This window comes from Eleutherodactylus coqui, chromosome 9, assembly GCF_035609145.1.
Source record: "Eleutherodactylus coqui strain aEleCoq1 chromosome 9, aEleCoq1.hap1, whole genome shotgun sequence".
Lineage (NCBI taxonomy): Eukaryota > Metazoa > Chordata > Amphibia > Anura > Eleutherodactylidae > Eleutherodactylus > Eleutherodactylus coqui.
This window is the reverse complement of record NC_089845.1, coordinates 42,386,148-42,530,326: the sequence shown is the minus strand read 5'-3', so window position 1 is coordinate 42,530,326 and position 144,179 is coordinate 42,386,148. Positions and strand designations below refer to the sequence as shown.

The 144,179-nt window shown below is 44.2% G+C and overlaps 3 protein-coding genes and 1 long non-coding RNA gene across 7 annotated transcripts in view; 3 read left to right on the top strand and 1 right to left on the bottom strand.

The window, feature by feature from the left end:
• Nucleotides 1-44,531, top strand: part of DSP (desmoplakin) — a 60,100-nt gene extending 15,569 nt beyond the window's left edge. For 2 of the 4 annotated variants that reach the window (XM_066579287.1, XM_066579286.1), the window contains exons 2-24: nucleotides 12,396-12,492; nucleotides 13,814-13,962; nucleotides 14,093-14,261; nucleotides 17,621-17,749; nucleotides 18,539-18,589; nucleotides 18,933-19,094; nucleotides 20,656-20,760; nucleotides 21,266-21,361; nucleotides 21,599-21,724; nucleotides 22,265-22,417; nucleotides 23,025-23,179; nucleotides 24,930-25,056; nucleotides 25,134-25,374; nucleotides 26,324-26,553; nucleotides 27,260-27,426; nucleotides 28,709-28,847; nucleotides 30,213-30,406; nucleotides 30,704-30,866; nucleotides 31,506-31,589; nucleotides 32,548-32,655; nucleotides 33,451-33,549; nucleotides 35,948-38,242; nucleotides 40,774-44,531. In XM_066579287.1, coding sequence (XP_066435384.1) covers nucleotides 12,396-12,492; nucleotides 13,814-13,962; nucleotides 14,093-14,261; nucleotides 17,621-17,749; nucleotides 18,539-18,589; nucleotides 18,933-19,094; nucleotides 20,656-20,760; nucleotides 21,266-21,361; nucleotides 21,599-21,724; nucleotides 22,265-22,417; nucleotides 23,025-23,179; nucleotides 24,930-25,056; nucleotides 25,134-25,374; nucleotides 26,324-26,553; nucleotides 27,260-27,426; nucleotides 28,709-28,847; nucleotides 30,213-30,406; nucleotides 30,704-30,866; nucleotides 31,506-31,589; nucleotides 32,548-32,655; nucleotides 33,451-33,549; nucleotides 35,948-38,242; nucleotides 40,774-43,974 — 8,440 coding nt within the window. In that variant the 3' untranslated portion in view covers nucleotides 43,975-44,531. The remainder of the gene's footprint in view (nucleotides 1-12,395; nucleotides 12,493-13,813; nucleotides 13,963-14,092; nucleotides 14,262-17,620; nucleotides 17,750-18,538; nucleotides 18,590-18,932; nucleotides 19,095-20,655; nucleotides 20,761-21,265; nucleotides 21,362-21,598; nucleotides 21,725-22,264; nucleotides 22,418-23,024; nucleotides 23,180-24,929; nucleotides 25,057-25,133; nucleotides 25,375-26,323; nucleotides 26,554-27,259; nucleotides 27,427-28,708; nucleotides 28,848-30,212; nucleotides 30,407-30,703; nucleotides 30,867-31,505; nucleotides 31,590-32,547; nucleotides 32,656-33,450; nucleotides 33,550-35,947; nucleotides 38,243-40,773) is intronic. The other 2 variants (XM_066579288.1, XM_066579289.1) reach the window with 2 other exon arrangements.
• A 15,545-nt stretch (nucleotides 44,532-60,076) lies between these two features.
• On the bottom strand, nucleotides 60,077-74,300 carry LOC136578768 (uncharacterized). The gene is made up of 3 exons (XR_010786657.1): nucleotides 74,126-74,300; nucleotides 66,419-66,439; nucleotides 60,077-60,219 (listed from the first exon to the last, which is right to left on the bottom strand). It is a non-coding gene; the product is annotated as an uncharacterized lncRNA (long non-coding RNA).
• A 2,317-nt stretch (nucleotides 74,301-76,617) lies between these two features.
• On the top strand, nucleotides 76,618-114,706 carry LOC136579033 (zinc finger protein 260-like). Its single transcript, XM_066579285.1, has 7 exons — nucleotides 76,618-76,763; nucleotides 82,683-83,844; nucleotides 88,517-88,613; nucleotides 90,676-90,927; nucleotides 106,574-106,707; nucleotides 109,219-109,342; nucleotides 114,045-114,706. The coding sequence occupies exons 2-7, from the start codon at nucleotides 82,710-82,712 to the stop codon at nucleotides 114,202-114,204; spliced, it is 1,902 nt and encodes a 633-aa protein (XP_066435382.1). The 5' UTR covers nucleotides 76,618-76,763; nucleotides 82,683-82,709; the 3' UTR covers nucleotides 114,205-114,706.
• A 17,228-nt stretch (nucleotides 114,707-131,934) lies between these two features.
• Nucleotides 131,935-137,527, top strand: LOC136578641 (speedy protein 1-B-like). Its single transcript, XM_066578835.1, has 6 exons — nucleotides 131,935-131,950; nucleotides 135,747-135,910; nucleotides 136,125-136,183; nucleotides 136,745-136,827; nucleotides 137,054-137,222; nucleotides 137,306-137,527. Exons 2-6 carry the CDS (start codon nucleotides 135,751-135,753, stop codon nucleotides 137,525-137,527), a joined length of 693 nt encoding a protein of 230 aa, XP_066434932.1. The 5' UTR covers nucleotides 131,935-131,950; nucleotides 135,747-135,750.
• The last annotated feature ends 6,652 nt before the right edge of the window (nucleotides 137,528-144,179 follow it).

Genomic DNA, 144,179 nt, shown 5'->3' with positions numbered 1-144,179 from the left:
TTAGTCTGAATCCGCCGTGTGAACATGCCTTCATACTCACCTTTCCTGCTGTTTCCCCACTACATGCTGTGAGAGCCACCCCTGAATGCACCCGGCAGACTACTTGTGTGCGTGTATAGAATGAGATCACTTCTCCTCCCATTCTAAGTGTGCGTGCAAATAGTCCGCCGGATGACAGTGCGCAGGGACAGTGAGTACGAGACTCACATAATTGGATCCAGCATGTCCGCTCCTATGAGACCATAACTTTAGATCAGCATGAAATTAATCCCTTGTGTTTTCTGCAGGATTTCTATAAGACTATGTAGTTTCAGGAACATTCAGAAAATTCTGCAGACTAACTAACTAGTGGATCTCTCATCTACTCGTAGAACTCCCTTCTACATTTACAACCTCCCTTCCAAAAAAGTTTGGGTGCTGTGTAAAATGTAAATAAGTGTAAAGGAAAAAACGAATGCAATGATTTGGAAATATCATCTAACCATGTTTCATTCACAATAGAACATAGAAGAAGGGAAAGGGAAACCGTTTTCCATTTTGTTTAAAAAAAACAAAACATTTAGACATTGATGGCAGCAACACATCTGAAAAAAATTGGGACATGGTTAACAAAAGGCTGGAAAAGTAATATATACAAATGGAAAACAGCTGGAGAGTCAATTTTCTACTAAGTCACATGACTGTGTATGGAAAGAGCATGTTAGAGAGGCAGAGTCTCTCAGAAGCAAAGATGGTCAGAAGTTCACCAAACTGCATCTAAAAATTGTGAAAGACTCTTGAAGAAATGTTCCTCAATGTAAAATTATGAAGACTATGAATATCCTGTCTACAGTACGTAATATCATCAAAAGATTCAGAGAACCTGGAGATATGCATGTGCACAAAGGACAAGGCCGATGGTTAATATTGGATGCTAGAGATCTACGGGCCCTCAGGCGTCACTGCATTAAAAACAGGCGTGATTCTGTAATGCAAATCACTGCATGGGCTCAGGAATACTTCCAGAAATCACTGCCTGTGAAAGAAGATATAAAGCAACAAAATCCAGAAACGCCGACATCATCTTTGGGCCAAAGTTTATTTAAAATGGCCTAAAGCAAAATGGAAAACTGCTCTGAGGTCAGATGAATCAAAATTTGAAATTCATTTTGGAATTTCTGCAGACTCAAGAGGAGAGGGAGAGTCCAGCTTGTTATCAGCGCACAATTCAAAGGCCTGCATCTCTGATTTTATGGGGTTGCATTGGTGCCTATGGCAGGTGCAGATTACACATTTTGAAAGGCACTATCAATGCTAAGCCGTATATAGAGGTTTTAGAACAACATATGCTCCCATCCAGACAACGTCTCTTTCAGGGAAGGCCTTGCATATGTCAGCAAGACAATGCTAAACCACATACTGCGTCCATCACAACAGCATGGCTTCACAGATGAAGAGTCCGGGGGCTGAACTGGCCACCGGCAGTCCGAAACCGTCCAACAAGTGAAAACATTTGGCGCATTATGAAACAAAAAATTCAGCAAAGCCGGCCCAGGACTGTTGAATCCTACATCACGCAAGAATGGGGCAACATTCCCCTCTCAGAACTACAGCAATTGGTATCTTGACTTACAAACTGTTGTTAACACAAGCGAGGATGCTACACAATGGCAGTCATGGCCCTGTCCAACTTTTGTGAGATGTGTTGCTGCCATCAATTTCTAGATGAGCTTTTTTTTTTTTTAGATAAAATGGAAAAATGTCTCCCTCCCCCCCTTCTGATATGTTCTGTGTTCTACAGTGGATAAAATATGGTTAGAGGAGATTTCCAAATAATTGCATTCTTTTTTTTTTCTTTACATTTACTCTGCATGCCAATTTTTTGGAATTGGTGTTGTAGTGTTCTCTATATCTTTTGAACTAATATCATCTTTGAATTATTTCCAGGAAAGCCATTTTCAGTAACAGTAATTAGTGAGATATGACGTTTTTCATCAAATATTTGTTAAATCCTCCTCTCCAAACTAATACACTCCCTGCCTTCTGCACTACTGTGTTTCTATTGTTTATCAGCCAAGTCTGCTTTGGCAAGCCAACTTTAATGAACCTTTCCCGTTTTAATACCAGAAAACTCTTGCTTGTAAAATGAGAAGTTCTGATAGGATAGGGGACACACTTGGAACTGCAATTAATACAGTTTCCTAATAGGGCCCTAATTCGTAATGCAGTTTCCTAGTAGGGTCACCGTTAGTTTTTTTTAAAGCCCCATTTACAAGCAAGATTATCGCTCAAAATTCACTCAAATGCCCCCCCCCCTCTCCCCCGTCCCGCGTACCCCCCCCCCCCCCCCTCCTTTTAACCACCCCATACACTTTATTGCATATTAACGTAGTTGATGTTGAAGGTGATATCTGGCACGGAGTCAGTCAAGCATCCTCCCTTTCAATCAGCTCAAAATACAAGGAGCGGAGGAGAGTTTGCGGCGGGAGGCCGAGCCAGATGTTACAAATTGTTAATAAAATATTGTCTGAACTAACAATGAGACAACATAGGTTCGGGATGACTAAGAAACCATAACTCAATGTCTCACACCGTTTAAACAAAAAAAAAAAGAGGTTATAAATGTTTTTGTTAATTTTGTATAAAAACTCAAAATCTGTAACTAAATGTCTGTAATAGCAAAAATCTTTCAATAAAAAGTGATTTAATAAAAAAAAAAAAAAGTCACATATACTGCAGGTTAACCAATACACTATGTACTATTAAAATATTTTCTCTGACTAGTCCTTGCCAGAATAGAATGCTGCACTAAAAGGTACCGCAGTGCCAGATGAGATTCCTGCTTGGTGAAATAAATGTTGGATTATCATATTAAACTCATTAAAAACACACTGTAAAAAAAAAACAAAAAACATTCACTCAAATGATGTCTTTTGAGTGATAATCATTGCGTTTAAATGCTACCATTGATTGCTTTTTGTTCAAACGATGATTTTTAGTTGAGTTTAAAATCCATCATTCGGCCAGAGAGCTGAGTGCAGGGACCGCACACTATGATTCTCCACGGGATCGCTGATAACATTGTATTCCGCTGCAGTCCCGCGAAAGAATAAAGGGGCTGTATGTAGAGAACAGACCACCTGCTGTTCTCTGTATACAGCTCAGGAATACTCCTTTACATGCAAATTAAGGTAATTAGCTGCTAATGGGCATTAGTGTCCATTAGCAGCTTATGCAAAATGATCGCTCATACTGTCAATCATCCTATCTGTTGAATGAATTTTGAGCGATCATCTTTGCGTGTAAATGGGGCTTTACACAAAGCAATTTTCTCCGGTAGACAAGAACCAATCCTCAAGATTGGTGCTCGTCTACTACATCTTTACACAGGTCAATTCAGACACTACGAAGGTGTTTTCACACGTGTGGAATATTGACGTATGATGCACCTAAAGACGCAGAAAATTCTGCATATGCATGCGGGTTATGGAGTGGAAATCTGCAGTAACAGATCAAACTGAGCCTTTAGATTCGGCTTTAGGTGTGTCTTGCAGAAATATTCCTCCTTAGAGCCCTTTCACACGGGTGGAATCTTATCATATTCCGCCCACATGTCACAGTAAATTCCTACGGCTTTGTGCGGATTTTGATGTGGAATGAAAACTGCTTAGTTCAGCAAGTAATTCTGCATCAAAAATCTGCAATGACGCCGGCCAACGAGCATTTGTATCCCTGCATAAGTGAGCCGATGAACGAGCATTTGCTTGCCCGCTGGCTGATTGTTTGCACTTGCACGATTATTAGGCTGCGTAAAGCCCCTTATTCTATAGACAGTGTGTTGGCTATATGAGTGACCGTGCCAGGCAGTACATAGGCTGGGCTTTCATACACAACTATCAAACCTTCGCCTTAATTGCTGTCTATGACCACACCTGTATTTGCTTACTCAGAAATGTGCGAAGCTCATAAAATGTTTATGACTTATATAAGGGGTTTGTTAAGGAGTGACCCATGATGAAATGGCTTGCTGTTATTATTGAGGACGGCATTTATTGGGCTGAGGGAACACAAAGCACTTCTGTCATTTTGCCATTCATATAAAATACAAAGAATTTACATATGTCTGGAGGCAGATTTTTAAACTTCTGAGCCATAAGAGGGCCACCAACTATAATGCTTTATTCCTAATATTGGGCTCCCTATATGGAGAAGAGAGACTTTATGGGTGCCCTAAGGCTTGTGGGCCCGGGTGTGACTGCATCCGCTGCATCCCCTATACTTAGGCCCCTGTCTGGAGGTTCGGCTCTGTTCCTTCAAGCTTAGGGTCCCTTTACAGGGGACGATCTGTTTGGCGCAGATGCCTTTGTGAAAGTCAGTTAAACAAGCACCGATCTTTTTGATCGGTGCTCATCAAATGCCTGTTATTGAGGAGTGTAGAAGGATCCTAATGGACAAGGCTGTTTTAGAGTAGCGTCATACCTTCCATTCTCCGAGGCTCGTCAGCCTTGATAGACCCATTTTCAAATAGACTTTAACGAAACCTGACAGAATTAATTTATTTCTTTTTTCACTGGTGAGAATATTACTGCAGACTATGGAGCACAGTGCCAATGTGAGCAGAGCCTAAAAATGACAGATGCTATTCCTCCAGGAAAACCGGAAGGCCAATGTCTGGCGCTTTTCGGCTTTCTAACTTTTACAAGCAGGTGTACATTCAGACTTTGCATGTTAGTTTCAAGAGAATGGTTTTAAAAGTTAAAGGGGTTGTCCCGCGCCGAAATGGGTTGTTTTTTTTTTTAACCCCCCCCCCCCCCCCCCCCGTTCGGCACGAGACAACCCCGATGCAGGGGTTAAAAAAACAAACCGGAGAGTGCTTACCTGAATCCCGGCGGTCCGGCGTCTTCATACTCACCTGCTGAAGATGGCCGCCGGGGTCTGCTCCCTCCGTGGACCGCAGCTCTTCTGTGCGGTCCATTGCCGATTCCAGCCTCCTGATTGGCTGGAATCAGCACGTGACGGGGCGGAGCTACACGGAGCCGGCATTCTGCACGAGCCGCCCCATTGAAGACCGCAGAAGACCCGGACTGCGCAAGCGCGGCTAATTTGGCCATCGGAGGCCGAAAATTAGTCGGCACCATGGAGACGAGGACAACAGCAACGGAGCAGGTAAGTATAAAACTTTTTATAACTTCTGTATGGCTCATAATTAATGCACAATGTACATTACAAAGTGCATTAATATGGCCATACAGAAGTGTATAGACCCACTTGCTGCCGCGGGACAACCCCTTTAACTATTTCAGTGCTTATAAATCAGATTTTTTCTCTTTTCCAGTAGGGCTCATGTTACAGTTGTGGAAGGTTTTTAGTATTTCTTTACCAATCCTTTTCCTGAAATACATTAATTGCAGCTGGATTATAGCCGACCCAAAGCTTGTGGATGCATATTATGTAAAAACACATTACAGAGATTTAAGCAGGACTTGTTCAGGGTTATGTCTTAAGGAACATAACTGACCTAAGGAGTGAAGTTTCATTTTTATGCAGTTATTTTGTCCCAGGCTCCGAATTATACTGAGCAAAGAAGAAGCAGCTAGCTACATCCTCCTCCTCAATATCAACATTGAATGAAGGTTGCCAACGTGCTACTCTATAGGCTTTATATTAGAGTCAAGGTGGTCATCTATATAACACCCCTGATGAACATACAAGCAGTAAGTGAAATAAAAGGGGAACGTTCTTTCTCAGCGATGGACTGGCAGAGAGAGTGACAGATGACCAAAAAAATATCCCCATAGGAACTAATATGTTCTTGTTTGGTCCTTCGTACAATGAAGGCAAAAAAAAAAGCGTATCAACTTTGTTTGGCCACAAGTATGTAAAATTATATGACCGTCTTGTTCCCAGCATTATATTACAAAACATAATTTATTTTTTTTACTGGCAATGATAATGGTATTACTTCACCAGCGATGTCTTTTTTTTGTTTGAGGTTTAAAGGTTTTTGTTGTGCCCAGACCTTTGGAACATGGCAACTTAGTTTTCCATTGGCTTATATTGTATCTTCAAAAAGATATTTGCAGACCAATGAAAGATATCTTGGTTCAAAGAAAGTTTTTGTCCCTGATCAGAAGCATCAGTGACTGATATGGAAGTGTTTTTTGTTTTTTTTGTGCTGGAATCCGGTACACCTCATTGAAGAGACAGCTGGAGATAATACACTATGGCATGGCAATCTATATAGGGTTCCTACAGGCTGTACTGCCCGGCTTGAGTACTGAACTCTGTCTGGAAGCATTCTGTAGTAGAATTAATTTTTTTACAAGCTGGTATTGTATTTTTTACTCCCTTTTCTATACATGCATTTTTTTATGTTTTTGCTGAAATGTGGAGAAGCATTTGCAAAGTTCAAGATGAGGAGAGACAGTTTTTTTCTTTAAAGATACAGCAAGAAAACAATATGGGTCTGATCTTAGGAGAACCCTATTACAGTTGTAATCTCCATAAATGAAAATATTAGCAGCCTGACTAGTTGCTTGGGGCGCACTTAGAAATCAGCCCTTGTAAAAGACAGTGGGTGAAAATATATAGTCCTAATGATATTTTTTTGCTTTGGTCATTTTTTGAGTCTTCAGTAACCCTTGTTCTAAGTCATAGGCTGGGCTATAATGTAATGAAGTGACTGTATGGTGTTCTGAATATCTTTTTCCATATGAAAGTTAGGTTACTTCAAATTGTTTTAGATACCACTTAATGAATGCATCTTAAAAAGAATGGATAAACCAGCTAAGTACATACCTAACACAAGCCCCAATACAAATCATATACTCACAAAATGCAAGCAAAATGTTCTTAAAAAAAAAAGCAAAAAAAAAACCTTTACCCTACTTTTCAATCCTTGTAGAGTGTATTTGGGCTGCTTTATTTTTGATGTGAAACCACTGATGGTCATTATTGCCTATAGTTTGTATGTTTACAGTACATATGCTGATCAGCCATGGCAATAAATCCAGCTGTCTAATATTGGGTAGGTCCCTCTCATGCTGCTAAGAAAAACTTCTGGCTTATCAGAGAATTTGGAGGCCAAATTGACCCCAGTAAGCCGTAAGGTGGGCCCTCCATGGATTGGATTTGTTTTTCTATTACACCCCATTGATTCTCAATCTGATTGAAAGCTAGCAAATTCGAAAGTCAAGTCAACATTTGACCACTTTGTCATATTCCTCAAACCGCTCATGAACAATTCTTGCAGACGAGCCAGGGCACATTGTCTTGTTAGATCACTGCCATGAGGTAATACCTTAGCCGTGAAAGGGGTGTACTTGCCTGTGCAATCTTTATGTAGGTGTTTTGTGTCAAAGTAACATCTATATGAATACCAGGCCCAAGATTTCCCAGCAGAACATTACCCAGAGCATCACATTGCCTCCATAGACTTGTCTTCTTGACCTAGTTTGTGCACCCTGGTGCCATCTGTTCCCCAGGGACGTGGTGCACATTCATCAGGCATTCCACATGAAGTAAAGAAAACATAACCTATTGGACCAAACCACCTTTTCACACTGCTCCATGCTCAAGTTTTGATACTCACATGAACATTATAGTCACTATCGGCATTGAATAGAGGTCAACATGAGCACTTTGCTGGGTATGTGGTTACATAATCACAGACTGGTCAAAGTGTGAGGCACTGTGTGCTCTGAGAACTTCCAGTCATAGAAAATATTAACTTTTTCAGCAGTTTGTGATACAGTAGGTCTATTACAGAATCAGGCTAGATGCTTCACTCACCACACGCATCAACGAGCCTTGGGTGCTACAATACTGGTGCAGGCTCACCAGTTGTCTTTACTTGGACCACTTTTGGTAGGTACTAACTACTCCATGCTAGAAACAGCTCACAAGACCTGGCAGTCATCCAGGCATCACAATTTGACCCCTGTCAAAGTCTCTCAGATTATTACGCGTGCCCATTTTTCCTGCTTCCAACACCTCAACTGGAATGTACTACTCACTGTTATAACCAATCAGTGTACAGTAGACGATGCTAATAAGGATAACCAAGTTTCCATTAGTAATCATAATTAAAGGTTCAATGAAAATATTACAATTCACTTAGTAATAGAGAACTTATCTATTTGGTGAAAGTCTATACATTTACTACATCTGGTACCCAACCTACATTCATATTTTTTGGCTTCCAGTGATCGTGTAGCCCGGTAGATGGGCCTACGATAGGCATTACCCATGCTCAAGAATATAGCTGCTTATGTTAAGGTCTGACACCATATATATAATTATCAGCTTTCTCACTGCACTCCGTCATCCTTCAATGCTCTGTTGTCTTTATTACAAACGAAGGACTCTGTATTCCCCATCACTAAGAAGCTCGGTTGGACATTTTTTCCACTACTAGTGGAACTGGCCATAATGGGAGGCCTAGTGGTTGAGTATAAAGCATGGAAGTGTTTGCTTCTGTGAACTCATTTTGATACACCTTTCGTCTAGACCCATGCCCGATGACTTCAGACAGGTAGAATCCACCAAGAAAGCGATGATTTGACCCTTTACACAGACTACAATGAACTTGGATGATGATAAATGTCTGCCGTGTGTCTAGCTCCGGAGTTAGTCATGCACCACTCCTTTCTCTTTGCTCCAACATTCAGACTTTTTGTTTTACAGTCTTCTCTACCTTCTTCTATTTTTCTTCATATACTGGTCTACTGGTTTGTAATACTAATCAGTGGACTCCTCTTCTAATGCACGTATATGTATTTCGCACACCTTTTTCAATGAGTCAGCATAATTACTCTTTTGTTGAAGGAAAAATTATTACTTGCAAGCTGAGACACTGCACATATGAAATCACCTATACCCACCCATACCAGACGAGCACCGGCTTGCTCTGGCAAACAGATTAAAAGTTCTCACCGAGAAACGTAACAGACGCCTGGGAGAGGTAGCACTAAGGAGGGCATATTAATGTTGGATATCATTAGCAGCATTTATATAACTGATGATGTCGGAATTTGAGAAAACATGTTAATTTGGGGGCAATGTAAATGCTGTAGATTATACTGGTCTGTGAAAATGGTGCTCAACCCAATATACCTAATATACTACTGGTAAATAACTGGACTAGTTTCATCCTTCTATGGTGTTTAATGGTTCAGAACAGTGTAGTAGGGAATGTATTTTCATTTTTGAATTCCCATCCTGAGCAGTTCACACCTTCCAATTAGGTCTGCGCTGGTTTTACCGATTGCTCAGGTTCATAGACTCTTGCTTTCTGGTATGCAAGCCAACCGCAAGGAGCTCCAATTTCTAGTCCCATTAGTTTTCCAAGTTGTTAACAAGACACTCCTCCCAAGTAAAAATATTCTTTAATAGACCCCCATCCCAAGGATTTGCTATTTATTATATATATTTTATTCCCGGGATGCCGCAAAAGCCTTTGATTTGGTGGAACAGCTCTACCTTTGGGCAGCTCTAGTTTGGTTTTCCATCTTTTTTATTAAGTGGGTTAAGCTTCTCTGCTATAAACTAACCACTCGCATCTTGGTTAATGGACAACCATCTCCCTGATATTCACTTCAACATGGTTCCCAACAAGGATGCCCCACTCCCCACTGTTGTACCGGATAGTCATACAGCCATTGGCCACTCCGAATAGGAAGGAAGGATTTTATTTAAAAAAAACAAAAAACAAAAAATTTAATGGATTGAAGAAAATTAGCCTAAACACGGATAATACCCTTCTATTAGTTGCCTATCCTGTTGTGTCTCTGCAAAAGTTTCTACACTTAATTATGAAATTTGATTCGTTTTCCGGCTTGAAAATTAACTGGAGCAAATCTAGTATTTAACTCTTATATATATGTAGTGTACCTTCTAGACTGGCCATGTCTCAATCTATGTAATAATAAGATCCTGTTACACATCTGGACATATGGGTGTCTTACGTCAGTGCATGATTTTCATATATGATATACTCTAAACCAGGTAGAACATCACAATTCATTCCACTCTTGGAAAGATCCTTGCAATAGAACACTTAATGTTTAGAAGGTTATAACGCATTTGCTTTACTACATGCATCTCGGTGTTTAAAAAGGCTTTGTCACTTTCTCCTCACGTTAAGATCTGCCACTACCTTAGATGGAACTTGTCACGCAGAGTGTTAAGGCAGCAGAAATGCGGTCCTAAGCTCTCGCTCACGACCTGAAGGTTGTGAGCTCAATCCTTTCATAGTTCAGGTAGCCGACTCAAGCTTGACTCAACCTTCCATCCTTCCGAGGTCGGTAAAATAAGTACCCAGCTTGGTGGTGGGGGAATAAATAAATGACCTGAAAGCACTGCGGAATAAGTTGGCGCTATACAAATAACAACGATTTATTTTTATGTTATTTTACTTTTATGCTGTCCTTAATGAGGGCAGCATAAAACAGGGACAGACCTGCTGATTTCAACAGTCTGTCTCTTATGAGTTAATGTGCAATGGTTTTAAGAACTTGCAGCTTGATCCTGCAGTTCTCGGAAAGAGCTGAGTCCAGTTTATTCAGGAGTCCTGGTAGTCTCGCCCCGATTGACAGCCGTCTAGATATTATACTGAGAAGACTGCCAATCACAATGGGTGGGTGAGTCTAGCAGCAACGCAAGTAAAAACTGGACTCGTCTCTTGTTGGGAACTGCTGAAACAAGCTGTAAGTTCTTAGGAACCCCATAAGTGAAAGACTACTGAAATGTGTGAGTCTGTCACTACTTTCTCCCGCCCTCAGTGAGGACATGACGGGTTCCCTTTACCTGAAAATATCTCCCTGTACCTGAAACATTTCTTATTTATTTAAGGTGTTACTGCTGTTCTGATTCTGGTGCATTATATTTGGCATTCAGTATGCAAATTAGCTTCGAAAGGGCCAACTGGACAGCAACAATCTCCGTAAAGGCTCATGTCCACGGCACACGTGGATTCCATACAGGGAAATCCCTCACATAATCCACCCATGCCGGAAGCCAGTGAGCCCTGCTTACCTGTTTTTCCTGGCTGTGGCGTCCGCTCAGATCCTTCCACTTCTGGGTCTGCTGTACTGCACATGGTGCTTAATGCTTGCCGTCAGACATGCACAGTACAGAATTTTTTCTTTCTTTTTTTTTTTTCTTAAATCCCCTGCGGATCCACAGCATGCTTCTCTATGGGTGGCTTGATTTGCGGATCTCCTGCACGGGTGCCCTGTGTGGATTCCACAGATCAAACACACCCGCGGACATTGGGCCTTAGTAAAAATATAAGTTAAAGGCACATTAAAATTCTGTAAGCACAATAACCGAGCCTGACAGATGCCGGATTACCCAATATTTTAAATAGTTTAGACAATCCTATAGAATATCTAAAAGCTACTTAGTTGCTTTAATGCGAGGCGTCCCATTTGGTCTCTAGGTGCAGAATCTTCTGCTTCTTGTCTTTTTGAAGGGTCTACATTATGTTCCAGTTCTGTGCAAGCAATAAACAAAGGACTACAGAATTTCTAGACTAGTAGAAGCCATGTACACGAATAAGCTTTACCCAATGTGCTTTTTGTTAATGTAACCATTGTTTTTAGACAGTTTGGGGCTGGAAAGACATTTTTTGTTTGCACATCTCCACAAAATGATAACTTTTTTAATAAGGGCTCCCCTGTATACATGAAATATATCCAATCAGATCAATCTATGTATCCTGAATTTTAAGCTAATGTATGTTAATAAATTAGACTTATTAAGTCTTTACAGTTGCAGTAATTTCATCAGTAGGCCAATGTTGCAGTGTGTTTGGGCTGAAAACAAATTCAATGGGGAAAAAGCCAAAAAAAGCGGGGTTAATATTCATTATTTCCAGGCATGTTGACAAAGATGACCATCGCTGAAAGTGATAGGTTCCAGTCAGGGGCGTAACTATAGAGGATGCAGGGGTTGCGGTTGCACCCGGCCCCTGGAGCCTTAGGGGCCCATAAGGCCTCTCTTCTCCATATAGGGAGCACAGTACTATGAATAAAGCATTATAGTTGGGGGCCCTGTTACAGGTTTTACATTGGGGCCCGGAAGCTCCAAGTTACGCCTCTGGTTCCAGTCATACTAGAGTAAATCCTGATAGATTGAGTAGCTGTATGATTACTCACATTTCTGTGAATTACCTTGTCCATTTTGAATATTATTCAGACATAACTTGAATAATAACATAACTAGGCCCCAGTGCAAAATCTGTAACCGGAAACCCACCTACCATGTGCCATGTATATTGCTGGTGCCCTTACATGTGGTTTCAGGGCCCGGGTGCAGTGTCTACCTCTATGGTCCTTACAGTTACACCCGTGATGTTACTTTCTCAATGTCCTTACAATAAGTTACTAATGTACTTCTATGTTTTATTCTTTCAGACAAATTGGGACAATGTCCCGCCGTCCAAACACCGTCCAAGACATGCTTCAACACATTTCCGATAGTTTAATCCGCGCTGAACTGATTGCAGCCCCGGTATGTATTACAAAAGTATATTATATATGACTTGGAATAAATCCCTACCAGCCGATGAGTTATTTAATTTGTCATTCAGTTGTATAATAATAATTTGCGCCATATTGGACTTTGGGCTAAGCTAAACAAAGAACATTGATTTCAAAACTTCTAAGTATTCCCTCACATGCTGTACTTACTAGTTAAATTATATGTATACTGTACTTTGCCTTATTAAATGTCCTGGATGACATAATTAATTAATACATTCACAGATAGATATACTTATTATACCAATGTTTTTGTCCTTTTCGGTGTGGCCATTGGCATTCGGCAAATTTTACAGGCAGAGAGCAGTAGACAGTAATTGTGGGTATTTGGGTAGTACTTAGTAGCATCAGTGTAGACTATATGGCACATTTGTCGTTCCCACTTTAGAGTTATTTTTTGCCATGGCCAATTAATATATGGTGGCATTATAGTCTTACTTTCCTGCAGGGCCTAACGGAAGACATTCCCAAATTAGTCACATAGGTTTGCTGAGCCTCCCTTACTTTAGCTATGGATCTTTCCGTACAGGGGTTGTCTCAGTGTGAACCATCTGATTGCAATGGGAAAGCAGCCGACTCATAACTATTAGTCCATTGTATTCTTAGGATGGCCATATGCATTAGATATAGATTTCCGACTTTCTCCCAATGGCAGATGAGGATCAGGCAGTTGGATCTAGATTAGTAGGAGTAGCTGATCATCTAATATCTACAATGTCTTCCCAACTCTCTCCCGATGGCAGTTGCCCCATCCTTTTGTTCTTGAGTGATAAGGTACCGGTTTTCCCCTCTAGCTATACACAAGACATAACGATGTTCAGCCAAGTGTACATATGTATGGGGGAGTTGGAAGAGAGAGGCGTTAGCCAAACGAGTGTTCAGCCAACAGTATTTTATGCACTTGTAGACTATAATTGGGCGTATTACACATCTAATACGCACCAAAATAAGACATGCTGCAGTTTTTTCACGTGCGTTATACGCACATGTGAAAACACTGGTCCTAGCAGCCCAATATAAATCAATGGGGTAATGTGCATTTAGAATACGCTTGTGTGAGTGAGCCCTATCTGAGGGATGCGTGGACACACACTTGTATGGGGAATTTGAGATCATTTTGATTAATTTTAAATTCTTGAGATACAATAATAATTGCCTGATAATAGATTATCCAATCTTTTTATTATTTTGACCTTTTTATGATTTTTACAGTGTGAAACTGATTTTCACTGCATCCGCTTATATCACGTCAGCTGTAATACAACCTGTAATATAGGCATTTTCTTTTCCAGGAACTGAAATATGGAGATGGTAGTCAGCTTGTTCGTAACAGAGAACTGGAAGAATGTCTTGGAGGAGCCCAGGAGGAGATGGAGATGGTTGAAGTCCTCATCAAGGAGTTGAGACTCGCGGGACAGCCATGTGACTCCTACCACAGAAAGTATGGCCATACAAAACCTAGCAGTCTTGATATTTTGTTTGCCAAATGGGGAAAAATAAAGAGGAAATTGGTGAACGAAATGTAATGGGATTTGTATGGATTGTCAAGGAAAAAACTTTGTATTTTGTAGATTGCTCCAGCTTTATGACCAAATGCGCGCCCTTGACAAAGCCATCCATGGTCCACGCATGCGCAAGGGATCTAAAGGGGGTGGATTTTCTTCTCAGAGTGGCTCTGGATGGGATGATTACACTAAGAGGATCACTACAGAAACATTAAATCAAATTCGTCAGCAAAGGGTGAGTGGAGATTTGCTTGGTCCAAAACAAGAAAATTGTACTCAAACCTCTTCTAACCTTTATTCTACAGGAATAAAAAGTCTTGCTAGACGCTATCTTGCGTACGTTGTGGTAAAAATCTGGTCGTGGCATTAGCCCCCAGAGTACCATAAACTAAGTTCTGGTGCTGTTAGGCGAGGTGACGGGAAGCCGGATGATGTACTTTTTCTATTCGCCCGCTCTTTGGTTCCCACCATTTGAAATCTATGCAGCACACCAAAAATCTGGCTCTAATTTTTAGAGTTCCGTGTTCGCGCTCTTTCATAGACTCGTATAGGACAGCGTGCGCAGAGGACTCTGGAAAGAGTCAGATTTTCGTGCACCATGCGGACTTCGGCGTCGGGAACCAGGAAGCGAGTGTCACCTCCTCTAACAGCACCATAAGTCTGTTTATGATACTTTACACAGGTGACGGGTTTCCTTTATGAAGTTCCAGCTATTTTGTCTCCACATGATTGCAAAAGCTTAAAGTCCTATGTGGTTGTGGATGTGAAATGGCTGCTCTTCTTGGAAATCAGCCACAATGCCCGTGGATGGAGGTGTGCCGTATTACAGCAAGTTACTTCATCGCAGAATCTACCGCTCTAAATTATGTATTAGTTTGTTCTCTCTGTCTCCGGACTGTTGTACATTCACAAAGAGAAAAACGGGCAAACGCCTTAATGAAAGAATAGGTGATTTAAGCATTTTTGAAATGGGTTTTATCAGCCTATTCTGTGCATTTTACTTCTCTTTAGCTATATAGAGGGAAGGACTGTATAGACGGTGACCTGGGACTAAGTAACGAAAATGGTGTGCAGTGGTGGAAGGGGTTAGTACAGTTAGAACTCGGAGAATTAATAGGGATACACTTAATATAAAAAATAACCAAAATCTTCTAAACTGTTCGGTCAACTGCATTAAAAACTGCTTCTGCCTTCTTCTCTGGGTCCTCGGCTGTCCGACAACCGAGGACCTGACAGCTAAGGGCCCGACCTGCTCCTGCTTGAGTGCAGCAGCAGAAGCTTTAATCCTGTGTCGTAGTTCTGCTATCTGCCACGATTAAAGCCGAGCACCAAGTTCCGTAAACTTACCGTGCTTGGTCCTTGAAGGGTTAAACTGCTATAACAAGAAGGCAGCAATGAAGCATTAAAAAGCTATAAAGAAAAAAATAAATTATGTAAAAAGAAGATAAAAGCAGCAAACGTGAAGGCAGAGGGATTAATTGCCAGAGAGAGTAAAACTAACCCTAAATTGTTCTTCAGTTCTATAAATAGTAAAAAGATTAATACTGAATGTGTCGGCTCTTTAATAAATAATGTAGGAAAAATTGTAGAGGGCGATGAGGAGAAAACAAATCAATTAAATAGCTTTTTCTATTGTGAATACACAAAGGAAAAAAAAAAGTAAGTTGATGTGCAGAGTGATAAAGTAAACTCTCTCCACTAAATGTTACTAGTCTGACCCAGGAAGAAGTGCAGAGCCGTCTGTAAAAAATCAAAATGGACAAATCGCCGGGTCCCGATGTCATACACCCCATAGTTCTAAGGGAATTAAGTAATGTGATAGATAGAAGCTTGTTTCTTATATTTAAGGACTCTATAGTGACCCGGTCTGTTCCATTGGATTGGCACATAACAAGTGTGGTGCTAATATTCAAAAAGGGGTTGAAATATTAACCTGGAAACTACAGGCCTGTAAGTCTTACTTCTGTTGTGGGTAAAATGTTTGAAGCGATGCTATCCTGGATTAACTCAAGGGAAGTAGCTGTATAACTCCGTATCAGCATGGGTTTATGAGAGATCGCTCCCGTTAAGCCAACCTGATCAGTGTCTACGAGGAGGTAAGTTCTAGACTGGACCGGGAAGAGCCACTGGATCTTGAGTATCTAGACTTTTCTAAAGTGTTTGATACTGTGCCGCATAAAAGGTTGGTATATAAAATGGGAATGCTTGGTCCAGGCAAGAATGTTTGTAAGTGGGTAAGTAACTGGTCAGTGATAGAAAGCAGAGGGTGATTATAAATGGTACATACTCAGATTGGGTCACTGTTACTAGTGGGGTACCACAGGGGGCAGTATTGGGCCCTATTTTTAATATATTTATTAATAACCTGGTAGAAGGATCGTGCAGTAAAATAGCAATATTTGCTGATGATGCAAAACGGTGGATATTAATTAACACAAGAGAGACCGAATGCGGTTGCAAGAGGATCTGGGGGCAGAACAGTGGCAAATGAGGTTTAACACTGATAAATGTAAGGTTCTGCACATGGGCAAGGAAATACATGTCACCATTACACACTAAATGGGAAACCACTGGGGAACACTGACATGGAAAAGAACTTGGGGGTTTTAGTTAACTGTAAGCTTAACTGAAGCAACCAGTGTCAGGCAGCTGCTGCCAAGGCAAATAGGACCATGGGGTGCATCAAAAGAGGTCTAGGGGCACATGATGAGAACATTGTTCTTCCTCTTTACAAGTCTCTGGTCAGACCACACAGGGAATACTGCAGACAGTTTTGGGCACTGGTACTCAAGAAGGACATATCAGAGCTTGAGCGGGTACAAAGGGGGGCAACTAAAGAAATAAATGGAATGGGCGGACTACAATACCCAGAGAGGTGATCAAAATTGGGGTCATTTAGTTTAGAAAAAAAGGCGGCTGAGGGGCGACCTAATAACTATATATAAATATATCCGGGGACAATACAGAGATCTCTCCTGTCCTCTATTATACCCAGGACTGTGACTGTAACAAGGGGGCGCCCTCTACATCTAGAGGAAAGAAGGATTCTACACCGACATAGAAGGGGGTTCTTTACTGTATTTCCTTTTGGATGTTTAAAAAAAAAATCGCACTCGCATGCCATGATATTTACGTGTGAGTGCAAAGTGATATTTACCATTGAAACAATTGTGAGTACTTGCGATTTTTTTTTTTTAATTTTTTTTTTTAATTAATTTATTTTTTTCATGCGTGAAAAATCGCAAGTATATAGATGCAATGTGCTTTTATAAGCAGTAACGCATCGTGCTTGCATCCAGAATTGTAAGTTTGAGAGTACAGCATTGGTCCGAGTTTCTCAGCCCAAAATCGTATGCGCCGGTGTGAATGCACCCTTGCAGGGACTGTAGTGCTTCCACAACTCGCATAACACAACTTGGATTATATGGTGCTTTCCAAACTGTTATAAATCTCTGTTAATGAAATCCAACGCTAGCTGGAGCCATTCTGAAGCTGCTACATGAAGTCCTTCTCATTGGGACTGATCCCAGAAAATCTTGCAGGAACTAAAAGTCTTTGTTCATTTTTAACTTTGTTTTTTCCTTCTCAATTTAGCGCCAAATGGAAACCACTGATTGGGGGTTTGATGCCGCTTCCGTAGAACAACAGATTGGTAACCACCGAAAATTCCACAATGCCATTGCTGACTACCGGTGGGAGCTGGACAAAATCAAAGTAGATCTGGTAATTAATCAATATCATTTATAAGTCTGCCACAAGTCAACGCGACACCCTTGTACGTGGGCCAATGATCCGTTTAGGGGAGGTTCATCCCCAACTATTGGCTTATGTAAGCATGCCCACGATCAGCTGAGAAACCAGCAAACACTTGTTTATTGGCTGAGCAGATCTTTAAGGCTGCCTTCACATACATGGAGTTGCTGCGAAAATTGTGCAGCGTTTACAGTTTTAGAGAAGCGAATGAGATTTTAAAAATCTCCTTCACACGTCACTGATTTTTTTTTTCTGCTGCTGAAACCCCAGAAATTTGAAAAACGCAGTGGATTACAAATCCACAAAATGTCTATTTATGTTGTGGAAATGCTGCGGAGTTTTGCCATAGAGATCAATGGAGAATGCAAAAAATGCGCCAAAATCTACAAGTACACTTTTGTTGCAGATTTTGAATCTTTTCAGTTGTGGAAATGCACTGATGCGGCGCTAGCTTTCCTGGTATGTTGCGCCAAATCTACAATGGAAGTTTCAACACAGATGTGAAGGCAACTTTAAAAAAGTTAGAAAAAGTAACTATCCCACTGCATTACTGAAGCTCAGCTAAGATGACCCAAGCGTTTCTGACAGCGAGCTTGCTGATTGTTTCCAATAACACCCTGCAGTTGTAGGTTGTAATAGAGTTACTTAGCCGGAAGTAGATCCGCTACATATGGACTTAAAATGATGTTCAAAATGTGAAAGCCAAAAAGTTGAACATTTTGGTTCACCGTCATGACTATATCTTTTTTATCTGTCTAGCGTGAGAAAGGAGCGATTTATCAGCTAGAGGAAGAGTATGATGCGTTGCTGGTAAGTACCGATTATGACCACTTCTGCCGCCATTAGTATGTGTTTCGGGTATGTTCACATGTGCAGGTTTTTTTTTAATGCAGTTTTTGAAGCCAATATCAGGTGTGGCTTAAAAAGGAGAGAAAGTATAACGCCAGGATACTATTTACTCTCTTCCTTTTAATTCTTTCCTGGTTTTGGCTTCAAGAATTGCATCCAAAGACCTGAACATGTGAACAGACTCTAAAGGGGCGAGTAAGTTGAACTGGCTCAGAGGAAAGCCCAGTTTATAATGTACCATGTGCATGAAGACTAGACCTTTATTTGTCATGCATCCTTATATTCATCTGTTTCACAAATGTAGAAACTCTCTTTTGAAAGAATGGATCAGCTGCGTCAGCTGCAGAACATCATTCAGGCCACATCCAGAGAAATCATGTGGATCAATGATCGAGAGGAAGAAGAACTGGTCTATGATTGGAGTGACAAGAACACCGACATTCCAAGGAAGCAGGAAGCATTTTCTGTAAGACCCCAATGCTTTAGAATTTAAGCTCTCTTTGCCTAGGAATTGTTCTACCTTCCGTTGGGTTTCAGGGTTTTGGCGGCAAGAACAGCAAAGTCTGCCGGAATATTCTGTTGGGTAAAAACTCAAATTTCCAAAAGAAAGCTGATGTATCCCACTATAGATTGATTTTAATCACTCAGATTTCATTCAGATTTGTAAGAAAACAGACCTGTTGTACTAGAAGCAGAATTTTAGCTCTATCGCGCAATGCATAATTAATTAATGTCAGGTTGCATAGGCTTAGAATGGGGTGGGCCTGCTTTATACACAGCAGGTGCTAATATAGCTGACCCCTGGGTGCATCGGACGAGATTGGAAAGAATGCTGATCCCCGCTGTTACCCCTTCTGATACTACGATCGGGAAGAATACTGATCCCCACTGTTAGCGCTTTAGATACTACGATCAAAGAGAATATTGATCCATGCTGTTGCCTCTTTAGATACTACAATTGAAGAAAATACAGCTCCCCACTGTTAACCCATTATATACTGCAGTCAAACAGATTGCAGTATTTAAAAGGCAGGACAGAGAGATGGGGCTCCCTCTGCTCCCCAAACAGCTCCCCTGTGATGAGATCGTGGGGTACTGCCATTCAGTTGCAAAGGCAGCCTGGGCCTAGAAAAAGATCCTAGGGCTTAGTTTTAGTTTATTAAGCTCTGCCTGAGGTTTATATCGATTTTTGTTAAAGGGGTTGTCTCGCGAAAGCAAGTGGGATTAAGCACTTCTGTATGGCCATATTAATGCACTTTGTAATATATATCGTGCATTAAATATGAGCCATACAGACGTTATTCACTTACCTTCCCTGCGCTGGCGTCCCCGTCTCCATGGCTCCGTCTAACTTCAGCGTCTAATCGCCCGATTAGACGCGCTTGCGCAGAAGGGTCTTCTGCCTTCGGGTCTGTCCGGCAGCAGCGGCGTTCTGGCTCCGCCCCCTTCTACGTGTCATCGCGTAGCTCCGCCCCGTCACGTGTGCCGATTCCAATCCTCCTGATTGGCTGGAATCGGCACTCGTGATGGGGCGGAGCTACGCGATGACGCGTAGAAGGGGCGGAGCCAGAACGCAGCTCGTGCCAGACCGAGCCGAAGCCAGAAGACCCTTCTGCGCAAGTGCGTCTAATCGGGCGATTAGACGCTGAAGTTAGACGGAGCCATGGAGACGGGGACGCCAGCGCAGGGAAGGTAAGTGAATAACTTCTGTATGGCTCATATTTAATGCATGATGTATATTACAAAGTGCATTAATATGGCCATACGGAAGTGTATAACCCCACTTTCTTTCGCGAGACAACCCCTTTAATACCCATTAGAATTTTAAATGCAGCATTGAGTGTGACTATTAAAAATACCCTGAAAGCAAAGCCCATTACCTCCTACTTGCTCCTCATAGATATATGGCATACAAGTTTTGAAAAAAATGTTTTTTGTTTTTTTTTAACTTTGCAATAATGGTTCCTGTCTAGACTATATTTACGAGATGTGAAATATTGCAACGAATCACCTTTTTTATGTTCTAGAAACTTATGAGTCTTTTGGAGGTTAAGGAAAAGGAACTGAACAAGCTGAAGCTAGAAAGTGACCAGCTGATCATGAGCCAACATCCAGCATCAGACAAGATTGAGGTAAGGCTATGATAGAGATGAAAGACAAAAATCACAGCGCCGAAATGACAATCATTGACTTTCCACTCGTCATTCGTTTTCTCCAGGCATAAAAACCATCGTTGGCTGGTTCACTTATCGAGCGGTTTATACAGCAGTTGTTCGGTCGTTCTCAGCAACTTATACAGCGGATGGGAAAGACTGAACAACTCTCATTTGAACGAGCCAACGATGTATCTGCCTGGCGGTAAACATGCAGCTCCTTCATTATGTTGCACTTTGGGGGACCTGTTTTTAATAAAATATTTTTACCTTGGTCAACCCCTTTAAGGCTTTTTCTGTATATCATTTTCAATATGGAAAAGCCTCATCCACATGCAAGGTACTGTAATCTGCTACAGATATATTACCTGCTCGAATATACAGGTAGCATCTGCAGTGATCCCATCCCATACTTACCATTCTTGTACTGTATATTGTGTTTATACCATATGTACTGCTACTGACGGGACCTATTTCTTCTCAGGCTTATATGGACACCCTGCAGACTCAGTGGAGCTGGATTCTTCAAATTACCAAATGCATTGATGTTCACTTGAAGGAAAATGCTTCCTACTTTCAAGTAAGCTATTATTTTGTCTTGCACTTGTGCAGTAATTGATGTTCTATTCAGGAAACTCAAGGAGGACGGTCTACTTACAGATTGCAATTTCTGGCGAATTCTGAGATTATTCCATCTGTTTAATATAGCAAATTGCCATTTCAGTGATGAAACCCATGAAACAGACTTTTTCTAATGTGTGTTTTGCCAATTTGAATATTTTCTTTCATTCTCACTATTAATGTTGTTTAATTTCAGTTTTTTGATGAGGCACAGAGCACCCAAACTTACTTAACAAATCTTCAAGACACCATCAGAAAGAAGTACCTATGTGACAAGAGCATGCCGTTGTCACGGGTCCTGGAAATGATTAAGGATTTAGAGGTATGATTCCGATCTACTCTTCCATCTCACCGCAGTGCAGGCTCTGATACCTGTACAAATCTATATACGAATGTCCTCATTGCCATCAAGCCAATGTGCTCACTCATAAGATGCAAAGACCTGACGATTGTAAGAAATCTCACAGGTTTGGATTTTTTTTTTCTCCAGTCATTGGGTCTTGGCAACTTACAAGCGACAGCGTATTGGCTTCTGTTCCTTTGCAACGTCATAGGGCTATGCTGTGATTGTTGGCTGCACGACCTGTTCAGTGGCCAAAATTTCAGTATAGCTCTAACCTAAATGGAGTTTACTTTACATTCATATACAGTGAAACTTCTTTAAGATGACTACCGAGAAGGTCTAGGGAAGTAGTCTTCTTAAAGAACATGGCCAACATGCGAAATATATGGTGGAATTGAATATGGTCTTTCAAGAAGGTGGTCTGGAGAAGAATCCCTGTACTTGGAAGCCAACTGTTACTGGTTATTAGAGTTCTTATGGCTAAAGTTTTTTGATTACTTTTGCTTTCTTCTTTTACAGAAAGAAAGAGACAAAATAAATGAATACAAACGACAGGTTCAAAACCTGGTCAATAAGTCCAAGAAAATAGTGCAGCTCAAACCAAGAAACCCGGACTACAAGAGAGACAAGCCAATCGTTCTGAAGGCTCTCTGTGACTACAAGCAGGACCAGGTACTATTTACTTCAATTTTGTAAAATGGGTCTAAAGTTCTTTTAGCATTTGCTTTAGTCTTTATTGAGTAATGTGTACATTATGTGTTTGGATTTACACCGGGCTCATTTGAAGAACCATTTATACATTCAGATTTGAGCCAAATTGCATATATACATATTTCCAAAATGTAGCTTTAGGGAAAGCATATTTCTTACTGCTTTCCTTTAGGCTCTTCAATAAAATATAAGACTAGTGCCAGGTACAGCAACCTATATTCCTTCATTGCTATGAACCTGTCAAACATGAAAGCCTCACTGTTCCCTACATTAAGAGGACAGGGGCTGACATAAGTGGCTCTCGTATTCTGCACAAAGGTACAAAAAATGGGACACTTCACTAATGATCTACTTTACCAATCAGAATGGATGCCACTTGCTGATAATGCAGTTCCCTAAAATGTTTTTTAATCTCTACATCTATGTAACCTGCCTATAAATAATGTATAAAGTATTAGGCTGAATTGGCTTGACATATGTCTTTTCTCAGCCTTACATACTATGTTATGTTATTCAAAAAGTTCGGAAATGGTTTACTAGAGTGCCATTTGTTGAAATGTCTACACAGAAAGTTATACACAAAGGAGATGAATGCATCTTGAAGAACAATTCTCAACGCAGCAAATGGAATGTGACCGGCCCTGGTGGGCTAGACATGGTGGTTCCTTCTGTCAGTTTGATTATCCCACCACCAAACCCAGGAGCCGTAGACTTGTCTTCCAAGTAAGCTCTTCCAATATATTTTTTTAATGTTTATACTGATACAAAAAGTACCCAGGCTATAACATTACGTATTAGAATTAGTTGTCGATCACCAAGACAGACCATAGTCTGATTGTATGCAAGGAACTGATACATGATTAAGGGGGCTTTTAGACAGAACGTTATTGTTCAAACAAGTGAAAGTGAACGATAATCGTTCGGTCTAAATGTGAGCCAACGACTGAATGATGAATGAGAATCGGGGTATCCTCCACCAGCCCAAATAGACAAATTTTAGGATGCAGGATGCATGGGTTCCCAGATACTGTAGTGTTTTTATGGGGGTGTTTCCAGTTGGGCAACACTTTTTTTTTTTAGCATAAAAAAAAATAAATTTATGTAGAGTTTGCGTTGCTACATCAACCGGGATGTCCTCCCCCTGCCCAAATAGACAAATTTTAGGATGCAGGATGCGTGGGTCCCCAGATACGTCTCCATAAACTCGAGAACTTCTTTCCAATACGCCTGTAGAGCATGTCATTCCCAAAACATATGCATGATTGTGCTCATATTTATCAGGCATCTTGGACATTCTGCAATAGGAATTAGGCCCATGGTACACACGCAGGTTGAAGTATAATAAATTCTGTGAAGGTACTTTAATTTGGATCAGCTTTTCTCTAGTGCTGATCGAGAGTGGTCCTGAGCTGGCCAACATGCTGCTTCGGTCATAGGCTTCCAAGTCCGGTATGTCTGAGTCCCACTCTTCAAGAGCCCCATCTCTTAATGAAGTAAGGCTACCTGCCAGCTTCCTATAAAAACTAGAAAGCAGCTTCAGAATATTGGCCACCTGTTCCGGCTCCTCCAACTGGGTCAGGGCCAGGGATATGCTCAGGCCTCTAAATTGAGCTCCCAGGGCGTTACAGAGTTCAAAATATCTAAAGAGGGAGTTATTAGGAAGGTTCAGTCGTATTTGTAGTTGTGAAAAGATAATAAGAACACAATGTTCTACCACATCCGAGAGGGCAGTTATTGCATAGGGTCTCCAGAAGATAGTGTCTGGTGTGTTTTGCAATTGTGGAAGATTAGGGTTGCTCCACAGAGGAGTGTGAGGGGACCATTTTGCTGCCTCAACAGGGATCAGATGGAAGGCTATATTCCAAATTTTAAGGGTCACCCACATGGGCACAGGTAGGGTAGTTATGCGTGAAGTCAGGCCCCTTAGCAGTAATCCTCTCAAACTGTGATCTGGCCCCACTATTCTACGTTCAAGCCCTATCACTAGGCTATAGTCAGTAGAGGACAGCCACCACCCCACGCATACCAGCTGACTAGCCAGATAGTAGTAGTGGAAATGGGGAAGGGCCAGGCCCTCGCCCTCCACGAGCAGAGAGTTTCTAGTTTATTTCTTGTGTTGGATCCTCACCACAATATATGGAGGAGTACCTTTTGGAGAGTCATAAAAAACCTTTTAGGGATCACAATAGGTGTATTCTGAAATATATATAGAAATTTGGGTAGTAACTTCATTTAGATTAAGTTTATACGGCCTACTAGCATCAGTGGAAGGGAAGCCCATCGGGTCACCATGACCTCTACCCATTCCAGCAGTGGGACAAGGTTGTCCGTATAGAAATGGTCAGCAGACTGTTGCACCAGACTAAAATACTTCTGCTAACATATTCTTTCGCATCTTCAGCATATAGCTTATATTGTAAGTAATCTAACTCGTATAAAAAGTACAATATAACTTGTGTTGTAAATATTTCAGAATCGAGCAGTTTTATGAAGCAATTCTGACTCTCTGGAACCAACTTTACATCAACATGAAGAGTTTGGTGTCATGGCACTACTGCATGATTGACATAGAGAAAATTAAGACTATGACACTTGCTAAGGTATGAGTTTATACCACATGTGAGCTACGTATATCATGCTTTCAATACGTTAGTAACTGTATGGCTTCTTATTACAGCTTAAGACGATGCGCCAAGAAGACTACCAAAAAGTTGTTACAGATTTGGAAATGCATTATCAAGAGTTTATGAGAAACAGCCAGGGCTCAAACATGTTCGGTGATGATGATAAAAGGAAAATATACACTCAGTTTTCTGATGCACAGAAACATTATCAGACCCTGGTGGTACAGCTCCCTACCTACCAAACTAAGGAGACCACGTACATCAAAACTCGACCACCACCGCAGATAACCAATGGTATGTCTATCTGTATGAGTAAACACACCAAAGTACAGGAGCACTGCAGTCCATTAGAGTTAAAACTCTCTTTATTCAAGACATTATATATAAAAACCAGTGGAGCGTATCATTGCTGCGGTGAAAGGCTACGCATTTCGGCTTACTCCGTCGTGGCAGCAGTGACATGCTATATTGGTTTCGGCTCCAGGCCACTTAAATTTAAGTTGTCATGGCTTCCAAAAACAGCATATGTTCCACTCGTATTTCTAAATATCCATTGGGCAGATGATATTAATCTAACCGGCCATTGGACATGGCTGTCCTGCAGTTAGGCAAATGTGTGATTTGTCAGGTCCCAAATCTGTCTTATTGAAGTTGATAGGTGTATCTACCTCACATTTTTGGACTTTATCTCCATTTCATGGCCACGTAACTGTTGCAGCCGTGCTGAGGCCTGCACCTTGCCTGCAGGCCAGACCAGGTTTTGGGTGTGCCCTTGCTTCTCTGGGAGCTGAGGGGTGTGGTAGCTGCAGGAGGAAGGTCAGTCAGCACCTGGTGCTGAGTAGCCTGGCTCCTATTTAAACAGGGCCAGCATCTCCTGTGCTGGTCAATCACTTCAGTTGCATTTTGGACAGCGATGGAGCAACACTGCTTGGCGGAAGCTCTCCATGCAAGCTAAGTTCTTTTCTGTTTTGTTTGGTTCTGTTTCGCTTCTATTTTGTGCTAGGGCTCCCTGATGGGGACTTGTTAGTGGCCCAGGCACGCGTGCGGGCTCGCACTTGTCAGAGTGATCGGTCCGCCGAGTAAGCAGGGCCCCCTCCCGGGTTAGGGGACTATAGGGAGAGTAGTCCCCATAGTGTTATGTTTCCTTTGCACAGTTGTGCCTTTGATTTATGTTATTGAGGTTGCACGCCCGGAGGACGCAACAGTAACATCTTTTGTATCTTCTTTTATTTCCTTTCAACAGAAAGAATTGAAGTTGTTACCGAAAGTACTGCCTCGAATTTGAAAGGAAGCAAGACTTCGACTACTGCAATAGACAGTGAGAGGCTGAAGCAAGAGAACTGGCTGCTGTTAGAGCTACAAAGGATCCGCCAGCAACTGGAGCTCTATGAATCTAAACTTCTGCAAAGAAATGTCTACAATGTTGATCAAGAAACATTCAGAGATTTCTCATACAGAATAAATGATATCGAGGTAGATCCATTAGCTTTTTCAGTCAAGCATTTCATATTCCCTTAACAAACTATCTGGGGGAATATAAACAGGAGCGTCCCAAATCTAAGCAGATACAATTGACTGTTTTTGACGTTGCTGTAAAATAGAGAGATTTTGGAATAATGTCAAAGAATTGTTTAGGAAAATAGGGGGAAGAGATATCAAATCTATGGTTCTATTAGTCTTTGCATGTGGAGGGATATATCAACATTTGCTCATGCAACCTATTTGGTGGCGGAAACTAACACAGAGATTTCAGAGCTCCTTTGGTCGATCTACAGATAGAAGAGGTTAAGGAAGATCTGAAAAATATGGTTAAAATATATGTTCAAAAAGCCCATTCCAAAAAAATAGGGAAGATTTGTAGCTGCCATATTCACAAAGGGAGAATGGGAAAATTTGCATGACCCATTTAAATACTACTTAATAAGGAGAGTATGGAATAGAAGGGTTGACAAAATGTAGCAGTGTGCATGCTCATGCCCATAAGGGGGTGGGAAAGGGAAATAGAGTATATGTAATATCTGGAGTTCTATTCCACGTGACAAGAAATGGACATTGCTTGCGAGTTACGGAGATGTTCTCCGGATTATGTATTTGATGATGAGCAGGACATGTTGATAGTTTTGGATGCTTTGGATGCTATCTGTAATTCTAGTGTCTGTCTTCTGCTTCTCTATGACAGTCTTTGAGAGGAGATGGACAAAACTTATCAGCACAACTTACCAAGATTAAAGAGATGATCATGAACTTAAAGGATTCGGACAAGTTCCCGTATCTGCAGTCTGAGCTGAATGCACTACTAAAGAAGATGGAGAATACTAATGGATTTTCTGTAGACCACCTAGAAAGGTAGAAGAACATATCATTACATTTCAATTAGGAACTCAAGACATGTGACTATGGAGGTTTAATAAAGGCACTACATTTTTGTGATATAGAGTATCCCGTATCGCAGCAAACTAGGTTTTCAGCTATTTGCATTTCTATATAGATCTATGAATTACTATATTAAAAGCGGTCAACCTACCTTGTACATTGGCTTTAAAGCCATAAAGAATCCATAACTAAACTGCACAGCTATGTAATATACTAACTCACAAGTAATAATACAGCAAAGTTCCATTAATTTGGCACATGATGTTCTGTAAATCCTGCTAATCCAGAAAGTGAGAAAAAATAGTCTTAACATTTGATTTCTATTGCCGCGCCATATAATTTGCGTGCCCCGGCTGATGCTTAAAAGGGTTTCACCATGACTTAAATTTGTTTCACAGCTACTCTGTCCTTCTTGGTTGCTGCTGACATGGTCATGTGACTGCTGCAGCCAATCGCTGACCATATCAGTGAACTTCTATAGCCAGGGATTGGCTGCAAAAGTCACATGTTCAGCAGCAACCAGGAAATACAGAGTGCTCGTGAAGCAATTTTAAGTAATGGGAAAACCCCTTTAAGGACCCACCACCTCTCCTGATATCGGTTACAGTAAATTGTATTATTCCACATAACACTTGTGGAGTAGCTACACTGTTGTTCCTCCTAGAAATGTATGAGTAAATTGACATCTGGGCGTTACCAGTTTGGGGGGTATCCTTACACAATCTAACATAAGTACGGATTGGACAATATGACTTTGTAGAGACCCACTCCCAACTGTCCATATATTCATACATTTTCCCCCTCTCCCTCATTCTACCCACCGTTGTCCTTTCTTAGTCTATATTCCACCAAACTGATGAAGGGGTCTTGTCCCGAATAGCATATTAATGTGGATTGTTACATTGTAATACTGGTTGTCTAATAAAGGAGAGGTTGATCTTCAATCACTGTAGCTTATTGTCCGACTCTGGAGAGTTTCGCCACTTTACCTGTTCTTGCTCAATAACTCCAAGTCAGGATAGGTAACAGTCCTCTTTAAATGTCTGGGTGGTTTTGAATTCCTGATAATTCGGCACCTAGGTGGTCCTGAGGATGCCAGAGTATTGGAATTGTAGTCTAATACTAATAATTTACACTCACATTATACACCTTATGGGGATAATATCTGTAGAGCACAGCTTCATATTAAATTCTTTAGACCGTTTGCTCTATTCTCTTTCTGCTAATTAGTCACATTATATATTTGCCCTTTAAGACTCCAGTCACTGAGGATTCTACTTCAGAGCATTCTTCAGATCGAGGACCTTATAAAGGTTTATGAAGCTCGATTGACAGAAGAAGAAACCATTTCCCTTGATCCAGCAAAAGTTGAAGCATATAGAAATACATTGAAGGTAAGGAAAATGCCCAAACTGCACACTATATTGAGTAAACCTCTAAATGTGAGTCTCAATTTCTCGTTTTATACGTGGTTTTGATTTGCTTGACTTAAAGGGAACCTTTCACATTGTGCATGCAGCCCTATCTGTGGTCAGCATGTTGTAGAGTAGATGGAGCTGAGTAAACTGATATATAGTTTTATAGGAAAAGCTTCAGTACAACTTGTATTTTACTCATTTAAGTTCCTGCCCTTCCTAAGCTAAGGAGTCCAGTGGGCGGTCTTAGTGATTTACGGTTATGTCTGTACGCAGTCAGACAAAAAATATGTCCGCCCACTGGACTCCTAAGGACAGAAATGTACATGAGTAAAATACAAGTGGTTATACCAAATCTTTTCCTACAAGACTATATATCAATCTGCTCAGCTTCTTCTGCTCTATAACATGCTGCTTGTGGTTCTGACACCAACAGATTCCTTTTAAATTAAGTATCTATCCTAGAACACCTTTTTCTTCAAAATCTAAACAAGTGTAATAATATGTGTTGATTTGGAAAAAATATATATTTGAGGTTTCCTGATCTGGATTTATAATCTCCACATTTGTGTCTACATGAAGGGGTTAGCTGAGTTTTAGAAATGATGGCCTAACCTCAGGATAGGCCATTAATAACCAATTGGTGGTTTGACTCTTGGCACCTCTGATTAACAAATGTTTTAAGTTCCCACAACGCTTGTATGAGCACTGCCGCCTCTTTGATATTCACATCTGTCGTTACTCAGAATGCCGTACTTTTAGTAGCGTCCATTCCCAGTATTGCAGTAACGTCCATTCCGAGTATTGCAGTATCGTCCAATTCACTTCAATGGGACAACGCTGTAATACTCAGAATGGCTGCTACTAAAAGTACACATTCTAAGTAACAACAACTAGTTGGAGAGAAACCTTGAAGAGACTGCAGTGCTTGTACAACTGCCACAGCCTCTTCAAATAAGTGGTTGGCATGGTTCTTGAGAGTCAGGCCACCGATCAGCTATTGATGGCCTATCCAAAGAATAGGTCATCAATTTTTTTAAAAACTTGGCTAATCCCTTTTAAACTCTTCATGGTGTCCAATAATACAGCCATCTTACACTAATGATAAGCAAGCTTAGTTTTTGTTTGTTTTTACCTTATTGGATGTCCAAAGATCAGGAGATCTTACTTCCAGATCAGGCTGGTATTTACAGTGTTGACCGTCATCTTCTCTAAGACTGTCTTTATGAATTTTCCTTCAGATATGGTTACAGGATTGTGTAGAAGACCAACCATAACACTTTACCTGTTTCTAATATTATACACTGTTTTCTACATATTAACTTGTCTAATCTGAAATTTTAGAATATGAAAGCTGAGCTAGAACAGAAGAAATCACAGCTGATCTCTCTGGATACGGAGTTGAAGAAAACACTGCAGATAAATGACCGTGTTGTCCAGGCTTATCCATATTGTGAAGTAGACCTCTCCAAGTTCTCTAACAAATGCAATCAACTAACCGAGCGCTGGCACAGGATAGAAAAAGAAATTGATGACAGGTAAATATGTTGTAAAGTGTCCCAGATAAACTGCCTGTATACATATGAAAGATGAGCAGTCTAATCTGGGAACAAAACTTTATATGTACCTGTTACAATGTGGTTGGGATGAGGCGATACACCGGGGTATTTACAAGTGGGACACTGGACTGGGCATGTGCACTACTTAGTCATATGACTACAGTGGCCATACAAATAAAACTGAGAATAACCATAAGACTGCAGTGGGCATATAGCTCATATGCTGGGCAGAAGGGTATATTTATTTAAGTGTTCTAAAATGATCCCTTCTTTTAGATCTTGGGAGCTCGAGAAACAAGGAAAACAGCTGAAGAATTATAGAGATATGTATCAGAGCCTAAGCAAGTGGATTGGAGACACCAAACAGAAGCTAGATGTCTTAGAGTCTTCAAAGCTTTCAGATCCCAACACCGTTGCAAGATACCTAAGTGACCAAAAGGTGGGTACAATTTCTGGAAAGGCATTATCTCTTAAGATGCCTAAATTCAGATCGGAACTAACTAAATGTTTTTGACACCCTTGCCAATAGTATCAATGACAGGTTCTGTTCTATATCGGCATCCTGTTCATTCTGCTTCCTACTATTCTTCAAAACTATCCCGTAAAAATCTACCTCATGTCTATTATCTATCGACAGTAATTAATCTACCTCATGTCTATTATCTATCTACAGTAATTATTCTATATTTACATATATTAACTATCCTTATGCTAAGCTTCTTCTTTAAAGAAGACTTATCATGTTGTAAAGTCCCCAGGGCTGGTTGTATAGCTCTGCAGCTGCGGCCTCGCTCTTATCGCCACTTTTTCTTCTCTGCCTACTCTCAGTCAATGGGTTACATTCGACTGTTAATAAAGTCCAATGTCCCCCATTGTCAGCGAGTGCTGGCGACCGCTCACTTGACAGATTCCCACTGCAGGGATCCAAATCTAAGAAGAGCCTATATAGGAGAATGGAGGCTAGTATGAAAAAAAGAAAAGCAGCAATAGTCATTTCGGCCGCGGCTGCCCCCTGAGTTGTGGACACTTCGCATATTAATAGTACCTGAATTCATAAGTTTTTGTTTTTGCTTCATAGAACATGAATGTTGAAATACAAGGCAAAAGAGAGAAGGTAGAAGAGGTGATGAAGACTGCTGACCAATGTGCATCATCTATCAAGGTAAGGGAAATATTGGTCCCACGTGGCATTTAGGACTTTAAGTGTTCTTAAATAAATGGACAGATTCTAATTATTATATGGCTCCAACTGTTAAACTGTCCTACGTATTACATAAGTGACAGATGGTTCACATGCTGATAGGTCTATTGCTTTCTATATAAAATACGTCCTTGTGTTGCATAGGGCAAAGTGAATGACTATCGTTATCGTATATGTCCATTCAGCATATTACTGATGGAGGCGCACTGTTTTTACATAATTGTTACCTCCACTTAAAAAGAGATTAACAGTAAATAAGTCTTATTTCTCCACTTAATATTTCCACCTGCATTATTTTTACTGTGTTTTTTGGGAGCCGTTTGCTACACCAAAAAAACCCAGATTAGTATTACAAGGGGATTTTGCCACAAATTTTGCTCTAAAGTTCTGTGCAAAATCCAAAAAAACCATTGATGGTCTTCCACTGATTGCATCATTTTGTCTAAACAGGCAGTCCTTCATCTATGAATGACTGCCTGTTCACTGTGAACGGAGGTGGGCACGCCGGAACGATCTCCAGTCCACTCCGCCTCCATTCACAGAGCGATTGTCATTACTGTGTAAAGGCACAGCAGCAGTCCTCACTGGGATGGTTGTTGGGTAATCAACAGTCCCACAGCCGTCCCATGTAAAAGGGCCTTAATACAGTAAATAGCATTAAATGTTAATAACTGTAAGAAGGTGGCAAATCAATACAGGTCAGTACAAACAGCCATGCCCTTAGAAATTCACACAGAGATGAACCATGTAAGCAATCCCGGTCTCCCTCTTTAGACACAATACCAATGAGATACACACTATTTCAATTATATTTAAATATAGATACCCTTATAATGAACAGAAGACATCTAATGCCATAGAATACGTTACAAAACCATTATACTACTAATCGCCTTTTTTTCATGTTCTTATTATTTAGGACTATGAGCTTCAACTGGCATCATACAGTTCTGGACTGGAAACCTTACTTAACATCCCAATAAAAAGGACCGTAGTACAATCTCCAGCAGTCGTTGTCTTGCAAGAGGTTGGTACACCATGCTTTTTCATCCATGTCTAATTGCATGAGCTTAAAGGAATATTCTGGGCTTTTACTATTGATGACCTATCCTCAGGATAGTTGATCGTCAGGGGTCTGCTGCTCAGGATCCCGATGATCAGCTGATCCTCCAGCTCACTGCCAGTGCAGCCGGGCCAGGTATCTGCATCGGTGGTCAGAAACAGAAGTGTAATAGAAAGGCCTCACTGCCATTGGAATAAACTGTAGCAATACCTTCTATTACACTTCCAGCTCTGTTCGCAATGAGGAGCGGATGTGTAAAGGAAGACATTGCTCCCATTGAATTGCATGGGAATAAAACTTTTCTATTACACTTTTGTCTCTGATCACCGATGCGGATGTCCGGTCCCACTGTAGTGACAGCAGGATGAAGGATCAGCTGTTCGGCACTGATATCGAGCGGCGGACCCACATCGATCAACTATTGATGACTGATCCTGAGGATATCTCATTAATCGTACCTGCCAAGAAAACCTCTTTAACTTGGAAAAAATACCAGCCTGGCACAAGTTATCAAACGATAGAACAGATATGTTGGTGCTAGATAAACAATGGTGAAAATATATTTTTAGGAAAGTTAAGATCGGCAATTAATTCTGCACTGAATGTCACATGACAGACGATCGATGCTATTAGACAGCTAGCTAACTGCAAATGATAGAACTACAGGTTGTATAAAATGTATATATTAGAGGTCACGATTATTGCAATAATTATCAAAGAAAACCTCAAGCATAATCAGAATTTCATTTTCCCCTACAGGCTTCTGACATCCAAGCACGCTATATCGAGTTGCTAACTAGAGGAAATGATTTCTACAAACTTTTACATGAAATGTCAAAGAGTATGGAAGACATAAAGGTATTTACACCTCCTAACATCCTTTATACAAACCAAGATGACTATGTATATAGAGAACACTGAACTGCAGTGATATAAGGTATCTGCTGCTGTATGGTATTTGGGCTGTCCAAGTCACCAAAGTTATAGCAGTGACTTTCACTAGAGGGGGGTTTTAGATGGAATGAAAAAATAATTCAAACGAGCGAAAGTCAATGATAATCGTCCACTTTTTGCTTATTGTTCAATTTATGCAGACATACAAATCATTGGCTCGTTCACTTATTGTTGGGTTTAAACAGCAATTGTTCACTCCTTCTCAGTCACTTATACAGCCGATGTGAAGGATGGAACAATTCTGAACGATTTCTCTTTTGAACGAGCCAACGATGTATCTGCCTGTCTGACCAGGCCGCACGAGAGCCAACGAGCCAACGATGTATCTGCCTGTCTGACCAGGCCGCACGAGAGCCAACGAGCTAGTGGTGACATCAGTCGCTCCCTTAAGGCCTCATGTCCACGGGGAAAATCAGGCCCGCTACGGATTCTACATGGAGAATCTGCAGCGGGTCCCTCCTGCCCCGCGGACATGGGCGCTGAAAATAAGAATTTAAAAGAATTTACCTATCCGTAGCGGGCGGGGAAGGTCTGCTCTTCCTCACAGCCAGATCTTCTTTTTCGGCCAGCGGATGAATTCGTCACGCCGGCGGCACGTCGCCGACGTGCCGCGCGCATGCACCGGGCACATCCGCCGAGCCGAAGCAAGAAAGATGCGGCCGTGAGGAAGAGAATACCTTCCCGGTCCGCTCCGGATGGGTAAATTCTTTTAAATTCCTATTTTAGGTCTCCCGCGGATCCGGACGGCTTCCATAGGCTTCAATAGAAGCCCGCGGGAGCCGTCCCCGCGGGAGACCCGCACGAAAATGGAGCATGGTCCAGATTTTTTCATGCTCCATTTTTTTTAAAATCCCTTTTATTGACCATCCGCGGGTATTTATCTACCCGCGGGTGGTCAATGCTTCCCTATGGGATGCGGATCCGCATGCGGGAGATCCGCTGCGGATCTTAAATCATATTTTGCCCGTGGACATGAGGCCTAAACGATAAATTAGCTAAAAAGGCCCTTACTGCCTTATAACTACATACACATTTTTTCAGAAACAGTTGGAGCTTAATCCAGCCGTCTTAAAGGGATGGTTTCATGAACACTGAGCTATATTTCCTGCTGACATTTGCAAGTAATGGCAGTAGATGTAGCGACAAAGCAGTCAATTTGCCCAAACAATTGTACGATGCCTGTAGAAAACTCTGCTGTCACTTGTAATTTGGTAGGAGATGAGGCTTTGTGTTCATGAGTATAACGGAAGACACTTAGAAGACATACATAATAATGATTTCATGTATTGTATGAATCTCTTGCTTATGAAATATGTCGGCTGAGAAAAAATATTTTAGTTTACTCATCAAGTCCAACAACTTAAAGGGAACTTGTCTTCAATTTCCAGCCAATTAAACTCCCCACAGAGGCAGAATATATCTGTTACCAAAACCTACTTTGTTTTGTGTATTGGAAATCACATGTCTGCAGAAATACTACTTTAAAATTTCCGGCACCATATGCAAATGATTGAGGACCCGACCAGGGGGCGGGCCAGACAGTCTATGCTGGCTGGAGTTGCTTACCTAAACTCGCCTCTCTCTGCTAGTAATCAATATCCATAGAGCCATCAAAATTCCGTGCATGCACATTGTGTATGTAGACTGGCGTATGTGCAGTTCATCTGTCCCTCTTGTGAGCAGATTCTGAGAGCTGATCTGTGCATGCTTCGATCTACTGGAGGAGCATGCGTGAGATTTGGATGGCTCCGGGAGATGGCCTCTATTAAGTCTCCTCCTCAGCAGAGAGGGGTGGGTTTAATTGAGAGACTCCGGCCAGCAGAGACGGTCCAGCTAGTCCACCAGATTGGTCTGCAACCACTTGTACACATCGTAGGAAATTCAAAAACTGTGTTTTTGCAGATATGCGATTTCTAATAAGCAAAACAGAGTAAATTTTGGTAACAGATGTATGTCAGCATTCTAACGCTGCGGGAAGTTTCATCACCTAGAAACTGATGACTGATTCCCTTTAATAAGTCACAACTGGGTTGGAAAGGGTATCCTCTCTCCTTAAGGAGAGCACCTGGAAGGCCATGCATGCTCCTCTGGGAAATATATGCAAATAAGGAAGATGGAAAGTTGAGAAGGGCCAGCATAATAAAGAAAGTTTCTGAGACTTAATATACAATAGTTGATCTCACGAAGAGAATGAAGCCGACAATTATAAAGTTATATGGTTAGAATTACTAAAATAGCAGAATAACTTGGTGTGAAAGATTCTATTATAAAATTGTGATAACATTTTGTAATTTTTTAACAGATGAAAAACACTAGGATTGAGCTTCTTGAGGAAGAACTGCGCCTTGCCAGAGATGCAAATTCAGATAATTCCCAGAAAAACAAATTTCTGGATAATAATCTGCAAAAATATCAGCAGGAGTGCTCAGAGTACAAATCAAGGCTCCTCCTTCTGGAAGACATGAAGAGGAAAGCAGAAATGGAAGGGTCTACTACCAAACAGAACCTTGACAAATGCTATAGTCAGATAACTGAACTGAATGAAAAAATTACCAGGCTTACATATGAGATTGATGATGAAAAAAGGAGGAGAAAGGCAATGGAGGACAGATGTGAGGTCCAGAAGACTGAATTTGAACAAATTCATCAAAAGAGGCACGTTGAGTTAGAAGGTGTCAATCGACATAAACTGGAAACTGACAAGGCAATCAAGGAGAAGGAATATGAGATAGAGAAGCTAAGAGTTCTTCTGCAGGAAGAGGCCCAGAAGAAGAGGGAGTATGAAAATGAGCTATCAAAGGTAAGGAAGCAGTATAGTGAGGAAATCAGTAGTATGAGGAACAAGTATGAATCTGAGATAAACATTACGAAGACCACAATACAGCAAATATCTGTTCAGAAGGAAGAAGACACATATGAATTAAGAGCCCAACTTGAGAGACTAGCAAGAGAAAATCGAGAGTTTACCCAAGAAATCACCCGCCTCAATGAAACCATTGTCCAAACAAATGAACACCGGAGAAGGGTCGAAGATGAAGCTCTTCAGCAGAAAGCCTCAGGGTCTGAGCTCAGTCAGAGGAAGCAGCAATTAGAAAAAGAATTACAAAACCTAATTACGAATCATTCAGAAGAAGTTATCAGATATAAGAGATCACTGGAAGAAGCCAGCAGGACAATTCAAGATAGAAACAGTGAGCTTGACAAGTTGAAGTACCAACTTCAAGAGGAGGCTGCACGCCAGAGACAATATGAAAACGAGCTCGTTAAGGTAAGAAACAATTATGACGATCAGCTTATAAGTTTAAGAAACAAGTATGAGACAGAAATTAATATTACAAAAACCACCATCCATGAGATAAGCATTGAAAAAGAGGACAACATCACTGGCTTAAACCAACAAATTGATAATCTGCAAAGGGAGAAACGAGACTTGTCGGCAGAGGTAAACAGGCTAAAGACCTCTCTGACACAAATGACAACTAATTTGAGAAAAACGGAGGAAGATGTTCACCAGCAGAAGTCATTCACATCGGAGGTGACTCAAAGGAAGCAACAATTAGAGAATGACCTAAGGCAGTTTAATATCATTAGAACTGAGGAGGAGAACCGAAATAAAAAATCTTTGGATGACGCCGCCAAAACAATTCAGGAACGCAATAAGGAAATTGAAAGACTGAAAAAAGTTATTGAGGCTGAAATAGACCAAAGGAAAAAACTTGATGCTGAGCATGTCAAGTTACAGAGGTCCCAGTTCAACCTAGAGAAATCGAACAACGTCGCTACAGAGACCATTAGCAAATATAAGATTCAGGAGCAAGAATTTATAAGACTTAAATCAGACTATGAAAAACTATCAATAGAAAAACAAGGGAAAGAAAATGAAATAAACAGACTTCAAGTCAACCTGAAAGAACTGCAGACTCAGAAGAATAAACTTGAGGAAGAGATAAACCGGCAAAAAAGAATTGCTGCCGATGAGCATGCAAAAAATAAAAGGTTAGAAGAAGAGTTAGAGGCTCTTCGAAGAAGTAGTAGTGAGCAGCTGAAAAAGATCACAACTCTAACACAACAAGTCGAGCAAGTGACAATCATTAAACGGCAAACTGAAGACGATTTAAGGCAACAGAGAGAGTCTTTAGATGGTCAGCTCAGAGATCAGCAAAGAAGCATCGATGAGCTGAGTAAGCTTGTAGCAGAGGTGGAAAGCCTACGACGCCAGTTACACGTTGAGCAAGAAAACTTACGGCAGGCTCATATAAGAAATGAGCACCTGCAAAAAACCATCGAAGAGCGAAATCGAAGCCTAAATGAGAATAAAATAGAGATAGAAAGGCTGCAGTCAATAACCGAAAATCTGACTAAAGAGCACCTGAGGCTGGAAGAAGAGCTGCGTTATGTTAGACTGGAAAATGAGGAAGTCAAGAAATGTAAAGATGAAGTGGATGTTGAAAAAAATTCCACTATTACAGAGCTAAAGAACCAGCTGCAGATCAGCAACAAGCGCTCTTTGGAACTACAGGGTCTAATAAATGAATTGCAGAAAGAGAGGCAAAATTTGAGACAGGAAATTGAAAAATTCCAAAAGCAAGCACTAGAGGTATTCAAATAAATTTCCTTTAATGTGTTTTCTGTCCAGTAATTTAATAATTCAGTGACCTAACGTGTAATTAATGTCTAGTAACCGATTGTAATTGGATTTATAATCGACAAAATAGGAGGATTTCTTACCATGAGAACAGGGGTTCCCTTCGAGTTACCTACTGACCAGAAAACGGGTAATTAACCAGTTCTGGAAATGCAAAGTCCAATTTAAATTGACTTACCATTTGGATTAATTTGATATTGATTGTTAATAACAAAATAACATCCAATATGTAAATAACTATTAACATTAACTGGGCATTTGATATGCAGTTAAAGAGAATCTGTTACCTCTGAAAAGAACCATAAACTAAGTTATGGTGCGGTTTGGAAAGGTGACTGGGAGCTGGAAGATGTTTTTTTTTAAACTAGCCTGCTCCTCCAATCCTGTGGTGTTGGCTGGTGAAGTCCATGCACAGTTCGAAAATCTGTCTCTTTTCAGACTGCTGTGCATTTGCTCTCCCATAGACTTCATAGACATTCCCTGACTCCCCAACACCCTAGACTTCATAGGCATCCCCACTGGCTCCCCTACACCCTAGACTTCATAGACATCCCCTGGCTCCCCTACACCATAGAATTTATAGGCATCCCCTGGCTCCCCTAGACTTTATAGGCATTCCCTGTCTCCCCTATACCCTAGACTTCATCGGCATCCCCTGGCTTCTGTACATCATAGACTTCATAGGCATCCCCTGTCTCTCTTACACCGTAGACTTTATAGGCATCCCCTGACTCCCCTACACCGTAGACTTTATAGGCATCCCCTGACTCCCCTACACCATAGACTTTATAGGCATCCCCTGGCTCCCCTACACCATAGACTTCATAGGCATCCCCTGACTCCCCTACACCCTAGACTTCATAGGCATCCCCTGGCTTCCTTACATCATAGACTTTACAGGCATCCCTTGGCTTCACTATACCCTAGACTTTATAGGCATTCCCTGGCTTCCCTACATCCTAGACTTTATAGGCATCCCCTGACTTCCCTACACCCTAGACTTTATAGGCATCCCCTGACTTCCCTACACCCTAGACTTTATAGGCATCCCCTGACTTCCCTACACCCTAGACTTTATAGGCATCCCCTGGCTTCCCTACACCCTAGACTTCATAGGCATCCCCTGGCTCCTCTACACCCTAGACTTCATAGGCATCCCCTGGTTCCTCTACACCCTAGACTTCATAGGCATCCCCTGGTTCCTCTACACCCTAGACTTCATACGCATCCCATGGCTCCTCTACGCCCTAGACTTCATAGGCATCCCCTGGCTCCCTTACACCCTAGACTTCATAGGCATCCCCTGGCTCCCTTACACCCTAGACTTCATAGGCATCCACTGGCTCCCTTACACCCTAGACTTCAAAGGCATCCCCTGGCTCCTCTACACCCTAGACTTCAAAGGCAACCCATGGCTACTCTACACCCTAGACTTCATAGGCATCCTATGGCTACTCTACACCCTAGACTTCATAGGAATCCCCTGGCTCCTCTACACCCTAGACTTCATAGGCATCCCCTGGCTCCTCTACACTCTAGACTTCATAGGCATTCCCTGGGTCCCCCACACCATGGACTTCATAGACATCCCCTGGCTCCCTTACACCATAGACGTCATAGGCATCCCTTGTCTCCCAACACCTCCCTGAACAGCACCATAAATTAGTTACAGGTTCCCTTTTAAAGCCAAATCATAAACTATGAATAATACTTTAAAAAAAGGAGTATAATATTTGATGCAAGGCCGGTTACATTACGTTCCATTGATCACTTTGTCGTTTTTTGAGTTAGGCATGGCAGCTATAAACTATTATATATATGCATGTATTTATTATATTAATTATATTATAAAGGATGAAATGTATTTCAGTACATCAGTATGTACACTTATTTAATCTATGATATTTTAGCAACTAATAAAACCGTTTCTGTAACGCTTCATATAACAAAAACGACATATTGTCAATCCTATTAAACATTGTTCTTCGTATATCTTGTGATTTGCTCTATAAAGTCTTCACTAACTTTTGTTTTCATGTTCCAATCATATGTATCACCTGTCTCTGATGTCAATGAATCGGAGTCTGATCTCATTAAATTTTGTCTTTTCAGTTTGTAATCTGTTTTTTTTCTGTTTTTGTGGGGTTTTTTTCCGCTTTTAGACCAATTCTAAGATAACTCACAAAATCTTCTAGCCTGCAATGACCAAACATAGCCTTATTCTTCTTCTATAGTGAACGACATGTAGTATTTTCTAAGTTTCAAACCTTTCATATCATGTAGTAAGGGAACGTAGCTAAGTATATAGCTTCTCTATTATGATATAATTCTATATTTCATTATCATACTTCAATGAAGCTACCAGTCTGTGAGAGTTTAGACCCTATACTGGTAGAAGCTTAGATATGAGTAAATTTTGAGAATAAAATTCACTATTTGTTGCAATAAACAATCATTTCTTTGTATTTCTCTCTTTGTTATAGGCCAGTAGTAAGATACAGGAAAGCAGTATGAAATGTACTGAAGTAATTCATGAAAAAGAGAGCCTTTTGATGAAAATCAAACTTTTGGAACAAGACAGAACAAGGTTGCAGCGTCTTGAGGAGGAGCTAAGCCGGTCAAAGGCTGCATTAGATTCAGAGACGCGAAATAAGCAACGCCTGGAAGAGGAGAAACAGCAAATTCGAAATGACCTAAATCAGTGGAGGACACAATGCACTCGGAAGGAGGAAGATGTCAAGAGAATAGAAAGTGATTGGGAGAAAAGTGAGAGAGAAAAAGGTTCCTACAAAACTGAAATAGAAAGATTACAAATAGAGATTAGGTCTATTGAAGAGCGATATAAGCGAAAGATTGAAGAGACTCAACGATTGACGAAGGCAGATTTTGATAACCAACGCCTTTCTCTTGAAAGGGAGATGGACAATCTGAGGAGGCGACCTATATCATCAAGCAAGCAGATTCAAACTGATGAAGACATGTCAATCGACCCATCCAAGTTTGTTTTTGATGGCCTGAGGAAAAAGGTTACAGCGCATCAACTTATGGAATGCCAAATAATAACCAAAACTACTTATGAAAAGTTAATAAAGGGCCAGAGGACACTGGAAGAAGTTGCCGCTGAAATTGAACCCTTTTTAAAAGGTGCTGGTGCAATTGCCGGTGTGTCCGTAACACCAAAAGAGAAGTATTCATTTGTGGAAGCAAAGAGAAAGAAACTTATTTCACCCGAGAGCACAGTCATGCTTCTAGAGGCTCAAGCCGCAACGGGAGGAATAATAGACATACAAAGGAACGAAAAACTGTCCGTAGACAATGCCGTAGCTAGGGACCTTATCGATTTCCAAGACAGAGATGCTATTTATACTGCAGAAAAAGCAGTCACTGGATTTAAAGATCCCTTTTCAGGAAAAATTGTATCCGTTGCAGAAGCCATCAAGAAAAATCTCATTAGTCGGGAAGTTGGTTTACGGCTTTTAGAAGCTCAAGTAGCTGTTGGAGGAATAGTTGACCCAGTAAACAGTGTCTTTGTACCTGTTGAGGTTGCGTTATCACGTGGCTTGATTGATCGTGATTTACAGAGATCTCTTAATGACCCCACTGACGATGGAAAATATTACTTGGAACCAGTCACTAAGAAGAATGTCAGTTACGCACAACTTAAACAGAAATGCAGAGTGGAATCTCACACAGGACTACTATTACTTCCAGTAATGAAGAAAAGTCTTTCCTTCCAAGGTATCAGGCAACAAGTACCTTTGACAGAGTTAAAAGAGTCAGGCATTATTAGCTCTATTACAGTAGATCAACTAGAATCTGGGCAAATTTCCGTGGAAGAAGTCAGTGAAAGAATTAAAGACTTTCTGCAGGGATCCAGCTGTATTGCTGGTATCTACAATGAGGCTACAAAAGAAAAACTAGGAATCTATGATGCAATGAAAAAAGGATTGCTTAGACCTGGAACCACCTTGGAACTACTGGAGGCTCAAGCAGCAACAGGATTCATAGTGGACCCTGTAAATAATCTAAGGCTTACAGTCGAAGAATCTTACAGAAGAGGCCTTGTTGGAATCGAATTCAAAGAAAAACTACTGTCTGCAGAAAGAGCTGTAACAGGTTACAAAGACCCAGAAACTGGAAACATCATTTCTTTATTTCAGGCTATGAACAAGGAGCTTATTGAAAAAGGCCATGGTATTCGCTTGCTGGAAGCTCAGATTGCTACTGGTGGAATCATTGATCCAAAAGCAAGTCATCGTTTACCAGTTGATGCTGCCTATAAGCGGGGTTATTTTAATAAAGAACTGAATGACATTCTTGAGGATCCTAGTGATGATACAAAAGGCTTTTTTGATCCCAACACAGAAGAAAATCTGACCTACTTGCAACTAAAAGAAAGGTGCATCGTTGATGAGAAAACCAATCTTTGTCTATTGCCGTTAAAAGAAAAGAAAAAGTTGGTCCAGGCGTCCCAGAAGACAACATCTAGGAAACGTAGAGTGGTAATAGTTGACCCAGACACCAACAGGGAAATGACTGTACAAGAAGCTTATAACAAACAGCTGATTGATTATGAAACTTATTGTGAGCTCTCAGAACAAGAGTGTGAGTGGGAAGAAATAACTACTGTGGGTTCAGATGGCTCCACCAGGGTTGTGCTTGTTGACCGCAAGACGGGCAACCAGTATGATGTTCAAGAAGCGATAGATGCAGGCATAATCGGCAAACGCAGCTTTGAACAATACCGTGCTGGTACCCTAAGCCTTACTCAATTTGCAGACATGATATCCAACAAGAATCTAAGTGATGATGTACTAACTACTTCACGACAAGATTCCGCTTCACGACAAGATTCCGTTTCCTCTCCCAAGTTTCGAACAGTCTCTTGGTCTAAGAGTGGCTCATTTTCAGACTCCTTAGAAGAAATTAGTCCTATCGCAGCCATATTTGATACTGAAAATTTAGAGAAAATCTCAATCTCAGAGGGCATCAAGCGTGGCATTGTTGATACAATTACTGGACAGCGTTTACTTGAAGCACAGTGTTGCACGGGGGGCCTTATTAATCCAACCACTGGTCAAAGAGTTCCTCTGCAAGATGCTGTCACTCAAGGCATAATAGATCATGATATGTCAGCCAGGCTGAAGCAAGCTCAGAAAGCATATTCTGGTTTTGATGGCGTTAGAGGGCAAAAAAAATTATCCGCTGCGGAAGCCATAAAGGTAAACTGGCTGCCGTATGAAGCTGGACAACGTTTCCTTGAGTTTCAGTACCTAACAGGTGGCCTTATCGATCCAGAAACACAGTCCAGAATTACAACGGAAGAAGCTATACGCAAAGGTATCATTGACGGGCGTGCTGCTCAGAAACTTCGAGATGTCAACAACTTTCCCAAAATTCTGACCTGTCCAAAAACTAAACTGAAAATCTCCTACAAAGAGGCAGTTGATCGTTCAATGGTTGAAGACGTTACAGGCTTGAGGATGCTGGAAGCAGCTTCAGTGTCGTCTAAAGGAATAAGCAGCCCATACAATGTGTCTTCAGCACCTGGATCTCGTTCAGGATCTCGTTCAGGTTCACGCAGTGGATCACGGCGAGGAAGCTTTGATGCTTCAGCTGGTTCATCTTCTACATACAGCTATTCTTTCCAGTCAAGTGTTAGCAATAGTTCTTTTGGAAATTAATCGGTAATGGGTTTGTCTGTCTAATGGGGTAAACTATACTTTTTTTTGTTTGCCTTATAAAAATAACCGTTAAACTACGTGCTTCATATTTTCTTATTTGAAAGGTTATTGAATGTGCACTGAAAGACCAAATCAATCTTTTTGTGATGAAGTGCATGATGGTTTTGTCGCAAGCTCTTCATGACTAAAATGGTTAAAAAAATCCTTTTATGTACTTAGCAATGTGTATGAGTAACACATTATTTGTAATGTAGTTTTCATTTGCTATGCCTTTTCTACAAATTCTTATACAGTTAATACACAATTGGTGAATGCTACCTAGCTACTTCGTTTTTTTCATTTTGACTTCAATTTCTTTACTAAAATACTAAAAGTACCAAATGGTTAAGGTTCCGGTCTTAGATTTATATGTAGATTCACTTCCCAGCTGAGCCATAGTCTAGCTCGTTTTATGCTATACATACATACAACTGTGTGGTTTACTAGCGTTGGCCTTTTATATTCAACTTTTTGCTTGTTTGTTATATTGGCTGGCAATAAAGTATGAAACATTTCAAGTGTTTCGGTTTTTTATGTTGTTTGAGTGAAAGTTTGATAAAAACAGCATTGCTGTTTCTATACACATATCTCATACTCTACAATTTCGGGCCCAATTCCATAAATACTTGCTTAAATCATAAGACACCAGAAAAAATAATCCATTTGCAAATTTACTTTTTAATATTCCTCATCGGGGCTATATGTATAGTAAATCCCACCGGTCTTCTGAGTTTGTAGAAATTTTTTTAAAATGTACCCGTACTTGCATTCCATTATTAACTCAACTGTTCCCACTGGTAGGGAGGCATAATGGATCCATTTAATGGAACTTGTGTAAATGCAATTCCCCCTATATGTAAGTGGAGGTTCATGTTAAAATCTACTACACGGTGTCAGAAATGTTTCCAATAACCGTATAGAAGTAACCAATATTTCACTCATCTAAAACGGAAAGAAATAAAATTTGTTTGCTCCTATGAAGTCTCGAAATGGTATATATTGTTTGCGAATACTGTCAGGGAGGGATGAAATGAGGCCAATCAGTCCGAATGACACATTCTCATTAATACATGAATTGGAGACATGAAAATAATCCTGTTTATCTAAATGAAATCTGAGGAGGTTTTATTTTTATCTCGAAATTGTCATTCTAGTGTCATGCTTGGCTTCAAAGGAAAGAACATTCTTGCCAACACAAAATATGAAGAAGTGAGTGCATCAAAAGCAAAGATTCTATCTAAATGCAATGTTTCCATAAAAAAATACACAACAGCAACACCTTTTGAAAATCTACGGTGGAGGGCCTCTTCATATCATCTCAAGAGCTTTGTTCCCAGGTTCTGGCACAGGTTTTTGTGTGGGCTGTCGAAAATCGTATCAAGATGGAAACTTGGATGGAACCATAGGCTTCTATTGCTGAAACGGAAACCAAAGCTGCAAATTTCTGCTCCTCTCTGGCACAAATGATGGAGAGGAGCAAAAAAACACCTGAAACAGGGACCAAAGCTTGAAGAAATAATGTAGTATCAGCAATAATAATAGCTTCAGCAACAGAAGCCCATGGGTCTGTCCAGATGCTGTTCTTGTCAATCCAGGCAGAAGACCATGATGAGATAGGAAAGTTTCTTAAGCTCTTAAAAGTAAAGATCTGGTTGAGAACAAAGCAGTAAAAATGCCACCACACTGTTATAATCAAATGGTCAATCTCCACCATAAACTCCCCAATCTATTACAGAGTCATAAAACAGTTAAGATAGGAGTCAACATTTCTCAAAATCCAATTCTTTGTGGGGCTAATACCACAATTGGCTTCTTTATTTTAAATGTATAAGGAATTCTGTGTGCATGAAATTCATTGCCTATCTTAGATGGTTTATGACACTGTGCGAAGGGTAGATTTCTAGTCTCCATCAAGTTCTTTGAGTGAGATATTGCCTTTCATGTTACACAATCCTCACAGTTTTCTATGGGCTGTTAGGCTATAATAATCTTAGATCATCAAATACATGAAAAGTTTGAATGACATCTGGACACCATCTTTCTGAATGCACACCGCTTCAAAAGTCTAAAGAAGCTTGAAGAGTCTTAAGAAACGGCTGAAGGTAAGTTAGATCCAGCTTCATTAACTTGAAGATCATAAAGGAACTGGAAAATTATAATGTAAAACATACAATGGAGGGTACACCTCTCATAATGTGTATTAATAACTGCCTAATCTACGCCGTAAACCGTGTTCACATCAGTGAATCGTATCGCTGTGACTTCATTTACAACTAAAAGTTTGGCTATATGAATATACAAAATCCATGGAAGTGATTGCCTTTAAGAAATAACTGGCCAGAATACACAACCATAGTACAATTAACACTGCATAAGCGTATGTTCACACGGGACGTAATGTCAGCAGCAGAAGATCCACTTCAGATTTTTGTGCCGATCACACCCTGATTTTGGTGTGGATTTCAATCCATATGTAAATTCTGCACAGCAAATCCGCAGCATTGGCACGACATGAGAACATAACCTTCAAATAAAGGGCTTTTGTGTAAAATAATAGATACCAATTATTAAGTGGTTTTTCCTATTAAATAAACGCAAAATATTGTGAGTTTAGGACATATTTCTGTATACGGCTCGACATTTTGCCTTAAAAACTACAAGGCCTCATGCCTGCGATAACTAAATGTCCTTCATGTAAATGTAACCTTTTCCAGGCTAAACTTTTTTTACAAAAAGTGTCAGAATTTTTTTTTTTACAAAAATGGTAAAATTTAGGCCACTAAAAAAAATTGGATCCAATTTTGTTAAATTGGCATGTAAAAGTTTTGGATGTAAATAATTGTTTAACCAGAGGAGAAATATTCCTTCCCCCATGTACATAATACAAGGTTTTGTGTGACCTGCAGATGTCATGGTCTATCTCAACCATAAAATCCAATGTGACGTAGGATGTGATAATATAATCAACTCATAAATGATGGGTCAGAAATGGGCCGATCAATATGTAAAGTGGGTCTTGGTCACAGGCAGCTAGATCTACTCTTTTTAAGCCCCCAACCACGATATAAGAGACAGATTCTGTTTCTACTGCTTGAATTTCTGTGGCCACGAATTCTCAGCCTTCTATTTTTTTTAATATAAATTCGTTATTTATAGATTTAGGGGTGCAGAAGAAATAAAGGGAGGTGGGGGTACGGGGGAAATGGCACACAAAAGGTCTCACAATAATCATAGTTGTAAAATTGCATTGCAACATCACTGTGTAGAATTACAAAAAGTGAGATTGAGTTAACAGAAATAAAGGGGAGGGCAGGAACAAGGGGGGGGGGTAGAAGCTCTGCTTGTTGATCTAGCCTTCTGTTTTTTATTTTTTAAATACTTTCTACTTACTCCATATAAACTTTCTTAAATCTTTCACGGTGAGACTGAATGTATTGGGTGCTGGCCCATGACCAATCACCAGTCACAATGTATTGTTGCTGTTGTTATGGAAGACCAATGCTTTGACACCCAGTAATCCGGCCTCATGATGAAAAATTAATAGCATGGGAATTATGTCCTACTGTTAAATCAGTTTTCACAAGTCCATCATGACAGCTGTCACTGCAGACGGGACGCTGAATCCGCATCAATGCCGTGCTATCGCTAGGCGTTATCTGTACTGGGCATGTGCGCTGGCCCATCCGCATACAGATAAGAAGAAATCCAGACAGGTACGCTGGGCTCACCGGCCAGGCACTGCGTCTGATTCTGCTGCGGGATCCCACATGTGGAATCCCATCTAGCCATCTACATTCGGCCTTAACCATATTTATACATTGTTTGTATACGTGTATAACAAATAATATTATGAGGGGTGGGAAAGCAGATGCTTGTCATGATGGACCTGTAGAAATCGAATTAACGGTAGGAAGTAATCCCCATATTTTACATCGTCCACTCATGTAAAGACTACTGGAGCAATACCAGATTGTAACCTCAGGGAGGGGCCACAGCCTTGGGGGCCAGGGACCTTGCCTCCAAAGGCCATCTCTTTACTGGCTAAAATGAGCAGTCTGTAAAGTTTTGTAAAGGTCTATATATATTTGTCCATTGTTAATTGTAGCATCTGCACGCTCAGCCCATAAGGAAGTAGAGTGGACTTCTAGAGGGTCTTCACCCTGGGCTTACCCAATGTAAGTTCCATACTCTTAAAAATCTGCACCTCGTCTACTCCTCATCTTGTTCTGATGCAGTTCTTATGCAGTCATCAAAACAGTCTTAGCTCAGATTTCCAAAGTTGTTATTTACCATCGATATCTTACTGAAGGCGCATGGTGAGGAAAAAGAGGCTTCATCTACTGGTCTTTCCATTGAAGACTGATGGTCAGGCTCTGAGATCAAACGCCAGCAGCTAAACAGAGAGGCCATAAGAGATAGGCAAAAACTTACACCTTAAGTAAGGCTCAGAAGCCATAAGTAATAGGCAGAGCATAGAGCCACAGGAAAAAGCTCAGCAACCACAAGCCTGTAGGCAAACATACAGTGATAAGGGCCAGAGGCCACAAGCCCTAGGCAAACAACAGAAGGCACATAATCATAGAGATTAAAAGCCCCAGACAAAGCCTAGAGGCTATTAGTAGGAAGGCTCAGAGGCTATAGGCAAAGCACCAAGGCTTATGGGCAAAAGTGCAAGGCCAAAAGTCCACAGGCCATTTTGTCAAAAAAACAAAGGTAATAGGCAAAAGCACAACACCTCTAGGCAAAATACAGAAGGCTAAAAGATATACATAAAGCACAGAAGCTTATAAACCATAGCAAAGTATAAAGAGTTAAAACCCAGAAGGGTGTCGGCCCGGTATTATTGTACCTTGATGCCACCGGAACTGGTGGGTGTCCACAAGGGGATGGCTGTTGGACAGCCAGGATACGCCACCTCTATTGGATTGGCTGGATGGCGCGCTCCCCGGCGTCTGGCTCACAGGTCCTGGCAGTGGATAATTACATGTCACTGCCGTCCTGGGCCTCTCACCTGTGGCTACAGAGCACTGGGGTCTCCGCTGACACCCAGCGTGTATATGTCGCTACCGTCCTGGGCCTCTCAGCTGCGGCCACAAAGCACTGGGGTCTCTGCTGACACCCAGCTTGAATGCAGCAGAAGGTCCAAGGTCAATGTGCCGGGGACTGTGACAGCTGTCCCGGTAGGGGAACATGGCATGCAAACTAACTGGGCCTCTGGGAGCATGGGGACATGGGAGGCCACTGTTGGCCACATTGGCAGCGCAGCTAGCAGTGCGGCAGCTGCACTGACAGCGTACGCAGTAGCATGGGCACCTAACCAACCTTGCTATAGGTTACAACCTGGCTACACTGACAGCAGGGGCAGCAGCACGGCCAGCTCAGCAGAACCTTGGTGCAGGGCGCCAGCGGCTATAGTGAGAGCAAGGGCAGGAGCTGGGGCGCCGCAGCACATGGAAGCTGTACCTGGGACAATGCCTGCGGCCTTGGGAGGGGAGATGTCAACGGAGTGCTGAGGAAGTGCAGCGAGCCCTGCAGCCAATCAGAAACAGGGGGCATCACCTGGCTCTCAAAAAGCCTTACACTTGTCGACACCCACCAGTGCCGGTGGAATCAAGTTACAATAATACTATCGGCCCTAGCTGAAGGTCATACAGGTCCTCGGGAGAGAAGGTCATACAGGTCCTCGGGAGAGAAGTTCATACAGGTCCTTGGGAGAGGAGATGTCAGTGGAGTACTGAGGACCTGTCAAGCAGAGCAAGTGCAGCCAGCCCTGCAGTCAATCAGAAACGGGGGGCATTACCTGGCTGTCAAACAGCCTTACCCTTGTCCACACCCACCAGTTCCGGAGGCATCAAGGTACAATAATACTATCGGCCCTAGGTGAAGGTCATACAGGTCCTGGATTTGGGTATTAAACACAAACAAAGCCATTCCCTATCATTTTTCATTCTTGCAGGGCTAAGGCAAATGCAGAATCCAATCCCTTAAGCAAGGTAATTCTACTCTGGACTGGCTGGAGATCCTCTCTGAAAGCACTAATTTCTTCCCTGGCTTCTCTACTGTAATCAGTGATGATACTAGGTGTTGCCCAGATTAGTACACACCTGAATTGTATCGCTTGATAAAACCAGGTAAAACAAAAGGTCTCGTACCACAAACCTCCATTGCAGCAACACAGGAAGTATTCCACCACTGAACGGTTCTCCCACAAGTTGAGGTAGAGAAAGAAACTCTCCTTCATAACCTCTAGAGAGAAGGGAGCCCAGCATCTGCTGTGGGAGACAAGAGGATGAATCTGGGCTTACCCAGTACCTCCCAATGGAGACGCACACCTGACAGGTAACCTCTCATGCCATGGAGTTGGGGATCAATGTCCTGCTGTCTTCCACCTTTAGAGATCTAAAGAAATCTCTGAAAGAGCTGAGTTGTGTTTTGTAACCAGCAATCAATTCTTAAACCATAGAGCACATTTTTAGGGTCGGGTTTGGGCTTCTGAACTTCATCAGCCTAGATGGGACAAAGAAAGCCCACGGAGAATACAATATAAAGTATAATTGTTTAATCTCACAATCTGAAGTCATTCACAGACTGCTAGTTGTCCATGGTCTGTCTACTGACTGCTACACATCACTCAGGAGGAGAAAGCAGCAGACTATTCAGTGCCAATCTGAATATTGCCACCGCTGTCCCGCTCCTTTCCAATGTCAGGTGTGTCTTAGGCTGCCCATTCAATCTTTCTCACTCTCACCGCTTTTCTCTCTTGCGTGCCATTTCTCTCTCATTTGCCACTTCTCTCTCTCTTTCTCTCGACGCTTCCCTTTCTGTCTAGCTGCTTCTCTGTACGTCTCGCAGCTACTCTCTTTCTGTTGCTGCTATTCTTTCTCTTGCCGCTTCTCTCTCTTACTGCTTCTCTCTATCTCTATCGTAGGGTCAGGACCGATGGTCTACTGTGGGTAAAGGTAACATCCAGATTTATTGTAGTGACCTGCGCAGACAGTCCTTACAAACTGCATTGCATTTCATTGGACCAACATGGCCTCTTTCCTCTGGCAGGTAGAAATTACAAATTTTTTGCTCTGGTTTCCTTTTATATTTCTCTAGATGGAACGGATCCTTCTAGAAATGTCAGCAGTGGACCTGCGATGTGCGGACATAGTAACATAGTATGTTAGGCTGAATGAAGACAATGTCCATCCAGTTCACCCTATTTCAACCCCTTCCTTGTTGGTCCAGAGGAAGGCAAAAAAACCTGACAAGCCATTTTTCTCATTTGGAGGAAAAAATTCCTTCCTGACTCCATAATGGCAGCCAGAGTGATCCCTGGTTCAACATTTGAGATCGACAACCCACTGGTCACCTAATGCCTATATCCTGTAATATCATAGCACTCTAGAAATACATCAAGTCCCCTCTTAAACGCCTCTATCAATTTTGCTATTACCACGTCCTCAGGCAGAGAGTTCTACAGTCTCACTGCTCTTACAGTAAAGAACCCCCTCATATGTTGGTGATGAAACCTGCTTTCTTCTAGATGTAGCGGATGCCCTCTTATTACCGTCACAGTCCTGGGTATAAACAGACCGTGGGAGAGATCCTTGTATTGTCCCCTCATGTATTTATACATAGGTATTTGATCACCCCTTAGTCTTTTTTTTCCAGGGTAAATAATCCCAATTTGGATAGCCTCTCTGGGTATTCCAGTCCCTTCATTCTGTTTATTAGTTTAGTTGCCCTTCTTTGAACCCCCTCAAGTGCTGCAACATCTTTCCTGAGCACCGGTGACCAGAACTGTACGCAGTATTCCATGTGGGGCCTGAAAAGTGCCTTATATAGCGGAAGAATAATGTTCTCGCTCCTCACCCTATGCCTCTTTTAATGCACCCCAAGACATTATTAGCTTTTGCAGCAGCTGACTGGCATTGATTGCTCCAGTTAAGTCTACAATCCACTAGTACCCCCAGGTCTTTTCCCATCTCACTTTTCCCTAGCAGTACCCCATGTAGTGTATATTGGTGACATCCGTTTCTCCTGCCCATGTGCATAACCTTACATTTATCACCATTGAACTTCATTTGCCATTTTCTGCCCAAGCCCCCAGCTTATCCAGGTCCGTTTGTAGCCGCACATTGTCCTGATTATATTGTATAATTTTGTATCATCTGCAAATATTGATATATTACTGTGCATTTCCTCTATCAGGTCGTTGATAAATATATTGAACAGAATGGGGCCTAATACCTGAACCCTGTGGCACCCCGCTAGCGACGGTGGCCCAATCAGAGTACGGACCATTTATTACCACCCTCTGCTTTCTACCTCTGAGCCAATTCTTTACCCAGATACACACGTTTTCACCCAATCCGAGCTGCCTCATTTTATATATCAGCCTGTTATGCGGCACGGTGTCAAATGCTTTAGAGACGTGGATAACAGCGATCATGTAAAAATAAAAAAAGTGAAAGTTTCACCTCCCATCACAGATCCAATCCATGAGGGGAGGTGAAATTACTTACCTAAGTCCTCTGGCGATGTGCTCCGATGGGATATTTACCAGCGGACTTCTCCGCAGCTTTGGCGCATGCACCCGTCGCCAAAATGGCAAAAAGCGCAGAAGCTGGGGACGGCCCGGAAAATTTGAAATCTCCTTGCTCCTGGATAATAAAGGTAGCCGAGAGCCTGGAGCCGTGACCGTGGGCCGCAGTGAGTGGTCCCCAATCATGTGATCACCGTTATTTAATGGATAATGGCAACCAGGTAAAAGTTAAAAAACAGTTGAAGTTTAATGCTCTTTTCGGTTTGGGCCCCGTTGTGCAGCCAGACATAAGATAAGGGCCACAATAGGTATGTCTCTGAACACGGAACAAACAGGGGGATCCATTTTGGGGTGAAAGTCTTCATTTATGGGTGCTGTACAAAAAAAAACTGTTTTTAAAATGACACAATTGCCCAAAAAATTTAAATAGCAATTTTTCCCTTCCGCTTTGCTTAAATTCATTCAAAAACTGTGGGGTCAAAATATGCAGTACACCCCTAGATGAATTTGTTAAGGGGTCTAGTTTTTAAAATGGGGTCACTTAAGGGGGTTCTGCATCGTTTTGGCTGCTCAAGGGCTCTACAAGTGTGCAATGGGGCCTAAAACACCTACAAGCAAAATGTCTGTTCTGAAAGCCACCAGCTGCTGCTTTCGGTTTGGGCCCCATTGTGCACACGGACAGAAGATCAGGGCCACAATGGGTATGTTGCTTCTCTGCTATCTCTGCAGGGCTATTGACAGTGAATGGAGCGCTAGTGCACTTGTACAAGCAGCACTCCAATCAGTCTCCTCCTTACGGTGGGTGTGCAGTAAGCCCACAGTGAGGATGATTGGGGATAAGCGACCCTCGATCTTAAGATTGGCTGGGGTGTCAGTTGTAAGACCCCCACGATCAACAAGTTATCCTATATTCTGTGGATAGAGGATAACTTGTAATTGTAGAACAATCCCTTTAAGAATACCGCTGAACTGAAAGGCAGCGTTTACTACACATTTCCATAGAGTTGAGGAACTTGTATATAGATCTATACTGGCCAAGTGTATGACAAAAGGTCGCTGTTTTGGCATATGTTCAGTGATTAAAGCTTATTGAGTCAGTATTCATATTATATATATATATATATATATATATATATATATATATATATATATATAAAACAATGACAACCATGAACCCAGACTTGGTGGGAATTGAGCGTTAAACTGTTTACAGCTACATTCTTGATAGATAGATAGATAGATAGATAGATAGATAGATAGATATGAGATAGATAGATAGATAGATAGATATGAGATAGATAGATAGATAATAGATACCCTGTTTCCCTGAAAATGAGACATAGCATGATTTTCCAGAATTTTGTAGGATGCAAAATGATTTTTTCAGGCTTTTTAAGGATGCTTGAAATATAAGCCCTACTCCAAAATTAAGCCCTGTTAACAGTTAATTTAAAAAGTCAGATAGATAGATCTTTCTACATATAGGCCGCCTGCAGACGAGCGGGTCGGATCCGGCAGCGAGAATTCTCGCCGCGCGATCCGACCCGAGAGCCTGCAGGGACGAGCGCATACTCACCCGCGCCTGGCGGCCCCGGCTCTTTCATGTGCCGGCTGCCGCGCAGCCGGCGCATGCGCAGACCGGAGCCGGCGGCTGGGTGAGTGCGTGCCCCGCAGAAAATTAGGACATGCCGCGGTTTGTTTGCCGCGCGAGATTTCGCGCGGCCAAACCGCGGCCGTCTGCATAGGAGTGCGTATTTTAATGCACTCCTATGCAAACTTTCAGCGGCGGAAATCCCGCCGGAAATCCCGCGGCGGGATTTCCGCTCGTGTGCCGGCGGCCATATATATATAAGTTTTCCATCATCTTTATTATTTTCAGTAACTTAACAATGACTAGGCTGCACATCATATCAAGAGAATGCCTTCCCTATAATTAACCCTGCCATTACAGTGTTCTTAATGACTATATATGTGACCTTGTCCCCCCTTTTATATGACACATGCCACCTTGCGCTCACTTCTTTATATGTGAGCTTGTGTCCTTTTACCTATAGATGCCCCCTTATACCTCTTTTTACAAATACTGACCAGTTATAACTGTGGGATAAAATAAAATAAAAACAGGCCATACTCATCCCCTCTGTCGCTCCCTGGCTACTATCGGTGCCGCTGTCCTTGAAACACATGATCGCTGCAGTCATCCCCGACCTTAGCAATCATGTCTTTATTATACATTTATCGAGGGCGTATATGGGGTGGAGGGGGGGTCACCTGTCCGCTCCTCACATCCCATTTCTTCCGACACTCATGGTATTAAACATTTCCACATCATGTGATCTGTATTGTCTGATTGGGTAGTATTACTTTTAAAAGTGAAGTTTTTCATTTCCTTGTATGCCATGATAAGAGCGGTAACGCTGGGAACATGTAGGAGGTGTTATGATCTCACTGACCAGATCAGTCTTATGATGCAATGAATAAAAGTTATAAATTAACATCAGTGCTGGAATTTATATAAAGAAATATCTGACCATAACCCAATACTCCTACAGCTACAATGCCCAACGTGGAAACTTCATTCCTTTTGGCTTAAATTGATAGGCCCTAATGATTGTGTGCCTGACCAGATATCAAGAATGCGGGGGAACAGGGAGAATACCCCATACACCCCGGAATGGGATTTCCTCAAAGCCATCAGATCCACCATGCTTCAGATCCACCCTCTCTTATATCAAGAAATTCACCTCTCAAACAGACCTCCTATTAGAATCTCAAGTCATCGAAGCTGAAAAGTTATATCTACCCCTATAGACACTAATACAATAAATTGGCTGGGTCTTTCCCGCCTCTATAAACATCAACTTCATATAAGAACCAAATGCAAACTATGTTTTACTAAACAATATTACAGCGGTGCCTTGGGTTAAGAGTTTAAATCGTTCTGTAATGGAGCTCTTAACCCAAAACACTCATAAGTCAAATTAATTCCCCCATTGGATGAATTGAAACGCCATTAATGCGTTCCGGACCTCCCCAAAGCCCTAATTACACTACATGTAAAAAAACAAACATCAATACTCACCTACCGCCGGCGTTCCGGCCCTCGCGTGGGTCTCCATCGCTGCTGCAGACATCATTGAAGGGCTATGATTGGTTATCCAGCGCCAGCTTTCATTGGCTGATGTGGCGAGGGATTAACCAATCAGAGCATTAGCTTGCTGGAGGCGGAGTATTGAAGCCCTGCTTTCAGGAAGAAATGCTCTATCGGCAAGGAGGAGGACGCAGCAACCTGCAGCGGGATCCGGAACACCGGCGGTAGGTGAGTATTAGACCCCCCTTCCTGAGCCAGACCCCTGTGTATAAGCTTGCGAGCTTCTTGACTTGTGAGCAGGCTTGTAACCCGAGTTTTTACTCATAAATCAGAGCAAAAATTTGGGAGACAGCCTGCTTGCAAGTCAAGAAGCTCGCAAGATGAGGCACTCGCAAGCCAAGGCACCACTCTACTTTGAAATGGGCAACCAATCTAGTCATTATTGGCTAATTTAATCAAGAACGATTAATAGTCTAATTCTGTCCTGAAAGTAAAAGGCCCCCGTGGTTTAGAACTTAGAGGCAAAGTCCGTTACAACCCATAGGAATACAACCCTAATGTATCCAGCTCAAATAATAAATCTGTATCAGACATTCACCTATTTAGCAGACCTTCTGGAGGACTACCTCCTGTCTTCCTTATATGATGCTACTATTACAGTACTCTTGAAACCCTGTAAAGATCCCTCTGATTGTGGCTTCTATCATCCGATTTCATTAGTCAATGTTGACTACGAGATCCTAACTAAAGTCTTATGGCCCTTTTACACCAGCCAACAGTCTTTCAAATGACTGCATGAGTGCTGGCGTCAGCACTAAGGTTGGCAGTGCTTTACACAGGAAGACTCGCTGCCGGATCGCGTGCTTCTCGTCCGCTTCTCGCTCAGCGCTTCCCCTCCTATGGGAGGTGCTGAGCGTGGAGCATTTACACAGGATGAGAAGCCAGCGAGCCAACAAGGTTTCATAGGGTGACTGAAAAGTCAGCTTACCAAACGCGAACGATAAGTGAGCGATTTTTTTTCCTTTTACACTGTACAACTGTCGCTCAAATCCGTTTGGACAAATGTTGAGCGATAATCATTACGTGTAAATGGGCCTTTAGCCACTGGACTAATCCAAGATGTTCTATTATTCATCCAGACTAAACAGGCTTTACGCCCCGGTAAACCCACAACTACAAATATTCATCGGGTTCAGACAACCACTCAACTTGGCAGATTGTACAATACACCCGGGCTTAATTATATACAATGAAAGCCTTTGACTCACTGGACTGGAGTTCCCTGGAGGCTTGTCTTCAACTTGTGCTGAATTTTTAAAATGGACGAAAATGATATACTAGTCCCCGAGGGCCAAGTGATAGTGAACAGTATCCCATGGGATAGTTTTTCTCTCCCCGTGGCACTCGTCGGGGCTGCCCTTTATCCCGCCCTCTATTTTCCATATTTATAGTGGTCCTAGCTATTCAATTACACTGTACTCCTGCCATCACAGGTGTTTGCTGGGGAGGAAGGGAAAGCATAGTGAGGATCTATGCCAACGATATGATCCTCTATTCATATCCACAGCTGGTTTCATACTATGCGGTGCGCCCCTCACCTCCTCCAAGGCTTCCCGCGGTCAGCGCTCCCTGGCATCTGATTCCCAGTTCAAGGAACAAAGAATCACCGCCGGCAAGATATCAGGGGTTTTGATGTATCTTTACATTTGTTGGACTCATTATTGGTCTTGCACGCCAGTTAGTTTTAGGGTTTCGGGCACTGTTGCCCACACTGCCATTACATGATTCCGGCAACCACGAGGCACAGGATGGAGCCATGTTATAGTCTCAGACTCTGGCCTTGAGGCTCACTTCAGTCTTTGTATGAAATATTCAGTGTAATACCCTTTTGGATGAAAACAAGTAGCAGAATTGTCGACAGTCATATCTTCTTCTTCTCTCATATCCTCTTCTATCTCACACGCAGATCTTGCTTTGGTGACAATGAAAGGACCGCTGTGACCCCCCCAAACACAGCAGCCCCTTCACACCCATGATCAGTGAGACCCCCAGTGGTCTAACGGCACCAATCACACACTGACTGCACATTCAGGCTATGGCCCGCTGCACATGGGCAGAAATTCCACGTCGTGATTTCCCACAGAATTTCTGCTCATGCCCGCTTGCATAGGATTGCATTAGATACTGCAATCCTATGCACACAGCCACGATTTGGCCACGTGAAAACACACACGGAAAACAAATCACGGCATTTTCTGTTTCTGTGCGGGTCTCGCAGAGGCCTACACAAAAATGTCACTAGTGACGGGCTGGCCCCGCTCTGCGCATGCGCTGGCTGGACGGCGGCCGGCACATAGCGCAGAGGGAAGACACTGGGAGCGGGTGAGCCACAGGGCTGTGCAGGGGCACGGGTCCGCATCCTGCTGCGAGAATTCTCGCAGCGAAATCTGAACCGGCCATCTGCAGCCGGCCTTAGGGCTTTTACCCACAAGTGGGGGGTTTTTTGCTGCGATTTCACTGCCTTTTTTTTCCCAAATGCGTTGCTGCGATTTTTGTATGATGCGATTTTAACATTAGAAAGTCCGTTTGACATTTGGAAAAAAAACAAAGCAAAATCGCAGTGAAAAAAAAACGCTAGTGGGTAAAAGCCCTAAATATGAGTATTATTACACCAGACCCCTATAAACTAGATTTTACTATCACACAGAAATAGAAAAAATGACTCAGACCACATATAGTAAGGTAAATGAAATAACATTTATTTTTATTATGCGTGTTTGGCCTTTACCTCCCATCACTCACGAAGAGGGTACAGCAACACGCAGGACAGGAAAAACCCCCTGTGGGGGAAACCTGCAGGGAAACCATGGCTGCTGTACTGCCCTTCCTCCGGGCATACTAAGGGAGGTAACACTATAACATGTGTGCAAGGTGAAGGTGTGTGACTATCTACGGTGTCTGCATGTGACTATCTACGGTGACTGCGTGTGACTATCTATGGTGACTACATGTGACTATCTATGGTGTGCGGTGTGTAATGAGTTTTATTAAATGTGTTGCTGGCTGTACGGTGTGTGTGTGTCTGTGCGCACATGTATGAGCCATCAATATGTGAGACGGTGTCTGTGTGCATGTGTGGGACTATAAGAATACCGGTCTTCATGGGATGAGGCTGTCGTTGGGATCCTCCTCTGCTTGGCAGAATTTCTTCAACACTGGATACCGGCGGAGGGTCTTACAGAGGATGCAGTATGGATGCTGGAACCGTCTGTGGCTGATGATGAAGTCTTCCTCGTCCATCCTGAATATCGGAATAGCCAAGCTGTGATCTGGCTGCCGCTCTCTTGTCCATGCCCAATGGGAAACGGCTTCTGCCATGACCTAGAATTAAACAGTGTATGAATATCATTAGCACCACAGACTCTTCATCAAAGACCGGAGTATTTATATGGTTTCTACTAACCAGATCACAGGTGGTTCGGTCCACCCAAGCTCTAAATCCCATCCGGCGGAGCAGCTGGTCCCGATGCTGGAAGAGTACTTCTGTGTTCTCCATCCAGGTGTCTCCTAAGGCCCAGGGGTACATCTGCCACCGAAAGGGGAGTTCCTCTTCCATCTGATTGGCTAAGAACCTGGCAGAAAAGATTAAATGAGATGATAGAACGAGTCAGAACCGTGTAGAATGGATTACCTATATAAGAAGGAGAGACCAGGAGAAAAGGGGAGAGCTAATGAACACTAGTATTAGTAATGTTACCGGAGCCTGGAATCTTCTCCGTATCTCACTCGGACTCTCCTGTTACTTGTTTTAGTATACATTTTTATATTTACAGATCTGGTATAATAAAAGCAACTCACAGAGCTGGGAAGAAGTTCTTGCGATATTCCTTGGTACGCAGTCCGGCTCTCCTGAAGTACATGAGGACCATCGCCAGGAGGTACTGGTGGGAGGAGAAGGACAGTTAGAGGCTGCGACTATTAACAAGTAAAGGATATAATAACTCCTCTGGATGGGTAAATCTCAGTGTTACATCTAATAATGACTATTATGTCACCAGGTTATACAGTGCGGTGTATCTCCAGGCCTATTACACTAGCCTAAGTCCCTACATGTATATATGGTGTATATTCTGTAATATTACCTTGTCGGATATCTTTATACACTCATCACAGGCGAGGAACATCCAGAAATATTTTTCCTCTAGAAAAAAATCAATATTTCATCAATAAATGTATCACTTTGTTTAGTGACTGCAGTAAAGTTACAGAGCTACTGTGTGTAAACTCAACCTAAAAAACACCAATTGTTGTAATATATCAAAACTTAATGACATAGTGCAGTCTGACAGCTTCATCTTGGATAATGTGCACCAGGTTCAACACTACAACCATTGGAAAGGCCCAATGTGTCTTACCGAGGACACGGAGGAACGCTGCCATCTCCTCCTGCAGTTGGGCCCGGTCATCCCTCCTCCTCTTCGGAGGGTCTTCCTCACACGGGCTGACATCCCTCTTTCTCTTCTGTCCTCTCTCGCCTCTTCTGAACAACCTTCGTAATATACCAACTACGGCGTCCATGATCCTTAACAGGGGAAATAGGAAGGGATTATTATTAGGACAAACATGTAGATTCCAGTGCAGTCCATATACATTATGTGTATATGTCCCTATAGACCTGTCAGTACATTATGTGTATATGTCCCTATAGACCTGTCAGTACATTATGTGTATATGTCCCTATAGACCTGTCAGTACATTATGTGTATATGTCCCTATAGACCTGTCAGTACATTATGTGTATATGTCCCTATGGACCTGTCATTACATTATGTGTATATGTCCCTATGGACCTGTCATTACATTATGTGTATATGTCCCTATAGACCTGTTAGTGCATTATGTGTATATGTCCCAGTAGACCGGTCATTTCATTATGTGTATATGTCCCTACAGACCTGTCATTACACTATGTGTATATGTCTCTATAGACCTGTCATTACATTATGTGTATATGTCCCTGTAGACCGATCATTTCATTATGTGTATATGTCCCTATAGACCTGTCAGTACATTATGTGTATATGTCCCTATAGACCTGTCAGTATATTATGTGTATATGTCCCTATAGACCTGTCATTACATTATGTGTATATGTCCCTGTAGACCGATCATTTCATTATGTGTATATGTCCCTATAGACCTGTCAGTACATTATGTGTATATGTCCCTATAGACCCATCATTACATTATGTGTATATGTTCCTATAGACCTGTCAGTACATTATGTGTATATGTCCCTATAGACCTGTCAGTACATTATGTGTATATGTCTCTATAGACCTGTCAGTACATTATGTGTATATGTCCCTATAGACCTGTCATTATATTATGTGTATATGTCTATATAGACCTGTCAGTATATTATGTATATGTGTCCCTATAGACCTGTCAGTACATTATGTGTATATGTCCCTATAGACCTGTCAGTACATTATGTGTATATGTCCCTATAGACCTGTCAGTACATTATGTGTATATGTCCCTATAGACCTGTCATTACATTATGTATATATGTCCCTATAGACCTGTCAGTACCTTATGTGTATATGTCCCTATAGACCTGTCATTACATTATGTATATATGTCCCTATAGACCTGTCAGTACGTTATGTGTATATGTCCCTATAGACCTGTCATTACATTATGTGTATATGTCCCTACAGACCTGTCATTACATCATGTGTATATGTCCCTATAGACCGGTCAGTACATTATGTGTATATGTCCCTATAGACCTGTCATAACATTATGTGTATATGTCCCTATAGACCTGTTAGTACATTACGTGTATATGTCCCTATAGATCTGTCTGTACATTATGTGTATATGTCCCTATAGACCTGTCATTACATTATGTGTATATGTCCCTACAGACCTGTAATTACATTATGTGTATATGTCCCTGTAGACCTGTCATTACATTATATGTATATGTCCCTACAGACCTGTCAGTACATTGTGTGTATATGTCCCTATAGACCTGTCATTACATTATGTTTATATGTCCCTACAGACCTGTAATTACATTATGTGTATATGTCCCTGTAGACCTGTCATTACATTATATGTATATGTCCCTTCAGACCTGTTAGTACATTGTGTGTATATGTCCCTATAGACTGGTCATTACATTATGTGTATATGTTCCTATAGACCTGTCATTACATTATGTGTATATATCCCTATAGACCGGTCAGTACATTATATGTATATGTCCCTATAGACTGGTCATTACATTATGTATATATGTCCCTATAGATCTGTCATTACATTATGTGTATATGTCCCTACAGACCTGTCAGTACATTATGTGTAGATGTGCCTATAGACCTGTCAGTATATTATGTATATATGTCCCTATAGACCTGTCAGTACATTATGCGTATATGTCCCTATAGACCTGTCAGTACACTGTGTGTATATGTCCCTATAGACCTGTCAGTACATTATGTGTATATGTCCCTATAGACCTGTAAGTACATTATGTGTATATGTCCCTATAGACCCGTCATATGTCCCTATAGACCTGTCAATACATTGTGTTATATGTCCCTACAGACCTGTCAGTATATTTTGTGTATATGTCCCTATAGACCCGTCATTACATTATGTGTATATGTCCCTATAGACCTGTCAGTACATTGTGTGTATATGTCCCTACAGACCTGTCATTACAGTATGTGTTTATGTCCCTATAGACCTGTCAGTACATTACGTGTATATGTCCCTATAGACCTGTCATTACATTATGTGTATATGTCCCTATAGACCTGTCATTACATTATGTGTATATGTCCCTATAGACATGTCAATACAGTATGTGTATATGTCCCTATAGATCTGTCACTACATTATGAGTATATGTCCCTATAGACCTATCAGTACATTCTGTGTATATTTCCCTATAGACCTGTCAGTACATTATGTGTATATGTCCCTATAGACTGGTCATTACATTATGTGTATATCTCCCTACAGACCCGTTATTACATAATGTGTATATGTCCCTATAGACCTGTCAGTACATTATGTGTATATGTCCCTATAGATCTGTCAGTACATTATGTGTATATGTCCCTACAGACCTGTCATTACATTATGTTTATAAGTCCCTGTAGACCTGTCATTACATTATGTGTATATGTCCCTATAGACTGGTCATTACATTATGTGTATATGTCCCTACAGACCCGTTATTACATTATGTGTATATGTCCCTATAGACCTGTCAGTTCATTATGTGTATATGTCCCTATAGACCTGTCAGTACATTATGTGTATATGTCCCTATAGACCTGTCATTACATTATGTATATATGTCCCTATAGACCTGTCAGTACGTTATGTGCATATGTCCCAATAGACCTGTCAGTACATTATCTATATATGTCCCTATACACCTGTCATTACATTATGTGTATATGTCCCTATAGACCTGTTAGTACATTATGTGTATATGTCCCTATAGAGCTGTCAGTACATTATGTGTATATGTCCCTATAGACCTGTCATTACATTATGTGTATATGTCCCTACAGACCTGTCATTACATTATGTGTATATATCCCTATAGACCGGTCAGTACATTATGTGTATATGTCCCTATAGACCTGTCATTACATTATGTGTATATGTCCCTATAGACTGGTCATTACATTATGTGTATATCTCCCTACAGACCCGTTATTACATAATGTGTATATGTCCCTATAGACCTGTCAGTACATTATGTGTATATGTCCCTATAGATCTGTCAGTACATTATGTGTATATGTCCCTACAGACCTGTCATTACATTATGTTTATAAGTCCCTGTAGACCTGTCATTACATTATGTGTATATGTCCCTATAGACTGGTCATTACATTATGTGTATATGTCCCTACAGACCCGTTATTACATTATGTGTATATGTCCCTATAGACCTGTCAGTTCATTATGTGTATATGTCCCTATAGACCTGTCAGTACATTATGTGTATATGTCCCCATAGACCTGTCATTACATTATGTATATATGTCCCTATAGACCTGTCAGTACGTTATGTGTATATGTCCCAATAGACCTGTCAGTACATTATCTATATATGTCCCTATACACCTGTCATTACATTATGTGTATATGTCCCTATAGACCTGTTAGTACATTATGTGTATATGTCCCTATAGAGCTGTCAGTACATTATGTGTATATGTCCCTATAGACCTGTCATTACATTATGTGTATATGTCCCTACAGACCTGTCATTACATTATGTGTATATATCCCTATAGACCGGTCAGTACATTATGTGTATATGTCCCTATAGACCTGTCATTACATTATGTGTATATGTCCCTAGAGACCTGTCAGTACATTATGTGTAGATGTGCCTATAGACCTGTCTGTATATTATGTATATATGTCCCTATAGACCTGTCAGTACATTATGTGTATATGTCCCTATAGACCGGTCAGTACACTATGTGTATATGTCCCTATAGACCTGTCATTACATTATGTGTATATGTCCCTATAGACCTGTTAGTACATTATGTGTATATGTCCCTATAGACCTGTCATTACATTATGTGTATATGTCCCTACAGACCTGTAATTACATTATGTGTATATGTCCCTGTAGACCTGTCATTACATTATATGTATATGTCCCTACAGACCTGTCAGTACATTGTGTGTATATGTCCCTATAGACCTGTCATTACATTATGTGTATATGTCCCTACAGACCTGTAATTACATTACGTGTATATGTCCCTGTAGACCTGTCATTACATTATATGTATATGTCCCTTCAGACCTGTCAGTACATTGTGTGTATATGTCCCTATAGACTGGTCATTACATTATGTGTATATGTTCCTATAGACCTGTCATTACATTATGTGTATATATCCCTATAGACCGGTCAGTACATTATGTGTATATGTCCCTATAGACTGGTCATTACATTATGTGTATATGTCCCTACAGACCCGTTATTACATTATGTGTATATGTCCCTATAGACCTGTCAGTACATTATGTGTATATGTCCCTGTAAACCGATCATTTCATTATGTGTATATGTCCCTATAGACCTGTTAGTGCATTATGTGTATATGTCCCAGTAGACCGGTCATTTCATTATGTGTATATGTCCCTACAGACCTGTCATTACACTATGTGTATATGTCTCTATAGACCTGTCATTACATTATGTGTATATGTCCCTATAGGCCTGTCATTACATTATGTGTATATGTGCATATAGACCTGTCAGTACATTATGTGTATATGCCCCTGTAGACCGATCATTTCATTATGTGTATATGTCCCTATAGACCTGTCAGTACATTATGTGTATATGTCCCTATAGACCCATCATTACATTATGTGTATATGTCCCTATAGACCCGTCATTACATTATGTGTAATGTCCCTATAGACCTGTCAGTACATTATGTGTATATGTCCCTATGGACCTGTCATTACATTATGTATATATGTCCCTATAGACCTGTCATTACATTATGTGTATATGTCCCTATAGACCGGTCATTTCATTATGTGTATGTGTCCCTATAGACCTGTCATTACATTATGTGTATATGTCCCTATAGACCTGTCAGTACATTATGTGTATATGTCCCAATAGACCCATCATTACATTATGTGTATATGTCCCTATAGACCCGTCATTACATTATGTGTAATGTCCCTATAGACCTGTCAGTACATTATGTGTATATGTCCCTACAGACCCGTTATTACATTATGTGTATATGTCCCTATAGACCTGTCATTACATTATGTGTATATGTCCCTATAGACCTGTCAGTACATTATGTGTATATGTCCCTATAGACCTGTCAGTACATTATCTATATATGTCCCTATAGACCTGTCATTACATTATGTGTATATGTCCCTATAGACCTGTTAGTACATTATGTGTATATGTCCCTATAGATCTGTCAGTACATTATGTGTATATGTCCCTATAGACCTGTCATTACATTATGTGTATATGTCCCTACAGACCTGTCATTACATTATGTGTATATGTCCCTGTAGACCTGTCATTGCATTATGTGTATATGTCCCTATAGACTGGTCATTACATTACGTGTATATGTCCCTATAGACCTGTCATTGCATTATGTGTATATGTCCCTATAGACTGGTCATTACATTATGTGTATATGTCCCTATAGAACTATCATTACATTATGTGTATATGTCCCTACAGACCCGTTATTACATTATGTGTATATGTCCCTATAGACCTGTCAGTACATTATGTGTATATGTCCCTATAGACCTGTCAGTACATTATGTGTATATGTCCCTATAGACCTGTCATTACATTATGTGTATATGTCCCTATAGAACTATCATTACATTATGTGTATATGTCCCTATAGACCTGTCATTACATTATGTATATATGTCCCTATAGACCTGTCAGTACATTATGTGTATATGTCCCTATAGACCTGTCAGTACATTATGTGTATATCTCTCTACAGACCTGTTATTACATTATGTGTATATGTCCCTATAGACCTGTCATTACATTATGTGTATATGTCCCTATAGACCTGTCAGTACATTATGTGTATATGTCCCTATAGACCTATCAGTACATTCTGTGTATATTTCCCTATAGACCTGTCAGTACATTATGTGTATATGTTCCTCCCTGTATAGTAACTGAACACTATAATTTCCTAGCTTACCTGGAGGTCACATCGGCTCTTCTACACAGAAAAAAAGAAATAAAGAAAATGTCAATAAAGATTGATGTAAATACAATTCAATAATTATCCCAGCGCCATATTTATTCCTCGTCACCCAAATATCCCTGTATTTAGTCATAGATACAATATATATATATAACCCTGAAAAATACGCAGCTCTCCCAAATAGATCAGGTGCAATGGTGTTTATTCACCCCAAAATTTCCTTCCCCTTAAGTCAGTTTTTGATGAACCTATCATTATGAATCGCCCGTGGACAAGAGGCCTAAGGCCGATCAACCGAATAATAAGGAATCAACAACTAAATATCTATTTAATCCAATTTATTAATTCAAAATATAGAAAAAAACATAAAGGAGAGAAACAAAACAGCATCTAAATGGGGGAATAACTGCCAAATACTGTACACCCCAATATATATATACACTCACACAGTATATATGTTTATGGTGGCGGCTAAGCATGTGTGTTGGGGCTTGTACCTCTGACCTTTTTACATCCTAACAACCCCCCTGACTGTTAGTGCTAAATCCCCGGGTCACTTAAAAGGGTTATCTCACCAAAATCATTTATCACCTATCCATGGGACACATGATAAATGGATGACTGCTGGGGGTCCAACCACTGGGACCCCCGGGGATTATAAGAACGGCACACCCGAAGACCCCCTAAGTGAATGCGTGATGACTATTTGCTTAGTGGGTCTCAGGGTTCGCTATTCTCATGATCCCTGGGGGTAGTAATAGCTAAAGTGAATGGCAACTTAGCAAGAACACGCACATATATGGTAAATAAAATACACATATAGTGAGAATACTGCTATAAATTCATCACAGATACATATACTAAAACACAGAAAGTGCAAATATATACAATAATACAAATAAACTGCACAATACAGAATACATTACATAGAAAAGCCTGATAAACACAAACTGCAGGCCATATTTATTCACAATCCTCCAAGTTACTTCATAACCCCCATTATATCTCCACATATATCCACTAACCCAAATATCTGCATATTAATTACCCCCCAAACTACCCAGACTTATTAATAATCCTGATTAACCCCACTGACATAATTAGCTATTAGTCTGCACTGACCAATCATCACCATATGGGATAACATAAAGCAGCAGCTCCATGTATGAGGTTTGGCTCTTACCCCTCCTCACGGACGGCGGGCGCTGAATTCTCCATCACGGTGATGTCGGTGATGGAGATCCGGGTTTTGGGTGAAGAACAAAGTTCCTGAAGTTGCTTTAATAACAGCAATAAGGAGCCAATCTGAACTCTAGAAGAGCGATCGCTGACTGGCACCAACTGCCGTTTTCCTGCTCGGCTTAGAACCAATGCTGCGATTCTATTGGCTGCTGCTGGTGGCCCCTGTCACAGTGGTTCCCATAGCAGTAGATGTAAAGGGAAGCCGCCGCTCATCATCTCCCCCTCCAGGCTGGATATTATGGGATGTAGTTGGGTGGTGTAATAACACTTTGTCTTCTCTCATCCTCTTCCTATGTAGGGGCCTTTCTGGAAGCCGCCATGTTGTTCTCTCGGGGAGATACAATGTGTAATACTGGATATCCTTCACCTTGGATATAAACCATCTTCTTCCTATATTGTATCTTTAGTCCGTTTTTCCTGCGGCTCCCAGATGTTACAGCGGATGAAGAAAACAACTCTGTAACCTCTGGATTTTCTATTAATCCGGTTATTTGGGCTTTTTTGTTAGTTTTGTTGCAGATTTCACCTTCTGACTTATATGTAGCGGGTCTCAAGGACGGACAATATTACCCAGGGAGCTTTAACCCCTTCAGGGCACCCAATATTTTGGCCAAAAGGACCCAATAATTTTTGGGGGGATTATCATCTCCACTCTCCAAAAGCCATACCCTTCTTATTTCTCCGTCGGCCCCATGAGGCTTGTGTGTTTATGTGGTAAGCTGTAGTTGTTATTGGTCCCATTTCTGGGTATATATAATCTATCGTAAGAGTTTATACATTTTTTGGAGGGCAGGGAGGGAAAACACATCGATTCTGACATTGTCTTTTTTACAGCGTTAATCCTGCAGCATGAATGACAATATAATTTTTTTCTGCGGGCCGGTATAATTATGGTGATACCAAAATTGCTACTTTTTTGCTCATTTTTTTCTCCTTTTGCTCAATAAAAACCCTTTCTGGGGGATTTGACATTGTTGCATTGAAACTAGAGATGAGCGAACGTACTCGGATAAGCACTACTCATCCGAATAATTTGCTTTATCCGAGTACCGCTGTACTGGTGCTGAAAGATTCGGGTGCCGGCACGGAGCGGGGAGCTGCAGGGGAGAGCGGGGAGGAACGGAGGGGAGATCTTTCTCTCCTTCTCTCTCACCTGTCAGCAGCGGAGCGCCCCGAATCTTTCAGCACGAGTACAGCAGTACTCGGATAAGGCACATTACTCGGACGAGTAGTGCTTATCCGAGTACGTTCGCTCATCTCTAATTGAAACCCCAAACCTTATTTTTTCATGGACGTCGCTCTGTGAGGGCTGTTTTTTTGTGTGAAGAGCTGTAGTTGTTAGCATTTTGGGGTACATATTACTTTTTTGATCACTTTTACAGCGATTTTTGGGGTGGTTAAATTACCAAAATAGGCATTTTGCCTCAATTTTAAATCTTTTTTTTAACGGTTTTTGACATCCAGAATAAATAGTGTTCAATTCATTGTATAGGTCGTTACTAGAGGTGAGCAAGCACGCTCGTTTAAGGCTGCTACTCGATCGAGTAGCAGTCTTATCGAGTAACTGTGTACTCGTCTGAGCAGCATGCGCGCGCGCGGGGGGGGGGGGGGGGCGGGCGGCAGTGGAGAGAGGGAGGGAGGGAGTGGGGGGAGAGTGAGAGAGATCTCTCCCCCCCCCCCCCGCTGCACCCCTCCCCCCTCCGCGCTGGCCCCCTGCCACATGGTGCTCGCTCTACTCTAGTCGTTACAGATATAATATCAAATATGTGGCTTTTAATTTTTTTAAATTTAAATAGGGGAAAGTGTGCAAAAAAGGGGCTTCTGTTTTTTTTTTACATTCTTTATGTCCTTGTAGGGCACTTGACCCATAAAAGCTCTGATCTCTATGAGATGCATTGCAGCAGCTCTGCTTGTATAAAGTTACCTGTACCTGCTATGGATCTCTGCCATAAACATTCCCAGCTGCCCCCTGCACAAGTCCATGTGCCGCCTGGCATTGATGACAATCACCGGGAGGCCTCATGCTTTTGTGCGGTGTGTATGGGCAACCTCAAATATTTTCCCTGGACTAATTAGAGCTTTGTGTTTGCTGCCTCTTGCCTATATTTGCATCATTGTATTAGGGCTCTCACACACTTGCGATTGCGTTTTTTGTTATCGCAATTGTCAATGGGACTTTCTAATGTTAAAAATGCAATGCACCAAAAACGTAGTTGCGTGCGTTGCGTTTTTTTACAATAGAAAGTCCCATTGACAATCGGGTTAACAAAAAACGCAATCGCAAGTGTGTGGGAACCCTTAATTAGAGGAATTGTGCCGGCATACTCCTTCACCCAACCTGATATCCGGAACAGAGGGACGCCGCTGCATACTGTGTGGCATAGTTGTGGAGGCGACCTTCTGACGGCCAACGGGTATCATGCACAGGTTTTATAAATATATATATCACCCCCCAGTGTTGTAATATCCAGCAATTCCCACCGTTCTTTTAGGGGCCCCAACAGCTACCCTTTTCCTTATAGAGCCACACACTTAACTGAGAGTGCAGGGATCTTGTCTGGACTCTGAACTTACTTGAGTTATGTAGAGTCTGGGTTTGGCCCTAGAAGCGAGGGGCCAAATATGTGTAGTACAAAATAACAGTAGACATGGGCTCCAAAATCTTTTCCCCTTTTCAGTAGTAGACACGGGCTGAAACCTTCTCTCCCCCAGCAGTAGACATGGGCTGCAGGCACACCCATGATGGAGCATATGCCATGTATGTTCCATGTGTGAATATACTGTTATAGGGCCCACATACAGGATAGCACAGCGGTACATTGCGGCAAGGAGTAGAGAACATGTCATCACATGGGGCAAACATAGTCATCATCACCTGTAAATAATGCACTCAGCCGGCCGCAGTACATTGGCAAACCAAATAATCACACATCAAAACCCCCATGGCTAAAGCATGAAGCCTGTATGGCTCCTACACAACCCCCACGTGTTTCCCTAGGTCCTATGTGGCCCATAGATCATAATGGAACGAACACCACCAAATGAACCCCATTGGCTATGATGGGGTCCATTCGGTTTCCGCTGTCTGATTTTTGGACGGAAGTGCTGCATGCGGTGCTTTTTCTTCCAGTATTTTGATCACACAATGCAGCCAACTTATAAATCCTGCGTCCACAACGCGATGGCTGTTGATTGGTTCATCAAGTGCTGCTGCTCAGCTAATCAATGCAGAGCTCTAAGAACCAATCACAGCCATTGCTTCCTGTAGGCGGGATTTATTATACCTGTAAACCAGGAATTGATGTTGTATGAGCGGCCGAGGACTGCGGGAACAGCGCCAGAGCTCTGGTGAGCAGCGGGAGGGACATGGACCGAGCCTGCTAGGTAATGTATTTCTTTTTTTATGTAGTGTAACTAGGCTTTATATTTCAAGCCTCCCTTAAAATCTTGAAAAATTAGAGATTAGAGAGAGATATGGAAAGAGAGAGAGAGATGGAGATATGGAGAGAGATACGGAGATATGGACATAGTGAGAGAGAGATGGAGATATGGAGAGAGATACGGAGATATGGACATAGTGAGAGAGAGAGATGGAGATATGGAGAGAGATACGGAGATATGGACATAGCGAAAGAGAGAGAGACAGAGATGTTAATAATTTGGAATGGAAATTAGTTTATGGTAAGTGCCCATATAACAGTAATGTCACCTGATTGTCTTTACGGTTTCTGATTAGTTGAGACTGCTTTTAATGCCTTAGACTTTCTTTGTTAGGATGCCATGACTAAGGTTGAATGTATTGTAGAGAATAGAAGTTCCTTATTGTATTCTCAGGAAAAAATGCAAAAATCCTTGCAAAGAGATGTAACCGGTGGAGAGGGCTGCCGCTGGGTAAGCCATGGTGTGATTGCCTTTGTTGTAAGTGTTCCATTTACAGCTTGGACTGCAAAGTCTGTGGACTCATTGATCAGTAATGGAGAGACGGTGTAAAAAAGTCCATTCATGCGGTGAGTTATATAACAATGTTGACTTATCATTTATGATTTACCCTTACAACGGACCAACAATATATGATCAGAGGCGTCAAACTCCCCCGATCTCCATGATCAACAGTACACATCTCCATGGCCTCTTCATTGTAGTATGTAGCACAGCCAACTACATACATGTAAAGGCCCCTTTACACGCAACAATTATCGCTCAAAATTTGCTCAGAGGAACGAAAATGAGCGATAATCATTACATGTAAACGTGGCGGTCGTGCACTATTTGTACAATTATCGTTAGCCAATGTTTTCAGGCTGGCATAAAATCCATCGTTTGACTACTGGAAATCCTTTTCAGTTTGCATGCAGCTCCTTCAATGTTTCCAGCAGCCAGCAATGGCTTTGTTTTGCTTTGCATATTCAATTAGTGCAGTTTTTACTCAGTCACAAAAAAACAATGGAATGTGTCAGCCAGATGTTTGCTCAGCAATAACAATACCCTAAACACACGCCCAGCTGAGCAAACAACTCTTGGAGCAAATCACAGATGATTAATTAGCTAATGAAGTGATTATTTGTGTGTGTAATTTTATGCAAGACCATCACTAGATCTTTCAGTCTTTTGGCAGTTTGAGCGATTATCTTTGCGTGTAGAAGGGCCTTAAGGCTGTGAAACATACTTAGCCTATCGAAAGCAACAGGCAAAATAAACCTCAGGTACAGTACCAGGCTGCACGTGTATGTATATTGCTGTGCCGCATACAACAGTGGATCAGCCATGGCACGTCCGTGGGCCCTGTTGCCCCTTTGTTCAGATTATCAGTGGAATTGCCAATAGTCAGATTCTCACTAGTCAGACATAATGACTTATTCTAAGGGTAGGTCAGCAACTGAAAATCCTAGAAAAACCCTTAAAATTGTCCTTTAAAGGGGTTGTCTGTCCTCTTTTACACTGATGACCTATCCTCCGGATAGGTAATCAGTAGTTGATGGACAGGGGTCCGCCGCTTGGGACAGCATCCATCAGCTGATCACCCAGCCTGCTGTCAGTCAGGACGTCGCATCCAGTCCTGATCAGAAAAGGAGAGGGAAGTGCCATAGCAGCGCGGTTCTCCTATTGATTTCAATGGTGATGAAGCCGGGGCACACACTTTCTCCCCTATCTGCTGATGACAACATCTGGCCCACTGCACTGGACAGCGGGCCAGATGATCAGCTAATAAACGAGGGTTCCAAGTGGCGGATCCCGTCCATCAACTACTTTAAACTCCAGTATGGATAAGAAATATGAAACAGAAACCCAAATTAAGCAGCAATATAACTATTAAAGGGCTTGTCCACCTCAGGACATCAACAGTTGATCAGCTGGAGTCTGCCTCTCTCCCACCAGTTGTTGGGTGTACACACAGGCTTCGTTCTCATTCCCGCCTCCAATTAGTATTCCACAGCCACAGTGCATATGCTTTGTAAAGTTGGCAGTTCGGGCACTGCCAGCACCTATGCTTAGTCAGATTAGCCCATTTTAGACTACTCCCAATGAAATAAAACAGAGTTCTGCACAATGATACTAGATGCAACTTGAGGTCTCCCTCCGCCATCTTCAGGCTTCTTATTCCCTGCACATGGCTCTTCTTCTTGACTTGGCCATCAGCAAACCCAGTTTCTCAGCCACCAGGGACACCACACAGAAGGAACCATAACTGTTATTACTCACACAGTGCTAGTTGTCACAGTAATAAATATATACAGAGTTCAATCTGGTGATCCCAAATGCTCTCAGAGTTCTTGTAAAAATGATGTCCTAATCACCATGTTGGCAGAATAGAATTCCATATAACAGGGATACGTAGGACCTGCTGTGACCCACTGACCCCTGACCATATTGATACTAAGATGACGTATGAACATAGTATGAGTAGAACAGACAGATAATCCAAGATTGGGTCATCCTGGTCCATCCTATTACTAACATATGAGTGAACCCATATGGCTGGAGGTCACTCCATTATCACCTAAAGCATCAAGATATTCCATGAGGCTACATAACATAACAAGTCCTGCAGCCAAAATATAGATGTTTTTATTTATTATTCAAACATCCCCAGGTCCGGATCCTTCCGTAGGGGGCGCAGCGGGCATAGTTTTTCCTGCTCTTGTGTGGTGCTGCTGTGACACGCTTGGAGGTTGTGGCATACCATGGATTGGGGGTTTTTGAATCTTCATAGGGAAAACCACCTGACATGTATTTGCTACAGATTAACGGTGTGAACAACGACCAACGAGAATGTCGGCAATGTACGCTACATAACCGGAAGAGGATCCGGCCGGCTGGAGGAGAGGTGACCTGGAGGAGCCAGGAGAAGAGGCGGTAAGAAGACTGACGGGGGAGGAATAGGCAAGTTTTTTTTTCTAATGACAAAACCCCTTTAAGGGGTTAAAAGTAGAACAGCAAAAAAACACTAACTTTATATACCATAAATCTGGTGTCTGGTTGTGGACTTCCATCTGCGCTTGCTTCCTCCCGGCGCCGGTCACTCTCCTCTCCGCTCACACCTCTACTCTGCTACCGATCCTCCTGCGGTCGGGCAGACGGGCCCCGCTGTCACCCTCCATGCCGCCACTGCCAAACCGCGGTGTGTCCGTCCATGTCCCCCTGACGCCACTCTCCTCCCCACCGGATGTGTCAGCTGCCAGGGCCATGTCACAGGGGGATGTGGGAGCTGAGGGGGAGCCCACTCCCCCATGTGTCTCCGGCTATTACCAGGGGCTGCATACTCCGTTCTCCCCTGTCGGTGTCTCCGCCACACAGCAGCAGGGACCCCAGCGATCACAGTTACAGCGGCGCCGCCTGCTGAGTCGGCGAGGGGACATGGACACAGAGAGCGGGGAGTCCGGCTGGGAGATGTGTGACCTGGGCAAGGGGAATGGGCAGTGCACGTGGGGAGGTGTGTAGGCCAGCCAATCCCCAGCCGCGCGGCTGATTAGCGCTATTAACCCTTTAAATGCCACTGTTAATTCTTGCAGAGGCATTTAAATGAGATCGCAGGGAGCCGAGCAGATGTCATGACAGGATGGCGGAATGTTGTTTTGTTTTCATTTCACTCCACTTAGAATGTTTTTTAAGGTTTTTCAGTACATTATATAGAACATTAAATAGCACCACTGAAAACTACAACTCGTCCCGCAAAAAACAAGCCCTCAGCGATAGGTAAATAAAGGAGTTACGATTCTTTAAAAGGGGGGAGGAAAAAAACGAAAATCAAAAAAAAGGGCCGTGTCATGAAGGGGTTAAATAGTATCATTGAAAAATACAACTCGTCCTGCAAAAAACAACAAGCCCTCCGACAGCGACGGGAAACCAAGCTTAGGCCAGTCTCACAGGAGTGACGCATGCGGGAGCCCGCAGCGGAGTCCGGCCCTGACCTGAATGATCTTTACCGCGGACACTCACCGTCGGTCATGCGCAGTAGAGATTTTTTTTTTTTTAATCTTTGTTTGTCCGACACCGTCACTAGGCGATGAGGCGGGTACCTGCCATCTATTCGCAACGTCAACTGCGTACGGGCCGCAGGTCGGACGGCTTCTATTGGCTTCAATGGAAGCCGTCCGTGCGGAATTCGCACAAAAATAGAAGATGCTGCTGTTTAATTTCCGCATGTGGAAATCGCTATCCGCTCGTGCGAACGTTCTATCTCTGCAAAGTGTGCGGAACACCGCGGCTCGTCCGTGCGGAACACTGCGGCTCGTCCGTGCAGAACACCGCGGCTCGTCCGTGCAGAACACCGCGGCTCGTCCGTGCGGAACACCGCAGCTCGTCCGTGCGGAACACCGCGGCTCGTCCGTGCGGAACACCGCAGCTCGTCCGTGCAGAACACCGCGGCTCGTCCGTGCGGAACACCGCAGCTCGTCCGTGCGGAACACCGCAGCTCGTCCATACGGAACACCGCGGCTCGTCCATACAGAACACCGCAGCTCGTCCATACGGAACACCGCGGCTCGTCCGTGCAGAACACCGCGGCTCGTCCATGCAGAACACCGCGGCTCGTCCGTGCGGAACACTGCGGCTCGTCCATACAGAACACTGCGGCTCATCCATACGGAACACCGCGGCTCGTCCATACGGAACACTGCGGCTCATCCATACGGAACACCGCGGCTCGTCCGTGCGGAACACCGCGGCTCGTCCGTGCGGAACACCGCGGCTCGTCCATACAGAACACCGCGGCTCGTCCATACAGAACACCGCGGCTCGTCCATACAGAACACCGCGGCTCGTCCATACGGAACACCGCGGCTCGTCTGTGCGGAACACCGCGGCTCGTCCCTACGGAACACCGCGGCTCGTCCATACAGAACACCGCGGCTCGTCCGTACAGAACACCGCGGCTCGTCCATACAGAACACCGCGGCCCGTCCATACAGAACACCGCGGCTCGTCCATACAGAACACCGCAACTCGTCCATACGGAACACCGCGGCTCGTCCATACGGAACACCGCGGCTCGTCTGTGCAGAACACAGCGGCTCGTCCATACGGAACACCGCGGCTCGTCTGTGCGGAACACCGCGGCTCGTCCATACAGAACACCGCGGCTCGTCCCTACAGAACACCGCAGCTCGTCCGTGCGGATGGCGTGTGAGACCGGACGTAGGATTTTTTGACAGGGAAAGAAGAACAAACAAAAAAAGGAAGTGTTACTAAGGGGTTAAACACTAATTCACAGACATTCTGGAAAGAAGGAAAGCAGCCGGATACTAGATAGTGTGAGGACAGGCAGAGTCCCTGTAAGGTCAGCTGCCGGGAGGATGGAGGACAGGTTGGGCTGCCGGGAAGACAGAGGACAGAGGACAGAGGACAGGCTGGGCTGCCTGCTGCCGCTTCACTCAGCGCGGCTTCTCTCCTGAAAGCTGATGAAAAGACATGTGCTGCTGTCAATAAAGTTTATTGAAGGAGAAAAAAAAAAGCCCAAACAGCTGTAGATTGTAGCACCGCCGCTGACGGGAAGCAACACGAAGAGCAACAGGCGGCTGCGGGGCCGGAAGCGTCTACTGGCCGGCTGGTGTCAGAGGGGGACAGCGCCGCCGGCGGGGAGCCCACGTGTGCCGGCTGGGTATGTTCGGGGGGCGCGGACACCGCGGTGTTGTCAGGCTCAGGCATGAGGGCAGGCAGCGGGACTACATGAGCTGCGGCAGCCCACTGGTAGAACTAGTGTAGTCAGTGAGGGGTCCGGCAGGGGGACTACACCGCACAGAGCTGCAGCTGCCCACTGGTAGAACTAGTGTAGTCAGTGAGGGGTCCGGCAGGGGGACTACACCGCACACAGCTGCAGCCACCCACTAGTAGAACTAGTGTAGTCAGTGAGGGGTCCGGCAGGGGGACTACACCGCACAGAGCTGCAGCCGCCTACTGGTAGAACTAGTGTAGTCAGTGAGGGGTCCGGCAGGGGGACTACACCGCACAGAGCTGCAGCCGCTCACTGGTAGAACTAGTGTAGTCAGTGAGGGGTCCGGCAGGGGGACTATACCGCACAGAGCTGCAGCCACCTACTGGTAGAACTAGTGTAGTCAGTGAGGGGTCCGGCAGGGGGACTACACCGCACAGAGCTGCAGCCGCCTACTGGTAGAACTAGTGTAGTCAGTGAGGGGTCCGGCAGGGGGACTACACCGCACAGAGCTGCAGCCGCTCACTGGTAGAACTAGTGTAGTTAGTAAGGGGTCCGGCAGGGGGACTACACCGCACAGAGCTGCGGCCACCCACTGGTAGAACTAGTGTAGTCAGTGAGGGGTCCGGCAGATGGACTACACCGCACAGAGCTGCGGGCGCTCACTGGTAGAACTAGTGTAGTCAGTGAGGGGTCCGGCAGGAGGACTACACCGCACAGAGCTGCGGGCGCTCACTGGTAGAACTAGTGTAGTCAGTTAGGGGTCCGGCAGGGGGACTACACCACACAGAGCTGCGGCCGCCCACTGGTAGAACTAGTGTAGTCTGTGAGGGGTCCGGCAGGGGGACTACACCGCACACAGCTGCAGCCACCCACTGGTAGAACTAGTGTAGTTAGTGAGGGGTCCAGCAGGGGGACTACACCGCACAGAGCTGCGGCCACCCACTGGTAGAACTAGTGTAGTCAGTGAGGGGTCCGGCAGGGGGACTACACCGCACAGAGCTGCGGCCACCCACTGGTAGAACTAGTGTAGTCAGTGAGGGGTCCGGCAGGGGGACTACACCACACAGAGCTGCGGGGGCCCACTGGTAGAACTAGTGTAGTCAGTGAGGGGTCCGGCAGGAGGACTACACCGCACAGAGCTGCGGCCACTCACTGCTGGAACTAGTGTAGTCAGTGAGGGGTCCGGCAGGGGGACTACACCACACAGAGCTGCGGCCACTCACTGGTAAAACTAGTGTAGTCACTGAGGGGTCCGGCAGGGGGACTACACCGCACAGAGCTGCGGCCACTCACTGGTAGAGCTAGTGTAGTCAGTGAGGGGTCCGGCAGGGGGACTACATGGGCTGCGGCCGCCCACTGGTAGAACTAGTGTAGTCAGTGAGGGGTCCGGCAGGGGGACCACAGCGAACAGAGCTGCGGCCACTCACTGGTAGAACTAGTGTAGTCAATGAGGGGTCCGGCAGGCGGGCATCGCACAGAGCTGCGGCCGCCCACTGGTAGAACTAGTGTGGTCAGTGAGGGGTCCGGCAGGGGGACTACACCGCACAGAGCTGCGGCCGGCTACTTGTAGAACTAGTGTAGTCAGTTAGGAGTCTGGCAGGGGGACTACACCGCACAGAGCTGCAGCCGCTCACTGGTAGAACTAGTGTAGTCAGTGAGGGGTCCGGCAGGGGGACTACACCGCACAGAGCTGCAGCCGGCCACTGGTAGAACTAGTGTAGTCAGTGAGGAGTACGGCAGGAGGACTACATGAGCTGCGGCCGGCCACTGCTAAAACTAGTGTAGTCAGTGAGGGGTCCGGTAGGAGGACTACACCGCACAGAGCTGCAGGCGCCCACTGGTAAAACTAGTGTAGTCAGTGAGGGGTCCGGTAGGGGGACTACACCGCACAGAGCTGCGGCCGCCTACTGGTAGAAGTAATGTAGTCAGTGAGGGGTCCAGCAGGGGGACAACATCGCACAGAGCTGCGGCCGGACACTTGTAGAACTAGTGTAGTCAGTTAGGGGTCCGGCAGGGGGACTACACCGCACAGAGCTGCGGCCGGACACTTGTAGAACTAGTGTAGTCAGTTAGGGGTCCGGCAGGGGGACTACACCGCACAGAGCTGCAGCCGGCCACTGGTAGAACTAGTGTAGTCAGTGAGGAGTACGGCAGGAGGACTACATGAGCTGCGGCCGGCCACTGGTAAAACTAGTGTAGTCAGTGAGGGATCCGGCAGGGCGACTACACCGCACAGAGCTGCAGGCGCCCACTGGTAAAACTAGTGTAGTCAGTGAGGGGTCCGGCAGGGGGACTACACCGCACAGAGCTGCAGCCGCCTACTGGTAGAAGTAATGTAGTCAGTGAGGGGTCCGGCAGGGGGACAACATCGCACAGAGCTGCGTCTGCCTACTGGTAGAAGTAGTGTAGTCAGTGAGGGGTCCGGCAGGGGGACTACACCGCACAGAGCTGCGGACACCTACTGGTAGAACTAGTGTAGTCTGTGAGGGGTCCAGTAGGGGGACTACACCGCACAGAGCTGCGGCCGCCTACTAATAGAACTAGTGTAGTCTGTGAGGGGTCTGGCAGGGGGACTACATCGCACAGAGCTGCGGCCGGCCACTTCTAGAACTAGTGTAGTCACTGAGGGGTCCGGCAGGGGGGCTACACCGCACAGAGCTGCAGCCGGCCACTGGTAGAACTAGTGTAGTTAGTGAGGGGTCCGGTAGGGGGACTACACCGCACAGAGCTGCGGCCGCCTACTGGTAGAAGTAATGTAGTCAGTGAGGGGTCCGGCTGGGGGACAACATCGCACAGAGCTGCGGCCGCCTACTGGTAGAAGTAGTGTAGTCAGTGAGGGGTCCGGTAGGGGGACAACATCGTACAGAGCTGCGGCCGCCTACTGGTAGAACTAGTGTAGTCTGTGAGGGGTCTGGCAGGGGGACTACATCACACAGAGCTTCGGCCGGCCACTTGTAGAACTAGTGTAGTCAGTTAGGGGTCCGGCAGGGGGACTACACCGCACAGAGCTGCAGCCGGCCACTGGTAGAACTAGTGTAGACAGTGAGGGGTCCGGCAGGGGGACTACACCGCACAGAGCTGCAGCCGGCCACTGGTAGAACTAGTGTAGTCAGTAAGGGGTCCGGCAGGGGGACTACACCGCACAGAGCTGCAGCCGGCTACTGGTAGAACTAGTGTAGTCAGTGAGGGGTCCGGCAGGGGGACTACACCGCACAGAGCTGCAGCTGGCCACTGGTAGAACTAGTGTAGTCAGTAAGAGGTCCGGCAGGGGGACTTCATGAGCTGCGGCCGGCCACTGGTAAAACTAGTGTAGTCACTGAGGGATCCGGCAGGGGGACTACACCGCACAGAGCTGCAGGCGCCCACTGGTAAAACTAGTGTAGTCAGTGAGGGGTCCGGCAGGGGGACTACACCGCACAGAGCTGCGGCCGCCTACTAGTAGAAGTAGTGTAGTCAGTGAGGGGTCCGGTAGGGGGACTACACTTCACAGAGCTGCGGCCGCCTACTGGTAGAACTAGTGTAGTCTGTGAGGGGTCCGGCAGGGGGACAACACCACGCAGAGCTGCGGCCGCCTACTGGTAGAACTAGTGTAGCATCTGTGAGGGGTCGGGCAGGGGGACAACACCGCGCAGAGCTGCGGCCGCCTACTGGTAGAACTAGTGTAGTCAGTGAGGGGTCCGGCAGGGGGACTACACCGCACAGAGCTGCAGCCGGCCACTGGTAGAACTAGTGTAGTCAGTGAGGGGTCTAGCAGATGGACTACACCGCACAGAGCTGCAGCCGGCCACTGGTAGAACTAGTGTAGTCAGTGAGGGGTCCGACAGGGGACTACACCGCACAGAGCTGCAGCCGGCCACTGGTAGAACTAGTGTAGTCAGTTAGGGGTCCGGCAGGGGGACCACACCGCACAGAGCTGCAGCCAGCCACTGGTAGAACTAGTGTAGTCAGTGAGGGGTCTAGCAGATGGACTACACCGCACAGAGCTGCAGCCGGCCACTGGTAGAACTAGTGTAGTCAGTGAGGGGTCTAGCAGATGGACTACACCGCACAGAGCTGCAGACGGCCACTGGTAGAACTAGTGTAGTCAGTGAGGGGTCCGGCAGGGGACTACACCGCACAGAGCTGCAGCCGGCCACTGGTAGAACTAGTGTAATCAGTGAGGTAGTCTGACACGGGGACTACACCGCATAGAGCTGCAGCTGGCCACTGGTAGAACTAGTGTAGTAGTCTGTGGGGGGGGGGGGGGGCTAGTTGTAGTACTGCTGTGGAGGAGAGAGGGGGGGCTAGTTTTAGTACTCCTGTGGAGAAAAAGGAGGGGGGCTAGTTGTAGTACTCTAGGAGAGGGATGGGGGTGGGGTGGGGGGCTACTTGTAGTACTCCTATGCAGGTGAAGAGGGGGGGGGGCTAGTTGTAGTACTCCTGTGTAGGAGAAGAGGAGGGGGGGGCTAGTTGTAGTACTGCTGTGTAGGAGAAGAGGGCGGGGGGCTATTTGTAGTACTCCTGAGTAGTTAGGGGGGGATAGTTGTAGTACTCCTGTGTAGGAGAAGAGGGAGGGGGGGGGGGGGTAGTTGTAGTACTTCTGTGTAGGAGAAGAGGGGGGGGGGCTAGTTGTAGTACTCCTGAGTAGTTAGTGGGGGGATAGTTGTAGTACTCTTGTGGAGGAGAGGAGGGTCAGTGCTGCTTGTAGTAGTCCTGTGTAGTTGGTGGTGAGGTGTTGCCTGTAGTACTCCCTATAGTACTCTTTTGTTAAAGCGGGGGTGCCACTTGTAATTACTCCTGTGTAGGTGGTGGTGGGGTGCTACCTGTAGTACTCCTGTGTAGAAGGGGGTGCTGTGTGTAGTACTTCTGTTTAGGTGGTGGTGGGGTGCTACCTGTAGTACTCATGTGTAGAAGGGGGTGCTCTGTGTAGTACTTCTGTGTAGGTGGTGGTGGGGTGCTACCTGTAGTACTCCTGTGTATAAGGGGGTGCTATGTGTAGTACTTCTGTTTAGGTGGTGGTGGGGTATTACCTGTAGTACTCCTGTGTAGAAGGGAGTGCTATGTGTAGTACTTCTGTTTAGGTGGTGGTGGGATGCTACCTGTAGTTCTACACAGGAGTACTATCACCATCTGTGAAGCATTATAGGTCCATCAGGTCAAGACATATAGAGGCGCTGTCCAGACCATAAAATCCTTATGAATTAACAGGCTAACGCCGCTACAGCCGGCTGAGAAAACAGCATTATATTGATGACCAATCCATTACCTCCTAAGATTGGCGATCACATCCGGGGTCACATGAGTTTCTTGCAACACAATTGCAGACAATTTCTTTTTTTATCTATTCGAAGACCGAACATTCCAAGACATTATATTTACCGATGCCATAATTACATCACATCATAGCGTGATATGCCTGAACCTCCTCCACCATGTCTTTGTAACATAAATGTGTGTGCCAGCCGACCCTCCACTGTAGGGGTGCACTTGGCCATCTTTTTAAGATCTTGACTTACTATATGTCCTCTTTTATGCCCTTTAAATCTTGGCTCGGGGTAGCAAGAGCATGGTTCTAGTGGTTTACCGGCAGCAGGACATCAGAGATGGTGGGTTCAGCCTGTGGGGTAGTAGTCTCTGGAGGGCTGTTACTGGGTTGTATAGCTGGTGCATCCAGTAAGGTGATTGCACCTACGTCCTCCTCCATGGCCTCCTTGTTCGACCACTCCAGGAGATCATGGTGCCACACTCCCAGGTGTATGTGATCCATGAGCAAACTGCTCCAACCTGACCGCAACTGCCTGAAAGTATATATATATTTTTAATGTCCCACCCATTTTACATGTTGCTTTCCCAGTAATTAATCTTTTTTATTTTCTACTTTTTTAGGTATTCTTAATTCTTTTCCTTTGAAAAATGAATGAACTGAAGTACAAATTTGAGCGTGTCGCACCGACAACATTACATATCCACGGGGAGGTGACCACAACAAGGTTTTATGCATCTACGGCACAAGACCTAGACGCCAGGATAGCCAACCTGGTGGAAGTATTTTTACTGGAGGTCTATAGATGCAAACTTTGTCAGTTTACCAGCAGCTTGAAGAATAAAATCTGCCTTCACGTGTTGGATGTGCATCAGCTGGATCAGACCCCTCTGAGTACACAGAGCACCGAGCAAGAAGAAAGCGATTCCTATGGCATCGGAGACGAAATGACTCAAGAAAACAAAGAGAATGAGGAAAACTTAGAAAAGATGCCCTTCTTATACAGAATTTTGAATACTATGACTACTATGAGCCCAGCATCTTGTGATATGAGTCTCGGGGACCAAAGTGGAAATACTAATCTCGTCGGCGCAAGTGAAGTGAATTCGTTATTTGAAGGAGAACAGTCGGAGTTTCCCTTAGATGAATCAATGCCAAGCGACTCCATGCCACCTTCAAGCTCTGCCAATTCTCCCAGAAGTAAAGGTGAAGATGATGCTCAGTGTGAGCACCTCTTGTCTCTGGGTCTGTACCGCATCTCCAATCTGAGACCCCTTTCTTTATCAACTAAGACAAAAGTTTCTAAAAGTAACTCAATAAGGGAATCTGCAAGAACAAGGAGCAGAAGTCGAAAGCTTACGAGTCTGTCCTCCTTATCGGGTGATCATCTCAAAACCTACCCTGATAAGACAAAAAGTTATAAGTGTACTTCTTGTCCGCTGGACTTTGAAACAAAGGATACCTACAAAGTACACGTGCAGTGCCACAAACATGGCGGGGGCTTCACTTGCTTGTATTGTGGTGAATCAATGAATGAATGGGACCCAATGGAAAAACACATAAAAAGCCATCGCTTGGTAAGAAAGAGCTACCAATGTCAGATATGCGAGAAGCGCTTCATGACCCAGAGTGCGTGGAACAGCCACATGAGAGGCCATGACCAGAAGAGCGAAGAGTTCTTGTGCACAAAATGCCCTCTATCCTTCGAAAGTGAAAGCGTTAGAAACTTGCATGTGACCTGTCATAGCGAAGATGTCTTCAAGTGTTATCAATGTGGACATGTGGGTATGTGCTTCATTTTTTTTTTCTTCTACAAGGCACCTTATGTTAACAGTTACTAGGTATTAACCATTTCCAATCCAATTTTGGATTCAAGGTTTCCTAGGGGGTTTTCTTTATCTGCCATTATACAATGGCACCATTTGCTGGTTGAAGCCCGTATTGCAGTATGTGACGCACCGGAGGGGATCCGACAGCGGTGAAGCTGGCAACAGGGGCGTACCTAAAGGCTCAGGAGCCTGAATGCAAAAGTTCAGTGCGCGGGGCCCCCGTACCCATACCTAAAACGTGGTGCATACAGCTGTAAAACGAATTTCCATACATGATCTGCCCCTTGGCATAATCTTTGGAAACATGACTCATTTCCTGCACTACATGAAAATTTGTTTGTAGCCCCGCAGGCCACTTTCATACACACCACCGCTTTTTACCGCTATTAGCACGGCGTCTTGAGCACCGTGCTAATTGCGGTACAACGCTCATTGATTTTAATGGGGTTACTCATACCTTAACTCAAACGCTGTGTTTCTAACGCCACGGTTTTCGAGAGCTGTCTGTTCTATTTTTGTTTTTTCACGTTTTTTAACGCATCTCCTCACCCAACACAATGGTGGGGTACATTAAAAAGCGCTGTCAAACTCTGTACCATGTGTTCAAAACCACCGTTCAAAATTGCGGTAAAAATGCCACGATTTTTGAGCTGCGTTTTCTGAACACATGTGTGAGAATGGCCTTAGAGTTTGTTCATGTTTTTTGTTGAACTTTTGAACCACAATTAAGAAAAGCACAAAATAACTGCATGCGATATTCAAAAACCACACACGTTTTTAAGAAACTGCATACACTATTAAAAGCCGCATGTGTGCAATTATATACAGTATATACATGGAGATGTATAACTAATACCAGAGATAATAACAGATAGATGAGAGAGGGATAGCTTAGATAGATGGATAACAGTGATAGATAGATGAGACCGATAGATAAATAGAGAGGGATAGCTGAGATAGATGACAGTGATAGACAGATGAGAGAGGCCGATAGATAGATAAAATATCAAAAGAATTTTCATGGGCAGCACCACTTTTAACCCCCCTTTGCGCAGAGCAATGCATTAACCAAAGATGGAAAAAACAAACCTCTTCTCCCAAAACTGTTACCAAATAGAGAGAGAGAGCCTTCGGCAATATTACAGGTGCTAAATCACAATAGATTTGATAAAGACATTCAGGTCGAAACGTCGCCAGTTCTTTGTGTTATGGGGCAATAAATCTATTGTGATTTGGCACCTGAAATGATGCCGAAGGCTCTTTATCTCTATCAGATAGATAGATGAGAGTGATGGATAGATAAAAAAAGATAGACAGATAGATGAGAGATAAACAGGCAGACAGATAGATGAGAGATAAACAGGCAGACAGATAGATGAGAGATAAACAGGCAGACAGATAGATGAGAGATAAACAGGCAGACAGATAGATGAGAGATAAACAGGCAGACAGATAGATGAGAGATAAACAGGCAGACAGATAGATGAGAGATAAACAGGCAGACAGATAGATGAGAGATAAACAGGCAGACAGATAGATGAGAGATAAACAGGCAGACAGATCGATGAGATAGATAGATGAAAGAGAGAGAGCGCGAGAGATAGAAACAGAAAGATAGATTGATACCGTCTTTCCCCGAAAATAGGACCTCCCCCCAATAATAAGCCCTACAGTGATTTTCGGGGGAGGCTTGAAATATAAACCCTAGCTACACTACTTGAAAAAAAAACCTCACCTAGCCGCCAGCATCTAGGTCCTCATGCTGGTCTCCGACGCTGCGGCAGGTTGCCATGTCAGCCTGACTGAGGTTTCCCTTCTTTCTGGTAACAGGGTTTTTAATTGGTCACACTTCACATGACTGCGTGCGTGAGATACGCTGCCATGCACGTCACAATTGCTGCCATATGCAACGATATCCGGCTCACACAGTGGTAAAACACTGAGTAATACACAAATCAATGTCTGACCCTTTATACAGGTCTTTATAACAATGACTGGAAATTGAAAACCAAAAGCCAGAATCCATACACAGACAGCTGTTTCAGAGTTTTTACCCCTCATCAGTGTGCAGTAGGATTCTAGCTTGCCTAGTGAGAGATCTATAGATGTAGGTCGGATAGGGTATCATCTCCCCCTAAGGAGCACCTAGTAGGTGAATGAGGAGACTTATAAGGCCTTGCAGGCTCTTATGGAAAATATGTGCAAATAAGGGAGATGGAACAATACCTCTGCAGCGCCCCCTATTGGATATGACAGTCGGACAGCACACACTTGATTTTGATGCAAAAATCATGCATAAACATGTTATTGTGATTCTAGGGATACAAAACAGCAACGTCTCAGCCTGGCATGGCCCTTTATCAGGCTGTGGGGCTGCAGGAACATGCCCCAGCGGTGACGCAAAACATTGTTGTGGCCCCTTCAGCTGCTCAACGGGGTCCCGAGCTGCAGACCCTGATGATCACTTATTGATGACCTATCCTGAGAAAGGTCAGCAATAGTTTTAGTCTCGGAAAACCCCTTTAAGGACCAGGTAGTGTAGTCACTATCTGCAGTACTCTGAGCAGAATGGCTGCATGTTTGCAGTAGATGTTAGTCCATTAACAGAACTGAGCAACGGCTCGGCATCTTTGGTATTGAATAACTTGGATTTTAGGTAAAATCCTCTTTATTTTCTATACAGGCAGGTAGGAACTATTAGGCTGGGTTCACACAGGGCAGATTTGCAGCTGCAATTCCGCGCAGAATTTTGCCGCAGCAAGTCCACCCGCGGCCGCTAATCTCGGGATTAGCCAGCCATGTGGACGAGATTTCTCAGAAATCTCATCCACACGGGACGGCCAATCCGCTGCGGTAAGTCCGGCTGAAACCGCGGCTGCGGCCGCCGCAGCCGCGGTTTCAGAATATGCAGCATGTCCATTCTTTTTTTCTTTCCGCCGCAGCCGCGCTCTCCTCTATGGGAGCGCCGGCCGCGGTGGAAGGACCGCTTCAAAGCCGCCGCGGGTTTTTCCGCGGCAGTTCTCCCGTCGGAAACCCCCTGTTTTCGGCTGCGGTTTAAACCGCGGGATTTCCGACGGGAATACGCCCCGTGTGAACCCAGGCTTAGGGGTTGATCCAGGGATTAGTCTGATTGCCATTAGGGAGTGAGGAAGGAATTTTCCCCCAAATGGAGGAATCCATTTGCTTCTTGGACACTCAGAAAAAAAGGCCATATACTTACTGAATAAGGAAGTCTGAGAATTGCATCCCCTCAACATGCAGGCAGCAAACTACCAAATGAGGGAGCTAATTACACCTGTGAGGGACACTGATGAAACAGCCACTCACACAGCCTCTTAATATAGAGGGGGGTAGCTGCTTGGTGTACACTCCCACACAGAGTGGATACAAAGTGCCAGACCTTCCAATATGTGTAGTGCACCATGCAGACCAGCAACCTATTAATGACGCCATAATAGTTCGGCGGGTTGCCCTGCACCTCAAAAAGTGAACCACATTGGTACTGCCACCCTGGGCTCCCCGGCGTTTAAAAGCTGCACTGCAGGTAAATAATAGATAATAAATGTGAGGTATTAGTTAGATTTTGGCCAAGATACATCAGCCCACCAACCGCGTCAAGGTTCCTTGCTTGTAGTGGGTCCCTATACTAATATAAATACATCAGAGAAAGGGAAATATAGAAACAATCACAGAAAAAATGGCCATATACTTACTGACTCAGGGTGACTACCCACTACAGGTTTTTTTTCACTGCGAAATTCGCAGCGTTTTTTTTCTGCAGGGGTCTATGGGACTTGTAATGTTAAAATCGCAATTTCGCGGCACTGTATGCAGAATGCTAGTGGCACTGCCACCCTGACATGAATACCGGGGTTTGGCCAGCGGCTTACTACCGGTAACCCTAGTACCAACTCAGCAGCACGGCATAAGCCATGACGGACTAAGCTACACCAACTAAGCGGCACAGTATCTGAAAAGAGTGACTCTTGCTGTGCACGCTCTCGCATGGAGATGAATGGGAAGGTGCGTGCGCAGCCTTCTGGTAAGAGTCCAGCTGGCGGGCACGCACTAACTGTGCCGGGGGATCGGGGCAACATAAAAGGGGCTTCCTGGACTCCACATCAACTACTCTATAAACACCATAATTTAGGGTCCTTTTAGACGATTATCATCGTTGGCTCATTCACATGAGAATCATTCAGAATCCTTCATTCTTACACATTCTCTGTATGAGGGACTCAACGATTGCTGCGTAAACCGAACGACAAGCGAACGAGCCAACTATGGTTTTAAGCCTGCATAACATGACAGACGAATGAAAAGAGAGCGATTATCGTTCAGTCGTTGGTTCGCTTTAGAACAAACGATTATCGTTCACTTTCACCCGTTTGAAGGATTTGTGTGGATGGTATCGTTTCGTGTAAAATTGCCTTCAGTCTACTTTGTGGTAACAGATCCTCCTTGGAAAGCAGCAGAAACTGAGACCTTTCTCTTTCTGAGAAGTCACACAATGTTGTGCCGAGCACTCCTCTAACCTGACTGTCCACAAGCTGACTTGTTCGCCGTTATACTCCTCTTTTTATTACTACTTTGATATTAACTCTTATTTCATTTCTATCCATCCACAGAACAAGAGTGGAACAAGCTCCATGAGCACATGTGCAGCCATGACAGCAGCTTGAAGTCTGTCCTGTGTGGCCCGAGCGGCAAAAGATTGTTCACCAAGTAAGTTATTCACCTATTCAGATGGTAAGAATTACGATGTCCATATGTGCGGCGTATACGTCGGATGGAAGGCTGCTGCGTATTTCACGGTTTGGGGGTACAGTGGCATATGTTGCCCATTGACCCCCATTGTAAAGAAAAAAAGTACAAGGCTGCTCTCGCACTCACCGCTTTTTACAGCATTCAATGCGGCTTCTCAGACTAGCGTTCTAACGTGGCGCGTCTCGCACACTGTCTGCTCTATTTTCAGGCCTTTAGGCGCTTTTAACGCACCTCAGCACCCATTACAATGATGGTGTGCGTTAAAAAAACGCTGTAGAATGCGTTTGAAAATGCAGCTCGAAATCGCGGTAAAGCGCTATCTTTTCGAACGCAGTGTTTTGCTTACGCCTGTGTGAGAGTGGCCTCGTCTGGAACACATTAAGACTAATTAGCTGTTTCAATCGGAGCGTCTTTGTTTGGTGTGCAAATGTACATGTCTTACGGGCGCATAAAGTACAGTAAACTACGCCGATGTGCATGCAAAAAGAATTGTTCGTCCCGCAGAAGCGCTACGCCCATACGTGCACAAAGCACGTACGTCTGTGTGAAGGTGGCCTTGTCACCCATACCTCAGGGCTTCACTATAAGATGTTGTAGTGAGGGAGGCGATTAACTGAATATTACTTTACGCCTCATGAAGCACAAGGCATATTAGTTACAATCGCCATGGCTAAAACCTTGATGATTACAGATTCTGTATGAGGCATAGAGCTTGGTGGTTACAATAATGGTACAAAGCCTAGTTACAGTCTCTCAATGAGGTTGCAGTGAATAATATACAGTTACTCGGCAGGGCACTCAGCTTAATGGTAACGACTTTTTTGCAAGGCATTCACCTTATTGGTTACAGTCTGTGTTAGCTTCACAGGGCATTCACTGCAACAGACCACACACATAGGGCAACAAGTTATGTCCAACAACTCTGTTCTATTGGGTAGCTCTCCCAGACATTGACAGTCCCATAGTGCCCACTTCCAGATAGTGACCCGAAACTAAGAACACTTCTCAAAGAAGTAAAAAATTTCTGAGGCCATTGTAATTTGTATGATGTCTATTCAAAGGCAAACATGTAGACAGTCACGCTGAGACCTCCTCAGTGATGGCTGCTCTTGGCAGCACCTCTACATCTTAATTTGAGTGGGAAACCCTATTTTATGACATCCATATGCAATAAGCGAGTTTACGTAGAGGGGCTGATGTGATTGGTAATCTCATGGCGTGTTTGGGCTTATTCACAAGTCGAAAACAAGCAGAGTTTCAGTGTTAAACATGGGAAGGTATGGTTTTACAACTGCGATTGGGGTTCCACTTTCCTGCTCTATTCAGGGAGCAGAAAAGGGGAATCCCTGTGGCCAAGCGGCTCCGTCTCAGAACCGAATTTAACAGCACTGAATGGACAGCATTAACTATAATGAAGTTCCTCTGGCTTCCATTCAGCTGTCTGGTTTTTCTTCCGGTATTTTGAGCCGGATCTGTGACGGAACGTTCGACCGGAGCTTCGAACGCAGATGTGAAGCCAACCAAAGCTAATCATTCCATCTAAAAGCACCTTAAATGCTGCCCTTTTACACTGGAGAAAAATAGTAGATATCAACGACATTAACCTGTTGTCATATTTTGTAGTTCAATAATAATAGGTCAGCACGCAAAGCTTCCATAAAAAAAAAAATCTATATTTTATTCATTACAATTAAAAAGAAGTTACAATACAACAGAGATGAGTCTCCAATGTGCAGCAGACAGGCAGATATTTGCAGTTGTTAATTTCTCCTCTCACTCCATGTTTGGTCTTCTCTGTCTTCTGCAAGCCACCTAAACCATAATCATCTTCCTATTCCTCTTCAAGATTTGTTAGCGCAAGCTTGAAAAATATAACTTACATGGGACGGAAGTCAAAAAGTCTCACCGCTGAATGAATGAAAGACTAGTTACTTAAGGCCAATGGACAACCATAAGCACATAATGCTAAATAAAATGCAGAAATGTATTTTAAACACCTGTTATATTGTTTTCCTCATAGATCACAAGTGGAAGCGAACTCCTTCAAGCACAAAAAGCATAAACGTCTTGTTTGTTCATCCTGCACTCTAACATTCAAAAACATTCAGCAGATGAATAGACACCAAACATGTGTTCATCGAATACAGAACAAGAAGGGCTGTAAGAAGAGAAAGGAGAAAGTAGAGAACCAGCATAGAGTCCTCGTCCCGGAAAGTTCTGTCAATCCCCAACGTATTCCCAAGAAAGAGTTCAGTTGTGACGTTTGCAGCAGGTAAGAGTTACTTCTTTCTTCACCTTTTATGACCGCGTGGTGAGTTATTTAGCAGCTAACATGACTTTAGAGTTTTCTAGGTCAGCATTGTGTTTGGATACCTTCACACAACAGTTCAGAGCCATTCGATCTCCCTGATCAGTTGACTGCAACACCGGAGCCGTGTTGTGCACGATACTATAAAGCTGCACAAGCCTCGCTCCCTGTGGTTGAAAATCCGTGATAATCTGCCATGCAACAAAAGTGGTCCCCGATAGTCCGGCACTGGTGGTTCTTTGTAGCTGATCCCTGCCCTGTGAAGACCGCAGTGGGCCAGGAGTATGCAGGCTGTAGAGGACACACCGTGGCCATGGTATGCCCAAGAGGCAGCCTAAAACTATGCCAACATGAAAATTAGCATGGCTTTTGTAAAGGATGCAGCCAAAAGCACTTTCATTTTTAATGCCCATAGGTGAGCCGCCATTATGCTGCTTGACTGCATTCATTTAAAAACTGCGCCAATCTCCAAGTTTGTTTTTGGCTGCATCATGGGTGCACCTCGACCACAGTGCATCTGAAATGTGCAAACCCAGCCTAAAAGTCACTTGGATTTCAGAAAGGTGAAGGCGTGGTAGATTTGTGGTGCAGGGTGGCCCTGGTGCAAAGTTTGTTCCGTGGCCAATAAAACTGTAGTTACGGCACTGGCACTGCTCGGTGGTAACCAGGCCCAGGTGGCAACCCAAGATCCCGATATGCAACGTGTAGTTGTGTGTAGATTCATTTCTAGGACCTACATTATAGGTCCTAGAAATGAGCCTACACCCATTGTAGGATGTAGGGGGCAGTGCAGCTTTGTTTCCAACCCCAAGTCTCACACGTGGACTTGCATTGTTAGCACAGAGTACAGGTGACTGCCGCCATCATCACAAACAACCAGGGACACTATGGGCACTTGGATTAGATCAGAAAAAAATGTCTTTGTCTCTAATGAAGTCTAGATGTTCCTGGGAAGGTACTGACTGCAGTGAGCAATAAACCCCTTCCCCCTCTGTGACCTACTTGTACATCACCGAGGTGTGGGGTGGTAAAGAAGTGGGCTCTGGAATCCCCCAGTTGACACCCACTGCAAACAGCCGGGGTTCGAGCTAGTTCCACTTGCAGCTGCTTGACAATTTACATGTGCGGTTAATCCTGACCTTGGTATGTAAACTGTCAGCTGCAGGGGGTACACCTCTCGGACTTACCATCAGCCCCCAATGATGCAATTGCTGGGTGCCAATAGTTGCCATGGCTGCCTATGATTGGGCTTAATATGATAGAATGATAAAGCATGAAAGCAGAAGTATTGCAGTATACTGTATTGTAGAAGTGATCAAATGATGACAAGTTCAAGTCCCCGAAGGGAGTGGAAAAATAATGTATAACTTAGGTGATATAAAATGTAAAAATGTTTTAAAATGTTAAAAATTTAGAAAAACTCCCATTTTCCCCCCCAAAAGATAAAAATAAGCATAACCGTCATCACCCATGCAAAAAAACAGCTCGCACTATCCAAGTAACACATTAATTATCTCAAATGGTGAATGCTACCAAATAGCAATATACTGTACATAATGTCAGAAATGCGTTTTTTGGTCACCCCATCTCCCAATAAAAAGTGATCAAAAAGTCGTGTGTACCCAAAATTAATAGCAATAATAACTACAACTCGCCCCGCCCCCATCTATGGAAAATAAAGAAGTTTTAGGGCTCTGAATATGGCGACAAAAAAAACTTTTTCTTTTTAATAAAAGGGTTTTTTTTTTGTCAAGAAGTAAAAATAAAAATCTATTAACAGTATCATCATAATGGTGGTGTACCGTAGAACGAGGCGAATGGGTCATGCTCACCGCACAGTGAAAGCACCTCCCGCTCCAAAAAAAAAAAGACGCCTTTTTTTATTACACCCAATTTAATTTTATGTTTTTAAAGTATTGCAGAACCTTATATGGTATATTATTGGTACCATTTAAATACAACTTATCCCGCAAAAAACAAGCTATAGCTATTTTGATGCAATAATGAAAAAGTTATAGTTCTTGGAATGCGGGAATGAAGAAAACAAAGGCCCCACAAATGACCGGTAGATGAAGGGTTAAACGTCATTCTAGTTCCTCACATGTGGGTAATCTTTAATTTACTTATCGATGTAATGAAGTAGCTTGTACGCTGTGTATACCCGTCTCACAGGGCGTTCCTAAGACTAATATACATATTTCCCAGTAGATGTCAGTAGAGATCCAGTCCCTGTGTGTTGTAGCAGGCGGCTCGGAGTGCGATGCCTCATGGCCCAGCCCACAGTGTATAATAATGGTTTCTGCAGCCTGTAAAGGTCAGGTATCTGGAGATTTTCTGATGGATCACTTAAAGGGAGCCTGAAGTACGCTGTTAGAATGGGTGACAGGGAGCCGGGTGCTGTGTTTGTTATACTCGCCCGATTTCTTGTTCCCGTGGTGCCCGCTGCTGAATCGGACTCTTTAGACTCCCGAGCTCACGCTGTCCCATAGACTTCTATAGTAGACCACACGCACAAGATTCTGAAAAGAGTCCGATTTTCATCCGTCGCAGAAACTAAAGCGGCAGGAACAAAGGAGTGGGTTTTTAAAAAAACCGCAGCATGCTCTCTATTCTTGCACATTTGTGTGCCAAAGGTCCCAGAAGAAGTCATGTGTGCGCAATACAGTAGATGTGTGACATGCTGCGTTATTTCGCTGGAAATAGAACACATCTGGAACTCAGACTAAATTGTCATTTCCATCTGTGCGTCTTTGTTTGCTGCTCACAAATGAACGTGCCTTGTGGGCGCAAAAAGTACAGTAAAATACGCCGATGTGCGCGCAAAAAAGCATTGTTTGTTCTGCCAAAAATGTGAATCTGGCTCGAGTATTTCAGTTTCTCATCTTTTTCATCGACTTTGTTTGCTGTCAGTGAACAGTCTTGTTTACACGCAGGGGCTGCTAACCTGTGGATACCGTTGTGCCCGTCTATAGACAATGCTCTCTGACCTTCGGCTTTCACGCTGTTTTGCCATTTGCTGTATGTGTTGATACGTCAGTTTATCCTCTTTCCTCCATACGGAGACATGCTATTAAAAAACATATCAGCCTACGGGCGACGGATGGCACTCTATGCCGATACCGTGACATCCATCGGAGGCATATGTTGCCAAATCTTCCTGACGTCTACCTCCGGCAGACACTGCAAAAGGCGGGTGTGAATGCAGGCTGAATGCTTCTCCGTAGTTCGCCCAAGTCTGCGGCCCAGGATGCGTCGCTCACATGCATTCCCTAGGCTGGATACAATGGTAGCCACTGCTCAGCTGAGAGCAAGACTAGCTAGATACAGGTCTGCAACCGCTGAATGCACACAACATGTTCTCACTGACTGCAAACTGATACGTTCAAATCAGTCAGGGATTGAAACAATGGGGGGAATTTATTACAGTTGTGGTGTAAAAAGATGCAAACTGTGGGGCAAACTGTGGGTGGGACTTAGCAAAAGTACCATGGCTCCAGCGGATAGACATATGTATTATAACACTAGCTTGCCCGTTGCTGCGATCTCAGAAGAGAGGAAATTTAAGGAAACTCGTTCTGATAACATTGAAGTTACATTGTGTCATATGAAAAACATTTCAAAGTGTCGTTTTAATTCTATTTATTTAATCAAGTGCTTGTGGATACCCGATATTTTAGTTTTTCCGTCTGGTGCGTACACGAATAAATCCGAAGGTTTTCCGAGGCGTGAGCTGGCCACATACAGTTGTCCATGTGAGAAGCACGGATTCTCCAAATCTAGCCCACACACTTGCAGCGATTGTCCTTGTGCTCTGTTGATGGTCATTGCAAAAGCGAGTCGCACCGGAAACTGTAAACGCTTGAATTCAAATGGCATGTCTGTTGGGATGATTGGAATCCGTGGCAACAGGACATCTTCCCCTTGAATTTCCCATTCAGAATGTAGCTTCAATGACATTGTTCATCATCTTTTTCACCGAAAGTCTTGTACCGTTGCAGTCGTGGTGGATGGATGATTGGGAGAAGAATGATAGGCACGCCGATGTTCGATGTTAAAATGTGCGGTGGCATACCTGGAAAATCGAGGGAATTCTAGAATTCCGTTGGGTAATTGACAACCTTGTCTTGATTCATCACAGTATCGATGGACTTATACGTTGTCGCTTCACCGTCGTAGGATAGTTTTACTATGCCAGTTATCTTCCCAGGAGTGTACTCAACAACTTCCCAAAGTTTCATGGCGATCGGATGAATGGTGTAGTAGCGCATAAAGGACAGACAGACATACTTATATATATAGATATGCCAGAAACTGATGTAAGTTATTGCACAAATCTACACTAGCTCACAGCTGCCGTAGATTTGCATTTCAAATGCATCGGCACTTCTGCTAAAGACTTGTACACATTGCCACAGGAGGTGGGGAGTTCTCCTTCCATGGAAATCTTCAGAGTCTGGACAGACATCTGTCTGGGATGATTTAGTGATCCTGCGTTGAGCAGGGGATTGGACCAGATGACCCTGGAGGTCCCTTCCAACTCTACCATTCTAGGATTCTATGTATAAGATCACTAGTAAATTCCCTCTACACTATCTGGGAAAGTTGTGCAACTTTTCATCTATTCATTCTAGTACCGTGTTGGACCGCCTCTAGCTTGGATACAAGATGTGATATCGGCGAGCTAGGAGGCTCTAGTACCCTGTTGGACTACCTCTAGCTTCAATGTAAGATGTGATACGGGTAGGCATGGAGGCTATAGTACCCTGTTGTACCACCTCCAGCTTGGATACAAGATGTGATACGGGTGGGCATGGAGGCTCTAGTACCCTGTTGTACTGCCTCTAGCTTGGATACAAGATGTGATACGGATGGGCACGGAGGCTCTAGTACCCTGTTGTACCACCTCTAGCTTGGATTGAAGATGTGATATGGGCGGGCATGGAGGCTCTAATAGCCTGTTGGGCCACCTCTAGCCTGGATGTAAGATGTGATACAGGCAGGCATGGTGGATCTAGTACCCCATCGGACCGTATCTAGCTTGGATACAAGATGTGATACGGGCGGGCATGGAGGCTCTAGTACCCTGTTGTACTGCCTCTAGCTTGGATAGAAGATGTGATGCGACCTGGCATGGAGGCTCTAGTACCCTTTTTTTACCCCCTCCAGCTTGGATACAAGATGTGATATGGTCGGGCATGGAGGCTCTAGTACCCTGCTGTACCACCTGTAGATTGGATACAAGATGTGATATGTGCAGCCATGAAGGCTCTAGTACCCTGTTGCGCCGCCTCTAGCTTGGGTGCAAGATGTGATACGGGTGGGCATGGAGGCTCTAGTACCCTGTTGTACCACCTGTAGCTTGGATACAAGACGTGATATGTGCAGCCATGAAGGCTCTAGTAACCTGTTGTACCACCTGTAGCTTGGATACAAGATGTGATATGTGCAGCCATGAAGGCTCTAGTACCCTGTTGCGCCACCTCTAGCTTGGATACAAGATGTGATACGGGCGGGCATGGAGGCTCTAGTACCCTGTTGTACTGCCTCTAGCTTGGATAGAAGATGTGATGCGAACTGGCATGGAGGCTCTAGTACCCTTTTTTACCCCCTCCAGCTTGGATACAAGATGTGATATGTGCAGCCATGAAGGCTCTAGTACCCTGTTGCGCCGCCTCTAGCTTGGGTGCAAGATGTGATACGGGTGGGCATGGAGGCTCTAGTACCCTGTTGTACCACCTCTAGCTTGGATACAAGACGTGATATGTGCAGCCATGAAGGCTCTAGTAACCTGTTGTACCACCTGTAGCTTGGATACAAGATGTGATATGTGCAGCCATGAAGGCTCTAGTACTCTGTTGCGCCACCTCTAGCTTGGATACAAGATGTGATACGGGCGGGCATGGAGGCTCTAGTACCCTGTTGTACTGCCTCTAGCTTGGATAGAAGATGTGATGCGAACTGGCATGGAGGCTCTAGTACCCTTTTTTACCCCCTCCAGCTTGGATACAAGATGTGATATGTGCAGCCATGAAGGCTCTAGTACCCTGTTGCGCCGCCTCTAGCTTGGGTGCAAGATGTGATACGGGTGGGCATGGAGGCTCTAGTACCCTGTTGTACCACCTCTAGCTTGGATACAAGATGTGATACGGGTGGGCATGGAGGCTCTAGTACCCTGTTGTACCACCTGTAGCTTAATAAGCAGATTTACCCTATCCTTATTAAGGGGGATCTCCTCCTCCCAAAGTAAGTTCAAATACACTTCTTGTCTTGACCCCATTGGAGCGCTCACGCTTCGTTCTAGATCACAAGACCGTTCATCTAATCACACCACAACCCTAATCATCTGCATATCCGCCTGAGATGTAACTGCAGGACGAGTTTTGTAGCAAATCGACAACTTCTTCTAGGGGCGGGGTTGTTTTGACAAAGTGTGCAAAACTGGAAAACTTTTATTTTAGACCTATACAAATCTTTATATGCAAAATACAATATCAGCATACACCGAGAAGGAATCTGCCAAAATTGTCAATTCCACGAGGCCGACATAGTTTGTATATTCACTTGGTTTGCTTTATATTTGCATAATGTTCCTGTTTTGCAGAATAAACAGAAAGAATAGGTAAGTGTAGAGCAGGAAAGATTAGTCTCAGACGCGAGGGGGCGTGGGGGTAACGAGCGCGAGGCGCCGATTATGGAAGAGAGTTAAGACTATGCCTTGTTACTTCCTCCATATATATGTTACCGTCTCGTTATCTAGAAGCAGATCTTTTCCCATGTGCGGTTGGATTCAGCTTCCTGAGTAAAGGCAACTGTGTATCAAATTTACATTCCATTTCCTTTTTAGTTATTACATCCCTGATCTCCCCCAGTAAACTAGGATACACTGTGTATATCACACCCCGGGTTCCTTCTGCTCATCTGAAGGACTCGTCTCCTTTGAATTTCAATAACGTGGTGGTAAATTAGGTTGCAGCTTTAATTCGTGTCTGCGAGCCGTCGCTGTGCGCTGAGTCAGATTACACGGTTAGCCACCCTGAATGAGATCATGTTTGGCTCATTCTTTCCTCATCTCTCTTGTGTAGCCACGAGTACAGCTTTCATGAGAAAGAGAGAACTGTCAACAGGGGGACGGACTGGGAACGTTGTCTTAACTGCGCTTATTAGATTTCATCTATTCAACTGCTAGATAAAAAACATTGCCATTGATACGTACTTGGGGTTTATAAGCTTAAAGCTGCCTTCAAATTTGCGGCGGGGATTCCGTTTTCCTGCTCCGTTCGGGAAGCAGGAAAGGGGACTCCCCTGGCTGAACAGGTCCGGCTTATGACAGAACCGAACAAGGCCGAACGGACCCCATTGATTCTAATTGGTTCTGTTTGCATTCCGCTGAGCTGCCCGGCATTTCACTGGATGCGTGTAGCGCCATTTCTTCCGGTATTTTGTGCGATGGAACTTCCAACGCAGATGTGAAGGCAGCCTAATTATCATGGTTCGAACCAGGGAACTCCTGTATTCCAGGCAGCAGCTCTAGCAGCTGAGCTATCCAGCCGTTTAAATAGCTCCGCTGCATGACCTGGTCCTGGTTCCATGATTGACCCCATCTTGTCCCTTAATTAGCTGCACCATATAAACTTGGCCTAGCACCTCCCATTCTTACAAGATTATTGTGCTCCCAGCCAGTAGTCAAGCTTTTCCACCTGCTCCTCCATACTGCTTCCTGATATACCTACCTGTGCATGACCTCTGGCTTCCCTGACTACGCTACCTGCCTGCTCCTCTATGCCGTGAACTGATACGTACCTGTGTACCGACCTTTTGCTTCCCTGACTACGATACCCACCTGCTTCTCTGTACCACAAACTGATACCTACCTGTGTACCGACCACCTGCTTCCCTGACTACGCTACCCACCTGCCCCTCTGTGCCACAAACTGATACCTACCTGTGTACCGAATTCTGGCTTCCCTGATCACACTACCGATCCACACCGGTTACAACAAGAGACTCCAAACCTGAACCGGATCGTTACACTATTACATCCTCATTGCTATATGTTGGGAATGTTGCTATTAAATAACTGCTTACCACGCTAGCATTTGCTGGCATGCAGTTTACATTATGTTTTCCAATTTTGACTAAGTTTGCGCATACAAACTTACAGACATATGGCATCACCGTGTGAAGCTATAAGCTATAAAATTGGAAAGATTGTATTTTGTCTGAAACGTACTCACATAAGGTTTTTATTCAGTAAATGTAGCTCTAATTGCATTCTAGAGATTATATCAAATTTAGGCATTTTTTTGTACATAGCATTTTCTTTAAAGCAGTCGTTTAACCCCTTCATGACCTGGCCTATTTTGAGCTTAAAGGGGTTGTCTCGCGAAAGCAAGTGGGGTTCAGCACTTCTGTATGGCCATATTAATGCACTTTGTAATATACATCGTGCATTAAATATGAGCCATACAGAAGTTACTCACTTACCTTCCCTGCGCTGGCGTCCCCGTCTCCATGGCTCCGTCTAACTTCAGCGTCTAATCGCCCGATTTAGACGCGCTTGCGCAGAAGGGTCTTCTGCCTTCGTGTCTGTCTGGCAGCAGTGGCATTTTGGCTCCGCCCCTTCTATGTGTCATCGCGTAGCTCCGCCCCGTCACGTGTGCTGATTCCAGCCAATCCCGTGTGCTGATTCCAGCCAATTAGATGGGCGCATTCTCGCAGCGTAAAAGTGCCCAGACGGCCAAGATGGCGCATACGGAGAGCATTTCGGCCGGGCGATTTTACGCCAGCCAGGAAAGAGAGTTCAGGAATTATCTTTCCCGGCTGGAATACGTCGATTGCTGCCACAAACTCCTATGGGAGCCTATGACAGCTGCCGGAGAAGGGAGGAGGGAGGGAGTTCATCCCCTTCCCTCCTCTCCGCCCCCTCCCATTGCTGGCAACTGACAAGGGGCGTAGAGGGGGCGGGAGCTTAGCACACTAGCTCCCGCCCCCTCCCTTTGCCAAGAGCCGGCGGGGGTTGTAAAGGGAGAGGTAGTTTAGCAGAGCTAAACTGTCTCCCCCCATCCTACGGCATTGCTGGCTCACCGTATATGCGCTGGACCCGGATCATCTGAACGTTGCGCAATCTGCCGTTTGTGCGCCCGTTCTCGCCATTTTTGGTCGCGCTGTGGCTGTGACACGGCTGACCAAAAAACGCTATGCCCCTATTAAAGATCTCTATTTGTGAGTTTTTCCAGAGCTATTAGATGGAGACTAGATGCTATGATGTCAGCCATATACTACACATATAGGGGGCAGGATCTCTTCTTCTCTATCGTTATCTAGCAACAACAACATGGGAGACATTATACAGTAGTACTGAGCAATGTAGCCCTGGGGTCAGATAGAAAACTATGGGTGCTTTTAGACTGAACGATTATAGTTCAAACGACCGAAAGTGATCTATAATCGTTCAGTCTAAACACGAGCCAACGACTGAACAACGCTTTTCGTTTCTCGTTCATTTTATGCAGGCAGAAAAACCATTGTTGGCTCATTCACTTTTCGTTCGGTATAAGCAACGATCGTTCAGTCCATCTCATTCGCTTTTACAAGTACTGAACAATTCTTGTTTGGAACCAACCAACGATATATCCGCTTGTCTAAACAGGCTGCACAAGTGCAAACGAATTAGCGGTCACGTCAGTCGCTCGGTCAGACGAGAATGGACTCCTTACTAGAGCCAGCACCAGTGCTTCTTTACTTCTCTCTGCCTCTTTCTCAGTCTGCAGCTGTCTGCTTCAACCTCCTTACAGCTCTATAGATTTCTAGGGGCCAGCATGTAACCTGATCCCTCAGTGAGTTGATAATACATCTCATCTCTCAAGATGTGCCTTATAAGTGGTAAAAGAGGCATTTTTTCCTAATAAAAGTGTATTATATAGTTTCCTTTATTGGCTTGCACTCTTCATTTAAGCAAAGTTGGTTGAAACGATGGTGCCTATTTAACCCTTTCCAATCCAATTTGTATCCTAGTTTTCCTAGGGGGCTTACTCTTTTTCTGCTGTTATACACCAGCGCTATCTGCTGGCTAAAACCAATAATGCATGAGGTGACACGTTGGATAGGCTTTGACAGCAGAGAGGCTGGCAATATACAGTAAGACAACCCTGACGGATGCCTTCCAACATCGGAGCTGTACAGCCCTAAATCATAATGTCTTCAGATGTCAGACAGTGGATTGGAAAGGGTTAAAAGGAACATATCACATCAAAAATACAGTCCAGTTTGCCGATAGCACGTCATAGAGCAGGAGGAGCGGATCTATAGTGGGACAGTATTCCGTAGAACGAGTAGGCTCTATGTTGGCCATAGGTTCGATGGGATTTTAATGTAACGAGTTCCCTTTTAAGCGATCATCCATAAAACCAACAGACATCTGGCACCATATTTTATCACATCCTTCTGTAGTGAAGAAAGGATTTTTTTCAACCCTCCTGCCAAGTTTTCACAATAATTACTTGAGAGTAATGAACAGAGTACAGAGCTGTCGAGAAGAGGAAGAAGAAAGATGCTCGGGTGCCACTTGTGTCTCCAAAGCTGCATTCTCTGTACGGAAACATCTGACTTCTTTTAATGCCGTCACCGCCAATTACTAAAGTTTAAAATTGAAGCTTTATAGCGTAAGTCAACCCAAGATGAGATTTGCCGCCTAACAATTAAAATTCTAACCGCTTCAGTAAATCCTTAACCCCTTAAGGACCAGGCTGATGGCTACGTCAACTTAATTTCTTAGCTTTCGTGTTCCTGCCAAGTGCAACTCAGAGGTGTGACGTATTTCATTATAAAAAAGGGAAATCGGGCTTTATTGGAAAACTCTGTGTCATATTTGGAGAGTCGCCAATACAGACAGCCACAGGAAGGAAATTAAACTCTTAAAATAATAGCCTATTAATATATTATTACATGTATAGCTGACTTTTACATCCTGGATCGCAGCTAATTAGTTAGGATTTTGCAGGAAACCTAATGATGACACAATAAACAGAGCACCCACGGGATAGGTCTTTAGTAGTAGATCGGCCGCCGCCGCCACCCAGGACCTCTGCAGATCGGTCGGTGCACTAGTGTACAGAGCCAAGGTGTTGCTGGAAACCTATAGCGCCGTATACGCTGCAGCTGCTCAGGGTGGTATTACAAGCAAAGTTCCCATTCACTTCAAATGGACCCCTCTGATGTACTATTAGGGCTCGTTCAGACGAGCGTGTTTTGGTGCGTTCTTAGGTGCGTACATACGTCCGCACCTAGGTTCGAGCAAAAGCACGCGTGAGCACAGCTGCTTGCTTGTTGTCAATGGAGCCACGGCTGCTGCCGGCGGCTCCATTGAAAACAATGCTCTGCCGGTCCCCTGCATTCTTTTCCAGGGAAGGGCTTTACATATAAGCCCTTCCCTGAAAAAGAAACATTTTAGTGCAAAACAAAAAAAGAAAAAAAAACTTACTTCGCCGCCGCTGCTGTGACCCCCACGGGCATGAAGAACACATCTGCCGCATGCGGCCGATGTTTCCTTCACCCCCGCTAGTTAAAAAAAATTCCCTGCTGCTACATCTGCCACATCTGTGGCAGATGCAGCAAAAGGAATTCTTCAATTCTCAACCGCAGCTGTCACACATGACAGCTGCGGTAGAGAATCCTGCTGCCGGCATCCTGTCAATGGCTTTTCAGGAAAGGGCTTCATAAGCCCTTCCCTGAAAAGCCATTTAAAATAGTGCAAAAAATTAAAAAAAAAACAATTCTCACCTCCCTTCAGCTGCCGGGGCTCAGCTGCGACTTCTGCCGCTGTCCCCTGCTCTGTAGTTCTGAGCTATCAGCAGCCGGGGATTTCAAATCCCCGCCTGCTGGTAGCTCTGATTGTGGTTGGCTGAATTGCTTCAGCCAATCACAATCAGAGCTACCAGCAGGAGGGGATTTTAAATCCCCAGCTGCTGATAGCTCAGCAGCGCTACAGAGCCGGGGACAGCGGCAGAAGTCCCCGCTGAGCCCCGGCAGCTGTTAGTGGCTTTGCAGGGAAGGGCTTCATAAGCCCTTCCCTGAAAAGCCTTTTAAAATAGTAAAAAAAAGAAAAAAAATAGGTACTCGCCTCCCTTCAGCTGCCGGGGCACAGCCGCGTCTTCTCCTGCTGTCCCCTGCACTATGTTGCTGAACAGCTGATCTATCAGCAGCCGGCGATTTAAAATCCCCGCCTGCTGAAAGAGCTGAATGTAATTGGCTGAGGTGCTCAGCCAATCACAGGCAGCTCTCACCTGTCATTCATTCGGGGATCAGCAGTTCAGCACCACAGTGCAGGGGACAGCAGGAGAAGACTCAGCTGTGCCCCGGCAGCTGAAGGGAGGTGAGTATCTATTTTTTTTGTTTTTTAAATCACTTTTAATTGATTTCCAGGGAAGGGCTTATATGTAAAGCCCTTCCCTGAAAAACAATTCAGGTGTGCCAGCGGACCATTGTCTTCAATGGAGCCGCCGCCAGCAGCAGCGGCTCCATTGAAGTGAATGGCTTCATTTTTTTTTTCACCAAAATTTTTCCTTTTCAGTTAAGAGTAGAGATGAGCGAACGTACTCGGTAAGGGCGATTTCGCAATCGAGCACCGCGATTTTCGAGTACTTCACTACTCGGGTGAAAAGTACTCGGGTGCGCTGTGGGGCGGGGGGTTGCAGAGGGGAGTGGGGGGTAGCAGCGGGGAACAGGGGGGAGCCCTCTACCTCTCCCCCCCCCCCCCCCCACTCCCCGCTGCAACCCCCCGCTCACCCACAGCGCACCCGAGTACTTTTCACCCGAGTAGTGAAGTACTTGAAAATCACGGTGCTCGATTGCGAATTCGCCCTTACCGAGTACGTTCGCTCATCTCTAGTTAAGAGCCTATATGTTAAGCTCTTCCCTGAAAAAGAATTTGGTGGTGCCAGCAGACCGTTGTCTTCAATGGAGCCGCCGGCAGCCGAAGCGGCTCCATTGAAGAGAATGGCTGCATTTTTATTTTTTTTTACACTAAAATCTTTCTTTTTCAGGGAAGGGCTTATATGTAAAGTCCTTCCCTGAAAAGGAATGCAGGGAGCCGGCAGACCATTGTCTTCAATGGAAACACCGGCAGCAGCTGCGGCTCTATTGAAAACAATGCGTGCATTCCCTATGGTGCACGCATGTCCTATCTTTGCAGGCACGCACCTGTAAAACACGGACATGTGCACACACCATAGGGAATGCACTGTTGTAAATACAAGCATGTTTTTGTGCGTGCGTATGCACGCACCAAAACACGCTCGTCTGCATGAGCCCTTAATGAGCAAGCCTTAGGACAGGCCGTCAATAGTTGGAGGTTTTTTTTTCTTTTTTTCTTGCAACATCGCATGAGTGAAAACATCACAAATGTAAAGGAAACCATTGAAAATCCTTGGTTTTATAATTCTGCGTTTTCACTCACTCTTGCATCGCACTACAGAAGTGCGATTTGTCGCTTAGTGCCCTGTCAGCAGCCGCCTGCACATGGGATGACTATTCCGGCGATGATTTGGGTTGATAAAACCGAACCTTGTATATACCTTAACTCGTACCCCTAAAGTAAAAAATAAATAATGAAATACTAAATACTGTAAAAAAATGTAAAAAAAAATTTGAAAATAGAATAAGGAAAGACTAAAAAAAAACCTTAAAAGAAGAAAAGTGCAGACCTCCCCGAAGCCACATGCACCAATTTTAGACATCCTGTCCTAGGTTTATTAATGTATTTGTATATACCCCAAACAGATGGTAATTACCCACAACCACCAATTTTCGTCTTTTCTGCTCAGGCCTCTCTGCTTTCTGAACCTGGATGATTATCATGTAGGGACGCTGCATCTACAAGTGAAAGGGTCATACATTTACAACTAATACCGAATCCTACCTTACATAATGTTGCCTTAGGCACCCTGTCCACGGGCGATGCAAAGTCCCGCAGCAGATCCCCGCCGCGGGAGCTGCTGCCCGGGAGCAGGCGCCGCCACCGATTCTCCGCCGGTCAGCCCTATCTGATAGATAGGCTGGCCGCGGAGAATCGGGGCAATTCGCAGCATGCTGCAAATTGCCCGGCGCGAGCGGAGAATCGCAATGATTCTCTGCTCGTGGACAGGGGGCCGGCGCTTTCCCGTGGACAGGCACCCTTATTCTGTTCTCGTTGAGGCCTCATGTTCACGGCACACACAGGATTAGCCCATGCCCGCGGCCGGATCTTCTTTCTTCTGCACGGCGGATGCGTCCGGGCATGCGCACAGTGAATTTCTTTTCAATTCTCCTGCTTTCCCACGGGATCCGTGGCACGTCGGCAGTGTCAGCTGCGTGTTTGCCGCAGATCAGACAGCTTCCATTGACTTCAATGGAAGTCGTCCATCCAGGAATCCGCAGAAAATGGAACATGCTGCGTTTTTTTCCCCCCGTGCATGCGATACGCACGCCGGGATAAAATGACATCCGCAGGTATTTAATTACCAGCAGATGCCCAATGAATGTCTATGGGCATATTGAATGGCGGATCGTCCACGACGGTGACCCACGTGGATTCCACAATTCAATTTTGCTCATGGGCATGAGGACTGAGTGCAGCATAAAGTAATGACGGACATGCCATTTCCGGCCGCCTGCACACGGGCAAATCGGACCCTGCATACGGGATTCCCGCAGCGGAGTTCGACCCGGTGCCCGGCTGGTGACCTCTGCTTACCTGTCCGGCGTCTTCTCTGCTGCTGCTGTGCCGGCCGAAGCCCAGTGCACATGCACAGTACATAGGACACCGCGCCATCACTATGGTGATGACACGGCTGCCGCTACCATTCTGCAATCAGCGGGACAGACGGCTCAGCTGCTCTGGCTCTATAACATCATGTCTGCAGTTTGGACAGCATGTTGGAGCTGACAGACTCCCTTTAAAAACCATTGCACATTACCCTATAAGTGACCGCCGCTGAAATCAGCATGCCTGTCACTACTTTATGGTGCCCTCAGTGCATAACATACATGACAGGTTCCCTTTAAAGTGGATCTGTTACCTCTTCTGACATGTCTGTGTTAGTAAATACTCATATACCCCGTAATATAAGAAACATATTTTGCTAGAAATCTGTGTTGTTCTGCTCCTCTGTTATTCCTCCTGGAAATTGATGTATGAATTAACAGTTGGAGGGGTCCACACAGTCTCATGCTGATTAAAACAATTTCCAGGTTTAATAAGAGGACCGGCACGACGCTGAGTCCTACAGGAGACGCTCCAGACTTGTTATTTCACAAGGTTTTACTAAAACAGACATATTGGAGAGCCGGTGTGTCTATAAAAAGCAGGAAAAATGAAGTGTTGACCATTTTCCTCTAAGTAAATTTAAAAAAAACGAATTGATATCTTCTGCATGTTTAATCATTATTTTCTGAGAAAGGACTTAAATGGTTACAATAAATAAACTAGAAGCTAGAACTATTCTTCCCCGACACTCCATGGTGTCTTGTTCCTTCCAGCCCTTGTAATGAATCCATTAGTGATCTCATCTGCAGTCGTTAAATGAGCTGATTGTGTTTTTGACTTGTGACAAAATACGTTTTTTTTTTCCTTTAGGAAGTGTTCATCGAAATTGGCCTTGCAGAGACACATGGGAGTGCATGCTGGAGAGAAGCCATACCATTGCTCACACTGTGACTATAAAACCAGACTAAAAGCTTCCCTCACTCAGCACATCAGGGTCCATACCGGTGGGTAGCATCTAATAACCGGGTTTTCTTTACTTTTATTTCTATATATCTTTTGTTTGCACAAAGACCTTTAACCCTTTCCAATCCAATTTGTATCCTGGTTTTCCTAGGGGGCTTACTCTTTTTCTGCCATTATACAACAGCGCTATCTGCTGGCTAAAGCCAGTACTGCATGAGGTGACATGTTGGATAGGCTCTGACAGCAGAGAGGCTGGCAATATACAGTAAGAGAACCCCGATGGATGTCTTTCAACATCGGAACTGTACAGCCTTAAATCATAATGTCTTAAGACGTCAGACAGTGGATTGGAAAGGGTTAACACTTGCAGTTGAGAACCTGCAGGCAGCATGTTATAGCATAGAAGGAGCCCGGCAGATGGATATATAGTCTTATAAGGGAAAGTTCAGTATAACTTGTATTTTATTGACTTCTATCTCTGCCCATTTTGAGCTAGAGGCGGTCTTATCAGTAATTGATAGCAATCCGTGTAAAGGCTGATTTACAAACAACGATTATCGCTCAAAATTCGTCCAAACGGCGGCTTACCGTGCAATCTTCGTCCTTCGCTAAGTTCAGCCTTGCATAAAAGCCGTCGTCCCAAATAAAAGGGATGGCATGCTGTGTTCTCCGCAGGCAGCGCTAATAGACTTGTGAGCAGCCTGCTGCCCGCCAATGAACAAAAGGGATGTATTTAGAGAACAGACCACCCGCTGTTCTCTAAATACACGCAAATGAAGCTGGTTAGCTACTAATAGGCTGATTAGCCTATCAGTACCTAATTCAAAATGATCGCTCAAAACTGTCAGTTTCCGACTAATTTTGAGCGATCGTTTTTGCGTGTAAATGGACCATAAGAGTGTGCATATAGAACTAGCTGTCAATCACTGATAGGACCCCTCAGTCAGCAGGAGCGGTGAGAGCAGAAAGAGAAATCTATTGACTGTGCGAGCAAAGCCAGCTCCGCTCGTTCACAGCAAGCAACAGGCTATTATCAGTCAGCGTCTGTAATGACAGGTAGCTAGGAGCGCTGACTGCCTGCACTTTGTAGCTAGCTAGTGTGAGTAAATTCAAATGAAGACCAACCAGATCAATAATGTGTCTGAGATCTGCTACGGGGGTCGTCCCAAATGTTCCTAGCCTAACCTTCCTTTACATTCCTTTTTCAACATAGTCCTCTGACATATTGACACACTTGGGCCATCGGTGTTCGAAGGCTAAGATACCGGCAGTGTAGGAGTTTTTGTCGAAGCATTGCAAAGCCTCCTCCACCATACAAATGACGCCATTGTCTTTCTTGAAATGCATCCCTTCCAGCTTTTCTGTTTTTTAGTTTTGCGAAGAGATGAAAGTCTTATGGTGCCAAATTAGGAGCGTAGGGCGGGTGCGACACAATTTCGTAGCCACCCTCCTGGATGGCAGCCATGCATTGTCCTGGTGGAAGAGGACGCCTTCTGACAACTTTCCGTGTCGCTTCTGCTTGATCTGACGCAGTTGCCTCAGCAAGTTGATGTTGGATATCTTCGTCACAGTTTGGAAGGTAGCCTGCCATCATCACGCCCTCACAGTCTCAAAAACAGTCCCCATGACCTTCCATGTTGATGGCACTGATATGCCCTTCTTTGATGGAGGGGATGAAGAGTGTTACCATCGCATGCAGCTCTGTTTGAAGTTGGAAGTGGTGGACCCAGGTCCTGTCAATGGTTATGAACCGTCTGAAGAATGCGTCCGGATTAGCTCTGAACAGATCGTTATTCTCTCTTTATGCATTTCACCTCACCATCTCCCCGTCAACAGTCAAAAGTCTTAGAACCCATCTCTCTGAAACCTTCCTCACCCCCAGGGTGCCAGTGAGAAGGCGATCAACAGTAGTCTTAGGCAAACCCACAGTCTCCACAATCTGTCTCACAGTACATCTTTGGTCGTTCGAAACAATATTGCGGGTATACTTCACATTTTCTGCGGTAGCTGCATCAACAGGTCGTCATGGCTAAAGGTCATCTTCAATGCTGGTTCTCCCCCCCCCCCCCCCCCCTCTTGAATTCTGCCGCCCAGTTTTTCATTGTCGCATATGAAGGGGCATGGTCCTCAAGACTTGCCACCATGCCAGTATGGATGTCTTTCGGTGCTAAACCTTTAAGAAACAAATAAGGAAAAGACCAGCTTTCAAGCAGATTCTCTATATTCCTTCCTTAAAGGGTTAAAAAAAAATATGAACAAAATTTCATGAGTGAGCGTCAATTACCACATAGGCAAGCTAAGAGCGTTTGGGACGACTCTCGTACACCCCTCAACACTGTAAACTGTACGTAACACTTTCCAGCCTGCAGGGCCCTGGTATACACTGCAAAAGCAGAAAATAAATGGTTCATTTATTTATATTTTTGCAACCAATTGTAAAACAGCTTTTTATGTAAAATACATAATTTAGGGAAAAAAAGGCAGCAAAAGTATCTGTAGCCTTTCATTTGTTCTGCTAAAGAATTTCATTATTTCCTCCTGCATCCTTGTAGGTGAGAAGCCTTTTAAATGCAAACTATGTTCCTATGCGTCAATAGATGCCAGTTCTCTCCGCCGGCACATCAGAACGCACACCAGCGAGAAGCCTTACAAGTGTCAGCACTGTTCTTACAGCTGGTGAGTTCAGACCGGTAGTTCTGACAACTCACGTCTTTTTTCATTCTAGTCTGTTTTTTTACCTGTAAATTTGGAAAAGTAGATAATTGTAAAGTTTCTATAGCTGAGGATGATGGACATTTGGAAAAGTGCCTCTGCGCCTCTGCGCCTCTGCTAACAAGAAAGCAGAAGCTGCAGGCTTTGTCTGTGTGATTTTTTTTTTTTTTTTTTTTTTTTTTTTTTAATGTGCCTTCAATGATTTAGGATTAAGGCTCGGTTCACACAGGGCAGATTTGCCACGGAAATTCCGTCTGGAATTTTGCCGCAGCTAATCCCGTGATTGGCCAGCCATGTAGACGAGATTTCTCGGAAATCTCGTCCACATGGGACGGCGAATCCGTCGGGGCAGAAGCCGGCGCTGCAGCGCGGATCGCCGGCCGCAGCATGTCCATTCTTTTTTTTTTTTTTTTGCGGCTGCGCTCTCCTCTATGGGAGCGCCGTCCTCAATGGAAAAGCGTGTGGCCAAGACTCTCCAAAACCCGCGGCTAAGTGCCGCGGGTTTTGAAGCAGCGCTTTTCCGGCGGAAATCTTGCGGTTTTTCACTGCGGCCAAGACGCGAGATTTCCGTTGGGAATACGCTGTGTGGGGACCCAGCCTTAAAGGACCACTTCAGCGTAAACTCATTTTGCATCCCTGCCCATATTGAAGCCACTTCCAGGCATTGAAGCCTCCTGTCTCATACAAATCAGACACCATCTCGATTTTTAAATTCCTCCCTGCTTTATGTCACTGCATCAATCTCATGATGCACCAATACAGCTTCACATGACCATGTAGTGCCAGTACCATCTCTGCCTGCTGGGAGGTCAGAGTGATTATCATTACCCACTATATTCTCCTAAAGGTGTTGTCCGGCCACGCAGGGTAAAATCTTTTTATAAAAAAGATGCTTCCCTTTCACTAACCATCGTAACACACAGCATACAGGGGCTCAAACCGGCAGGCAGATCAGCTATAATGTCTGTTTCTTAATTTGTAATCTGATGTTTAATGCAGATTTCAAAGATGGCGTCGTTATGCTGCCTTCCCACAATGCCCTGTGCTCTCCCCCCTCTCTGTGCGCCCTCCCGATGGCAGCAGGAGACATGAAAAATTAGGGTTTCCTGGCCTCGCTCAGCTTCCTTCCTAGCGCCACCCACGACACGCCCACCTCTATTGAAATGATCTACAATCTCTCTTCGCCCCCTCTAAATCCCACTACAGTAAAGCATGTTCTTCTTCTGTCCAGTGTACTTAGAGGGGGTGAGGGCCAGGAGAGACTGTCTATACACACTCATTGTTCAGGATGAGAGCTCAGTACTGAATGGCCGCTGTGTAAAGTGAATGGGGAGAGCGGGGAGAGAAATCTCCTGCAGCCGCCCCGCTGTAAAACAAGGCGCACCCCCCACGACCACCACCACAAGTAACACTGACAGCCCCCCTCCCCCGTGACAAGTAACACTGACAGCCCCTCTGACCCAAACACCCCACTCCCACCCCCATTGTCAGCACCCCAACTATTCACAATAGTCACAGCTCACCTCCTCACCTCCCTGCACAGACAGGATTACATTGAGATAAGACACATATATAGATAACACCGGATCCACCATTCACAGTAGTCACAGCTCACCTCTTCTCCTTCCTGCACAGACAGGATTACACTGAGATAAGACACATATATAGATAACACAGGATCCACTATTCACAATAGTCAAAGCTCACCTCTTTCCCTCCCTGCACAGGCAGGATTACATTGATAGGAGACACCTATATACAGATAACACAGCAGCCACCATTCAGAATAGTCACAGTTTACCTCCTCCCCTCCCTGCACAGGTAGCATTACACGGAGAGGAGACAACTAGATAGATAGATAGATAGATAGCACAGGATCCAACATTCACAATAGTCATAGCTCACCTCCTCCCCTCCCTGCACAGGCAGGATTACACTGAGAGGAGACACCTATATATATAACAAGATTAACCATTCACAATAGTCACAGCTCCCCTCCCTGCACAGGCAGGGTTGCACTGGCAAGTGTTATGTGACAGCGGATGCCCCTTTAAATAAGCTAAAGTTTATAGGTATACAGTTAGGGATGCTGGACTGTCATATTCATTGGAACTGATCATCAGCAGTAACTGTGATAGGACTTTGTGTCCCCCTCTGTGAAGAGCCTCATGTGGAACAGTCCATGCTGTTTCATCATACAGGAAGTCCTAGTGACTTAGAGCAGAGGTCCCCAACTCCAGTCCTCAGGGACCCCCAACAGGTCATGTTTTCAGGATATTCTATAGTAAGAACACCTGTGGCAATGTCTGAGCCGCTGACAATAATTATATCACCTGTGCAACACTGAGGAAATCCTGAAAACATGACCTGTTGGTGGTCCCTGAGGACTGGAGTTGGGGAACACTGACTCAGAGAACACATAGACAAGTAATTCCAGGGGGTCACATGACCCTACTAAATGAAGCGTTCAAGGAATGTTCTGGGGAAAACAATGTATATGTAATGTTGGCTGACTGGTTACATAATGAATAAACAGTGATGGGAGCCGCTCCTTATGGTTTCCTTAAATCTATAATACCGTTGTGGGATTTCAGTTGAGGTATTTTGGAACTTTTTCCCCGAGAAAAACATTTCAGGATGTCGCCCAGCTCTTGGACAGTGCAGCAGTGCTAGGCGGTCAGTTATTATCTTGTTACTAGATCTCGACATGGATCTAAAACTAACCATGTCCGTGCTTGTATATTCCACCGATCTCCCTGTAGAGCAGTTCTAGCTGTCCAGATGTGATCTCTCATAGATTCTCGAGAGATTTACCGATCCGACATATAATGTACGGCAGTGATCTTTTAGCCAAGCTGACTGCCATTAGGGTGCCTACCCACTACAGTTTTTACCATTTTACCGCGAAATCACGATTTTGCACGATCGCGATTTTAACATTAAAAGTCCCATAGACCCCTGCAGAAATGAAAAACGCTGCGAATTTCGCAGTGAAAAAAAACTGTGGTGCGTAGTCACCCTAAGAAGGCAGATGGTTGGGATGGAATCATGCATATGGTCATTTATGTAGGAAAAGGCTAGATTTGAAGTTGATTTGTCACTAAGGTGTGTGTGTGTGTGTGTCTGTGTGTGTGTGTGTGTGTCTGTGTGTGTGTGTCTGTGTGTGTGTGTCTGTGTGTGTGTGTCTGTGTGTGTGTGTCTGTGTGTGTGTCTGTGTGTGTGTGTCTGTGTCTGTGTGTGTCTGTGTCTGTGTGTGTCTGTGTCTGTGTGTGTCTGTGTCTGTGTGTGTGTGTGTCTGTGTGTGTCTGTGTGTGTCTGTGTGCGTGCGCGTGCGTGTCTGTGCGTGTCTGTGTGTGTCTGTGTGTGTCTGTGTGTGTCTGTGTGTGTCTGTGTGCGTGCGCGTGCCTGCGCGTGTGTGTGTGTGTGTGTGTCTGTGTGTGTGTGTCTGTGTGTGTGTGTCTGTGTGTGTCTGTGTGTGTGTGTCTGTGTGTGTGTGTCTGTGTGTGTGTGTCTGTCTGTGTGTGTGTGTCTGTCTGTGTGTGTCTGTCTGTGTGTGTGTGTCTGTCTGTGTGTGTGTGTCTGTGTGTGTGTGTCTGTCTGTGTGTGTCTGTGTGTGTGTGTGTGTGTCTGTGTGTGTGTGTCTGTCTGTGTGTGTGTGTGTGTCTGTGTGTGTGTGTCTGTCTGTGTGTCTGTGTGTGTGTGTGTGTGTGTCTGTGTGTGTCTGAATTCTGCTGCGGGCGTATCACGTTTAAAAATGCAAGTGATCGCAGAATTCCGTTTCAGATTTCCACGATCTCCATTAACACTATATTAATGGAGACCTCCCACAGCAGAATTCTGCATGTTAGCATTGGCAGCAGGAAAGCTATTAGGCTCAATAGAACCTAAGAGCTGCGGATTTCCGCAGCAGAAATCCGTCCGTGGGCATTAGCCCTTATAGTATGATCTCTCTAGTCTCCACCCCCACCCCAGCTGCCCCCTGGACGCACAGCTAACACATAGGCCCAATGTCCATGGGCGGATTAGATTTCACATTCAGGAGACCGCAGTGGAATCCCACCCTGCCCGCGGCTGAGGACACTGATTATCCATCTGGGTCTTCTGCGTGCCTGTGCGGGTCTTCTATTTTCTTCACGCGGATGTGTGTGGAAACGCCGGCCAGCACTCTGCTGCACACGCTCAGTGGAGTTTTTTTTTTTTTTTTTAAACTCCTGCTTTCCTGCGAAATCTGCGTCCCAATTGAATTGCGGACGGCCGCAGATCAGACAGCTTCCATTGACTTCAATGGAAGCCGTCTGTGCAAGAACCGCACTGAAATGGAGCATGCTGCGATTTGTTTTCTTGACCACAAGGTCCGCATGCTTTACTTCATGTGCGGATGCCCAATGCTTCCCTATGGGCGGCTTGATTTGCGGATCTTCCATGCGAATCAGATCTGCCCGTGGATATTGGGCCTTAGACTAGATCACAATAAAACATTTTTTTATGAAAATTGGGTATTGAAACGTATAGTCCATACGTGACTATATGGGGGGGGGGGAGATATTATTATTCTTAAACATGAGGACATTAGTAATCTCTGTCCGTGAGCTATAAGGACGATGCCTCAGTAATAACGGCTTCATCTCAGGAACATAAGTAACCGGGAGAATCTTTCTTCTTTTAGCATTCAGAAGAAGAGCCTGGACCTGCACGTCCGCCGGCACCACACCGGGGAGATGTTCCACTGCAGCCGCTGCCAGTATTCCTCTCCGGACAAGCAGTTGCTACATAAACACATCAAGAAGTATCATGCCAACGACGAGACCCCCATGCCAACCAGCTGACTAATATGTAGTGCAGCAGCCAATAAATGAACAGGAACGTGTTTTTATGTTTCAGCACTGACGCTCTTTAGTTACATTGGTTTTAGATATCTACATTTTATTACAGAAGTCTGGATGGGTTTTCTTTTATATTTTTGACACCTGCAGAGCTACAATGTTAGATCCTATTTGAAGGCTGCGGTTCCATAGAGTCTGTTTGCACGGCTCCGGTTCCATGCAACGAGATGTTAATGACTTTGTCATGTTGAATCAGTGCTTCTAATGAGACAACATTGTGCTCTTGGTAATCTTGCAAATGAAAATGAATATAAGGATTAGCAGCCTTCTGTTATCTCTGTCCGCACCGCACTCCTTTAAAGGGGTTGTCCCGCGCCGAAACGGTTTTTTTTTTTTCAACCCCCCCCCGTTCGGCGCGAGACAACCCCGATGCAGGGGTTAAAAAAGAACACCGGAGAGTGCTTACCTGAATCCCCGAGCTCCGGTGACTTCTTACTTACCTGCTGAAGATGGCCGCCGGGATCTTCTCCCTCGGTGGACCGCAGGGCTTCTGTGCGGTCCATTGCCGATTCCAGCCTCCTGATTGGCTGGAATCGGCATGTGACGGGGCGGAGCTACACGGAGCCGGCATCCTGCACGAGCGGCCCCATTGAGAAAAGAAGAAGACCCGGACTGCGCAAGCGCGGCTAATTTGGCCATTAGACGCCGAAAATTAGTCGGCTCCATGGGAACGAGGACGCTAGCAACGGAGCAGGTAAGGGAAAAACTTCTTATAACTTCTGTATGGCTCATAATTAATGCACAATGTACATTACAAAGTGCATTAATATGGCCATACAGAAGTGTATAGACCCACTTGCTGCCGCGGGACAACCCCTTTAAGAGCTCGTTGTTCAACTACTCAGGTTGGTTGTAGTTTCCATATTATCGCTTAAGAAGTCCTAAAAGAAGATAAAAAAAATATATTAAAATTGTTCTTGGCCGTGTTGTAGTTTACTTCTTTGCACTGACTTCTCGGGTACAGTCATCTGTTTTGCAGAATACAATTTACTTATAAACAACCTATCAGACTCACATGCTGCAGTACCTGAGGTATTGCATGGTAGAACAGCTACCACTTACAAACAGTGCAATAATAACTTTGGGCTGGCTGCATAGCTGTATAGTTGTGGTGCTGCTAACTACAACAATATCTGCCTTTCCCCTCTACTTCCTCCCCCATTCCCCCGTAAAGGTTCTTCTTAAGATGCGCATAGATGGAACGATTATCGTTCCGACAAAAGTGAAGGATATCTGTCGATTTAAGCACAAACCAGTGACTCAGCGATGAACGGGAGTTGTGCGTTTCTCGTTCATCCTCCAGTTTCAGATGGCATAAAAATCATTGCTGGCTCGTTGGCTTCTCGTTGTGTTTAAACACTGATCTTCAGTCTTGCAAATAGGAATTCACGGTTCTCAACAATGATTTGCCTGTCTAAACAGGGTGCACAAGCACAAACGAGCTGGTGATGGCGCCATCACCAGTTTACTTACTCGGGCAAACGAGAATCATGAGGTTCTTGTTTGGTGTAAAAGGGCATATGGTTTCAGTTCCCAGAGCTGTGAATGTGTCAAATAGGAGGTCCTCACAGCTCATCGGTGGGTGATAGGAATAACACTTTAAACTGTATGGCGCCACCTGGTGTTTGGAGTGTATAACAATCTTTATCTTTATGATCTAAGTGCTCGTGGACTCAGTCACCCAACCCACCGCCAGGTTTCTGCTTATTGAGCCTCTGTGGAATTTCACATGCGTTTTTTTTTGTTTGTTTTTGGCAGAGCACAAACCACTTTGCATAGGACAACCTAACGGTATGTTCCCATGGTGGACGTGGATTTTGCTTCTAAGAAAGCTGGCCAATATAGGCAGCTGCGTGGTGGAATCCTTCCACCGTTATGCATCTGCTTGCTCACCAAGAATTAAGCCCTTTTCAACTGGTAAATCCATGTGGGAAACTCTCAGAGCGGAATCCACGTGCAGAACCCCCCCCCATATTAACTACGGCCCGGATTCTCCTTGAAAGTATTGGGATGCGGGTTTGCTGAGGAATCGCCGTCAAATCTGCTGTGAAAATCCTCCATGCGAATATTCTCTTAACCAGAAGCATGTAGAGACCAGTGGGTTCACACAGGACAACTATCATTTGAATAGTCACTGGAAGCGGTCGCCACATTGACTTGTTCGTGTACAAATAACTGTTCTTCATGTTGTTCATGTTCGCGGTCGCTGAAGTGCACACCTCCCTGCAAACTTCATTGGCTAGTTGTTGAAAAACAAAGGATTGCCTGTTTACACCAGACGATGATCAACCAGTGACTATTTGTAGGTAAGCTGAAATGACTGCAGAAGGGCTGACGTCGCCACTAGAGTTGAGCGAACGTACTCTGCCGAGCTTGATGCTCGTTCGAGTCTTAGCGTACTCTATGGTGCTCGTTACTCGAACGAGCATCACATCATGTTCGACCCCGCCCCGGTTTTGGCTCCTCCCTGCCGCTGACGTGTCAGATTTGACCCCTCCCCGCTGCGCATGTCAATGGTAGTTTAAGGCTGGCTTGGAGGAGGAGAGAGAGCTCTCGAATTTTACGAAAAGCTCGATTCAAATAACGAGGACCCGAGCATTTTGGTCACCACTAAGGTCGTCGGCGCTCGCGCAGAGTGTTTACACTGATGGGCTTCAGCGCTGCATCACTGACTTCTTGCTCAGCGTTTCACCTTCTGTGTGCAGCGCCGATCGGGGTGCGCTTGGACGGAATGACAAGCCCGCGATCCAGCAATAGTTTTTAAGCTGACTGAAAGCCAACGATAAGAACCTGTGAACACATTTTGAGCAATAACCGTCCTGTGTAAATGGGCCTTTACTACTTTTTTGATTAGGATTACAGCGGTTGCACATTTTAAGTGAAAATGAGTGAAAATGTATTATCTTTAACCCTTTTTTGGGGGGGGGGGGACATTTTTCTTTTTTTTTTACATCGTGGCATTGTGTATTTCTGAATCTTTATTGTAGCAGTTTCTGGCTGGTTTCCTTTTGAGCCTAATTCTAAGGAGATCCAGCTTATTTGGACACTGAACTATTTCCAGATATTTGTGTAATTCTTTCCAGATGACGGCGGTCTTCAGTATTATGCATGCAGACAATGCTTTCAGCTGCGGAGCAGTTCACTCTCTATACACTGATTTATGCTTGAGTATTAGCACAAAAAAGCAAAAGGAGTATGAAGCCAAACAATCCCTTTTACAACCACGGATCCAAGGGATTAAAGTGCATAGCAGCAGGTCTCGGTATTCGTATACACAGCTCAGCGCAAGCGCCAGGGACTCTGATTGGTTAATCACTTGCACATGTTACAGATAATGCTACACAAATTAGTCATAATGGATGATAACAAAGATAACAGCATATAATCAAACCGTATGCAGAGGTTGTAACGACTAAAGGCCCATTTAGACACAACGAGAATCGTTCAAAGACGTCTTTTGAGTCATTCTCGTTCTGTCGAAATGCAGGGACATCGTGCAGTTTTAGTGCACGAATCGCTGATTGCTGAATTCTAGCTTGCTAGATTTGAGCAATCAGCTGTTATCCGTGGAGCAGACTTTTATCAGCCGGCTGCACTGATAAGATTCTCTGTGCCTGTGTCCTGCTGTGAATTCACAGCGGGGACTCTAGCAGTCAGCTCTGAGAAGAATATGTCTGTTTGCTTATGCAAAATAGCTATATTATCCTATTAGCGGCCCCGGCCGTCTCCCTCTCTGTATGCATAGCTCTATAGTAGCTAATTAGCTGTTATAAAGTATGCAAAGATGATCCCTCAAAACTATCATTTGAGTGAGTTTTCAGCGATTATCTTTAAGTGTAAATGGGGTCTTACAGAGCCAGGAGGCTCCTCAGCGCTCACCTCGTTTGCTGTGTGACAGTGGATGGCGACTGATTGGATGTTAGTTGTCCGGCTCATTTGTCGCTTGATGTGCGTGTATGGCCTGTTTTGGCCTGCGGCGGCCGCAGCCGCGGTTTCAACCGGATTTACCGCAGCGGATTAGCCGTCCCGTGTGGACGAGGTTTCTGAGAAACCTCGTCCACATGGCTGGCTAATCCCGAGATTAGCGGCCGCAGGCGGTTTTGCCGCGGGCGGATCTGCTGCGGCAGAACCGCGGCAAATCTGCCCTGTGTGAATGCAGCCTTAGTGTCCCTGGCACTTGCACTGAGTTATGTATACTAAAGGCCCATTTACACGCGAAGATAATCTTTCAAACAATTGAAAGTTTTAGCGATCTTTTTACATACAGTGTTTATTGGCCATTAACACGTTATCATCTTCAGGACCTGTTTGCAGAGCCCAGCGTATGATTAATCACACACCCAACTGTGCACACAGCTGCATTGTTCTCATCGGGGCTGCCGGGAGGTTACAATGTAATCTCCCGACTACTGCGGAAAACACAGCATGCGGTCTACTGAGAGACATTTACCTCTCTACAGCTGAATGATGCATTTTAAGTTCACCTTAAAATCATTGTTCAGACGAAAAGTGCAGGATGCCCGCCTTTACATGTAACAATTATCGCTCATTTTTGGTCGTTTGAACAAAGTTTGAGAGATAATTGTTACGTGTAAATGGGCCTCAATACCAAGCCCTGCTATGCACTTTAATCCATGGCTTTAATATGGTCTACTTGTGATGTTTGTGTCATGTATTACATGGATGTCTTTTAATAAAGTGATTGTTTGGCTTCATACTCCTTTTGCTTTTTGTGTTAATACTTAGTGTTGGAGTAGCCTTATACTATGGGGGGCATTGGTAAATAATGGTGGACATGTTCGGCCTCCGTATGCCCCTTTTACACAAGGCGAAAATCTCACGATTATTGTTTGCCCGTGCGAGTGAGCTGGTAACATCATCACCAGCTCGTTCGCACTCGGACAGCGTGTTTAGACTGTACGATTCTCATTGAGAGTGGTGCAGATCTCATGCATGGATCTGAGGTTTCTCCCCATCTGGCTGTTAGAGCAGGAGCCGGGCTGTCAGTAGTCAGGTAAGCCACAACCTTAGGCCTCTTTCCCACGAGCGTATATTGGCCGGCATTTTCACGGCTGGCCGATACACGCTATTATCTGGGGCATAGAAGCTCGTGAACGGGCGCACATCTCTACTGTTTGTGTGCCCATTCGCACGACATGGGCCCCGGCGCATATACGCCGAGGTCACCATGCCGTCACCCCTTTCCTCTCTCTCCCCCTCACAGGCTCACCTCTGCTCTCCTCCCCGCTTGTTCTTTGCAATCGGAGGGGGGCGGGACGGGGTGGAACTAAGCACCGCCATGCCCGCCCTCCTCCCATTGCAAAGAGCCAGCGGGGAGAAGAGCAGTGGTGAGCCTGAAAGTGGGGCAGAGAGCAGAGGGAGGGTGTTTAGCAGCCTCTTTTGGGCCCGACGTAAGAACGGACGCCGCTATATTGGCCCGGCCGGGTGCTTTTACGTCTCAGGAATACGGCCACGTGAGCTGATGGATTGGAATCTAATGCATCAGATCACAGTGTATATCAGCCGGCCGTGAAAACAGCGGGCTGATATATGCTCGTGGGGAAGAAGCCTTAAAAAGACGTATGTGCCGGTTTAAAGCCCATTAGTGAGGTCCGTAAACAGGCGTATTGGCCGTCACTAAGGGGTTAATCCAGTTAGGGTTTGTTCTCCTGTTATTGATTTTATATGTTTGTTAATGTTTACAATGCGGTCGCATTCTCAACATTGTGTTATAAGCCTGGGAATAAGATATTTGGCATCAGAGTTGTGGAACAGGAATATTTCACAGATATTTACTGGCTTTTTAAAAGTAATAGACACAAACAGCTAATACATCACGGCTGCATGTGGCCTTTATATAATGTACAGTGGTGCTTGAAAGTTTGTGAACCCTTCAGAATTTTCCACATTTCTGCTTATATTTAATCTAAAACTAAATCAGATTTTCACACAAGTCCTAAAAGTAGATAAAGAGAACCAAATCAAACAAACGAGTCAAAAACATTAGACTTGGCCATTTATTTATTGAGGGAAATGATGAAATACCATGTCTGAGTGGCAAAAGTATGTGAACCTTTGCTTTTAATATCTAGTGTGACCGTCTTGTGCAGCAATACCTGCAGCTATATGTTTCCGGTAATTGCTGATTAGTCCTGCACATCGGCCTGGAGGAATTTTAGCCCATTTCTGCATACAAAACAACTTCAAGCCCATTATATTGCTGGGTTTCCTGCCAGTAATTGCTTGCTTCGGGTCCTTCCACAACATTTCTGTAGGATTACGGTCAGGACTTTGACTTGGCCATTCTAAAACTTTATTCTTCTTTAACTGTTCTTCTGTAGAACGGCTTGTGTGCTTTTGGTCGCAGTCTTGCTGCATGACTGAGCTCCCGCCCCTTGCCACTATTTGCAATAGAAGGGGGCGAGACGGGGGTGGAGCTAAGTAACTACGCTTAACTCCGCCCCCATTGCAAATAGAGGCAAGGGGCGGGAGCTCAGTTCTTGCTCCTGGCTCTTCCATCCTCCCCCCCCCCCCCCCCCTGCAGACAAGGACACTATATATCGGCTCGGCGTGAAAACCAAGCCGATATACGGTCGTCTAAATAAGCCCTTATTTTAATCTCATCCATCCACAAAACATAGTTCCCATAGCCTTCTGGCTTGTCCAGGTAATCTTTAGCAAACCGCAGACCAGCAGCAATGTTCTCTTTAGAGATCAGCGACTTTCTCCTTGCAATCCTGCCATGCACACCATTGTTGTTCAGTGTCCTCCAGATGGGGAATATTAACATTAACTAATGTGAGAATGGCCTTTAGTTGCTTAGAGGTTACCTTGGGTTCCTTTGCTGACCTCACAAACTATTATACACCTTGCTCTTGGCAGGATCTTTGTTGGTTGACCATTCCTAAGTAAGGTAATACCGTAATAGTCTTGAATTTCCTCCAGTTGTACACAGTCTTTCCTGCTGCGGATCGGTGGAGTCCAAACTCTTTAGAGATGGTTTTATAACTTTTTCCAGCCTGATGAGCATCAACCACTCTTCTTCTGGGTCCCTCAGAAATCTTCTTTGTTCTTACCATGATACACTTCCACAAACATGTTGTGAGGATCAGACTTTGATAGATCTTTAAATAAAACAGGGGCCCCACTCACACCCAATTGTCATCCCATTGATTGAAAACACCATTTTACCTTCAGAATATTTGCTAATCCTAAAGGTTCAAATACTTTTACCACTCCCAGACTTGTGATATTGGGTCATTTTCCTTAGCAATTGAACGTCAAACTCTAATATTTCCTTTGTTTGATTTGGTTCTTTTTATCTAATTTTAGGGCTTGTGTGAAAATCTGACATAGTTTTAGGTCAAATATAAACAGAAATATGGAAAATTCTGAAGGGTTCACAAACTTAAAGCACCACTGTTTATATATAATAATAGCTACCTGTAGACACATTTACATGTACGTCTTGGGGTACACATATCACCGCTTGAGAACCCAGTCCGTATATTACACAGTAAATCACATGCATATCCAGCCACATGGCCTGGCCTCTCCTCCAGAAAGTAAAACATAGTCTACATAGCATATAAGCTTTTCTTGTCTACTTGCCCAGGGAAAGCAAGCCTATGATCAGATCAGTGCCTCCATGGCAGATTCCATTGTATGCTGTGCTGTTTTTCTGGTCAAAACAGCAGACCCCACGGAAAACGCTATAAGTTAAAGGACCTGATCACAGTTTGGCCAGCTTAAAGGGACCTGTCATGTCATAAAGTCCCATCAGGCAGAGAATAGGGAAGCATGGTAGGACTGGCCTACAGAGTAACCAAGAGTTGGACATGACTTCTCGGATAGAATTGAATTGTCATGCAGTCCTTGGGGCTGTCGGCATAAGGCCACAGTCGCCGCTCTGCTGGCTCTATCACCGATTTTCTATTTTTGACATTCACCTGGGTTTGTCCATATTGTCTCTTCCTAAATACCGGTCTCTGCGCTGTAAATCTATCAAGTGGATGGTCCCTACCGCTTGCTGTCAATGAGCAACATCAGACTTGATTGCCAGTCTGAGGTCACCCACTGACATAGAGCAGTATGGACTGTCCACTTATGCAAATAAGGAAGAAGCAACAATACCTCTGCAGCGCCACCTATTGGATGGCAGCATTCCTTCAAGTCAATGTCCGACCCTTTATACCGGGCTTTATAACAATGATTGGTAATAGGAAACCAAGTCAAAAAACTATACACTTACAGCTGTTTTGGGGTATTTGCCCCTCATCAGTGTGCAGTAGGTTTCTGGCTTGTCTGGTGAGAGGCCGGTGGCGCTGCAGAGGTATTGTTCCATCTTCCTTATTTGCATAAATTACCCAGCAGAGCGTGCATGACCTCAGTCACCTCTCAGGTGTCTTCTCACACCACTTCTGAGTGCTCTCCTTGGGGTGAGACGATGCCATCCCCCAACCCACTCACCCCCTAGGTGTCTCCACACACTTTTTGGGTGCTCTCCTTAAGGAGAAATGACACCCCTCTTGACTGATTGTCCACTTGGTACATTGACAGCACCAAGAGCTGGTCTACAAAAAGCCTATGTAGATGAGCGGAGGTGAGAACAAAAAATAAAAGTGGGGATAGAGTCGGTGGGCCATGGCTGAAGAGCCCTGCTGCCAGCTCTGCTGACTTTCTCCCATGGCAGATCATCTTTATCCTCTTCATGCACTGTATGCTTATGGCAATGACAGAATGTACTCCTCACACGGTGCTGTAAATGTACAACATAGAGATGGTATAGACACAGCGACTGAGCCTGCACCATCAGCTGTGGGTGTCAGCTAACCGAGATTGGACATAGCTCAGGTCCCCTCAGATTCCTATGATGCTCGGAGCTCGAGTCAGGATACCCATTGTCACGTAGCGACAGTTGTCTATATTACAGAAACAGAAATGCATCTGTAATACGCTCATATAGTATCCCAAAGCTGGAAATTAGCTCAGGGCATGAAGGCCCAAACACTGGTGGTCACGAAAGGGTAATTGTTGGGTTCGATGTGTGCATAAAAGGTATATGGCTGTGCCTACAGTTCTAGTTTAGAATATGTCATGTTACTTTGTTACTGGGACCCTGAAGGCGATACAAAACAGTTATGTGTCAAGTTTGTAACAAACACAAAGTAAAAAGAAAACTCCTGGGCCCTGGCTTACAGTAACACATGCAGCGTGGTAACGGCTGCCAAGAGAAGTTTGTATATTCTGAAGTTGGTTGCACAATATTATTCCGTGTAGAATGCTATTAATCACCAGTGTTGTAAAGAGTAAGCCACAACTTCACAATGATGAGGGTGAAGGCTGGAAGTGTTCTGCTGGAAGATAAATATGCCTACTGCTTCATTGCTGTGCTAGATTGAAAGACAGATGTGCCATTCAAAAGCATAGGAGAAAGAGGTGACAACGTGCTGACCGGAACTGAGTTGACTACAAGAGGGAGAGTAGCCCTATACACTTGTAATGGTGTGTCACTCCCCAACCTGGTCAGGCGCACCATGTTACAAGGGTATGGTGAGTTACACTGGGGCTGGTCTCTGCTCCCTGGTATGGAAGGATAATACATTTACTTGCAGATAAAGTGTAATGGTACAACATACATAGATGAAGGCTCATTCCTTGAAAATCAGCAAATCACAGCCCAAATTTTGGTGGTGATTATAATCCCTCTCAAGCTAGTTCTGCACTACTGTGGTTTCTTTATAGCCCTGGAGTCTCCTGAACCTCCCTACTGCACTAATGTGAGTGTTCACAGCTATGTAAGGGCTCCTGTCCACGGACGATATTGCATTGCATGACTCGCGGCAATAATCCGGCCGCAAGTAACACAGTGCACGCTTTCCATAGACTTAACTATGGAAAGCAGAGACCCCTGTCCATGAGCGGAGAATCATAGTAATTCTCTGCTCGCGGGACTCAAATCGCGGCATGCTGCGATTTGCCGAGATTCTCCGCGGTGAGCCTATCTGTCAGATAGGCTCACCGCACAGAATGGTCAGTTCTCTCCCCTGCTCCCTGGCAGTGAAATATCGCTAGCAGGTGTGGACAGGGGGCTTAACTTTCCTTAGTAAGCCTTTCTATCAGTTAAGTCAATCCTGTAGTATCCTGTATACTCCATGTAGTTATCCAGGTGTCAAGATAGCAAGCCTGTCATCTACTCAATAGTAGGCCTCCCCCTATACTTCTCCTAGGCTGGGATTAAAGGAGGTAGTTCCTATTGTGAGCAAACTCAACCTCTAACCAGCTATAAACTGACTGAGCTAGCTGTGTGCCTGGCTTTTATAAGCTTAGCTCCATCCACTAGCCTAGTTCTGATTGGCTATATGTGTGGGACTGCAAGCTTTGCTGATTAACACTTTTAGGTCCCTTCACACGGGCAGAAATTCCCCTGCGGGATTTTCTGCAAAATTTCCGCCCGTGCCCACTGCCATAGGATTGCATTAGATAATGCAATTCTATGCAGACAGCCGCGATTTGACCGCCTGAAAACACGTGCGGTAAACAAATCGCAGCATGTCCTATTTCTGTGCGGGTCTCACAGAGGCCTGCACAGAAACATCACTAGTGACACGCCGGCTCTGCTCTGTGTATGCACCGGCTGGGCGGCAGCCGGCACATAGCAGAGCTGGGAGACGCGGGAGCAGGTGAGCCGCAGTGGTCACTGTAGGGGCACGGGTCGGATCCTGCTGTGAGAATTCTCGCAGAGGGATCTGACCCGGCCGTCTGTAGGGGGCCTTAGTGTTGTACTACACTGAACCACCACCTGTAGAATACAAAAAAGTGGGTAAAAGAAATTCACAGTGCAATAACCATTCTAAAGACACAGGTATATATTATAAATATCAGAACATAGACTATTTTGTTGTGTCAGCATCTCACTCCGGGATACACCAACAACCCTTAAGGCCTCCATACACATTAGACTTCGGTCATCTGAACCTGCTGTTGGGGAACTCAACTTTTTTCCCAGCAGATGATATCTGGAGAAAGAAAGATCAGGGATGTTGAATTTTAATGACTGGTCCAATTGTTTGCTGGTAGATAAGCTGGTGCTCTCTGACTCAGCTTACCTCCCTGAACACATGAATGCTCAATTAATCCAAATGTTCATGTGCACGGTGCAGCCTGGGTAAAACAACTGGCAGATGATTGATTGTTGTTGCATGTGTACGGGCAGCTTTGTTGGAGATGTAATTTTCTGTTTTTGTAAAATTAGAACAGAGGATCATCTCAAAAGAAATTTTACAAAACTTGAGGGAACTCAAGAGTTTTTATACGGTATATAATCTTACTATTTTCTGCTCTTCCAGATATAAATGAAAAGTACATGACAAGTATCACTATCAAATTCAACCATCTGGGCATAGCATGTAATCATTCTAAAAGGCATAAAAAGGCCATCTTGTCATCTTATGGCACATCACTAGGACGTGCCATGGCATTCTGATTGCTGGTGTCTGACCTATGGGACCTCACCTTTCCTGAAAATGAGTGCACAGGTATCACTTTGGAATTTCTTCTGCACTTCCGCTCTCCTATCCACCCAGTATGCAGGAACCTGCCCCAAAGCTCTATGACCTTGTAGTTACCTGCACAATAGTGGCCGGGAGCCTCGCTGTATGGGGAACATGAGTGAAGGAGCCACACAATATTGCTGCAGGTCCCTTCACTCTGAGGATTAATGGGGGGTCCTGATAGCTGGATCCCCGCTTATAAGAAAATGATGGCCTATCCTATCACTTCCTACAGTTGGAAAAACCCCTTAGTATGTCATCACCAAATCTAGGGGGTAAAAATCTTTCCTGGTGATATAATGATCAGTCGGGAGAATGGAGAGTTAGATGACAGAGCTTTAATAACTATCTTGTAACAATACTTGCGCACCTCTGTGTCCATCTTATCACTAGGGCAGATTGGTATCACACAAGGAATACACTTAGGCCCAGAGGAGGAACTTGAAACTCCTGGGCCCCAATGCAAAACCTGTAACAGGGCCTCCAACTATAATGTTTTATTCATAGTCCTGTGCTTCCTATATGAAGAACGCAGACCTTATGGGCCCCCTAAGGCTCCTGGGCCCAGGTGCAACCACATCCACTATAGTTACGCCCCTGCTTAGGCTTGATGTCCATCTACACACATAGATTTCATTGCTGAATCCCACAGCGGAATCCAGCCGTTCCTGCAGACATGGGCAGAAAAAAAAATATTTTCTTACCTGTCCAGCTCCAACACGGATCTCCTCCGTGCCGGACGGATCTCCTTCCTTCAGCACGGCGGTGCAATTTATTTATGAGTCAACCTGAATCATGCGGGGATCCAGCTCGCAACCTTCAGGTCGTGAGCGAGAGCTTAGGACTGCATACTGCTGTCTTTACACTCTGCGCCACACGGGATCTGCCACAGAACCTCCGGACGGATGTTCCAACACAGATGTAAAAGCAGCCTTAATTTGCCTAAAGTGTAATCACTCCTGAAGCTAAACACATTATACCCATTTCCACAATGTTCCTTCCTAATCTTTCACTTGTAGTTCTATCTGTTTCCTTACTTAGTTCCTGAATGCTTCAGTTATGACACCTCTTCTGCATCCCATGGCCAAGAGGTCATCGCCAGCCTCTTGAACTCCTCCATGCATGGTCTCAGCTCATTGACATCCTTATCCCCCTGTCATCTGTTTGTTGAGCTGCTTCCTGTCCCTGCGATCCCCAATTTATTCGAATCCAGCTTCAATAGCCAAATCTTTCACTAGTCTGCAGCTGCTCAATACTTAAACGGATGTATATCTTGGAGAACTGGTTGCAGATTAAGCAGCATAAACATCACATTAAAGCAATGTGCAAGTCTAGGATAAAAAGCGGGGAAATGATTCATATGTAGCATCACTGATCCAGATCTTAGAAAAGACCATTTCTTTCAATAACAAGTCCTAATTAGAGATGAGTGAGTATACTTGCTAAGGCACATTACTCGAGCAAGTAGTGCCTTAGCCGAGTATCTCCCCGCTCGTCTCTAAAGATTCGGGGGCCGGCGCTCCCCCCCCCCCCCCCCCCGCTCCCCGCCGCAACTCACCTGTCACCCGCGCCGGCGCTCCCCGAATCTTTAGAGACGAGCGGGAAGATACTCGGCTAAGGCACTACTCGCTCGAGTAATGTGCCTTAGCGAGTATACTCGCTCATCTCTAATCCTAATCACAACATACAAGATGCTGGTAATATTCCAATTGTTTGATTCTTCGATAAGGTGTGCTCTTTACTAGAAAACTAGAAAATTAACCTCCTTCGAAGACAGCAGCAAAACTGTTCTAAAAATGTTCATCTAACAATAGTTAAAATTGTACAACTTAGGCCACGTGCACACGGAGGAGCCAGCAGTGGAATCCGACCCTGACAGCATCCGGCATACCGGTCTCTTTTGCTCTTCATCTGTACTGCAGATGGTCGTGGCGAGCCGCCATCAGACATGGGCAGTACAGATTTTTTTTTCTAAATGGGAGCTGTCCACACGGAATCCATGCAAAAATAGAGCACGATGCGACTTTTCCTCGTGTAAACCTAAGCTCTGATTTTGGATATCCTGCATTATTTTATTCCCCCAATAGCACAGGGGAGATCCGTTGATGTTACATCTACTTTCTGAGAGAAAACAGATACAAAATAAGAATTTTAAAGTTTGGCCTTCTCAAAATCATTCTTAACTAGAGATGAGCGAGTATACTCACTAAAGGCAATTGCTCGAGCGAGTGAGACAGAAGGTTCGGGTGCCGGCGGCGGGCAGGGAGCTGCGGGGGAGAGCGGGCGGAACGGAGGGGAGATCTCTCTCTCCCTCTCTCCCCCCCCCCCCCCCGCTCCCTCCTGCTGACTGCCGCTACTCACCACTCCCCCGCACCGGCACCCGAACCTTCTGTCTCGAGCGGGCAGGTACTCGTTAAAGGCAATGCTCGCTCGAGCAATTGCCTTTAGCGAGTATACTCGCTCATCTCTATTCTTAACCAATTCACCGTTTTCATCCTGTAGACATCCTATAGCATCTTTTGCTTTTGACATACCTCCACAACCCTTTTTTAATTGTTTTTGGCCTCTCTTACAAGCCTCAATTCATTATTAGCTTTAGCTTTTCTGACACTTGCCCTACAGTTTCTGCAGACCACATTATATTCTTTAGATATTCCCCCCCTGTTTTGATTTGATAAACATATTTTTCTTCCTTTTTGGCATGTCTGTGGGTTCTGTGTTTATTCATCCTGGTCTCTTTAAATGCTTTCCCAACCTTTCTTGGACATTTATGTCCTTAAGGACATCCAGCCATTGGATTCTTCATACCCTCTTTCTGAGTCCATTAAAATCTGCCTTTCTGAAATCCACCCTTGAGGTCTGAGTTGTCTCAGGTCTTCCTCCCCTTTTTATCCATAATTCAAGGATAGCATGATCACTGCCTCCTAAGGTCCCAGCCACCCTTACTTCTTCAACCATTTCCTCCCTGTTGGTAAGAATTAGGTCCAAGACAGCAGATCACCTTGTTTTCTCTTCTACCTTTTGGAAGATAAAGTTGGCAGCAAGAGTGGATAAGAATTTGTTGGCTCCATTACTTTTACCTGAGAGAGATTCCCAACAAATGTCTGGATAGGTAAAATCTCCCATAATCACTATGTCATGCTTCTTTGAGAGCTTGGCCATCGGATGTAGAAAGAGTTCATCAGTATCTTCTGCTTGTCCAGGCAGGCTATAGTAAATGCCTACAATGGTGTCCTTTCTGTTGTTCTCTCCTTGTATTCTTACCCAAACAGTTTCTACAGAACTCCCAGCTCTGAAGCTTGAATCTCTCTGGAGATGTATGGTTTCCTAACATAAAAAGCAATACCTCCTCCCCTTTTATTAGGTCTGTTTCTTATAAATATGTTGTATCCTTTAAGCCTTGTGTTCCAATTATGTGTATCATTCCACCATCATATTACTCTTCCTGTGTTAGGAGCTCCAATTCTCCTTGTTTGTTTCCCATGCTCTGTGCATTGGTGTAAAAACCATATCTTTATGGCAGAGATCCATAGCAGGTACAGGTAACCTCATACAAGCAGAGCTGCTGCAATGCATCTCATAGAGATCAGAGCTTTTGTGGCTCAAGTTCCCTACAGGGACATAAAAAATGTAAAACAAAAAACAAAAACTCTTTTTTGCACATTTTTCCTTATTTAAATTAAAAAACTAAAACCCCACATATTAGGTATAATCATATCTAAAATGACCCGTGTAATAAATTGAACACTAATTAAACTGCACGTCGAAAACAACTAAAAACAGAGGCAAAATGCTTATTTTGTTTATTTTGCCTACCAAAGAAATGCTATAAGTGATCATAAAAGCTGTATGTACCCCAAAATACTACCAATAAAAACTATGGCTACGCACGCAAAAAAGACCTCACAAAGCTATGCCCATGGAAAAATAAAGTTATGGGACTTTAAATGTAATGATGTAAAAAAAAATTTTCCAAAAAAAGAGTTTTTACTGCGCAAAAATAGAAAAACGTAAGAAAAAAAGCAATAATTTTGGTATTGTCATAATTGTACTGGCCTGCATAAAAAATTATCATGTTATTTATGTTGCTGTAAAAAAAAGACAGAATTAATGTTTTCCCTCCCTGTCCTCCAAAAAAATATATAAAATTCTTACAATTCATTATATGTACCCAGAAGGGAGCGGCGGCTTTCCTTTACATCTACTGCTATGGGAACCACTGTGACAGGGGCCACCAGCAGCAGCCAATAGGATCGCAGCATTGGTTCTAAGCCGAGCAGGAAAACGGCAGTTGGTGCCAGTCAGCGATCGCTCTTCTAGAGTTCAGATTGGCTCCTTATTGCTGTTACTAAAGCGACTTCAGGAACTTTGTTCTTCAACCAAAACCCGGATCTCCATCACCGACATCACCGTGATGGAGAATTCAGCGCCCGCCGTCCGTGAGGAGGGGTGAGAGCCAAACCTCATACAGGGAACTGCTGGTTTATGTTATCCCATATGGTGATGATTGGTCAGTGCAGACTAATAGCTAATTATGTCAGCGGGTTAATCAGGATTATTAATAAGCCTGGATGGTTTGGGGGGTAATTAATATGCAGATATTTGGGTTAGTGGATATATGTGGAGATATAATGGGGGTTATGAAGTAACTTGGAGGACTGTGAATAAATATGGCCTGCAGTTTGTGTTTATCAGGCTTTTCTATGTAATGTATTCTGTATTGTGCAGTTTATTTGTATTATTGTATATATATGCTATATATATTGTTGTTAGGCTGCCTGTCCGCGAACGATTGTTCATTGCGTTACCCGCTGCGATAATCTGGTCATGGGTAACACAGTGAATGCTTTCTATAGCGTTGCTATGGAATGCGCAGCCCCATGTCCAAGAGCGAAGAATCATAGCGATTTGCTGCGATTCTCCGCGGTGAGCCTGTCAGATAGGCTCACTACAGAGAACTGACAGCACCTCCCCCCTCTTCCTCCGCGGCGCGCAGAAGATGCTGGCAGAAAATAATTTAAAATAATTAAATATCTTTGAAAAAATATAGACGTAGTGGAGAAAAAAAAAATATACAAGTTTGGTATCGTAGTAATCGTACCGACTCCTAGAATAAAGTTATCAGGGCATTTTTTTAAACAAATTTGACAGTAACAAGTTACATATCATTTACAAGTGTGTAGATATTTGTGAAGCATAATAAAATACCTTGAATAGTTATCATGTCATTTTTGTTGCAATTTGTGCACCGTAGGAACAAGATGGCGGAATGAATGTTGGTTTTTTTCCATTTCTCTCCACTTGGAATTTTTAAAGCGTTTTCGAGTACATAATATGGCACATTAGCACCATTGAAAAATACAACTCGCAAAAAACAACACGCCCTCATAGAGCGACATCGATGGATAAATAAAGGCGTTACGATTTTTTAAAACGGGGGAAGAAAAAACAAAAATAGAAAAAAAAAACCTCCATCAGTAAGGGGTTAATTAAAAGGATTGTTCAAGTTAAAACTTTCCTGTGTAAAGGGGTCCCAAGTGTGAATAATATAATCAGCAGTTCTCACTCCCGTTTCCTCACTAACCAGCCAGTCCCCACCGGCGGCTCGGGGTCTCCTCGCAGACATGTACAGGCTGAGCTCTGTCATTGGCTGCAGCAGCGGGTTTACGGGACGTCACTGCAGCCTGTAAACATTATGTGAGTGAGGAGGCTTGGAGCCGCTGGGGGGACTTGCAGGGAGCGGGGGGACACGAGTATGAGCTCTTTACTGGGTTTTTCACATGGGGACTTTTTGCATAAAAGTCTAAACTTGTACGACCCCTTCAAGCGATTTACTGAAAGTTTTTTTAATATTTCCTATCAGCGCTGATTCATTATTTACCAAAAGTGCCTTAAGGGGAAAGAAATGTAAATTTTGGGGTGAGTAAACAGGATTGCACCTGAACTATTTGGGAGAGCTGCGGATTTTTCAGGGTTATATATATATATTGTATCTATGATGACTAAATACAGGGATATTTGGGTGACGAGGAATAAATATGGCGCTGGGGTATTTTTTTTATTGTATTTACATCAATCTTTATTGACATTTTCTTTATTTCTTCTTTTCTGTGTAGAAGAAACGATGTGACCTCCAGGTAAGCTATGAAGTTCAGTCTAGGGTCAGTTACTATACAGGGAGGGACATATACACATAATGTAATGACAGGTCTATAGGGACATATACACATAATGTACTGACAGGTCTATAGGGACATATACACATAATGTAATGACCAGTCTATAGGGACACATACACATAATGTAATGACAGGTCTATAGGGACACATATACATAATGTACTGACAGGTCTATAGGGACACATACACATAATATACTGACAGGTCTATATGGACATATACACATAATGTAATGACAGGTCTATAGGGACATATACACATAATGTACTGACAGGTCTATAGAGACATATACACATAATGTACTGACAGGTCTATAGGGACATATACACATAATGTACTGACAGGTCTATAGGAACATATACACATAATGTACTGACAGGTCTATAGGAACATAAACACATAATGTAATGGCAGGTCTATAGGGACATATACACATAATGTAATAACTGGTCTATAGGGACATATACACATAATGTAATGGCCGGTCTGTAGGGACATATACACATAATGTAATGGCAGGTCTATAGGGACATATACACATAATGTAATAACTGGTCTATAGGGACATATACACATAATGTAATGACAGGTCTGTAGGGACACATAAGATAATGACAGGTCTATTCGGACACATACACATAATGTACTGACAGGTCTAAAGAGACATATACACATAATGTACTGACAGGTCTATAGGGACATATACACATAATGTAATGACAGGTCTATAGGGACATATACACATAATGTACTGACAGGTCTATAGAGACATATACACATAATGTACTGACAGGACTATAGGGACATAAACACATAATGTACTGACAGGTCTATAGGAACATATACACATAATGTAATGGCCGGTCTGTAGGGACATATACACATAATGTAATGGCAGGTCTATAGGGACATATACACATAATGTAATAACTGGTCTATAGGGACATATACACATAATGTAATGACAGGTCTGTAGGGACACATAAGATAATGACAGGTCTATTCGGACACATACACATAATGTACTGACAGGTCTAAAGAGACATATACACATAATGTACTGACAGGTCTATAGGGACATATACACATAATGTAATGACAGGTCTATAGGGACATATACACATAATGTACTGACAGGTCTATAGAGACATATACATATAATGTACTGACAGGTCTATAGGGACATATACACATAATGTAATGACCGGTCTATAGGGACATATACACATAATGTACTGACAGGTCTATAGGGACATATACACATAATGTAATGATCAGTCTATAGGGACACATACACATAATGTACTGACAGGTCTATAGGGACACATACACATAATGTACTGACAGGTCTATAGGGACACATACACATAATATACTGACAGGTCTATATGGACATATACACATAATGTAATGACAGGTCTATAGGGACATATACACATAATGTACTGACAGGTCTATAGGGACATATACACATAATGTACTGACAGGTCTATAGGGACATATACACATAATGTACTGACAGGTCTATAGGGACATATACACATAATGTACTGACAGGTCTATAGGGACACATACACATAATGTACTGACAGGTCTATAGGGACATAAACACATAATGTACTGACAGTTCTATAGGGACACATACACATAATATACTGACAGGTCTATAGAGACATATACACATAATGTACTGACAGGACTATAGGGACATATACACATAATGTACTGACAGGTCTATAGGAACATATACACATAATGTAATGGCAGGTCTATAGGGACATATACACATAATGTAATGGCAGGTCTATAGGGACATATACACATAATGTAATAACTGGTCTATAGGGACATATACACATAATGTACTGACAGGTCTATAAGGACACATACACATAAGGTAATGACAGGTCTATTCGGACACATACACATAATGTACTGACAGGTCTATAGAGACATATACACATAATGTACTGACAGGTCTATAGGGACATATACACATAATGTAATGACAGGTCTATAGGGACACATACACATAATGTACTGACAGGTCTATAGGGACATATACACATAATGTAATGACCGGTCTATAGGGACATATACACATAATGTACTGACAGGTCTATAGGGACATATATGCATAATGTACTGACTGGTCTGTAGGGACACATATACATAATGTACTGACAGGTCTATAGGGACATATACACATAATGTAGTGATAGGTCTATAGGGACATATACACATAATGTAATGACAGGTCTATAGGGACATATACAAATAATGTAATGACGGGTCTATAGGGACATATACACATAATGTACTGACAGGTCTATAGGGACACATACACATAAGGTAATGACAAGTCTATTCGGACACATACACAATGTACTGACAGGTCTATAGGGACATATACAAATAATGTAATGACGGGTCTATAGGAACATATACACATAATGTACTGACAGGTCTATAGGGACATATGCACATAATATACTGACAGGTCTATAGGGATATATACACATAATGTAATATCAGGTCTATAAGGACATATACATATAATGTAATATCAGGTCTAAAGGGACATATACACATAATGTACTGGCAGGTCTATAGGGACATATACACATAATGTAATGACGGGTCTATAGGGACATATACACATAATGTACTGACAGGTCTATAGGGACATATACACATAATGTACTGAAAGGTCTATATGGACATATACACATAATGTACTGAAAGGTCTATAGGGACACATACACATAATGTACTGACAGGTCTATATGGATATATACACATAATGTACTGACAGGTCTATAGGGACATATACACATAATGTACTGACAGGTCTATAGGGACATATACACATAATGTAATGGCAGGTCTATAGGGATATATACACATAATGTACTGACAGGTCTATAGGGACATATACACATAATGTACTGATAGGTCTATAGGGACATATACACATAATGCACTGACAGGTCTATAGGGACACATACACATAATGTAATGACAGGTCTATAGGGACATATACACAATGTACTGACAGGTCTATAGGGACAGATACACATAATGTAATGACAGGTCTACAGGGACATATACACGTAATGTACTGACAGGTCTATAGGGACATATACACATAATGTAATGACCGGTCTGTAGGGACATATACACATAATGTACTGACAGGTCTATAGGGACATATACACATAATGTAATGACAGGTCTATAGGGACATATACACAATGTACTGACAGGTCTATGGGGACATATACACATAATGTAATGACCGGTCTATAGGGGCATATACACATAATGTAATGATAGGTCTATAGGAACATATACACATAATGTAATGACCGATCTATAGGGACATATACACATAATATACTAACAAGTCTATTGGGACATATACACATAATGTACTAACAGGTCTATAGGGACATATACACATAATGTAATGACAGGTCTATAGGGACATATACACATAATGTACTGACAGGTCTATAGGGACATATACACATAATGTACTGACAGGTCTATAGGGACATATACACATAATGTACTGACAGGTCTATAGGGACATATACACATAATGTAATGACAGGTCTATAGGGATATATACATAATGTACTGACAGGTCTATAGGGACATATACACATAATGTACTGACAGGTCTATAGGGACTGCACTGGGATCCACATGTTTGTCCTAATAATAATCCCTTCCTATTCCCCCTGTTAAGGATCATGGACGCCGTAGTTGGTATATTACGAAGGTTGTTCAGAAGAGGCGAGAGAGGACAGAAGAGGAAGAGGGATGTCAGCCCGTGTGAGGAAGACCCTCAGAAGAGGAGGGATGACCGGGCCAAACCGCAGGAGGAGATGGCAGCGTTCTTCCGTGTCCTCGGTAAGACACATTGGGCCTTTCCAATGGTTGTAGTGTTGAACCCGGTACACATTATCCAAGATGAAGCTGTCAGACTCCACTATGTCATTGATATTTGTATATTACAACAATTGGTGGTTTTTAGCCTCAGTTTACACACAGTAGTTCTGTAACTTTACTGCTGTCACTAAACAAAGTGATACATTTATTGATGAAATATTGATTTTTTTTCTAGAGGATAAATATTTCTGGATGTTCCTCGCCTGTGATGAGTGTATGAACATATCTGACAAGGTAATATTACAGAATATGCACCATATATACATGTAGGGACTTAGGCTAATGTAATAGGCCTGGAGACCCACCGCACTGTATAACCTGGTGACATAATAGTCATTATTAGATGTAACACTGAGATTTACCCATCCAGAGGAGTTATTATACCCTTTAGGCCGCCTGCACACGGGCGGAAATCCCGCGGCGGTATTTCCCGCGGTATTTCCCGCCACTGAAAGTTTGCATAGGAGTGCATTACAATACGCACTCCTATGCAGACGGCCGCGGTTTGGCCACGCGAAATCTCGCGCGGCAAACAAACCGCGGCATGTCCTGTTTTTATGCGGGGCACGCACTCACCCGGCCGCCGGCTCCGGTCTGCGCATGCGCCGGCTGCGCCTCAGCCGGCACATGAAAGAGCCGGGGCCGCCAGGCGCAGGTGAGTACGCGCTCGTCCCTGCAGGCTCTCGGGTCGGGTCCCGCGGCGATAATTCTCGCTGCCGGATCCGACCCGCTTGTCTGCAGGCGGCCTTACTTGTTAGTAGTCGCAGCCTCTAACTGTCCTTCTCCTCCCACCAGTACCTCCTGGCGATGGTCCTCGTGTACTTCAGGAGAGCCGGACTCCGTACCGAGGAATATCGCAAGAACTTCTTCCCAGCTCTGTGAGTTGCTTTTATTATACCAGATCTGTAAATATAAAAATGTATACTAAAACAAGTAACAGGAGAGTCCAAGTGAGATACGGAGAAGATTCCAGGCTCCGGTAACATTACTAATACTAGTGTTCATTAGCTCTCCCCTTTTCTCCTGGTCTCTCCTTCTTATATAGGTAATCTGCTCTACACGGTTCTGACTCGTTCCATCATCTCGTTTAATCTTTTCTGCCAGGTTCTTAGCCAATCAGATGGAAGAGGAACTCCCGTTTCGGTGGCAGATCTACCCCTGGGCCTTAGGAGACACCTGGATGGAGAACACAGACCTACTCTTCCAGCATCGGGACCAGCTGCTCCGCCGGATGGGATTTAGAGCTTGGGTGGACCGAACCACCTGTGATCTGGTTAGTAGAAACCATATAAAATACTCCGGTCTTTGATGAAGAGTCCGTGGTGCTAATGATATTCATACACTGTTTAATTCTAGGTGATGGCAGAAGCCCCTTCCCATTGGGCATGGACAAGAGAGCGGCAGATGGACCACAGCTTGGCTATTCCGATATTCAGGATGGACGAGGAAGACTTCATCATCAGCAACAAGCGGTTCCAGCATCCATACTGCATCCTCTGTAAGACCCTCCGCCGGTATCCAGTGTTGAAGAAATTCTGCCAAGCTGAGGAGGATCCCGACGACGGCCTCATCCCATGAAGACCGGTATAGTTTTTATAGTCCCACACATGCACACAGACACCATGCCACACATTGATGGCTCATACATGTGCGGACACACATACACACCATACAGCCATAAACATTATTTCACACCGTAGATAGTCACACGCAGTCACCGTAGATGGTGACACACAGTCACCGTAGATGGTCACACGCAGTCACCGTAGATGGTCACACGCAGTCACCGTAGATGGTCACACGCAGTCACCGTAGATGGTCACACACAGTCACCGTAGATAGTCACACGCAGTCACCGTAGATGGTCACACGCAGTCACCGTAGATAGTCACACACAGTCACCGTAGATGGTCACACGCAGTCACCGTAGATGGTCACACACAGTCACCGTAGATGGTCACACACAGTCACCGTAGATAGTCACATGCAGTCACCATAGATAGTCCCATGCAGTCACCGTTGATAGTCACACACCTTAGTATGCCTGGAGGAAGGGCAGTACAGCAGCCATGGTTTCCCTGCAGGTTTCCCCCACAGGGGTTTTTTCCTGTCCAGCGTGTTGCTGTACCCTCTTCGTGAGTGATGGGAGGTAACAACCAAACACTGTGATCAGGGCCGTCAGACCACTGGGGTTCTCACTGGTCATGAGTATGAAGGGGCTGCTGTATTTGGGGGGTCACAGCAGTTCTTCCATTATACACACTAACCACATTAAATAATGCAAGGTTCTTGGTATATAATCTGATCAAATCTAATTGGCCCATTTACCATATCCTGGACGTTGGTAGATGGGCCAATATGATTTGATCAAATTATATACCAAGAACCTTGCATTATTTAATGTGGTTAGTGTGTATACTGCAATTTGGTATATTTATGATAAAAAATGTATTTTGAGTGCTGGTGCCACTTCTGCTCCTATGTTGCAGCCATAGGCTTAACGTGTGCCTATAGATTTATATTGGGAAGTGCTGAGGTTTTCTCCTTTTTCATTGAACGGTTCATCCAATGTCACCAAAGCAAGATCTGCGTTTGAGATAGAAGAGGATATGAGAGAAGAAGAAGAAGACATGACTGTCGACAATTCTGCTACTTGTTTTCATCCACAAGGGTATCACACTGAATATTTCCTACATGAATTTTTCTATATGAAACCCCTTCTCTTGAACGGGTTCATTCACATTTGCGATGTGTTTGCTGCATGGCACCGCGTAGCGATGAGATGCTAGAAACACATCACAGCATGTCCATTCTTTTTGTGATATCGCCCATTGTTTTCAATGTGGCCAATGAAAACAATGGAAGAAGATAACAATCCCCGGCTGTGGCTGTGTCAGCTGCAGCAGGGGATTCCTTCACCCTGCAGGGATTTGAAGTTGTTGCATCCAGGGGCTTCCACTTGTTTTCAATGAGGCCGGCAGCAACAGCACCTGCCCCATGGAACACAGTGGAAAACATCACGATCTCCTGAAGGGAACCCCCACAGGGATGTGAGGCTGTTTTCAAATGAAACACCTCGCACCCAGGGGTTTCCACTTGTTTTCAATAAGGTCGGCAGCAGCAGCGTTGGCCCCCATTGAAATCAATGGAAGAAGACCGCCATCTTCTTCCACAGCTGTGACAGCCGCAGTGGAGGTGAAGGGAGCCCCCACAGTGATGCAAAATGTATTCCTTGTGAAAACGCCTCGCATCCAGGGGTTTTCAGAATGACTGCGAGGGCGATATCACGGTGTGATATCGCTTTTACCAGTGTGCCGGAGCGCTTAGACAGACTATGTAACAATCAAGCTTCTATCCATTGTGACTGATTGCTATGTTTTGTGTCTCCTGTGGAATAAAGCATTCTTTTCTTACTGCTATTCTCCGCTTTACTTATTGCGCCATTTTCCAGCATTGAATTGGGTCAGGTGCCTCAGTAAAAAAAATCGACCCATATGCCCTTTCAGGCTTCTTTCACACGGGCGATGCTTTGTAACGCTGCTCACATCTCTGCCAAAAATCGCATGAACGAAGAACAGCCGTGACCAAGTCTTGCAGGGAAACTGCACCGCAGTCCTGAAATCCTTCGGTTGGCAGAACTACTAGTGATCACTTAATAAAATTGCACTGACTGCTGTTAAGACTTTCATAACCCCGTAGGCAGGGAATAACTCTTCCTTCAAGTTTTATCAAGCCGTTATCATGATCTTTTGGAAACCTGTCCGCCATGTCCTATAGCCTATGTTTTCCGACACTTTCTGGTGGCATTCGAGATCAGGTCCAGCCTGTCTGTACATGGTTAGCTTGTCTTTCCAGAGAAGACTCTGCTTTGGCTTATGTATTATGTTGCTGAGTGTATACTTACATTCATCGCAAATGGGAAGATGGAACACTACTTCTGCAGCATCAACTATTGGAAGGCAGCATTCTGTGAGTCAATGTCTCCTCACACACCTTCTAGGTGCTCTCCTTAAGGAGAAACGATTCTTTTCCTGACCCACGTCACAGACCTCTCACTAGCCAAGCCAGAAACCTTCTGCACACTGATGAGGGACAATCATCCCGAAGCAGCTGTCTGTGCATGGTTATTCTGGCTTTGGCTTACAATTCCCAGTCATTCTTCTAGGACTTGTCTAAAGAGTCTGACATTGACTCGCTGGAATGCTGCCTTCCAATAGGTAGCGCTGCAGAGGTATTGTTCCATCTTTCCATATAAGTCCCTCATACACCTTCTAAGTGCTCTCCTTAAGGAGAAACAATACCCTTCCTGACCTACATTCATCGCGCACATATTGTATTGTCTCCCCTTGTATTAGTTTGCTTGCACCAGTGTTGCCCTCGCTACGGCATTGATAGGGAACACTTGGAACAAGATAACAGACTGGGTTCATGGCCCTAATGCATTTATGGACATTTGAGTGCAGTTGTTGACTTTCATAAATAGCATATATACTTTCATGAGGTCCATCTAATATCGGAGAGCTTCTAATTCGCAATCTATTTAAAACAAGACTGAGAAAGTTTCCATCAAGCTGTAATACAGGTGTTTTCAATTATTTCCCCTCATCTTTGTATGATGAGAGCTCTGCATAGTATTGGAACCGGGCCAGCACATTCCCAAAGCAGATATTGTATTACTACTCCTTACAGATGTCTAACCTCTTTCTCAGAACTCATGACGTGATTTAGATACTCACATTTTTTAGAACTTGGAGAATTTATATGGTGGAGTAAAGGATGGGAAATCAGTGACATTACATAAGGTCCTGTGTAAAGGGGCCCTTATCTGTCCTTGCCCTTAGTGGCTGTAGAGATTACCTATTCTAATGCCCCTTTAGGGCTCATGTCCACGGGCAAAATGTGATTTAAAATCCGCAGCGGATCTCCCGCGCGCGGATCCGCACCCCATAGGGATGCATTGACCACCCGCGGGTAGATAAATACCCGCGGATCGTCAATAAAAGGCATTTAAAAAAAAATGGAGCATGAAAAAATCTGGACCATGCTCCATTTTCATGCGGGTCTCCCGCGGGGACGGCTCCCGCGGGCTTCTATTGAAGCCTATGGAAGCCGTCCGGATCCGCGGGAGACCTAAAATAGGAATTAAAAGCATTTACTCACCCGCAGCGGGCCGCGAAGCTCTGCTCTTCCTCACGGCCGCATCTCCCTTGCTTCGGCTCGGCGGATGTGCCCGGCGCATGCGCGCGGCACGTCAACGACGTGCCGCCGGCGTCAGGAATTCATCCGCCGGCCGAAAATGAAGATCCGGCCGTGAGGAACAGCTGACCTTCGCCGCCCGCTACGGATAGGTAAATGCTTTTAAATTGCTATTTTCAGCGCTCACGTCCGCGGGGCAGGAGGGACCCGCTGCAGATTCTCCATGTAGAATCTGCAGCGGATCTGATTTTCCCCGTGGACATGAGGCCTTAAGGTCACCTGCACACAAACAGGTCGGATTCCGCAATGTGTGCTGGAAGAAGCGCTTTTCCTTAGCATGCTATGAACGATATTTGTTGCGGATCAGCGGTGCGGATGCCGACCGCGAATTCCACAATGCAAATCTGTTCGTGTGCAAGCAGCCAATTCTTGTTTGAACGAGCACTTGAGCGAGTGACGTCACCGCTACCTCATTCACGCTCATGCAGAATGTTTAGACCGGCAGATCATGGTTGAGAATCATTCACTTCTCGTTTAGTACTTCACATTCCATGTGAATGAAACACTGAGCGGGGAGTATTGAAACGTAGCGGGACGTGAACGAGCTGCCGATGATCTTTACGCTGGCTGAAAGTAACGGCTGACAAGAAGTGCAGAATTCTTGTTAGTCATTGTCATTAGCTCGCGTTTATTAATCTGCTCCGTGATTTTATCCTATTTTTTCATGCACACTCTGTCAAAAACACCCGGCCCCCAGAAGAAGTTGTCATTTTGCTGCAAAACTCATCCTGCAGTTCCATCTCAGGCAGATCTGTAAATGATGAGAGTTGTGGTGATTAGATGAACGGTCTTGTCACCGGAGGCCCTAAAAGTGGTTCCCCCTTGGCCTATAAAAGGCTCTTGGAGGCTCCTTGTGTGTAGTGACCTCTTCTTCTTCTTGTGTAGAGCTTGTTGACCACTAGACGCCTCTACAATGCAGAGAAGAGATTTCACCAGTTACCAGAGTCTGAGAGGAGCGCATTATTGGGATGTGAGAAGCTGGATGGTCGTATCGATAACTTGTTCCCCACCGACTGTTTTGACCAGACTGTTAGGAGGTGCAGCTCCAACTGTTTCATTGTCCGCCATCCAGAGACTGTTGGCACCATTGTTACACCCCTGTGTCTGATGGAACCATTTCCAGGTGCTTGGCTGAAGGACATTTGGTCTCACAGCCCCCATTACATGTATTGCCTTTGACAACCACAGTCACCTCCGTTTGCAGTGGTGTCATAAACAACAAAACTGGACGCTTTGGAGTGGGACCGGGTTGTCTTCAGTGACAAATCCAGGTTTAGTGTGGGTGCTGATGACGGCCATGTTTGTGTCTGGAGACCTAGGGGTGAGTACAAGGGACTGCTCAGCGATATGTTCAGGACATCCTGCAGCCACATGTGTTCCTCTCATGGCGGCTTCCAGCAGGATAATGTTCGGGCCGCGCACACAAGGGGGTCACGGGAATGTCCCAACAACATTGTCACACTTCCCTGGCCAGCCTGTTTGCAGATTTATCACCAGTAGAACATGTATGGGTCCATCTGGTATGCCAACTTCCACAGTCTACAAGTTTGTACAATGCAGAGACTCAGTTACAGCAAATGTGGACCGACATATCACAGGATACCATATGCCTCCATGCCCGTCCATATCATGATCTGCATCCAAGTTAGAGGCAACCCAACAAAGTACTAGAGCCTCCATGCCCATCCGTATCACATCTTGTATCCCAGCTAGAGGTGGTACAACAGGGTACTAGAGCCTCCATGCCTGCCCATATGCCATCTTGTATCCAAGCTAGAGCCGGTACAACAGGGTACTAGAGCCTCCGTGCCCACCTGTATCACATCTTGTATCCAAGCTAGAGGCGATACAACAGGGTACTAGAGCCCCCATTCCTGCCCGTATCACATCTTGTATCCAAGCTAGAGGCAGTACAACAGGATGCTAGAGTCTCCATGCCCGTCTGTATCACATCTTATATCCAAGCTAGAGGCGGTACAACAGGGTACTAGAGCCTCCCATGAAGTGCTGAATAAATGATCCTTCTACTCTGATATTGTAATCACCTATTTGAATGCTACAATCACACAGAGAACATTCTGACAACTCCTTCTAGAGGAGAGATTTGACAAATAGTGTGTATATATGGTGTCTATGCCTTCACTTCAGGCCTCATGCACACAAGCGAATTTTTGCTGCGGAATCTGTAGTAGGCGTCCACATCTGGATTCCGCAGCAATAACCCTCCATAGCATGATATGGAAAAATGATTCTTCATGCACACGAGCAGAAACCAATTGCGGTTTCTGATAGCAGATGAAAAGTCACAGCATGCTCCATTTTACTGCGGTTCCTGACCAGACGGCTTTGGCATTGCGGACGGGTCGCAGATTCTGCAGGAAAGGCAGGAGGTTTTTTTGTTAAATCTGTACTGTACATATCCGCCGGCGAGCTGTGCGGACCATCCACAGTACAGAGGAGCTGGAAGAAGACAGGTCCCCGCGGACACCGGCGAAGGATCACCGGTTAGGGCCGGATTTCATGCGGGATTGTGAAGGCGGAATCCGGACCTACCGTGTGCATTCAGCCTTAGGTCGTGACTCTCCGGGTCGCCAGTAACTATAGTAGCGGTTTCCCATCTCTGGTATGAAAAGCTGAGATAGGAATACGCCTTTAAGAAATTAAGTTACAAAAATCAACCAGATTGCGGCACAATGTATATTAGGGGGCAGCTGGATCATAATATTAAAGGAGATGTCCCGCGCCGAAACGGGTTTTTTTTTTTTTTAAACCCCCCCCCGTTCGGCGCGAGACAACCCCGATGCAGGGGTTAAAAAAACCACCCGCACAGCGCTTACCTGAATCCCGGCGGTCCGGCGTCTTCATACTCACCTGCTGAAGATGGCCGCCGGGATCCTCTGCCTTCGTGGACCGCAGCTCTTCTGTGCGGTCCACTGCCGATTCCAGCCTCCTGATTGGCTGGAATCGGCACGTG

Coding starts and splice junctions, on each gene's coding strand:
- LOC136579033 (XM_066579285.1), top strand. CDS start 82,710: ATGAATGAACTGAAGTACAAATTTGAGCGTGTCGCACCGACAACATTA. Junction 83,845..88,516: donor TTATCAATGTGGACATGTGG/GTATGTGCTTCA, acceptor ATCCATCCACAG/AACAAGAGTGGAACAAGCTC. Junction 88,614..90,675: donor GGCAAAAGATTGTTCACCAA/GTAAGTTATTCA, acceptor TTTTCCTCATAG/ATCACAAGTGGAAGCGAACT.
- LOC136578641 (XM_066578835.1), top strand. CDS start 135,751: ATGGACGCCGTAGTTGGTATATTACGAAGGTTGTTCAGAAGAGGCGAG. Junction 135,911..136,124: donor AGCGTTCTTCCGTGTCCTCG/GTAAGACACATT, acceptor TTTTTTTTCTAG/AGGATAAATATTTCTGGATG. Junction 137,223..137,305: donor ACCGAACCACCTGTGATCTG/GTTAGTAGAAAC, acceptor GTTTAATTCTAG/GTGATGGCAGAAGCCCCTTC.